The sequence below is a fragment of the Saccopteryx leptura genome, chromosome 2 (assembly GCF_036850995.1).
Source record: "Saccopteryx leptura isolate mSacLep1 chromosome 2, mSacLep1_pri_phased_curated, whole genome shotgun sequence".
Lineage (NCBI taxonomy): Eukaryota > Metazoa > Chordata > Mammalia > Chiroptera > Emballonuridae > Saccopteryx > Saccopteryx leptura.
In genome coordinates, this window is record NC_089504.1 from 256650992 (window position 1) to 256776152 (window position 125161).

The window sequence follows — 125161 nt, forward strand, 5'->3', positions numbered from 1 at the left end:
CAACCATTCATCCTAAAGGGTGACAAGACCTCAAGTCTAGTCAAGGCAAGAGTAAAGCCTGGAGCTCAGGACCAGCACAGCCCTTGCAGGAGTCATTCAACTCAATAGGAGTTCTACTATGTGAGCCTCAATAAACACCAAAATGTTAAGCATGGGTAGTCAGAGCTTGTCTAAAAACACTGTGCAGTGTGCACACCCTGTTGATTCTGATCCTCTCTAATCTGGAGCTCTTCTGCATTTTCCTTTACAAATGAATTTCTGCTATCATCATCAGACTCAGGCAAACAAATTAGTGATGAAAAGAGTAAGGCAGTACTTTTTATTTCACCATCTACAAGTATTTATTGAGCACATATTATGTAAGAGGCACTGTTCTACATTTGTGGGCTACCTCAATGAATAAAAGACTAGTTTCTCTATTGGAAGTGAGAAAAGCACTTTCAAGAAGCAGTGTGAATAAGTGTATTATACAGTCTTCTAGAAGGTGATAAGTGTGGAACAATAGAACAAGGAAGATGTACATGGGAATGCTGCCTAGGATAGAAAGTTGTGATTTTAAACAGGATGATCAGTGAGGCTACTTAAAAAAAAAGGGACATATGATCAGAGACTGTTTGAATCTTAGGAGAAAGGACGCTAGCAATGTTTTCATATTTAAAAAAAATTATTCTGGGTTATGTTCATTTCCTTGATAAATTTTTATTCTGTTTGGTGATATGACTCTAAATGATTATCTTTACACCTTACTTCAGTGTACCCAGTACATTATAATATAGCACTTTTATTGAGCCCTGCCATGTAACAGGCAGTGTTTTAGGAGCTGGGGATGCATCGTTAAGGAGGCAGGCAGGGCCTCTGCGCTCTCAGAGTCTCCATCTGAGATGGGAAAGGCAAACAAAAACACAGAAGGACAAAGTGAGTTCAGACTGTGGCAAGGGTTCTGCAGACACAAACAGGCAGATAGCAGGTGGATGAAGGGACAGGCTTCAGGTAGGGTGGTCAGGGCCAGAATCTCTGTCTTAGATCGGAGAGCTAAATGAGAAGCCTGTGATGGACAGGAGAAGGCCTTTCTCAGCATAAAGAACAGGAAGCACAAAATCTCTGGGGAGAAGACGCCACTGGCTTGTTGTAGGAACAATATAAAGGCCAGTATGGCTATGGCAAGAAGGAGCGGCAAGAGATGACACCAGAAAAGTAGACACTGTCATGAGTTCAGTTGTGTCTTCCAAGAAGACGCTGAAGTCCTAACTTCTGGTACCTGTGAATGCATTATTTGGAAATGGGTGTTTTGCAGATCAAGTTAACACGAGGTCATTACTGTAGGCTCTATTCAATATATCTGTGTCCTTATAGAAAGGAGAAAGTTGGACATGGAGAGAGACACAAACAGGGAGAACTGCACGTGCAGATGAAGGCAAAGGTTGGGATTATGCATCTACAAGGCAAGAAACAGCAATGGTTGCCGGCAAACCACCAGAGGTTGGGGAAGGGGCATAGAATGGATTCTTCCTCGCAGCCGTCAACAGTAACCAATCTTGCTGACGTCTTGGTTTTAGACGTTTAGTCTCCAGACCTATGAGGCAAATACATTTCTGTTGGGCAAGCCACCTAGTATGTGGTACTTCACTATAGCTGCCCTAGAAAACTAACGCAGGCAAGGACAGATGCCCTAGATATTTAGATTTTAGTCTAGTACAGAGAAGATACCGAAAGGCTTTAAGCATGATCTGATGGACATCTTAAAAAAGGTCATATTGATGCCGCCATCTGGTCATGGCACTACAGCCATGAAGAGCTTGATGTTTTCCCCAAAAGAAGCTCAATAGAACTTCACACAATTAGAGAGCAACTGTCATATATAGAACAGTTTTCTCAATTTTTGAGCATTAACATTTAGTGTTCTTGATCTTTAAAAACAACTCTTTAGATGGAAGTTTTTTTTAAAAGCATGAATATATATTTTAGGGTTGAAAGAAACCCCTTTTGCAGGAGAAGATGTTTGGAAAGTGTTTTTGCTTATGTTTCTATCTTGTTTACTAGCAGAAATGTAGGCCGAGTCAAAGCTTTCATTTATTGACTGAGTAAACATTAAAAAATGAAAACAAGCCTCTAATTCATATATTTAAACATGTTTATAAACACATCTAAATGTGTTCAGATGACATACAAATATATGTATATATGCCTGTGCACACACACACCCATAAACAAGTATATTATTTTTATACTCTATGCCTTTTCCTGGATGCAGATCTAAATTTTGGGTCTGTAAACAATTGTTAATCATTTCAGCCTTGTAAGTCAGCACCAATTCTGATGACCATTGAAATGGATAAACCAACTGCTTTGTACAAAAGTGGGTTCTTAGTGACAAGGATTAGGGGGGAGAGGTGATTCTAAACTGGCTAGTTCCTTAATATGTTCTGCTAGACTTTTTCTTCCAAAGGCTTGATTACTTCCCACTTTCTAAAGTTTTTGAACAAAAACCAGTTTATAGACTGTTCTACAGAACAAATCAACAAGTTTCCTCAAGAAATAAATGACAAGGAAAATAAGAGAGAGAATAAGGAGGAACCCCAAGTTTAAAAGAGATACAAAAGACACAACCAATAAATACAATGTGAACCTTGTTTGAATTCTGACACAAACAAACTGTTAAAAAAAAAAAAGATAAAATAATCAGAAAAATCTCAACACTGATTGGAAGTTTATTATAGTAAAAAAAATTTTGCTCTTCCTGAATTTAAAAATGTTATTTCACCTAGGAATTTTTTAAATGATTCTTACCTTTTAGAGATACTTACTGAAATTTCCTATATGAGATGATATGATGCTAAGATTTGCTTCACTATAACTGGATGGCAGGAGGTGGAGTTATACATGAAATACAAGTGATCTGAGTTCATGATTATTAAAACTGGGAAGGGTGTATGAGCAGGGAGGGGTTATTCATTGTAACAGACTCTCTACTTTCTGTGTATAGTAAAAAATTTCACACAAAAGGTTAAAATTTTTTCCCCAAATACTATACATCTTAATACAGTGCAAAGTTTTTGGAAAAGAATTTAAAATGGTACATTCTATACCCTAATTTGCCATAGGGTGTTGTTATAAATATACCTCCAGCTAAAATTGAGATGGTATTATTCTTGATTTAATACTTCATGTCTGGATAATTCTAATGTGTGCATCATTTCAATATACAACTCAGTGACGGAAGTGCACTGCCATTATATTACGTATTTAAATTATAACCTATCTCAGATGCCTGTTGCTCCCCACGGAACATCTCTTCAACCTCACCACAGATTCCAGCCCTGCCATCTTCCCCTCGCTTGAGGGGACAGCATCTTACTTCTAGTGTAACCTGCTTTTCCTTTCTGCCCTGGGGCTTCTCTGCTCCCTCAGCATGGGATGCCAGCAGGACACCACTTGGCAGGCATCCACGGGCAACTGACCCTCAAACAACAGCAGAGGAGAGACCATGTGTAAACACTTCTTCTATCAGCCATTGGGTAGAAAGATGTGAGAATCATTCTATGTGCCTGTTAAAAGATCCTGCTGAGATCATGCCCTGTTTGCCACAGAGAGGCGACCAGTTCAAGAACACACCTTCGTCGTGAGCTGCACAGAGAAAGAACTCCAGAGCTTTGCTGGAGGTATATTTATAACAAGAACCCCCCTTCAGTATTCAGCAGAGTACTGATCAGTGCAGGCATGTAAGGAAACCATTTGAGCCAGGGAAAAAATCTATTTGAATAGTTTAGTGGTAATAGTACCTGTCAATCACATAGGGCCAGGAAGAGTATCTGCTCTCATCACCCCTAGAAAACTTCGTAATCACAATGAATTGGGAAGAGTATTCAGACTTGTCTCAGTCATAGGGAATAATTAGTCCTAGATTAAGTAGTTGGGTCCCATCTAATAAATCTTAAATGTGGCACCAAGAAAGACCAAACTGTTTCTAAGTAATTTAACTGTATTCCAGAAGAAAGCTCAAAAATATCTATAGGCATATAAAACCATCTAGTACCCCAAATATAAAATTCAAAATGTCTGGCCCCTAATCAAAAATTACCAGGCATACAAAGAAGCAGGAAAGTACAATCCATAATGAGGAGAGAAAGCAATCTAATGAAATTGACACAGAACTGACACAGATGTTTGAATTAGCAGACAAGGATATAAAAATGGTTATTGTAACTGTACTCCATATGTTCAAAAGTCATGTAGAAACATAAAAGAAATTTTTAAAAACGAATCAAACTTCTAGTGATGAGAACAAAAAAGTCTAAGATGAAACATACACTGGATGGGATTAAGGGCAGATAGGATCTTGCAGAAGGAAAGACAAGTGAACTTGAAAATAAAGCTATAGAAACTATCCACGAAAAAGCACAGAGAAAAGAATTTTAAAAATAAATAAATAAATAAAAAGCATCAGTAAGTTTTTGGGACACTTTTAATCAGTCTAACATAAGTGTATATAAAAGTAATGTTGGGGAGGCAGTAAAAGTACTTGAAGAAATAATGGCCACTTAAAAACTTTAATAAAAACTATAAACCCAAAGATCCAAGAAATTCAACTTCAAGCACAAGATATAGAAAGAAAAATACACCCATAAAGTCCAATCATAATCTTTATGGAAATATTTTTAACTACGAATTCATTGTCTTTGTTAGATTGAAGGCTATTCAGATGATCCGCTTCTCCTTGAGTGACCTTTGGTAGTTGGTGTCATTCAAAGAATTGGTCCACTTTATTTAAGTTGTTGATCTGGTGAATTCTACCAAACATAAAAAAGAAGAAATGATACCAATTCTGCACAAACTCTTCAGAAAACTGAAGAGGAGAGACCACTTCCCAAATTATCATTTGGTTCTAGTATTACTCAAATACCAAACCAGAAAAAGACATTATAAGCAAAGGGAATAATAGATCAATTATTTTTATGAGCAAAGAAGCAAAAATTCTAAACAATATTTTATCCAAACAAATAAAACAACACAAAAAAAGTATAATATATCATTAACAAGTAGAGATTGTTTCATGAATGCAAAGTGGGTTTAACATAAAATCAATCAATGTACTTCATCATATTAAACTATTAAAAAAATTATATGATCATCTCAACAGATGCAGGAAGGGCATTTGACAAAATCCATATCCATTCCTGATCAAAACTCTCAGTAAACTGGTAATAAAAGGAAAATTCTTCAACTTGATGAAGGGCATCTATGAAAGACCTATGGCTGATATCATCCTTAATGTTAAAAGACTAAATGTCTTCCTCCTAAGTTTATGGGGGGAAAAATGCTTGTTCTACCATGTCTATTTATCATTGTATTAGAGATTCTAGCTAGTAAAATATGGTAAAAGAAAATAAATAAATGGCATTCAAATTGGAAAAAATAAAAGAACCATATTCACAGACAACATGCTCTCTACGTAGACAATCCAAGGAATCCATGAAAAAGCTACTAGAACTAATAAGTGAGTTTAGCAAGATTATAGGATACAAGGTAAATTTAAAAATCAAATTTTAGTTATATACTAGAAACAAAAGATTAGAAATTAAAATTTTAAAAATATATAATTTATAATAGCATAAGAAAATATGAACTGCTTACAAATAGAACTGACAAAAGATTTAGAAAACCTGTATGCTAAAAACTATAAAACATTGCTAAGAGAAATGAAAGACAACCCAAATAAATGAAGTCATACACTGTATCTGTGGGTAGAGATACTCAGTCTAGTTAAGGTGTCAACTCTCCCCAAATTGGTCTATAGATTCTACAGGTTCAGAAACTCTTCACACTTCTCTTTTAAAGAAATTGGCAAGTTAATTGTAAAATTCATATGGAATTGCAAAGGACATAAAATAATCAATATATCTTTTAAAGAGAAGAATAAAGTTTTTAAACCAAAAACTTATTTTCTGTCTAATGCATCATGACAATGTGGTCATGATTGGAATAAAGATAGAAAAACAAATCAATGATAAAGAACAGAGCCCAGAAATAGACCTGTGCTTATACAGACAACTGATTTTCTACAAAGAGGCCAAGGTCATTCTGTGGAGAAAGGATGCTACTCAACAACTGGTGCTGGAGCAATTGGATACCCAAATGCAAAGTATGCATGTGGCCCACAGCTTTTACCACGTGCACGAACTCAGTGAGACATAAATGTAAATTCTAAAACCATAGAACTCTGAAGAAAACAATTTCTTAGATAGGACACCAAAAGCATAATCCACCAAACAAAAAAAATTTGATAAATCATACTTCATTAGAATTAAATAGTTCTACACTGTGAAGGACACTGTTAAGAGCATAAAAAGACAAGCCACAGCCTAGGAGAAAATATTTGTGAATTGTAAGTCTCATAAAGAACTTGTATTCAGAATCTATAAAATACACTTAAAGCTCAAGAAAAAGAAAAAAAAACAATAAAAAATGAGCAAGAGATTGGAAGAAACACTTCACTGAAACATACACACAGCAAATAAGCACATGAAAAGATGCTTAACATCCTTAGTTATTGGGGAGATGCAGATGGACATCCTATCACTACACGCACATTAGAATGACTAAAATGGAACAGAATGATCATACCAAGGACAAGTGAGGATGTAGAGGAGCTGGAATTGTTGGTGGATGTGCAAAATGTGGAAACATTTTGGAGGACACTTTGGCAGCTTGTTAAAAGGTGAAACACACACCTATCGTCATCCAGCCATGCCACTTCTACATAGAAATAAAAGCACATGCATTGGGGCAAAGGTAGGTTCACAGCTGTGAGTGCACAAAACACGGAGTTTATGCTTGTATTATTATTTATTATTACGTTATTTTCCATACAAACAACTATGGACCTACTTTTGCCCCACCCTGTATGTAAATACCTAGAGACTTGCCCACAATCACAGAAGTTTTATTTGTGATAGTCAAAACTAGGAAACAACCCAACTGTCCATCAATGGGTGAACAGAAAAAGACATATATCTAAGAGATGTTATAGCCATACAATGGAATACAGCTCAGAAATAGAAAAGAATGAACTACTGATAAATGCAACAATAAAAATGTATCTCAGAATGACTATGTCGAGTGAAAGAAGCCAGACAGTAAGAAAGGCATGGGCTGTATAATTCTATTTAATAATTAACTCCAGAAAATTCAAACTAATTTACACTAATAGAAAAAACGCACTGGGTTGTCAGGGGCAGAGGAGGAGGAGGAGGCGGGACCACGGAAGGTGAGAGGACACTTGTGTGGGTGATTGACATGCTTATTAAACTCTGTTGATTATGTGGGAGATGTGCATTTATTCATATGCCAAAACTCATCAAACTGTACACTTTACAGCAGGGGTCCCCAAACTACGGCTCGCGGGCCACATGCGGCCCCCTGAGGCCATTTATCCGGCCCCTGCCGCACTTCTGGAAGGGGCACCTCTTTCATTGGTGGTCAGTGAGAGGAGCATAGTTCCCATTGAAATACTGGTCAGTTTGTTGATTTAAATTTACTTGTTCTTTATTTTAAATATTGTATTTGTTCCCATTTTGTTTTTTACTTTAAAATAAGATATGTGCAGTGTGCATAGGGATTTGTTCATAGTATTTTTTATAGTCCGGCCCTCCAATGGTCTGAGGGACAGTGAACTGGCCCCCTGTGTAAAAAGTTTGGGGACCCCTGCTTTACAGGCAGTTTATGGTATTCTATCTCAGTAAAGCTATTAAAACTATCACCTACCTTTCAATTCTGTTTACCAACTCTTTTCACTGCCCCAAAGCAATCCTTAATTAAACCTTTGCTTTCTGTTTCCTAGTTTCTCTCAAAGAATGGCTTTCTGTTTTAAATTTAAGAAAAGACTGGTCCCAACGCACAAAGGCATTAGAGATGTTACCGGTGCCACTTAACGGTTGACGAAAACTACTCCTCTAGTTCAGCCTTTAAGTTTCATTATTTTCATATCAGGCTAGCTATGACTATAAATCAATCACTATAATAATTTGTGCTGGAACTATATCTTTCTAGGAGCATAAGAGTCATCAAATTATACCAATTATGTGCCTGGAAGACAAGACACTTTCTACATGGTATCTTCATTCACTCACTTATTCTTTCAAAGAAGGGGCAGTAATTGAGTCTCCACTATATCTCAAGCACAGTGATGATTGAGGGCCTTGTCCTGCTACATACTAGGTACTGTGCTTAACATTTAGTCCTCAACAAAAATTCTTTCATACAGGTAAGTGAGGCCCAGAGACATCAAATACTTGTCTGATTTTACTGACCCAGGAAACAAAAAAATTTGGAAAAGTGATTTTTTTCCCCAATACAAATATAAAACTTAAAAATTTATTCCTTTTAGGCATTGACAGGTGTTTCTCTGGTTTGAGGGGAAAGAGCACATGTCAATTATGTATTCAGACACACACACACACACACATGCACACACAGTTTTTGAAAGACCTCTGCGATATTCTTTTTACTTCTGTTACTTCACTCCCAGGCATATTTTCATCCATTTTATACTGTAGTTTCAAAGTTGGTCTAGTTTTAAACCCTCTCCTATGAGGTGAGGAGCCCAAGAATATAGAGAGGAGATAGGTCGGCAAATGTCAACAATGTACTTCAAAGGGACTGGGATATATAAATTGAAAGTTGTTATTCTTCCTGTAATAGAAGAATTGGTTGAAATGCTGAATTTCCTTTAATGAAAGGTTTTAATACTTTTCATTGGTAAAATGGGTTACTGCCAAAGAAGTCTAAACAACCAGCGGTTTGGTGGATGGTGAGGGTTTCTGCAATAACACCTGAACAGCAGGAGGTGCAGGTAGTTTTCAAAGTAAAATAGGACTGAAAGCAAAGGGTCGTGCACCTTGCAGTAAGGTGAGACATCAGTATGCCCCATGGGCTGTTCAAAGAGGCACAGCAGATGTCAAGAAGGGGAAGCTGGAACGGAGCCACAGAACACATGCCTTCATGTCATTCATGGAGCACAGAGCAGATGGCCTCTCACTTTGATGAATGATCAGAAGGGAAGCCCATGGATGCAGAGAGAATGGGAGCACACAAAAGGCTTTTAGGGACCATGTGTCAAGGAGAGCTCCAGATGGGGTGGTTAGCTCCCTCATCTCGTCCTCAGAGCGAAATCCAGCAAGAGATCGGAGCTTGGAAGGATGGTCAGCGAAGTCACAGACCGGGTCACACAGGAGAAGGTACAGGATGGACACCATGCTCTTTATGAAGCTTCCACTGCTGGCACACGCCTTGTTCTTCCTGGTCTCTTTGTCCCCACCATTGCTTCTCTAGGAAAACTCCAGCTTTCTGGACAATCTGAACCTAGCTGTCCTTCAGGACTCTGCTCAAATTCCGTATCTCTTAGATTTCCCAGCCCAGAGTGATAGTTTCTTCCCAATTCCCAAATTACTCAGTTTATATCAGCCAGTTTCTTTCATTAATAATATATGCAGTAGATGCTATTCTTTTTTACAGATAAAGAAACCTCTGGTTTTAAGAACTTGAGGTCTTATGGCCATTTTTAGATTCATTAAACTTCTGCTGAGCACAGTGCCTCGAATATAGCAGACGTTATTTGATTCTTTGAGCCAATCAAGGTCATAAAATGTCTTGTCACATTTGATATATATATTTTAGAAAATCAAATCTTTAGCTCCTGAGAGCACACACACTGAAATCTGAGAAACACTGTCCTGTGAGATACGCCACATGGAGAGTCTGGACTATTTGTAAATTATCACAATATATGGCAGGCATTTCATGTCCAATTGGCAAGGACCCATACAAATAGCAGCATTTTGGATAAGATGCTGAAAATAAACAGCTCCAAACTGGGAGCAATTGGAAGTTCTTAGCCCTCCTATTACTTTTGATAATGTCTTTTTTGTTCATTAAGACATGCGGGGTTGCTAGTGACCGAAATCAACTCTAACTGGCTTGCGCAGTAAGAGAAGCCCTCATCCACAAAGAGCCGGTGAGTCAGAGAACCGACCGAAGAGCCTCAGCTTTTTTTTTTTTTTTTCAATAATTTTATTTTTTTAATGGGGCGACATCAATAAATCAGGATACATATATTCAAAGATAACAAGTCCAGGTTATCTTGTCGTTCAATTATGTTGCATACCCATCACCCAAAGTCAGATTGTCCTCTGTTACCTTCTATCTAGTTTTCTTTGTGCCCCTCCCCCTCCCCCTTTCCCTCTCCCATTCCCCACTCCCCCCTGTAACCACCACACTCTTATCAATGTCTCTTAGTTTCACTTTTATGTCCCACCTACATATGGAATAATGCAGTTCCTGGTTTTTTCTGATTTACTTATTTCGCTTCGTATAATGTTATCAAGATCCCACCATTTTGCTGTAAATGATCCGATGTCATCATTTCTTATGGCTGAGTAGTATTCCATAGTGTATATGTGCCACATCTTCTTTATCCAGTCATCTATTGACGGGTTTTTTGGTTGTTTCCATGTCCTGGCCACTGTGAACAATGCTGCAATGAACATGGGGCTGTATGTGTCTTTACATATCAATGTTTCTGAGTTTTGGGGGTATATACCCAGTAGAGGGATTGCTGCGTCATAAGGTAGTTCTATTTTCAGTTTTTTGAGGAACCACCATACTTTCTTCCATAATGGTTGTACTACTTTACATTCCCACCAACAGTGGATGAGGGTTCCTTTTTCTCCACAGCCTCTCCAACATTTGCTATTACCTGTCTTGTTAATAATAGCTAATCTAACAGGTGTGAGGTGGTATCTCATTGCAGTTTTGATTTGCATTTCTCTAATAACTAAAGAAGATGAGCATCTTTTCATATATCTGTTGGCCATTTGTATTTCTTCCTGGGAGAAGTGTCTGTTCATGTCCTCTTCCCATTTTTTTATTGGATTGTTTGTTTGTTTGTTGTTGAGTTTTATGAGTTCTTTGTATATTTTGGATATTAGGCCCTTATCTGAGCTGTTGTTTGAAAATATCATTTCCCAATTAGTTGGCTTTCTGTTTATTTTGTTATCAGTTTCTCTTGCTGAGCAAAAACTTCTTAGTCTGATGTAGTCCCATTCATTAATTTTTGCCTTCACTTCTCTTGCCTTTGGAGTCAAATTCATAAAATGCTCTTTAAAACCCAGGTCCATGAGTTGAGTACCTATGTCTTCTTCTATGTACTTAATTGTTTCAGGTCTTATGTTTAGATCTTTGATCCATTTTGAGTTAATTTTAGTACAGGGGGACAAACTGTAGTCCAGTTTCATTCTTTTGCATGTGGCTGTCCAGTTTTCCCAGCACCATTTATTGAAGAGGCTTTCTTTTCTCCATTGTGTGTTGTTGGCCCCTTTATCAAAAATTATTTGACTATATATATGTGGTTTTATTTCTGGGCTTTCTATTCTGTTCCATTGGTCTGAGTGTCTATTTTTCTGCCAATACCATGCTGTTTTGATTGTCGTGGCCCTATAATATAGTTTGAAGTCAGGTATTGTAATGCCCCCAGCTTCATTCTTTTTCTTTAGAATTGCTTTGGCTATTCGGGGTTTTTTATAGTTCCATATAAATCTGATGATTTTTTGCTCTATTTCTTTTTAAAATGTCATTGGAATTTTGATGGGAATTGCATTAAATTTGTATATTGCTTTGGGTAATATGGCCATCTTGATTATATTTATTCTTCCTAACCAAGAACAAGGTATATTCTTCCATCTCATTATATCTTTTTTGATTTCCCTTAACAATGGTTTATAGTTTTCATTATATAAGTCCTTTACATTCTTTGTTATGTTTATTCCTAAGTATTTTATTTTATTTTTTGCAATCGTGAAGGGGATCATTCTTTTGAGTTCGTTCTCAATTGTCACAATAAGCCAATTCAGTAATGTCGCAGGATACAAAATTAACATACAGAAGTCAATAGCCTTTCTATATGCCAACAATGAGCCTCAGCTTCTTGAACCAGAAAGCAAAGCCGCAGATTCCTCTGTCTTCCTGACAGTCCCTCTGTTAGTCAAATAAGTTTTTAAATATGATATATATGTTTGCTGGCTTATAGTTTGCATTGGGTGTGGGGAACAGGCTCTAAGCAGGCAGGGTTGTTATACCCTAAGGCTTAGTTTTAAGACTAAGCCTTTCCCACCCTAAGTGACTTTGTATCAGAGACTTCCTTGTTTGTATATTGGATTAAAAGTTTTGATTTCTACACTATAAAGTGGGGCAGACCCGGAGCTTACTCTCTCAGTTCCTGATTAGCATTAGAGGAGAAGAGTGATTATGTTCTAGAAGGAGCCCATGCTAGGAGAGCAGAGAAAGGCCACGTGGAGAAGAGGAGAAGCAGCCAAGATGGCAGAGTGCTGAAGGAGAAGCCAGTTAATGCAGAGTTTGTGCAGGGAGATGGAGATGGGAACAGAGGTGAATAAGGCTGGTGAGCTAGAAACCTTTGATTCTAGGAAACTCTGATAAGTCAGTAGCTTTGTGAGCACTGAATGAGTGGGTTTTGAAGCCCAGTGTGTGTTTTTACTTGCCTGCCGGGTGCAAGCTAGGATTAAGGATGATGGCCCACCAGTTCTTGGCTCCGTTGTTTCATTAACGTCTGTCCGAATCAAATGCGAACCTGCATGGGCCAGGCGGCTGTGATGGTGGCCGTGGCTACTGGCTTTACACCCTCCCTGGGACTCACCCTGCAAGCACGTTCTCTCCACATACCCAGCAACTCCAGGTAAACATCTGCTGTCTGGCTCGGAGACTTCAGAGAATGGACGAGTCCCAGGCAAAGATCAAGACTGACGCTTCTTAGATCACTTGCCCTCCCTTGATCCAATCATTATAACCAATGAGATGGAGATCTGAAATACCCCACCTGTTCACCCTGCAGCCACTGGGGGGACAAAGTTTGTTACAGGGAAGGAGAAACAGGAAGCTTACTGTTTCAACAAAAATAAGAACTTTCACAGGCTAGTATGGGTGTGGCTAGTATGTAGTTTGTTTGTCGAAATGTCTTTATCAAAATGCCCTCTTTTGAGTGCGGCAAGGGACATGGTATGGCTCACTGCCAGATGCCACCTCCATTCTGAGAGCTGTCACATTGGCCAAGGTTCTGGGAGCAAAGTGAGTCTCTTGGTTAGCTAGGAACCTTTAGAAAGCAATCCATTAAGGAAGAAGAAGAGGTAAATCTGTTAGGTATGCCTGGCAACCATGGTTATCAGGATGGTTCCAGAAAGAAATATATTTCCTTACCATGAAGCTGCGGGAAGTCCTATAGAGCCAACACACAGGTCACACGCAGAGCGTTAAGGGAACAAATCTCATGGAGGCATCATTCTTCTAGATCTGTCACATGGATGTCCTGTCTGAAGGAGAAAGTGTAAAGGTAAATAGAAAGCAATCTTATTTTCCTTTGTTCTCGTTCCCTGAAAAAAATGTTTTGCTACCATCACATTAAAACCAGTGTGCCAGGAGAAAATTTTAAAACATGCAATACTTGACTATTTAGCCAGAGGCACTGACCTCTTTCCCCTTAGATTATATCAAATAAAAAAAATGACAACAGCCAATATATAGCCTTTGGGTGTGAATAAATCAAAATTACACCTATTTTTTGGTCAGATTTGCAAAATATATGATTTTTTGGTGTGCTGCAGAATTTTCATCATTCGTTTACGCATGCTGTGAGGTGACAAATGTTGAAAATCTCTGCGTTAAAAGATAGTAAAAGTTCTAGAAAAAGTATAAATTGCTTCAAACATATTAAGATAGTTCTGTTTGTAAAATTTATTTTTGCAAAGATTAAAAAACCATGCCAAGCTGATTGAAGGCCCTTGTTGAGAATATTAAAATATTTATGGTGCAGCATTGTAATTTGTATCTGAAAAAATAAGCATTTGACCATGTTAGTTTCCAAGAATATACAAATGTCACTGAAGAAACAATTAAGAAATCCTGGTTTGCATTCCACTGAGGCTCACTTTCTGCTCTGGAGAAGCACCCAGCTCGAGTCGACAGCCCCTCCATTGGCTGTGGCTCTGCTTCTTGGCTTCTTGAATAGAAACCCCTAGCTCATACCAAATCATTCCATCTTTGACAATGCTATGAGCAAAAGTTTGTCAGCCAAGATAGTTTCCCAGCTATTACACACATGTTAAAAGTAAAAAAAAAAAAAGGAAAAAAAAGGGTTATGGATTCACTCTTATCTGACTGGGTCTCCTAAAAACAGATTTCCTTGGGCCCCTGACTCCTAGCTTTGGGGTCTCCTTCCGGAAGTTTATCTCCCTGACCCCCTTTATTTTCACAGTAACCCAGAGCTTCCCAAGGTTTCTATTCAGAGTTTTCAACCTTGTTAATTTCTAAGAAAGTTGAAAGTCTACCCACCACCTGCATCTTTTTCCTCTGGCTCTGTGCAACATGAGGCAGATGTAGTGTTAGATAACAACCCTATTCATCAAACAGTGATCCCTCCTTGGGACTCCCTGGTGCTCTAAATCACAGCCTACAATAGGTTGCATGTAAATGGCCACATTTTTTGTTCATTAGTCAAGATTAATGAAAGACATGTCTCATTTAAGTAAAGTATTCATACTTAACAGCCTCAAGAATCGTAAGTTATGACTAAGTACTAATTATAGAAGGACTGAAAGAGGTTATAATCCTTAGGCTTTGATTTTTTCTTAAATCCCAAAATTCCATGGAGTGTTCTCCAAATTATTAAAAAATCCCTTTTAAGGAAGTGAAACTCAAATGAGCTATTTCTGTACTCTTTTCTCATTCCTTCACTGGAAAAAAAAAGTATTTTTCTCATTATGTGAATAAAACTCCCTCTGGAGTCTTCTCTCCCTCCCTTTATTGAAATATATGTGAATCATCATTGTACTTCATCAATATTCTCAAAGTAAACGCACTCATGTAATGGTGAACCCGATCCAAAACAAGAAACCATCCCAACCCTTAATAACCTCTTGTGCTTCTTCCCAGTTACTATGCTCTTTGCCAGGGGTAACTACGTTCTAAGTTCTCACATCATGTGTATTCTTGGCCTTTTTTGGATATGCATATCCCTGTCCAAGATATACTCTTTTGAGTCTTGCTTCTTTATGTTGAGTGAGATTCACCCATGTTGATTCATGTCACCGTAGCTGGATTATGGTCATCGCTGTTTAGTGCTACTTACACTAAAAACACATACTTTATTCACCCATTCGGTTACTCCTGGATATGTGGCTTTTTTCCAGTTTTGGCTTGAGTAGTCCTACTATATTTCTTCCTGCATGCCCATGCTCGCATCTAGGATCTTTTCTCTTCTGCAGGAAGATCTCCCATTAAATAAATGACCTTAAGTGAAGTTTTGCTGCTGTTGAAGAATCTCAGTACCTGAATGTCTTTATTTTATCTGAACTTTGAAAGATAGTTTTACCAGATACAGAATTGGAGGCAGGAAATTCACTTCTTCCAGCTGTTTCAGTATTATTTCTATTACTTACCAGCTTCCATCATGTCGACCGAGAAGTCAATCACTTTCTTACAGCTCCTTTGAAAGCAAAGTCCTTTTTAAATCTGGCAGCTTCAAGATTTTTCTCCTTCTCCTTGGTTTTCAGTAGCTTTATTATAATTTTGGGGGGAATGTCATTTTCTTTGTAATTTTCTACTTGGTATTGCTAACACTTCTTGAATCTCTGGCTCAATGTCCATTTAAGCACTTTTGAGAAATTATTGGCCATTATCTCTTCAGATAGGGATTCTGCCCCATTCTCTCTCTCTTCCTTCTTGACTGCACCTACATGTTTATTATTCTTTCTATGTTTGATATCTGTTATCCTCAAGATTTTCCTTTGTCTCTATTTCATTCTGCATATTTTTTACTGACTTATCTTCCAATTCACTAATTATATCTTGGCTATGTCTAATCTGCTCTTAAACCCATCCATCAGTTTTTTAAATTTTAGTTATTGTGTTTATTTTTATTTTAGAATTCCAATTCAATTATTTTTACAGATTCTAGTTCTCTGCTGAAACTTTCCACCTTGTCCTATCTGTACTTGAAATTATTCATCATAGTTATTTACAAGCCCATGTCTGATACTTCTAATAAATGTTTTCCATGGGTTGCTTTCATTTTTTGCCCAACTGTGTTTCCACTTCACTTTTGAGCATTGGGTCTCGCCTACTGGAATATCTGGTAATATTTTATTAAGTGCTAGCATTAAGAATAGCATATTTTAAAAAATAGCTTGAAGTTGTTATCATCCTGCTCAGAGCATTTCCTTTGATTTTAGTAGCCCATTAGCCTACCCAGATCACTTTATTTTAATCCGGGATTAAAGTTTTATTTATTTATTTTTTTTATTTATTCATTTTAGAGAGGAGAGGGAGAGACAGAGAGAGAGAGAGAGAGAGAGAGAGAGAGGAGAGACAGAGAGAGAGAAGGGGGGGAGGAGCTGGAAGCATCAAGCCCAGGGTTTCGAACCGGCGACTTCAGCATTTCCAGGTCGACGCTTTATCCACTGCGCCACCACAGGTCAGGCCTCTAATCCGGGATTAAACTGACTTTAGAGTATGCCTCTGTAGGGACTGCTTCTCTTCATTCTCATTCTTAGTTTGCAATCTTTCAGGGGTCCCAATGAAAGCCTGGTTATGTACCAGATCCTTAACACCTTCATAGACTCCAATTCTAATTAACTTCCATTGAACATAACTTCCATTCTAACATAACTTCCACAGAACTGCTAAAAGCCGCCCTTAGTTTCTCATTTTCCTGTCTGCTTTTAAATTGGAAAATAATAGGGGGAAAAGCTGCAAATGTTGGGCTCATCTCTTTGTTCTATTATTTTGAAGTTATTGGTGCCTTACATCTCTCCAATGCCTTCAAAATTATTTTTTTAATTCACGCAGATTTTTAAGTTGTTATTGTTGGAGTGTTTTGGTCAGATAGAAGCTATTCCATCAGAGCCAGGAAGGGAAAGCTCACACTTCTCTAGAGGTTATCATCTTAACATCGATCATATCTAGATTGGATTGAGCAGTTTTTAATATAGTGTTTAACTTGTTAACACTAAGGAAATGACAAGGTCAAATTAATACTTGGAACTAATCCTTAGAAAATCTTTTAAAAGCAACACTAAATATATGTGAATTCTTATTCAAACTGCTAATGGGCACTTTCAAATTTAAACTCTTTACATACTTCATTCTTTTAAATAATGCAATGATAAACATCTATGATTAATACTTCTGCATCATAATTTCCTGAGTAAACTTCTAAAAGCACAATTTCTTGGTCAAAGTTATAGGCATTTTTAAAGCTCTGACACATCTTTACCCTATTGTCTTTAGAAAGTCTTGGCTATTACATGATAATAATTAGACTTAATTTTATTTGCATATCTAAAACTTTGTCCTTTTTTCTAATTTAAGGGGAGACAGGAAAATATTTTTATCCTGGAAAATATTTTTCTCTACTCATCCTGCTATAAAATTTAATAAAGGAAATTTTTATTTTATTCTTCACACACAGCAAAAAATCTCTTTGAGCACGATTCAAAATATATTAAATTTCATCCATAAAGGCCTTTTATTCCTGGCAACATGTTTGATTTTATATCAAAGAGGGGGTTCCCATGAAATTCATGTTACAACTTGAAATGCTTCAATAATTGCAGAAGTAGAGGTCTGGTGGGCAAAGACTAACAATTAGAAAAGTACTTAGAATTTGACACCCAGTTTGACATCTCCGACATTTCTGGGTGGCATGACTGTGCTCATGCGGCTTCTGCCGCCACCCATTGGAAAGCTCATTTGAGTAGGTTTACTAAAAGTCAGTATATGGCTGGGTGCAGTTCACATGAGGTAGGAAAAACCTGGCTTCTACACTTCGGAGTAACAGAACCAAACATTGTGTGGCTACCTCTTTAAAAAGCTACAAGGACGGGGGTGGCCTAAGGCACCTCAACCAGGGAGGCTGACTTCAAATTACCAGACACGTCTATTATGAAGTGTTGAAAGGAGAAAGAAAAACAAATAATAAAGTTACAAAATAAAGTTTATTTTATCAAAATTAAAACTGCTTCCTTCTCTCCACTTCAGAGTAACGTTGAGATGGAACAGTCTGAGGATTACATTGCTATAATCCCTTAGCAGCTAGTCCCACGGCAGGCGGTGCCTGCTGCAGACAAAATTATAGGGTTAGGAATGCTCCCAATTCCTGGCACTGATTGGCTGACTATTCCTCAGGGCTCTTGAATCAAATATTTATACATCTAAATGGGAGCAAAGAAAGGAACATGGTTCATAAAGAGAGTCCCAGAGCATGTATTATTGAAATAACAGATGGAATATTATATTTTTGAAACATTCTTTCTATAAAGAAGTCTTTTGAAGTGTGTTTTGGTAGGATAAGCTGAGCCAAGAGTGTTGGAAAGAGAGAGAGAAAGAGAAAAAAAAAAGAAAGGTTTTATTTTCAAATGTTTGGTGTCAGCAGTATACAAAGTTAGCACTTCCCCAAAAAGGCACGTCTCAAAATGCACTGCAGGGTGATGTGTTTGCAAAGTCTTTACTTTACATAAAAGTCCCAGTGGAGGAATAATTCAGAAAACACTTGCTTATCGCTGCTCTGTTGGTGCCTACAGCCTCTCAAATCTTGACCTCTGAAATCCTTTCAGAGACGGCCTCTCCCCGCTGATTTTTTCATGTTTCCTAAACTGATTGAAACCAAAGCTGACACTCAGGGCACTGTCTCATAAAAGCTATGGGCCACCTCCTACTTGCTGAGATTTTGGTAACAAGCAGATTAAGATGGATGGATTTCATGTCACATGGGCAATACCGTTAGGTCATTCAGTCAGGGTCTAAAGAATAAAAATGGAAGCATGCAATACAAAGCGAAAAGCAGGAACGCCAGGCAGAAGGCCAAAGGAAAAATGTGTCCCACTTGCTCAGTTTTCCTCAACTTGAGAACCTGAACCCAGGACAGAATCCACAGTTCAGAGTTATTCTGTTGTCTCTCCAGGAAAAATACCCCATCACTAAGCCATCGGATGAAGTGCTCCATGGTCAGTCCCATTTCTCCATCATTAACTCTCAGGATGTGGTCCAGGACACGCTAGCCTCCGCTGTGAACTGGATCTGTTGTATGATGATGTGATTTACTGCATGACAACGGGCAGCTACTCTGGCCAAGGAAGGAGAGAGAATTCACAGCAACACAATTATTTTGACCTTGTAGCCAGATACAATCTCTATCCATGACAGGGAATCCAATTCCTGGTTGAGCTATTCTTATGAGGAACAAAAGGAAGAGTATCTAGGGAGAAGGGATAATGCTTACGATGCAATAAATAAAGGAAGCTCTTTCCTGCTGAAGTCCTGGCAATTGATACTTGCTGGTTGGGCGATCTAGGTATTGGTAAGAGATTTAAAGTGCGATTTTTTTGTGCAGGCCCTGAGCATCAAACAATAGCCAGTTGGCAAAGGAGAAACAGCCAGTAACCTGTGGCTTCTGAAAAGTCTGAGTGCAGTCAGATAGAACCTCCACCAAAAGAAAGAAGCGAGAAAAAGAGACAGCAGCTCACTTCCACCCACCTGCGGGGCCACCTCAGAGCAAAGCAAGAACATGCCTGAGTGATGGCTCCTCAGGCAACAGCATCTGCTCGGGGAGTTGACTCAGAGAGCCACAGAGGCGCAGGCTCCAGCCGGCAGCAGAAAGGACTCTTGGCAGGGCGGCTTCCTGCACCTCTTTTGATCACAGGGCTCGGGCTTGGAAAGGTTTTCACCAGTCTTGTGGTTTCCTGGTCGTGCGTCAGTACATTCTGGCTGAAACACTTCACTTCCTTCGGGCCAGCCCCTCCACCAATGGCTCCCGGCCCCATGGTTCACTCTCTCCAGCTTTGAACTCAACTCCAAGGACACTGCTGGCTGCAGCAAGAACCTTGAATGAGAGGCCTACAGCTGGGGTGCTAGCCCTCCTGTCCTTGCAATGGGGATCCTAAATGGAAAAGAAAAATAAGTTTAATGGAATCACACCAAAAGTCCACCGAAGCATCAAAGTATAGAATATTAGGTGTGGCTCCCACACAATCTTTGTTAAAAGGCATTCTGCAATAGGATCACCTGGGCAGCGGTTAAAATACAGGTTCCTAGTCCAGTCCCAGGCCTTCTAAGCCAGAATCTCCAGTGGAGTCTGGGTGTCTGTGCTAAGAATCTCCATCACAATTCTGATATACAGTCGCTGTCTAATAAAACAAACTCAATTGTATAAATTAGGGAACTCGGGCCCGGAAAGACTGAGTGAGTGGTAAGTTTTCTAAGGTGAAACAGGTCCTAAGCATGGGATGTTCTGTGTGCTTTTACCCCCAAGTATCTCCCCAACCAGGACACATTCTGCTTACGTTAGGCCCTTTTTTAATCCCACTACCCTCAACTCGAGTAGTATTTTAAAAAATGTGAAAATTCAGAACAGCTATCAGAAAAGATAGTGCTTTTGTTCATCTGTTTCTGGGGAGGAGGTTTTACATTATGAGACCCGAGGCACGGGCAGTTTGGATAGCTCACATATACAAAAAAGGAATTTCTCAGACACTTTGGTGAGTGATAATTACATACAGTCCTTCAAAAACTTCAGGGTTATTTATAGAGCAAGGTTTCTGATGGGTGGTGTAGGAAGGGGTGAACAGAAGACCAAAGAATTTCCCAATGAAAATAGATGCTTGTCCTCTTGAAACTGGATAGTATTAGAAATACTAGATTTTGAAATGGATCAGAACCATCATAAGCTGAAAATAGCACCAGGAATAATATATGCTTTTATCAGTCACATGTTTTCACAGACCAGTCATAGACTATCTCAGAGAAGTCATGATCCCATGTGATTAAGTACTTAGTGGTAAATGCATGGAAGAAACTTTTTAAAGAGTACAAGAATAAAACTGTGGTTGCTAATACAATGTTTGGAGTCAGATATACATAGGAATCAAAATCCCAGCTCTACCGTGACTAGCTGTGTGGCCTTGAGGAAGTTATTTAACTTCTTTGAGTTTAATTTCCTCATCTATAAAATGAAGTCTGACAGGGCTCTTTGGGATATTAAAGCATGGTGGGGAAGGAAGAAATTGGTGAGGGGTTCTGAGGTTATTGAAGAAAACAAAAGGCAAAGCAAAAAAATGCAGGTGAACCAAGATGATGCAAGGAGAATACATCTAGACTAACAGGACCAAAACAGTAACATACTAAAAATATTTGTATGATAATTAACCTAAAATCTCAAGCTCAGTTTTATCACCAATGCCCAGGGTCCTGTGCCCATAGACAAACTCTACCCAAGTTCAGAGGTCGGGGTAGATTGTTGAACATCGCTAGAATATAAACACTGAATCAGTATCAGGACATTAAGGATTAATTTTTATCTGTTTTGTTCACTCTTGTGCCCAGTGTTGAGTTGTGGAATGAATGAATGCATTGGTGGGATCTAATAAAGGCCTGAAGCCATGATATTTCAATAAGGGAGGAGGCCAGTGAATATATAATGAATATATAAATACCTCTGTGCCTTCTGGGGGATAGCCTATAGTGTGTGCAGCTGAGCTGATTCTGTAAGCCATGACAATCAAGGGATGAGGAAAATTGTCCCATTATGTTACCAACATGACTTCAACTCTATGCTGATACTAATAAAAGCTGGAAACAATGGCCTAGAGAGAAGTTTTGATATTAGCAACACACCACATAATAAACAGAAGGTATTAATGTTGTTAACTCAAATTGGATGACATGTCAAGAAAGCCAAAAATTTACCCTGAATGTTTTTTAAAATATTGCTACAATGTAATAGAGACTTGCTGGATAGGTATTAAAAGTAGGCAGCAATTTAATAAACACTTCTTGTATAGTTTTATAGCTGAAGTTCAAAGTCATTAGATTTTAGGAAGAAAGGAAGGATACAGGGAGGGAGGGAGAAAAGGAGAAAGAGAAAATCAACAGAGAGCATAGGATCATATACTTACACCAAATTGTAGGTAAGCTGAAACCTGAAGTTATTTTCTAGCTTATTTTCTCTTAAAACACCCTTAGCATAACAAGTCTAATTAGTGACTACAGAATGAGTCCAAGTGTCAGAAAGAACGAGAGTAGTTCCCACCTCCCAGCTCTCTGCTGTGTGCCCAGAGCCTAGTCGGCGGGGGTGACATGCATGCTGGCCATGAGCTCAACCTTGGGGTCAGAGAGAAGACAATTTTGTACTTTATTAGTTCTGTGATTTCAAACAAGCTGCTTATCCTGACTAGCCTGTTATTTCTGTTTTTCAGCAAAGGGAGTTAAGATTACACACCTCACAGGAGTTTTGTAAAGTTTGGTTCAGAATCTAGTACACTCTTAAGGCTCAACAAATGATCGCTACCATTTTTCCTCATCATCCTCACCAATATGACTGAGATGTTGAAATGGCTCATATTTGTCATTTAAAAATGTGTTGCTTGGTTTGGTCTGAAAAATGGAGCTGGGTAATATATTCATTGCTGGGCCCCTGGGAGAAATATCTGAACACTCTTTTCTCCCCTGCCTCAGTTGGGATGGTTATATTTAGCTTTTATATAGCCTTATGCTCACAAACTGAATGCAACTTTTGCTATCCTTTGCAATCGACCTTCTGGTTACTCAGAATAAATTTTACCTTTTGCTGATGGAGCAACAAGAGCAAAGAAAAATAATTACTTGGCCTTGGATCATAAGATGAGCCATAATTATCATAATTCCCCAAATCCCAGTCCTGGGTTCAGCCAAACAAACTAGGGTTTCCATGAGGTTTAGCAGTGAGGTAACCCTGGAGACATTCCGGACGACTTTAAAACAATACAAGGTTACTTTGCGTCTCTTATTTTGTACAAGAGAGTGCACTGAAAATGAGGAATAGGGGATGCAAAGAAGTGTCATGAGAGAAGCAAGGAGTTCTCTAGGTTCTGCTGTGAAAACAAAGTTGATTTGATTCATGAGCTCTAAGAAGATTATTCTGCCAACAGAGGGCTAAAGAGTGAGGTCAGTTTCAGAGAAAAATGATTAACATAGTCTGTGTGGTTACCAAGGTGGTTGCATGGAGACCTAAACATTTTAAAGTAAAATAAGAAAGACTGAGGCAAATTCTGAGAGGTGATAGAATAGAACTAAAAGAACAGAGAAGTAGGAATAAAAGGCCCTGGCTTTGTCCATCAGTAATTAAACAGCTCTATGGAAATCACATAGATCATTCAAATGAAGATTTCTAACCCTACAGAATAGTTATAAGGACACCATAAAAGTGTCTTTTTAAAGAGTGTTTTAGAAATCTCTTCCACTCCAAAAAACAACAACAAATAAACAAACAAAAACCTCTGTTAAAAAATGTAGCCCTAAATCCCATTCTTTTTTACCCACAGATGGATGTTTATTAATCACTAGGTATTCAATATTATAAATGAGTCAAAGACCTACCTACAAAACATGGTTTCTATGCTTGAAAAATTTAGTTAGAGGCAAAGCATAAAAGGATATAATCATGTAAAGATGAATCGAGACAAAATTTGATAAATTACTAAAAGAGTTCCACAGAAGACTGCCATAGAAATTCATTTGTGTTGATGAGAAGCTGCTGAAAGCTGGCACAGTCAGGAAAGCCAAATAAAAGGAGGCTAGATCTGACATCAGCCATGAAGGATGTAAACTGTTAAAATGGAAGTGTGAGGGTTTTGATATTACACTGAAGTGTTAGAAACTTGCTGTATGGACACTGAGGAGTAGCTAAAATTTTTGCATGGAAATGAATCTTTAAAAAGGCTTATTCAGCAAAGAGTTTGGAAGGAGAGTACAAACAAAAAGACTCATAATATATCTGTGATAGTTCAAATATCAAATACAGTGATGGCTGTGAGAATTAAAGTGAAACCAAGTTTGTGAGTGATCGTTTGAAAGATTTCTTGAAAAAAAATTTACAAAATTCCATATTTGGAAAATTCCAACTGTCTCTAAATATGTTATCCACCTTGCAGACAAATCACCATCCACAATGACATAAACAGCATATCTTCACATGATTTTAGAAAATGAATAGTGCAACTTGCTTAAATATTGCCAAAGCCCTGGTGCCCTAATGTTGTTCAAAATGTATGTGGACTATGTCAAGAGAATAACTTTTGTTATAGTACATTCTAAGAATGATGACTTATGATCCTAAGAACTGATTTAAAAAGATACCTTAACAATTGTGGTAGACAGAATAATGGTTCCCCAAAGGTGCCTATGACCTTATCCTTGGAACCTATGAATGTTACCTTACATGACAAAAAGCACTTTGCAGAGGTAATACATTTAAGAATCTTGAGATGGGAAGATTATCCTAAATTATCAGTTGGTCCCAATATAATCACAGGGTCCTTTTTTATGGTTGGGGGCGGGGGGGTAGTAGAATCAGAGCAGAAATAGATTTGAAGATGTTATGCTTCTGACTTTGAAGATGGACAAAGTGGCCAGGAGCCAAGGAATGCAGGCGACTTCTAAAAGCTGGAAAGAGCAAAGAAACACATTCTCCCCTAGAGCCTCGCAAAGGAATGCAGGCCTGTCAGCACATTGACTTCAGCTCAGTGAGGCTCTTGCTGAACTTCTGACCTACAAAACTGTAAGATAATACACTTGTGCATTTAAAGCCACTAAATTAGTGTAACTTGTTACAGAAGCAATCAGGAACTCATACTTTAATATTACATATATTGTCTGAGCAATACATTCTCCTTATAGAAAATTTAGAAACTATTAAAAGATTTTTAAAATAAAGGACAAACTTATTTTTCTGACCATGACAAAATACTTTCCAGTCATAAACAACTAGAAAACTAGACAAAATATAAGAAATATAAAAAACAACTGTTTTCAAACACAAGACTATATACTCTCTACAAGACCAGAACATTAGGTGAGCCCCAACAGTCCATCAGCTTTCTTCTGAAAACACTTTTGAGACATTTGAATTCTAATCATCCAGAATGAAGAGACTTTTTTGAATACCCAAAGCATGGAGTAGAGACTCCAGAGAGACTGCACCTTAGTTGTAGGGCTAAACTAACTGAGAGGCAACTCCAGAGATGGTGTTGTAGGTAAACATGGTATGCAAATATTCCCACAACCACATCAAAATTACAACTAACTACAGGACCACCATTCAGAACCACCTGAAGTCTAACTAAACAGAAGTTCTATAACTAAGAATATAAAGAAGAAGCCACATCAAGACTGGTAGGAGGGACAAGACACAGACAGGCTGGTTCCACACACATGTGTGGTGGGTAAAAATTGGGAGGTCCCCCCTGAGGAGCAATGGAACTTAACCCCACACCAGGCCCCCCTGATCCAGGATTCCAGTGCCAAGAAGGGAAGTCCCCAAAAGTTCTGGCTGTAAAAACCAGCTTGGATTGTGGCTCAGTGGCAGCAGGCTGCTGGAACCCCAGGTGTGGAAGGGCCCACAAGGACTTACTCAGACTCATTCTCTCTGAGCTCCAGTGTTGGGCAGCAACTTGAAAGGCACCAGGGACATAGAGAGAGAAACTTAACTGTCTGGCATCATAGGGAGCACTGGAGGGGCAGCTTTCTCCTAGACAGAAGTGCTTACAGAAACCATTGTTCTTTTGCTGAGCCCTCCCCTCACAGAGCAGGCAGGTGGACACCATATCTGAGTCTCCATCAACCTGGATAATGCTGTTAGCCCCACCCTGGTGATTCCCTGAGACCCCACCCACCCAACTTGCCTGCCCAACCCAAGGAGCTTTCAGTGGCTTTTCCATACAAGCAGGGTAGGGGAGAAATTTAGAAGAGATAAAAGCAGAAAAGCATCACAAGATCCTTTTTTTATGGTTGGGGGAGGGGGTAGTAGAATCAGAGTCAGAAATAGATTTAAAGATGTTATGCTTCTGACTTTAAAAATATATAGTGTTCCTAAAATCCTGAGATATAAGTTAAAACATCCATGAAACAAGAACAGGATTATATCAATAAAGAAAATTAGAGAATAGAAAGACCTAGAAGGTTTAGCATCTAAATAAATGCATTTTTGACAGAGAAACAAAATGGAGAGGACACTTTGACTTATTTGGATAAAGAGTTTTTGTTTGTTTGTTTGTTTGTTTTTGTATTTTTTGAAGCTGGAAACGGGGAGAGACAGACTCCCGCATGCGCCCGACCGGGATCCACTCAGCACGCCCTCCAGGGGGCGATGCTCTGCCCCTCCGGGGCGTCGCTCTGTTGCAACCAGAGCCACTCTAGCGCCTGGGGCAGAGGCCAAGGAGCCATCCCCAGCGCCCGGGCCATCTTTGCTCTAATGGAGCCTCGCTGCGGGAGAGGAAGAGAGAGACAGAGAGGAAGGAGAGGGGGAGGGGTAGAGAAGCAGATGGGCGCTTCCCCTGTGTGCCCTGGCCAGGAATTGAACCCAGGACTTCTGCACGCCAGGCTGACGCTCTACCACTGAGCCAACCGGCCAGGGCTGGATAAAGAGTTTTTGATTGAGATTACTGACCAGGTGTCTAGCCAGTAAAAGAGAAAGTGCCAAATGAAGGCACAGTACCGACATATTTTAGAACACTGGTATAAAAAGACAGTACTAAAAGTTTAAAAAGATAAAAAAACTGATCACACCAGGATTAAAAAGAAAAATGAAAGCTTTTTTTTTTTAAGCCTGACAGAATTGAGATGAATCTCAATCTACATGACATTCAAAACAAAATTTAACAGTTTTTAAGAAAACTAAACAAAATACACAATCTCATCTTTAATAGTCACAATGTCCAGCAGCTAATCCAAGAGGACTAGATAAGCAAAGATGGTTGGAAATACAACTCATCCCGTTAGGCTAGGAAGATCAAAATTCAAAATCTGATGTACAGTTTCTACTGAATGCATATGGCTTTTGTACCGCTGTAAAGTAAAAAAGATAACATTAAGTTTGAACCATTTTAAGTAGAGAGCTATTTATATGTATGTATGTGTATATATATATATATGTATATATATGTAGTATAATTCCTACAATTATAAGAAAAAAGCGATTTTTCAAAAATAGGTAACAAATATTTGAACAGACCTTTTTCAAAATAAAAATAAATGACCAATAAGCAGGAGTAAAGATTTCCACATCAGTAATCAAGGGAACACCAATCACATCCACAATGAAACATTACCACAAATACATTCAGAATGACAAACATTTTAAACTGTCAATATTCAGTTTTTAGATGAAATTTAATGGAAACTCTCACACATTGATGGTGGTAGTGTAAAACAGTATAGCACTTTAGAAAACAGTTTGGTCATCAGTAGTTATTTGTAGGCATTAAATAGCTTAATCAGCCCTGTTGGTTAATTCTATTATTTTAATAATAAATTATGTTAGAGTTTAGATTTTCAAATTTTCATTTTTCTCAATAACATCTCAAAGATAATTTCTGCACTTAAAGTTTTGCCCAGATTTGTATCTCTTTGAGAAAGATTTCTAGAAAAACAGTATTAGGTTAACTTAATAAAAGAGAAGGATATTTATATGTCATTCCTATTTTTGGAAACTGCCTTATAAGAATTCTACTTAAAAGGTGAGCCACATTGACAAACTTGGCTTGTGATTCTTATGTCAAGACAAGTTTGGTTAATTAGCTTTTTAGGAATTGGGGTAAGATTTCAAGGAACAGTTAACAAAAGATAGTTGCAAAATGCCCAAGGAGGGTCAGTTCTGCTGCTGGTAGACTCTCTGTTTTGTGGGGTACTATAAGGATTCATCTATGAACATCAGTGGTAAGAGCAAGAGCAGAGCTGAACTGTTCCACTGACTCCTTAGGGTCACTCTCCTTATTTCTTCAGGTCTCTCTCAGATGTCACCTCAGAGAGGACTTCCCTAGCCTCCCTTTGTAACTGCAAGACCCTCCCCCTCCCCCAAATACACACACACGCATACATACATGCACCCCAATTACTCATTCTTTCCATCTAGCCCGATATATGTTTTTTTTCATTGCACTTATCATAATCTGACATCTGCCACATACAACACCTTCACCTCCTGGGAGAAAGTAAGTTCCATGAGAGCAGGGATTTTGCTTTGTTTGCTGTTGTATCCCTGTTGCCTGGTATATGATGGGTAGTAGGTGAGTGACGACTTCAGAGTAGGCCCTCAACTATTTGTTGAATGCAAGCTTGAATGATTGGAGATTGAGGAACTTTAAGTTGTTGACAGAAAATCCTGGAGGAAAGAAAAAAATAATGCAAGGTTGGTTGTTGTGTTTGTGAAGAAACCAAAACAAAACAATGCATGCAACTCTTGGGGGATGTGTAAGTTGTTAGCTAAGAGTTGTGTGTAAACTGTTTGCTCTAAGTTCGTGATGAAAACAAACCCAATACCTACCTCCCATTCCCCTATACAATCTTTAAATTTACAACGTATGAGTGGATTTTAGAGGGAAATGTGAAATGGACCAAGTTCTACAGCAAGTTTGACAAGGAAATTTGGAGTCAAACAGTAAAGCATGTACAAATAAATTGAAGAAAAGGCACTTCCTGAGAAAAAACTGAAGAAAAGAATTCTTCAGTTCTTAGCTATTAAGTTGTAAATCACTCATGATTATGAGTATGCTATTTTTAACTTACACACATTTAGGTATATTTATTATATTCTTCAGAGTCACACAAAAGACACTAGAACAGAACAAATAACCAAACGCACTGAAGGTAAATGAGAACTTAAGGTCTTAAAATTCATGAAACATTCATACTTAGCTGGCAGGGGAGATGCCATGATCATGAAAGTTCATGAAACATTCAGACAGTAAGTCCATAAACTCTTGAAAAGAATATTGGAAATAGACTAAACTCATGATGAATCAAGTATTCAAGATGATCATATTTTCTATTTACAGTTTTATATTAAAGGCAATATAGGTCCTCCTTTATCCTGGCTAGGTAAGGCTGAGAACGCAGTAAAATGAGCATCTTTATGGAAAAGCATATTCTCATCAGCATAATAATCATTTTACAGATTCCTAGATTATGGTAGTACTAAAAGGTCCAGGCAATAGCTTATTAATTCAAGATTTCTGTCTAATGAAATCAGTAGTTACTATATTTTCATGATTCTAAGATGCCATTGACTGTCATATGCACACTTAATTTAATAACAACTCTAAACACAAAAATAAATAAACTTAAAATACAATAAATAAACTTGACAAGTGGTCACACTGAATATGAGATGCATTCACACTATGGAAAAAAGTCAATTATGGGCAAAGTTTATCTCATCATTGAGGAAATACTGTACAGTACTTTGAAAATAGAAGATTGAATTCAGCAAGGTCATTGTTTACTGGTTTTGAGACCTGTACCAAATCATCGGCTCTGTAACTCAGTTGTCTAACTCTGAAAGGAGACCATTCTCTTCTTCTCTGCAGGGTGCAGGAAGGAAAAGACTGAGGAAAAGAAGAGCAGACAGATGATCTTTGAAGGATCATTCTAGCTCTAAAGCAGTGGTTCCATGTTTCTTGATAATACAGTTAAAGGGAGAAGATCCTAATTTGATTAATTCACACAAACCCTTGTGTTGCTTTTCATTCTCAGCTAAATCTGTATCGTGGTTATTAGAGGATTACTACCTTTGTAACCCTGATTTTGAAAGGGCCCTGGAAGTTGTTGATTTTAGGAGTTGGTAAGTCATTCTTTCTTCATAAAATCTTCGACGACAAGCTCCAATAGCTAAAGTAGACACAGCTTCCAATGAACAGGACGGCAGCTCCACTTCTAATAAGTTAATCCAATGGTTTTTGTCATGAGCAAAACAAGAAATCATGTTTTTAATCATACTAAAAGGTCTCTGCATTTTGTTAACATCTGGAGTTCAATCACTTCTGTGCTAAAAACCGGGGAATGCTTCAGCAGGGCATAAATCTTGCCCCTCATTGTACATGCGATCCAGATGCTGGAGCAGAATTAACGTTCGTTTGTAACACATCTGGTGGCGGCAGCTTTGAGTAAACTCTAATAGAAAGAGTGCGGAACTAACGTGGCATTACACCTTTCCTCAGGCCAGGGGTTCTAGACTGAAGGGAAAAGCCTGCAGGTGTCCCTTGGGGCTTAGCAATAAACTGCACTAATCAGCTCTGGCATTGTGTTAAGTGCAGGGTGTTTTGAATTTTCCACAGAAATTTCACAGCCCAGTAACCCTACATTCCAACCGTCTGCTTTTGACAACTCTTTAGATTTCCCTCCATCTTGAAACACCAAACAAAGAAAAGGCCCAGAGTCACTGTCAGGACGGAGGTATCCCAAAAGATGAGAGGAGGTCGGTCATGACCAGTACAGTGGTGAGTGAATAACAGACCAGCCTAACTGCAGAAATAAGAAGTGACTGGGACTCTGCCATAGAGGCAGTCTGGGGGAGTTGAAGCGCACTGAATTTGAACTGGGACATCTGAACGTGAGTCTCACCTCTGGTACGTGTGCAGAAGTCCAAAACAACCTGATTCCAGCTTCCAAATAAGATGATGGCTTTTTGTAAGAAAAGGATGAAATCCAATTTCTTAGAGTAGCAGTTCAATTCACTTTGAAACAGCCTTCGTTTCCAACCTCCTTTATCCTCAACATCCACTTGGGTTTTAAACTACCATAAATACCTTGCTTTTAAAAAGCTTGCTGCATACTTCTGTGCTTTGGAGCTTTTGCCCATGACCAATCTCCATTGTTCTTTGTGCCTAGCTCCTTGGCTAGATTTTGATCCTACCCAACAAGAACCTGTGAGAGAAAAGGTGGAGCCTATGGGAAGCATTCAATAAACTCTGAGGGAGATATTTCACGCTGCTGCAGATGGCCTCCAATTCAGTCCCACTTCTGTGAGAAAATTATTTGTGATAGTCAAATAATGGGGCATGCAAATGCTACTGGACAATTGGAGGGTTTATGTTAGGATTAAAAAAACATGTAGGTAACTATGAAAGTGTTTTGTGAGGGCAGTGTGCTCCGTTGGGGGTCAGGCTCTGAGCTCAGGGAGTAAGATGCTCATGCCATGAGAGCATGGAAACAAAGATCAGAACCACATCCCCCTTTTCACCCTCTGCCTGGCTCTTGTGATCACTGAGGGAAATTGTGGGTGAATCCCCTTATTCAAAGTGTTCTTCTTTAAGTTGGTGCAGGTTGTAAGGTAGAATTTTATGAGTTTAATGTGCAAATAATGTGACTCCACTAATCATATGTTTTAAATTTGGTATTTGTTAGTATAAACTGGAATGCCAGAAGAAGCTACTCTCCAGTTTAGACTTGAAAATTGCCACACCACCAAATGAATCACATAGAATAAGAGAAATAAGACAGCAACAATGATAAATGTTCATAATTTCATTAAAAGAAAAAATGTGAACTAAGAAAGTGAGATTGACAAGGGTATTGAGGTCTTAAAGTGACAGCTCTCTAGCAGTGATAAGAGCCTGATAATTTCACTTTGCTTTTGAATAGCACTATATTTTCCTAGTACTTTCACGTATTTCATTTATTCACTTATTTTTCCTCTCTGTCCATCTGTGAAGTAATGCCAAACATCAAGCCTACGAAAGAAGGAAAATCAAAGAATGATTATATTAATCTAAAAATAGCCAGACAACATTCATCAGTTATTAATTAGAAATATTTTCTAAGTAAACTTATAAATGCTTATTGTGGAAAGTACATTAGACTGAACAATTCAGGTTTGTTGGATAGATAATAGAAAACATCTTTTTATCTGTTTAAAAGAGATCAGAGGGTTTTTTTAATAAACTATTCATTTCAGCTCTTCCAAGATGTGTATTTTAGGCATAACTCTTATATAAAACATAGAGTTGGGTATTTTGTTATGAGTAAACATGTTATTTAAATAGATGAGTTATCCACTTATATTTATGAAAGGCAGCCTTGTTTGCTCTTAATTCTGTCATTCATGTTATGCTTTCTATTTTTATTGATTCTATTAAAATCTTTACACTACATGGTCTATTTTCTTCCCTTTGTTCTCTGTTTATGTATTCCTGATTTTAAAAACTCAATAAAATGGGAACGATAGTTATATTTTATAATGCAAAGGAATATATATCTCAATCATCATCTGACTTAATGGGATACTTTTACCAAATCTTTAAAAAATTGATAATTCTGATGATATTTAAACTGTTCCAGGGAAACATTTCTACTAAGGTCATGGATGAGACATACATGTTTATCATTACTTTCATTTAACCCTGTCCTAAAGGTATTAGCCAGCACAATTTAATAATAATAATAATAATAATAATAATAATAATAAACTAGGGTATAAAAAAAGGAAAGAAGGTAAAATCATCATTTGCAGATGACATGATTGTATACCTGGAAAAAGAACAAGGGGATAATTTTTAAAATGTATCCTATCAATAAGAGAACTCTGCAAGGTATTTGGGTAAAAAAGTCATGTACAATAACAGCCCTTATACATACAGACAATCCCCAACAAGGTGATCTACAGGAGAAAAGATTCCCTTTACAAAAGCAGTAACAACAAAACCAAGGAATATACCAGAAATAAATAAGATCAATATGAAAAAAATCTTAAATTTTTGTGAATCACAAAACACACACATTCACATACATGTACATTACACACATGCACACATACACATTTGAACATAAAGAAAAGTATAGATCATGCCTGGAAATTAATATACAAAAGATATTTAAGAACTCAACGTCATCTCAGTTAATTTATAAATTTGATACATTTGTTTTAGAGGGTAGAATAATTGAATCTAAAGATCATCCAGAAAAATAAGCAAGTAAAAATAGTCAGAAATTTTCTGAAAAACTGAACAAGACAAGAAAAATATTTCTACCAGGTTTTGATACTGACTATAAATCTAATAAAAATTAAAATTTTGCTATTTGCACATAAATAGACAGCTAAGCCCTGGAAAGAGAAAAGAAAATCTAGAAATAGATCCCAATACATACAGTAATATACTAAACACACAGAAAACATTTCAAAATGGCATTGAAAATATGGATTCTGTAATAATTTGTAATGAGGAAACTGGGTTAACACCTGAAAAAAAAATTGGATTCATATCACTCCCCAGAATAAATTTAAAATTGATCAAAGATTTAAAAGTAAAAAATGAAATCATAAAAGTAGTAGAAAAAACTATGAAAAAAATTTTCTTCTCTCAAGTGAGAAATTTTTTTAAGTATAAGCAAAATTCAGAAGCCCTAAAAAAATGTATAAACTTAACTATATAAAACTTTTTAAAAAATTTTAAGGCAAGACTCATAATAATCAAAGATAAAAATCAAACAAAAAATTGAGAGAAAATGTTTGCATAAGAAACAAAAAGCTAATATCTCTAGTATATAAAGAATTTCTACTAATCAGTAAGGAAAAAACACAATCCAGTCATCTAATGAGCAGAGACTATAAACAGAGCACAGCAAAGGAAAAACAAACAGCTCTTAAATACATAAAAAGATATTCAAGGAATGCTACTCTAAAGTACATTAAAATCACATTTTTAAATTAAGAAGATTGGCAAAATTCAGAAAGTATAACTCTGTATTGCCTGGAGTTCAGGGAATGAAACACTTCCATACAGACCACTTGTACTGAAATCAGTGAAGCCAGTCTGCAGGGCATTTTGGCCACACTTATCACAGTTACAAATACACATACCCTTTAACGAGCAATTCATGCAGGACTATGTTCTACAGACTCACTTGCGCATGTGGTAAGGTGATAGATACATAAGATTATTCACTGCCACCTTGTTTATAAGAGCAAAATATGGTAACCATTTAAATATTCATCAATAGAATACTGCTTATATAAATTACAGTGCATAGATCTAATGGTATATTATAAGTAGTAAATAAAGGAAAAAGCTTTATGTACAGATACATGATGATCTCCAAGATACGTTTTTAAAAGGAAAAAAAGGATAGAGAATATTGTGCATAATGTACAAACATTTGAGTATAAATTGGAAGAGAGATAGAAACAAAATATATATCTTAACCCTGGCCACTACTGCCTACATTTCAATAGCATCAGACTACTTATCCTTCTCTGCATCTACCTTTTGTGAGAGCCCCCATGCTTTTAATTACGACATTCTGCCCTGTGCAGACTGTTCTTCATCCTTATTTTTGCTTGTCAAAATTTAACCTGTCTTTAGATAGCGCCTCCTGTACATTAACCTTTCTTTTCTTTTCTTTCAGTATTGCCATCTGATTCCTGGGTTTTTCCTAATAACAGGTTGTAAAATATATTATGTCTGCATAATGCTGGAAGGAAAGGGGGAGGGGGAAAGAGCAGCTACTAAAAAGAGGTTAGATACTTCAATAGCCAGTGTCATTAACTGTATAACAAACATGACTCAAACAGCACTCCAGTTACAAATACTGAAACAAGCTTGAGAAGATCAGAGAATGTTCCGAATGTCCCACATCTAATAACTGGATGTGCAGAGGCTGCGACTCAGGAATCTAGGAGCACGAAGATTTCCTTGTTCCTTTGTACAGCCTTGTACTTATAGGATCTCTGCCACCTTTCTCTAGAGCCCAGATCTTTGAGATCATCTAATTCAACACTCTTGATACAAATGAGAAAAAAAGAAAGCTGGAGAGGTTAAGTGCTTTGCCAACTAATTTGTCAGTGTCATTGGGATTGGACGGAAGGTCTATAAAAGCATATTTATGTAATTAGGACTAGGGATGTAAAGGTCAACCTGGTTCTTTACGCTTCTATAGTAGAATTTAGAATTAACAGGATAATTGATAGTCTTTAAAATTAAAATGTTGTCACATACCACAGACTGAAGAGGTTCAGGAATGAAAAGTACAAACATCTGAGAATGAATATCATCTGTGAAAACTAATGTCCGTTCATGACATTTATAAGAATGCTTTGGTGTAATTAATTCTTTGCCAAGTATCTTTCTGTGCTAAAGACAAAATGAGTTCTTGACATCTGATACAAAGTCCATGCGCCCGACGATAAAATCCGGAGGTCTCCAGTGATTTACTTGCCTCGTCCCCCCAATATCTGGCTCCCATCCCACAGCCTCTACCACTCTGGCTCAGGAAGTAGGCAATTTCCTGCCCTGGCTGAGCCGGATATTAAGACCTCTTTGTTCCTTATCTCTGAGAAATAACACCTCTCTGTAATACTCCATGGGGCTGACTGACTCACGGTCAGACCGACTAAGTCTAGGACCCTCTGCAGTTCTTGAACATTAGTGTTGACGGAGGCCGAGCCTGCTGCACACGTTCTAACTGTAAAATGTTGTGGGGTGCTATACAGTACACTGGATTATTACAGTTTGTAGACTGTCTGACATGAGGATAAAGGAGACTTTTAAAAGAACTATAAAGCTAGAGGGTCTTCCTTTCTGCACCTCCTCTGGTCCCCAACTCATCCACAAACGAACCCACCATTTTATGTCAATTTTCATCTTTGGGAGCATCTTCTCTCACATGAGATTTCTTAAATGGATTCATTCACATTAGTACAGACTACACTGAAACTTGAGGCTGTGTAACATGAGCAATTTGACTACTCTGGTTGGAGGCAATACATACAGAGATAACAACTGCTGACAACTTCTTGGTACATCCCAATGTATAAAGACACATGACATATCGATCTGTACACATAGGCTGTGTTCTCTACTTAACTGATGGTTAGCAACACCATCTGCACATCCGCAGCTTGTCCAGTTTCCAGGCTTCTTCCATTTGGTGGAATGTTCTTAATACAATATTCCTATTCAACACTTCAAAGCCCTTTCAAAACATTTCACTTTTCATGTAATGCATGCTCTACATTCCAGCTTCTTCTCTTTGGAGCTCTGATACCAGGAAAAACTAAAAACAGTTCGTCATGATAACCATGCACTGAAAATAAAATTTAGAAGTAAAAATGTAAGGAACATACTTTGCCCTCCTCCTTCACTAGCAGCATTAAAAGAATCAAAATATTTCAAAGCTAAGAAATCTGAAAGCTTATTTAGTCTCACCAGCTCCTTTTCTATTGGTGGAAACTGAACAGGAGTGTTAATAGCATTGTAAGTAGCGGGATGGAAAAGGTTCCAAGGTAAAGGGATCTACATGGGAATGTTGATGAGGCCACCAGAAGATCCAGACTAGATGGGCGGATCAGGAAGAAACAGAAAGGAAGATTAAATGAGTAGGGATGAACAAATTTACAAAGGAACCTTGAAATTTCCACTTGCAATTTGTGGATCAATTTTCTACTTTGCTGGAAATCTAGACATTAAATCGTGTAGTGCAGGTTTGGAAAGGAACTCAGGATCTCAGGATTTCTTTCTTTCCTTAATAACACTTACTTGATTTAGTTGTAATTTTTTAATCTGTTTAATTTAAAAGTCTTTGCCATCCAATAGATTACAATCTTTAGAGCATGTGGCACAGTTGATAGGCATATAGGAAATGCTCAAAAGCTATCTGTTGAATGAACAAGGTCACCATCATCTGAATTAACTTCTACACAGAGATAACACCTTTTTTATAGCGTCCTGAACAGCTGACTCTCTCACCATGGTCTCAATGAATATCCTCAGTGATGAGGCCTGGCCATCAGGCAAGGTATCCATCCCACGCCCTTGTCCGGCTACCGGCATTGAGAAGGAGCCAACTTGTTTAGAAGAAGGGAGATGGTGACTAGGATATTCTAGGTCTAAGTACATGAGACTATTGACTGCCTCTGATGTTTCAGGCAGATACTAGACTTTAGGTAAGATATAAGGAAATGAAATATTCGAGGGCCTTTTTTCACTTTGCAAAAAGCCTTATGGAATTAGACATTACACCTTTTCCATTTAAAGTAACTGAGACTAAACTTTGGGTACTTAATTCAAGACAACATAGGAACGAAATTGATTTGAAATCAGGTCTGGCTTGGAAGCTCGGATTCTTCCTAACTTGCTATACTGCCTCTATTAAAAAGTATAAAACAGAAATGCTACCCTCAAGTAAGTCACAATATAGCTGAATAGAGATTTGTAAGCATCCATACAATGTTTATCACAAGGATGTAGAATGCACTGACTGACAACAAAGAGAACGCTGTTAGTTCAGCCTGGAGTTTGGAAATGTCAAGAAAGGCTTCACCAAAGATGGCTTCTGACCTGGGCTGTGGAGGTAACTGTCATGTGGCATCAACCTGACTCATCAGAAAGTCAGAAACAGTCCAAAAACTCAGTGCAGCCAGAAGACTTTCTCAGTGAGGCATAATATGTTCCAGCCAAGCTGTAATATCTTCAGCGGGGTTTTTATAATTTTTTGTTTGCTTAACACTTAAGTATTCTCTTAAACTCCCCCACATATATGCAAATGTACCCACGCACCACTATCACGACCACTTTTACCTCCACCTCCACCACCGTCACCTCCACACACATCACCTTGTCCTGCCCACAAAGATGGCCTTGGTGCCCTTTCTACTACACGCACTGCCTCTGAGCACTACTACACGAGGCGCTCAATTTATGTGATTACAAGAATATAACCAAAGATATTTTAAATGACAGATGTTTGACTGTTACAGACATTTCTCTAGCACCACAATTTAGGGTGGGGGTTGATACAGACTAGGCAGCAGTAGAGAAATTTCCTGAACTTCTCAAGTTCTGAATAGAAATTGGCAACTGTTCTCTGCAATTTGCTTTTAATGTGGATGGAACCAGTCTCTCATGGAAACAGATACCTTCCTGTACATTTATTGCATGTAAAAAAATAAATAAATAGGGCTGTCTGGCTAGAAGCCACACAGACCACCTCAAGCTCTTGCTTAGAGGAGTCACAACAGGCAATTTAAAATGAAAATTCCAGTTTCTTCATCACACAGGAAAGTATTCAACACTAATGGGCTAACAGCAAATCAAACTTGCTGATATTATATAGTATTCAAACAAAATGACAGGGCTTGAGATATTCAATAAGTAGAGGATTTGTGATTTTTTTTTGCTTAGCTGTTAATAGGTATTGTGAGAATAATGATCTTTCGAAGAAAGCACTGTTACTCCTGAAAACTGCCCCTCACTCAACAGACTTTGAGCCTATGGCAGCAAACATTACATTTTCAGTTTCTCTCACCTAACACAAACCCACACAGCAGCCAACGAAGCAGGGGTGACTGTGTGTCCAAGATGCACTGGGTCTAACACCCACGTTACATCTCATAAAAGACACTGAGGCTGAGGGTGGCATGTGTCAGGGATCTGGGCACAATTCTACTACTAGGTTAAGAAAAATATTGAAACATGATGGTGGGAAGTGATATTAACAGCATGTGGAGAGAAGTCTAATTTGAGAGTAGACCTGATTTCCTTAGTCTTGAACTTGATCTGACTCAAATTCCCAGTGCTCCATGGTTCATACAGCAGGGCAGTCAGGGAGGGCAATGGAGGTTTTGGAGAGCGAGAGCTGGGGCCACTGAAGAACACTCAGAAGACACCTCAGAGCAGAGCTTCACTGCACTCAGAGGAGCCACACACTTCTCACAGAGAGCTCCAACAGACGGGAACCACGCCGGAAGTGGGAAGGAAGATGCTGAAAGTATATTAGGAAGAAAGGGGAAAAAGAGATTTCTTCAGAAAAAGTCGGCTCTATCGGGATGCACAGAAAGGAGCAGAAGAGTATATAAATCCAGGAAGAGCAAGTTGAGAAAACTATACCTCTAAACAGCCTGGTCTCTCTTCCAGCTGCTGACATTAACTTTCTTCAGGAAAATAATCTTGGAATTTTAGAACTAGAAGAAATATTAGTGATCATCTACTTCAACCCCATTATCATACCACTAGGGAAAGTGAGGGCCCAGAGGTACTGAATGACCCAGGTTGTACAGCTAGTAACTAACTGGTCAACCAGGACTAGAGCTCATCTTTCAGACTCTGGTGTTCTCTGGTTTAGGACCAGAACAATGGATTTGGAACTTGTTCCTATACCAACTAGCTGTTGTATATAAAGAGATTCTGCTAGCTCTAGATTTCTCTTCTGCCCTGTTTCATAGGATTATTGGAATAAAATAAAGACGTGGCATGTAGCACTCAAAAATAACAGATTCCTACCAAACAGTATTTCCTAGGTTAGGAATGGGAATTAACTGTGTATCTTTCCCAGGTTCTAGCATAGATATTATGTAAATAACAATGAAATGAAATACTTCCTTTTAATAAACTCAAAAATAACCTAAGGTTGTGTACAAAAGGAAAGCTGTCTATCTGATAGGTTTATTTCCAAGGTTATATTATGTTTTCAAAACAATAAATGCACTATTTGAGACTGAGAGAAAGCAATACCCCTCTGCAACATAGTCTTAGATCTAGTAATACTTCAGAGGTATAGAGCTGGCTGGGGAAAAAGTTTGAATACATTTCCAAACTTTCAAACTTTATGAATAACTTCTAATTACTATGCAACTTATTTTTTATTTCCCTATTTTAGTAGAAGAAAACCCTACTGAAACTAATCTTTCTTACATTAGAAAATGAAATAAATTTAGTTTTAATAAATTTAATAAATATTTTAAATAAATTTAAAAGATATACAATACCACTCAGACATTTAGTTAATAATTCAATGCAACTGACATCAACTTAAAAATACTATCAGCATCTATGAACCAACTTATTCATCAACTATTTCAGTCAAGTTATAATTCAGCTTAAGGTTAGCATTTGAATTTTCTAAAAATAGAAGCACTCCACTGATACAACCTGACATTGTTTCATTTGCTACCTAGTTTTAAGTGGAAGAAAACATACTGGACATCTAAATTCATGTCTTTAAATATTTACCATTTCTATTCAGCTCTGTATTTTCTTAAATATCTTGGCTAACAGATTCTTCTGCATCTTCTCCAGAGGACATTCATCATTCAGAACACAAGCATGATGCCCTCTCCCATTTCAGAAATGGCTGAATTTCAATGGGTGTATATTGTGAAGTTCAACTAGCTTTCTGATGGTGCTGTCGATGGAAAAGATAACTTTTATCCAAACTAGCACACGTGATTTTGCCTCCAGCTCTAGCATATAGCAATGGTAGTTATCGTCATTGTCAGAAAGTTCCAGGACCAAATTCTATCAAGTGAACTGATACTGATACTGTTGCTCAGGAAATAAGACACCTAACAGAAATGAAGTTGATCCTCAAACCTGGTTTTCCTCACTGAAGAAATTCCAGATAGCATATTTTAATATATGGAGCCTTCACTGCCAATAAGATCCTGCTGGGTTCTGAAAGTCCTGTCCACTAACATCTTTCAATTTGCAGATGTTGAAAAGTGTTCCCGGAGTTGTGGTCAACATCTTCACATCCTGACCACAAGGCGGTGGAAAGTTCTCACACAAGAAGTTTGGTGTGTCAAAATGTAATCACGGGTGGACTTTGCTACTTTAGGACAGACAGCAATATTTTAATGTTCATTCATAGCTTTCTGCATTTTTAAGTTTAGAAAAACCTTCTTCCTATTTCACTCACAGGAAAGTTCTAAAAGAAAAAAAAATGGACAGGGTAAAAGATATCCATATACTTTGCAAACCATAACAAGCACTTGCTTAGCAATCGTCTCTAGTTTAGGTGATAAGAGGAAACCAGAAGAATGGAGCATCACATGTGAGTTGCATGTTGCCCGAGGTGGTATGAGACATTCATCAAAAGTCCAGATGAGATTGACTGAGTAAATCAACTGGCTCCAGTAGTCCAGTAGGGATCCATGGAATGCTTGAAGGGTTAGGGATTGCTTCTAACAGCTCTGTGGGGTCACACTGCAGATCACAGGCTTTGGAGTCAGACAGACCTGGGTTTAAATCCTGACTCTTCTACTCACTAAATTGGTTTGAACTTGCAAAAGTTACATAATCTCTCTGAACCCATTTTTCCCCTGAAAAGTGGAAATAATACTACCTCAGTGGGCTGCATGGGCTTAGGCAGGTTGATGAGTGTTAAGTGCTTAACACAGCACCTGGCACACAGCAAGAGATAAAAAAAGAAACAAACGAAGGAGGCTGCTTCAGGGGATCAGAGATGCGACCAAAAGGTTTAAAAAGGTCATGTGGACTAAAGAGAAAAAAGCAGTGTGCTGTCATTACAAGTCAGAGGGTATATAACAAGTCCAGAAACCCTATTGAAATTTTCTGGTTTTCCATGTAAAATGATTATCAGTGACCATATAAACCAAATTCGGGGATTAAAAAGATTTCAACTTATTGGAGATGATTTGCAAAACTACGTGGGTATAGGATATCTAGATGTATTATTATCAAACAATGGAAAAGTTTAGCAACTAATAGGGACAAAAGGAGTTGAAAGCACAATAGCCTTCAAAATAGCACTTGCTACTTGGTCACTAATAGTTCAAAACACCCCCTAGGAACTCCTTCACTTGGCTAGCTGGATTCATGGAAAATAACACAAAAGCCTTCTCATTATCCTCTGAAATCAGTACGTGCTCATATCCATTTGCTCAATTCAAAACCTACTTTATAGTTCTGAGGTATACACGAGCCAAATCCATATTTTTATTCCCGAAAAGGCTAAAAACATGTCCTGTATTCCAAAAATTTATAGCTTTTTAAACATTTGAAAAACATGCTATTTCCATTTACTAGGGCTAGCTGCTCTAATCTTGCTTCTCTAGAAGAAGGTAATAGAACCTAAAGGTCTGAATGAAACATGTTCAATGTTTTATTTTTTAATAGCTAGAAACAAATAAAGAGTTTTCAAAAGCTACCAAAAAAGAAAGAAGTCTGATAAAATCTTGGCTGGCGAAGAGATTCAGAAAACGACTGGGGCAGTCACCCTCCCCCTTCTCTCCCAGCCTGGTCTTCCTCTTCCCAGGCAGGGCACAAAATAATTTCCAGAGAAACATGAGATTTTTCTTTATCAAAGAGGGGCAGAGGTTATGAAAAGGTTGAGAAACACCTTTAGAAACCCACCAGCTGGCGAGCTATTTAAACATCACTAAGGACAACGTATTCCCCCCAAGAGGCATGCTTCAGGAAGGAGATGAATCGAAGCCTTTAATCTCCTCTGTGGTAAGTGGAGCCCCAAATCTCAGATTATAAACATTGGAATAGTAGCTCAACTGGTTCTATCAAAGGCTATATTGCAGTGACTGTGTCAGATCTTTGTTGTCATCAGCTCTCTCAGAACAAGATTCTGGAATGACGACTCACTTCTTTACATAACTGCTTATCCTACATTCATTTAAAAAGGGAAAAAGAGGGTTTCTTTAGGTGAGAGGAGGGAAGATAGTGAGGCAGACTCCTGTATGCACCTCAACCAGGTTCTACCCAGCAACCCCATCTGCAGCCGATGCTCGAGTACCGAGCTATTTTTAGCACCAGAAGCTGACATGCTGGGACCAACTAAGCTATCCTCAGCACCCACTGGCTGCAGGAAGGGAAGAGGGAGAGAAGGGGAGGGGTCAGAGAAGTAGATGGTCACTTCTCCTGTGTGCCCTCACCAGGAATTGAACCCAGGCCATACACCAGGCCAATGTTCTATCCACTGAGCACCAGCCAGGGCCTAAAAAGGAAAATTTTAAAAAATAAATATTACTCTTATAATTGTCAGTTTCATGTGAATTTACAGCAATATGTTACTTTTTTAAAATTAAATTTATTAGGATGACATTGGTTAATAACATTATTTCAGAGTACAATTCTATAATACATCACCTGTATATTGCATTGTGTGCCCACCACCCAAAGTCTATTTCCCCTTCTGTCACCATGTATTTGATACCCTTTACCCTCTTCATCCTGTCCCTGCCTTTCTTTCCCTCTGGTAACCACCATACTGTTGTCTGTGTCTAAGTTTGTTTGTTTGTTGCTTTCTGTTTTACATCCCACATATGAAAGCATGTGGTTCTTGTCCTTTTCTGTCTAACTAACATTTTGTGTAGCATAATGCTCTCAAGATCTGTCCATGTTGTCACAAATGGCAGGATTTTAGCATTTCTCGTGGCTGACTAGCATTCTGTTGTATATATGTACCGCGTCTTCTTTATCCAGTTATCAATTGAAGGTTGTTTCCATGCCTTGGCTACCATGAATAATGCTGCAATGAGCACAGGGGTACATATACCTTTATAAATAAATGTCTTCAAATTGTTTGGGTAGATACCCTGAGGAGGGATTGCTGGGTCATAAGATAGCTCTATTATTAATTTTTTCAGAAACACCTATAACTGTTTTCCATAATGGCTGTACCAGCTGACATTCCCACCAGCAGAATTTTTTTTATGTGTACAGTTTCTTTTAAGGAAAATTGGAAATATAACTTTCCTTTACTGAAACACTTTATTTCTAACTCCTCCAATGGAGTTGGTGATATTAAAACAGCAATCTTTACAAGTCACAGAGCCTGTGTCCACTGGACAGGCTGAAGAAGAGACCAGGACCTCACCACCTGCATAAACTCAGATCTTGGCATCGTGGCTGCCAAGATGCCAAGTAGCAGCTTAAACCAACTGCAGGAGTTATTTCCCATATTCATAGATAGTATCACTTCCTTTTTCCATTAGTTCTACAGATTTAAAAGAACAATGAACACACACCCCGCTTTAGCAGAGTGGTTACTGGGTTTCTGAGCTGGCCCCTCACCAGCTATGTGACACCGGGCAGATCATTTATCCTACCTGTGCCTCAGTTTCCTCTTCTTGAACATGGAGATGAGTGATGACAGTTGTCTCCTCACGTCATTAAGAAGACACAAATAAAATGAATCAGGAGTGTAGAACTTAATGCTGAATACATAACTATGCAAAGTATGGGGACCAAATCTAAATTCAATATACTTTTTTTCTTCAGGAAAAAGGGACCATAGCTTTCATCAGACTAAGAATTGGTCAAGATCATTGTTTTGCAGCTTGAGCTAGAGATTCTGTTCTTGAATAGCACCACAAGTCCATTATTTCTAAGATAAAGAAGCCGAAAGACTATTATACTTTAGAGAGAATATGCCTGATATGATCCAAAGTAACCTCTAGCGATTTTAGTTTGAAAAACTATTTTTCTTGGAGCAACTGGCCATAAAGCTGCCATTCAGATCTGGTTTATTGATTGGGAAAGGGAGAAGAGGAAAGGGGAAAGCCTCAGGAAAATAATTACAAAGAAGTCTCAAAATATTAAAAGGGGGGGAGCAAGGGGAGTAAAGAGGGACAAATATATATCCCACACAGGTGGGATATAAAACTGAGACTTGTGGACACAGATAAAAGTGAAGTGATTACCAGGGGTGTAAAGAGGGACAGAAAATAATGTGACTTCGGGTGATAGGCACACAACACTATCAACAATTCAAAGGAAAATAATATTAAAAAGCAATTAGAAATGTGAAAATGAGCAGCAAAATATTTCTTAACATAAACAATTGAAGTAAACTAAAATTCTAAACAAGATTAAGTTTTTAAATTGTTTTTTGCCAAAGCCAAACCTCTTAAGACACTAAGGTCTATATTAAGCTAAAAGATAGATTAATAGATAGATGATAGATAGACAGATTAGATAGATCATGGATATCAGATCACTTAAAATTCAAAGCTATGAAGTCAACTTATTTTACTCGTAGTTTCTGAATGGCAGTATATACCCTCTTAGTAATACGCTTTAAAATATTGTGAATAATCTGAAATAGTAAGAGCCAAAATAACATCAAGTCATCAAAGCAACTAATGGAAATTAAGCCTTAAAGAAAGTTAACAAAGGAAAGATTGCCTACCTATTTTCAAGGAAGCCAGAATCTGTTCTTTGAAATATTAAATATAATATTGGGGCTGCCAGCATTGGAAAGAAGAAATCAACTGTTGAATATTATAATCCTAGTGTAGGCACTTGGAAAGTGTATATTAAATGAATGGAGACTGAAGATCCCAGAAACTTGGCATTCCTGGGCTGGTTGGTATTAGCCCTCCTGCCATTATAAAACCCATAGCACTTGTGCATGTTGATGTCTGGGCTCTATGATAAGGCCACAGGGAAGAGAGTTCTTAGCAATATTAAAAACGTGGGACTCATTTTTTGGAGCTGAGTCAGAAGGTGGCAATGATCTGGGGAGCACAGAGGGGTGGGAAGGAGGACTCTGTAAATGAGGCAAATACATCACATCCATTGAAAACACCTAGACCAGCTTACAGCTACAACCAGTATTTGATTGGTAGAGGGGTAGTACATTATTTATTCTGATAAACTACTGTAGTGGTTCCTACCATATATAAGCTAGTCAAGCCTTCTGTGATTTGATAAAATACCTCAACAGATTTTTATTACATGTATGCATGATGAGTAAGGTGTGGAATGCATAAATCAGATTCTAATACAAAATTCTATTCATAAATGACAGATTTTCAACAGTCTGACCTTACCCTTCAGTTAATAAAAGCACTTTGTGTTTGAAATATACTTATTCATGACATGCAACTCATTTTATCTTGTTTCCATATGGATGGGACTGGCAATGCAAAAACAAAAACAAAAAAACAAAAAACAAACAAACAATGACAAATGTGTCTCCGCTGAAAGTGTTCTACCAATCCTCCCAATCCATCTCCTGTTCCTTGTTCCCAACCAAGTGGCCCCAAGAACGGGAGTGCCACCAGGATACAACCCGCGATGACTGCTGTTGGCTGCACCTCCTCACCCGGGCACGTGCGCGTCCAGCAGTGTGAACACAGGACTCCGGAGCCCAGTTCCCAGTGCTGTACAGCCTCTGTCTCCCGCATTCATTCCCGAGTGAATGGGAGGGCAGAACCTTCCATTCCTGTCCTCAATCCCCTCCCCCAGCCGAGCACGGGACAGGCATTAACCAAGGCCTCCTCTGCTTCCCCCACGTGCACACGATCACAAGCCCCCTTTGTTCCCTGCCCTCCGCCCGTCTATATGCTGCAGCAGCAGCCGCCCAGATGTTCTCTATCAAAGCCTGAGCCATGCCAGCAAACTTTGGCACACACGAAAGTGCACTGAGTACTGGCCCTCCAGAAATACCTTCCCCCCCTCTGATTTCTGCAAATATTTTTAAATGTTAATGGGTTCCACTCACCCACAGCCTAGAGGAAGGTTACAGAACAGGGCTCTGTGTGTCCAGCAAATTAGCAGCCTGAGGATACTGCTTGGCGCCTGAGTTCTGTCCCACCCTCGGGCGTTGGCCAGGGTTCTCCAACCGGAGCTGTGGAGGCCAGTTTGCCAGCGCATAGCTTTCTAGTGACAGGGGTTAGATGGGCAGTTGACAGGAAAGTTGCTCCAAGCTACAAAAAGAAAGGGCTCTATCTTGTTCTGAAGTTCCTAAGAGCAGGAGAGATCCTTTGGGCATCTCCAAAATAAAATTTTGAAATGTTCATTTCTTTCCTCTTACTCATCCTCTTCCTTCTAATCTTTATTTTTTCTATTAAAATTCTTTTTTCTAGTTCAACACATAGGCACAGAACAATTTTATGTGTGCACTGGTACTTTGGGGATCACGTCCTTCCGAAGCACCTCAATGATAGAAAATTGGTACATTAACAGACCATGGTGCACATTATAATAAAGTAGAAATTTGGATTTTTTTCTATGGAGGTGAGAGAGAGATACGTATTTGGAGGGACAATAGTGAAGGGCACATGTTTATCACAGGAGACACTTACTCATGTTACTAGCACTGTGACAGCTGTTTTAGGGCCAGCTGACTGAAAGCCACTCCTCAAGATGATTTGTTTTTAATTCTGTCCTGATCATCTCACTGGTCACTCTGGAAACAAATTGTTTAGATGTTATCACCTCTAGGCCCTTGTTTCTCCATGGCTACAGCTCCCTAGTTGCTCATGAGGTCACAATGATGGAGGTAGGCAGGCCACATGCCTTGCCCCAACCCACACGAGTGGAGGACCTGGCTCTCAGGTCTTCAGTCCCCTAGATAAGAGCTTCAGTTAATCACACCATGATCCAAAGAACTCAGAATGTGCCAGTTACAGCCCAGCAGTCCACTTCAAGTTCAACTTTAGTCTACCACTTTCCAATGATGAGCAGTGGAGAGTTAGGAGGACCCCAGGGAGATCTGACAGCAGAAAAAATGCAGGGTTACACAATCCAGACATCCTTGAGAACCTTGAGAAGGAAAACCATCTATCGACACATCAGCCTGGGCGCTGAGAAAGGAGCCAAACCCACAGCCTACATTCATGGGACTTTCTATTCCACTGTCTTTATTATTTTTCAACTCTACCAGGGCTGTCCTACCCAAGCAAATGGTGTGATTGTTCATTACAGGACTTGCCCAGAACACCCACTAACTCCTCACTGGAGAGCATCGGTAAACAGGTGACTCCTCAGATCCTCTGAATCCCTTGCCTCAAAATCTTCCCTTGCCTGACCAGGCGGTGGCACAGTGGATAGAGTGTCAGATTGGGATGCGGAAGGACTCAGGTTCGAGACCCCGAGGTCGCCAGCTTGAGCTGCGCTCATCTGGTTTGAGCAAAAAGCTCACCAGCTTGGACCCAAGGTCGCTGGCTTGAGCAAGGGATTACTCGGTCTGCTGAAGGCCCACGGTCAAGACACATATGAGAAAGCAATCAAGGAACAACTAAGGTGTCGCAACAAAAAAATTGATGATTGATGTTTCTCATCTCTCTCTGTTCCTGTCTGTCCCTATCTATCCCTCTCTCTGACTCTCTCTCTGTCCCTATAAAAAAAAATTTTTTTTTTAAATTTTTCCTCTTGCTCTACCAGTCCTGGACTATCAGTCAATCCTAATCAACTCTCCACAAGGAAGGGACAGATTTGAACCAAACATCCAATCCTCAATAATTCTAGCCTTACCTTTCCTCTTTCCCCACCCCCAGATACGGCAAACGCCAGGAGGTGGTACTTACTACCTCACCACAGGAAGCAATGAACCCAGCTCTATCTTACCAACAGACTGTGTTAGTAATACTGAGAGAGCCAGTTCTTGATACTCTTTTAACTATAATGAGGCAGAACTAAGATTTTTAGATTCTGGATATTATGCTTAAAACTAGAGAAAGTAGAACAACTTTTCCAATTCTCCTTTCTCTAAAAATGTTTTTTCTCTATTGCTTAAGAAGTTCTGAGATAATTTTAAAAAACTAAAATTAAGAATTTCCATTATGAGTTCATTCTGAAATAAAATTTAAATAATTTTAAGAATCAAAATTTTACTTAAAACGTTAAAAACATAAGCAGGGACCATGCCTTCAATCTCCAAATGAATGATGACAAATGAATTCGGTTCAAACCAAAATACTGCTCAGTGTTTCTGTCAATGTCAAATCATTTGGACTTTTCAGATATGAAAAAACCCGGTGTACAGAAATCTACTTTTGGCAGTCCCTGCAAGTGTGACTCACCCTTGGTCCATCATGATAAGGCCCCAACACAGGCAAAGAGCATAAGCAGACAGAGAGAGCACACGTGGCACTGCACGAAATCTAGGGCACGGGTTACTTTCAGTCAGCAGCCAGAGCGCAGTTATAAATGCTGACAAAAAATAGGGCTCCCCAAGGAATGTGATGATTCAACACTATACACTGGAGGGGGTGTGCTGGGTCACAGCAAGAACTGCAGGTTAACCACATGCCTTTGTGAAGGGGGAGACCAACAGGCAGTGTAAACGGGGAGGTACAACAATGTTTCTCAGGCCAAGTCAGTAGACTCGAAGAGTCCGCAATAGTTCTTGTCTTTCTTTAAAAGGTGGGGCTGAGGTGGGGAGTCCCGAACGTTTGAAGACCACTGCTATACTCTCTAAAACCTACTTAAACCAATATAAAGTAGACAGATTTCTGGTTCAAGAAGATAAACACAATTGTTCATCTGTTCTAGCTCCCAAAAAATCAGAGAAAGCATTAAAAGTGAAAATAAAGCCACAACAAGCCTGGGATGCTGGAAAGGAGAGCATCAGCCCCACAGACAGAATTTTCTAGATAGGAACACACACACACACACACACACACACACACACACACACACACACACACATCTTAATTCCATAGAAATGAAAGAGAGGATATCCTGAAAACTTGAGTTTAACAGTAGAGCCCTAGGTTAAATCCGTGCATCAGAGGCAGCACGGTAGGAGGAGTGAGCCCAGAGTGGGCAAGTAATTAAGGGCAGAACCACGGAGCCAATCTCCACACACAAAGCCACTGGCCTTGGAATTTCCCCAAGCAGACAGAGCAAGTACTGGTCTCCCGTGAAGATGGGAGATCTTATTCAGAATGGATAGAATGGGTTATGGGAGAAACATGTGCCCCTAACTACCACTGAGGGTTGAGAGTTCGAACAAAAGAAAACAAGTACCTCCCTATACCCAGGCCTGCCCTGGAGCATGTCATACCTCTCTTCTGCACAACCGACAGAGCCAGGGCTCATGCACTACTCATCAAGGACAAGTATTATTACCCAGACTGATGAAATATGTTCTAACAAGCAGCTGTAATCAGCCTAGCCTGGGGGTTCTTAACCTTTTTTGTGACATAAACCTCTCTGGCTGGCTGACTAATGAAGATTATGAAACCCTTCCCAGAATAATGTTTTGAAACATATACTATCAAAAATAGGATTTAAAATGATATTACATTGAAATGAAACTCTCAAAATATTTTTAAAATTGCAATATAAAAATACACTTGCTTTTTTATTAAAATGACACATCTAGCAGGTCTAATACTGCCAAAATTCTGAAGCAGTGATTATAATCCACACTTAAAAATTCATGTTATGTGGAAATGTGTGTGATTTCTGTCAGTGACAGAGTTACAGATTTTGCTAATAATACTCCTGTAGTTGTTGCCTACATTGATAATGAAAAGAATTACTAAGTTTCATTTTAAGGCCAGTTGTAAACAAATATGACTTTTCCCACGTAAATGAATGGACACCCTGAATTCTATTGGGGGGTTCCTTAGTGATCTCTGGATCTCCAGTAAAGAACCGCTGATGTAGGCCTTCATCTACAAATATGAACAAGTGACCAAATATCAAACATATGAGAAAGTCAACCGAATATTTTAAAAAGCACCAAATTCTGTAAAAGAAGTAATTCCTGGGAGAAGAAAATGATAGGAAACTAGAAAGAAGAGTAAAATAACTGTAATTAGTAATGACAGTTTGAAAAGGAAATGGTGTCAACTAACAAAATATATCAATCAAAACTAGATGCCATGGAAAAGCAGCAGAGATTTGGGGGGAAATTACTATGATTAATGAAATATAGGCTGAACTGTAGAATGAATGAAAATCAAGATTAAATTAGTGAAGGGTAAAGCGAGTCTACCAAAATCTAGTGAAAAGGACAGATATTAAAAGAATGAGAGAAATGTACTTGCAAGTGTGTATATATGTACATGTTCACTTACATACTTGTGATGTTGAATTTAAAGTGAGGTGAATCTATCTACCTACCTACCTAATCTTCCTACCTATCTTGCTATAAATTATTTCTAGCCAAGGCAGGGATATAAAGAGTACAAGTATACCTTCTATTGATATTAACTAAAGGTCAGGATATAATTTAGCCACATTACTATTTAATCTCCATTATATTAATGGAATCAAAAGATTATCTTGCCCAGAACTGTATTAACCTAAAATAGTTTATAAACTGCCTGCTCTTGAATATCAGTAACAGCTTCACTATATCTCTTAGTCAGATATGTTGAATATTATGTACATTCAATTACCTAAAAGAAAAACTTTAAAGTATTTAAAGTGATTGGCTTACCACAGTAATGAGTAGGCTTCTTAAAAAATATCTGAAGCAAAAGAGTGCATAGATTAAGAGCAAAACTCTTAATCCCAGTTACTAGGTGTGGCAAAGGTTAGAGAAGCTACTTGAACTTTCTGTTTCTCCATGTGCAAAACGGGAGGGATAACAACGTTATTGTGACGGTTCAGTAAGATAATACATGAAAAACTCTTAGAGACTGTCACAATAAATGTTAGCTACAATTATTTTTTTTATTTTTATTATTATTATTATTATTTTTTTTTTTTTTTTGTATTTTTCTGAAGCTGGAAACAGGGAGAGACAGTCAGACAGACTCCCGCATGCGCCCGACCGGGATCCACCCGGCACGCCCACCAGGGGCATCACTCTGCCACGACCAGAGCCACTCTAGCGCCTGGGGCAGAGGCCAAGGAGCCATCCCCAGCGCCCGGGCCATCTTTGCTCCAATGGAGCCTTGGCTGCGGGAGGGGAAGAGAGAGACAGAGAAGAAGGAGGGGGGGGGGGGGTGGAGAAGCAAATGGGCGCTTCTCCTATGTGCCCTGGCCAGGAATCGAACCCGGGTCCCCCGCACGCCAGGCCGACGCTCTACCGCTGAGCCAACCAGCCAGGGCCGCTACAATTATATTAATGAATTTTTCCCTAGAAAACATCTCTCCCAGAACCACATTAGCATTTTATCATACAAACAATTGTTTTGATGGATCCAGCTCAAAGTTCACATAGGACAAAACAAAGACTCGTATGAATAACAAAGTAAACACGTAAAAAGGGACCACTTCAACCTTTTCTATTTCCATTCATACTGGCAATAGCTACCAGAGTTTCTAACTAGTCTTTTTTTTTTTTCAAAATGCTTCCTTTTCCTCTGGGAAAGACTTTCCCAGGTGGTTTGTGCCCAAAGTAACAGTACTAGTCCATCTGACTCAGTTAAACCAATTTTCCCCATTTAACTTAGGCCTTTCTAACAGATGGCTTCCAAGCAACACATTTAGCAAATATAAAAGCATCCTCCTGCAGTGGTCTGCCGGAGCAGGCTGGCAGCGGCTGTTAAGAGCTGCCTGTGTGCATCTCTTCCTCCTCATCTCATATTCAAACTTTGGAAATCAACAATCAAGGTGCTGGTGGCCTCCACCCCCCACCACACCCCCAGAGCCTTTTGTTAGACATTACCAGCAAATCACTGCCAAAAGAATCAGCCTTTGTGAAGTCCCAGAGTTAAGTGCCCACATTCCACAAAAGAAATATGGTGTAAAATTTAAAAACCAAAACAAGCTTCCATCTGTAATATTCATACTTGTGAGTTTAGCTGTCTATCCTGGTTCAAAATCTGGTTGTAAATCTTTTCAGACGCAACGGTAACTAATGTGATAATGAAAAGGCTTGATGCTCCCACATACTCTTGAACTTGGAAAGAGTGATATATGATGTATGTACTCTTAGAAATCCAGTCTGTTTTATTCAAAACTGTTTAAACACAGAATATTTTATTTTGTTCTGGAAATTTTATAAAGGTGTTTTGCCAAAAGCATTAAATATTTGATTCTACTTGTTAAGATTTGCAGGAACTGCTTTAAATTTATTATAAAAAATAACAGCAACAGCAACACATTTTCCCCTTTCATTAAGGTGGTGAAAAAAAAAAGAACTTTAAGAGCTTTTCCATAAAAATGCTCTAAAATATTCCATTAAAATTAAAAGGCAACTGCCATTTCACACGTGGTCAGATTTAACTATTCAAAGTTATTTTAGGTCTATCAGTCCCCGAAGACCAAACTACCTGAGAGTCCAGCTGTGTTCAAAGATCTCCCGAGTTGGCTGGGCTGACACAAAGGGCTGCTGGACCAAGTTCAATATTAGTATCCCATTAGGATCCCCCAAATCCTCACTTGATCATAGGTTTCTTCATGAGACCTCCGTCCTGCAATGGTCAGGGAGAAGTCCACACCAGAGCCAGGGGCATGGAACAAAGGCCCAATTCCAATACTGATAGCATGTTGACCCCATGTCAGCAATGGTGAACTGAGTGTTCCCAGCAAGCAGTCTTCCAAGCATGTGTGAAATAACAACAGCATGTCAGTTAAAATCTGAAGCTCTTATGATTGTAAGTACCTTTACAATGCTACAGTAAATATGCATATTCATCATTAAATATTATATTCCTTCTGGCATGGTCTCCTTGCCTAGTTTTGTTTTATTGCAATATTTCTGCTTTTTAAATATGGTTCAAACATTAGTTGCCAAAGAGATACGTAGTTTCATGCATGAGTAACTTATTGATGTATTTCTTAGGGTGGTCCATTATATGCACATTTAATTAGCCCTAGAATCAGATTGTTAAATAGTTGTGTAAATGTCCTAAATATCAAGAAAAAAGAGTATGCAATATTTTTCAGGCATTTACTATTGACTTTTGTACTTAAATCTTAACAATCTTTTGCCAGTATCCTTGTTAGGGGCTCCCAGAACCTCAACAAACTTATTTTTTACCTTAGTACCAGATGCTGATGTCTGTGGAATTTCATTTTCTGCCGTGAAAAAAAAAAAAAGAAGGTAAACGAAAGATTACAAAAACCATGGACACAAATGATACACTAACTAAATTAAAAGGCCAGAGGACTTGCCAAAGAGTATTAACATCATACTTCCTGAACCAGTGTTAGAAATAGGATATGGGTGTGGAAGTATTTTCTTTGCTTTCTTTTTTTGTGTGGAGTTAAGTAAAAAGTACAGGACTTTAAGCCAGACATATTTGGGGTATAATTCTGACTCTTCCATTTACTCATGTGCTTGATTGACCTTGAGTGAGTCACTCAACTTCATGTGACTTCTAGATACCATCAGCTTCTCCTTTCAGGTCTATGAAAAAAATGAGAAAAAAAATAATAAACACTATTTTTCAAATCTTACTTCTACAAATACGGTATAAGTACTGAAAAAAGATAAAGCAGTGGTGACTTTCAGGCTCAGTCACAGCCTTTCGTTGAACTAGCCTGGTAAAGAACTTCTCAGCCTCTACCTGGAAATGATGCCTTATGGTCAAGTATGGTTACAATGATGTTATTTCAAATGAAGGGTTTCATAATTTTTTTTTTTTTTTTCATTTTTCTGAAGCTGGAAACAGGGAGAGACAGTCAGACAGACTCCCGCATGCGCCCGACCGGGATCCACCCGGCACGCCCACCAGGGGCAACGCTCTGCCCACCAGGGGGCGATGCTCTGCCCATCCTGGGCGTCGCCATGTTGCGACCAGAGCCACTCTAGCGCCCGAGGCAGAGGCCACAGAGCCATCCCCAGCGCCCGGGCCATCCTTGCTCCAGTGGAGCCTCGGCTTCGGGAGGGGAAGAGACAGAGAGGAAAGCGCGGCGGAGGGGTGGAGAAGCAAATGGGCGCTTCTCCTGTGTGCCCTGGCTGGGAATGGAACCCGGGTCCTCCGCACGCTAGGCCGACGTCATCATCTTCACACACTCACTACCCACTTGCCGGCCTCTGGCTTCCATTTGAATCAAGGAAGAGGCAATTTCCAGTCCACTTGCCTACACCTTTACTGTGAGCGCAAGTCGTTTGTTGGAAAGCTGCCACCTGTTTAGGAGCCTAAGGGATACTGGACAGTTGTCCTCTTCCTCTTGCCCCTCGCACCCCTCCGAATACCCTGGCAAGGCGGCTGCACCCGGACACTCCGTTCCCTACAGAGCACCTCACCAAAACTGTGGAAAACCTGGCCCAGGTTCAGAGGAGAGCTACTAAAATGATTAAATGACGGAGCGGACCAATTTATAAGGAACTCAGAAATGCTTAGTTAAGTGGTAATTACCCTCAAAAAGGTGTGGTGGCTCTGGCGTTCCATTTGAATTGAAAGCCATAACTGGCAATGAGGCCTCCTTTCAGGCCTTGCTGCTCAGAAATACTCTGAGGAGGGGCCGAATCTCACTTGTACTTGACCCTCTGACCACGGCTCAGGCTGCTTGGGCGGTATTCACACTCAAGTGGAATGACTTCTACACACACACACACACACACACACACACACACACAGAGGACAACGCTCCTAAAACAGAGAGCTCGTTTAAGAAGGCTGAAGGATGTTTAGAAGCCTGAGTTGTGAAAGGTGGTCCTCCATCCCTGCCGAGCACCTCTCCACCCCACCACCCGTCTCTGCTGGATGGGCAGGACCATTTCATTAGGGCTGCCAGCTGAACCCAAGTGAGCAAGACCGTCAGAACTACACTGCTGGGAACGTTGATTCCTTTAAGATGACAGTTCCCACTTGGCCAAAGAGGAAAACCTAAGAATACCTGTAATGTTAAGGAGGATGAAAGAGACCATTCCTCATAGCCGTATTTCCCAAAATGTCTTCCAAGTGATGTAACTGTGTGCTACACACATTAAAAAATAAAAGAGCTAAAGACTGGAATAAGTGAAGTTAAGCTTTGTGTATGTGTATGTGTGTGTTATGTATTTGTTTTTTTAACAGTAACATCTCTCCGTACTATTAATATGCCAAAGTCTCTTATGTCTCCTGGTAGTGTGCACACTACTTCCCAAATTCAAAGTGAGCATGGAATGCTTTATTCCCTAAGCATAGGGTCTCTGTATCCATAGCCACTTCCCTAATGCCTTTTATAATGCTGCACTTAATAAATGACAATGAAATGTATGAATTGGTCTAGGCTAGAACACAGGTCTTAAATCCCAATCCACTCCTCTTACCACCACACTGATAATTCTAGTGACTGTTCACTTCCAAGAATCTTTTTGTCCTATATAATCGAACAGAATTTGTTAACAAGAAGTTCCTAAAGCTCATTTTTGAGGGCCTTCCACTTGCTCAAGGCTTCCCTGGAAGGAAGTGTGTATTTATAGTGCTGTAGTCTTTCTTCTTAAGGAAGCCCCACAGATGGTCTCACTTTCATGGCCTGATAAACCTGTTGCCCATGGAAGTTAGAAATGACACAGTGGGTTTTCACCAAATTTATAAGCTGTGATTGAGAAAACTGAGCTTAAATTATTGACATGACAGATTAAAATTCACTCTGGATTACTCTGGGGTCACCTTTGAGAGACAGGTATTCATCCCCCTGGGTTGCTAAAATGTAAATCCAAATAAGAACTAAATCTAAATTCATCCTTTGTACACTCTTCATAATTAAGTTACCTTCTACAATCTCACTTCTTAGGATTCCTCCATTCCTCTTCAGACATTTATCACCTCTACTATTGTTTTCTAAAAAAACAAGCGCCTTACCCGATAGTCTTACTTCTACACTCTTCCCTCTCAATAGTTTAAGACTATGAATAGCCACACAGAAATCATCACATTGTAAATATTAGCACAGTTGGAATTCCTTCTGAAGAACATCTGAAGTTTCTGCATCAGTTTTTTCCACAAGCAGGGACTGACATCTTTAAACTTGAATCTGCAGTACTGCAATTTGGCATTCCACTTCAATTCTTTAAAAGCTTCATTGATATTGATCTTGTCTTCTGGAATTTCCTGTAGGCTGTCTCAGATAAAATAATTTCCAGCCAAATCTTCATCTTGTCTGCTCTCTAGTTTGACATTATGCCTTCAAACTCAAATCTTATTATTTAATCCAAAACAAAAATGCTCTATTACAGAATATTAAATCAATACATTAACAGACTGACCCTGGTAATTCCTTTTACCATGATTGATAAGCCAATGTTTAAACTTCGACTACTGATCCTCAAAGGTTTGCAAATTTCTTCCAGACTATTCATAATTTAACAAGATATTCTAACCACCACACACAGAGATCACTATCCAACCACTTTGTATCTTAGACCAAGTCAATGCTTTATTTTCTCGTTTTTCAAAAAAACTTACAGCCAAAATTACAAAACGAGGACTGATCGTAAAGGCCAAACATTTTGCCTTCCTCTATTTCATTCCCATCCTCTTCCTGAGTTGGTGACTGTGAAAATATGCTAAGCCCAAAATAGCAGTGTGCACTGCCAGGTCAGCCTCAGTCATTTCCAAGCCAAAAGGGAATTGACAGAAACCCCCTTTACAAGACTAGTGTTTGTAAATATCCAATGAAATGACTTCATTCAGTCAATTATTTCTGGAGAAAGCTGGCAGAATAATGTAGTAATTAGACTGAGGACTGGTGGAAACTGTTAAACAGGAGAGCTATTTTGCTCAGTGGTTCTAGTTAGTGCTATTAATGTATTTCCATTTTAAAAAAATGCTTGAAACACTAGTACAGTGAAAAGGAATTGCCTCTTCCCAGAGACACATATTTAAAATACTCCAATGAAGACGGTGCATGGAACAGGAAGGACAAACTCAGTTTTCCAGTTTCTTCCTAGAGTCAGAATTTCTTATTTTAAGTATGAAGGATTCTAAAATCAAAACACAACTGAATCCAAACGTAAGTAGACAAGACATCCCAAAGTCAGATCATGCAGTCAAGACTCAATGCCTATATGCTAGGTATTCACTTCACAGTGAATATACTGTCTGTCGCATATTGTTTACCCTGTGCCATCTCCCATGGGCTCCTCCAGTTGGTGACCAGCATACCTCCATTCCCATTCATTCACTTTTTCATTCAACAAATTGAGTCACTGTACAAGGCACTTTCTAGTTAGTATAATGAAATGTAGCCATAAACAAAAATACTTGATCACATACCCCTCCTAGGTGCCTAAAGGTTATGCACCTGGAGACAGACCAAAGTTTGAAGACAAAATACCAAACTGGAATCCAAAAGCTGATGGGGAGAATCTCTGAATGTCTCCCAAAGTAAAATACAAGTTGTTAAATTACTTGTATTACTTCATTTTTTTCAAATATTCTTGCATAGAAATAAACATCTTTCCTAGTACTTAATACCATGGTTTCAAAGGCTTAAAAAAAAAAAAAAAAGGAAACTTTTAGGCTGTTCATGGAGAGAAGCTTAAGTAAAAAACTTAAGGAAACTAAGCCAGAAAGTTTCAAGGTAGAGTGAATGGGAAGAGTTAGTAACTAAAAATAGCTTCTGCTCCACTTCACAAATACTCCTCATTTCTCTTTGTTAGAATACACGCTATTTTACTTACAAAAGATTCTTCTGGATGAGAAAGCATTATCTTTTGAAAGTGCAAATAACGGGGTGGGGGGTTAAAAGGACTGTCTGGTCATTCAACCCTGGCTTATATGAGCTATATAAGAATTCAATGAAATGTTTGCCAGTTATTTGTAAACTGAGGGATACCATCAAATCAGAATGGCAGGGTAGCTAGGATCCTAGATTCTGGAACCGTCCTGCCTGCGTCTGAATGCTAGCTGCCTTACTAACAAGCGAGGCAAGCTGGCACTGATACCTGAGGTCTGTATCATGTATGGGGGCGAGGTCCAAATTTATATTAAATGTTGAAACAATTACCTTAAATCTGATTTAAAGCAACTGAAATTTTCAGAGCCTAGGAAAACCAATCTGTGGAGACAGTCTCTCAACCCAACATACAGAGGACTCTCACAGAACAAAGAACTTCTTTGAATTTGAGCTCCCAATAAAATATTACACATCATTTGAAGAAACTCATTCACCAGAAGGGAGAGCCAACAGAAACAGAACCCTTGCAAACTACAAATTACAATTTTACACAGAAGATGTTATCTTTTACTATAATCTTGCTCATGCGCTGGCTCTCATTCAGGGCTAACAAAACCTTTTACAATACCACAATATCCGTGTCCATTAAGATTATTGATCATTCTTGAAATTCACCCCACGAGCTAAAGAAAGTTTAGATATAAAATTTAACATGGGGCATACAACGTGGTTCGTTTTTATTAGATGAATTAGATTGCTGGAGTCCATAAATGGGAAACTGAATTAACTACCGGACTGCTACTGATCCCCATCAACTACTTTAGAGCTAACTTGTATCTTATATTAACATATTTAGTCTATGTTTAAAAAAAACCGGATTCACGTCTCCTTCCGTCCTTTTGGATGGCATTTTCACTTTTACATGTTGGAAAAAATGAATCTACATCTAAAATAACGCGCTGGTGCACGCCTAGGTCTCAAAAACCATTTCTAAGTTTAAAAGCTCAAAGGTTATAAAGGAAAATTTCAACCCCCTACCCCCAGCCCCCTTCTGACCACCTCTCTACACCTGAAATACTCACTTCCCTTCTTTTCTTGGTGTATTTTCAAGCTACCCCTTTATTTTCAATTTGTTTAAAAACACTGACACACTAAAATTGAAAGTCACTTTGGCTTCCATTATATATCAAAATGCTTAATCAAAATAAAAGTTGGCTTATTTTTAAATGCTCAATAAAAGAGAAATACGGTAACTGGAATAACGGGTCCCTTTACAATCATCCTGGCCTATACGTCCTTTGACGACGCTTACATCTTTTACTCTTCGAAATCTCGCTAAAAATGAGACGGGGGGGGGGGGGGGGGGGGGCGCAGAGAGGTTAGGTGGCTGAGTCAGAACTAGAACAATGAAGTCGGGACTGCAGGCGGGGGAAGCCTCAAGAATGCCTGCCCATCCCCCCAGGGCCCATGTTTCTCTTCTGGAACTATAAAAAACGGCTGGGAGGCCGTTTTAACCGGGGAGATTTAGCTCTTAGGAGAAAGGTTGCTGACCAGCCAAGACTCGTTCACAAAACATCATGGCCACAAGCCACCAGCCCCACACTCCTGGGAGACGCCAGACAGGCCCTGTTCAAGGTGTTTGCTCTCTTTCCATTAATTATACCTCAATTCTCTGTAATGTCCCTTCAATATTAAACATCTAAAGCTGAGTATTCTCCTGAGGAAACCTGCAGGGCAAATCCCAACGCAGGGCTGAAAGGACCGGTTCAAGCAGCCACTGGGCGCAGACGTCAGGGCCAAGTAGCGGGCCCCGCCTCCAAAGCTGACAGAGGACCCCCCCCCCCCGCCCGAGGCAGGTACGCCCGCCCCTCCGCACCGCCGACTCGAAGCCACCTCATAACTGCCTGTTTACCTCCACTCTTATCTCCCTCGTTATTTCCCCTCTTATCCCTTGAAGCGATTAAGACAACGCTCAAAGGAGACGGAAAAGAGAACAGATCCAAGTCTGCGGGAAGAATTGTCTGCGTGGCCACGATTTCCTTTAGGCAGTTTGTCCGGCAACGCCGCGGGCAGCCTCGCGGAGAGCTGGGCCCTGCGGCCGGGCACATGGGGCCTTGGGGGGGGGGGGCAAAACTCGGCGCGGTGATTGGTGGATTGGCCGCCGGGGAAGAACCCGGATGTGCCTGGGCAGTCGTGTTGGCAGTCGGGGTTCTGAGGTTTGGGCGCCCTTGAGGGTGGTGGCAGCCTGTGCGGATGGCGCAGGGCTGGGCTGGCTTCTCCGAGGCGGAGTTGAGGCGATTAAAACAGACGAAAGGTAACAGACGTGCCTGCGGAGATGGACTTCTTGGGTGTGTGCGAAGGGGCGGGGTCGCAGCTTTGGAGGGGAAGGGGGCGGGAAAGACGAGGGGAAGGAGTTTGTATTGGGGGGTGGGGCTGTATATGGGGAGACGAGCTTGAGGGGCCCCCGAGGTGGTGCGGTGACCGGAGGGCCGGGCCCAGGGCCTGGGGTTTACGTTCAGGAAAGAGAGTTCAGGAATCCATGGCAGGGTTTGACTGTTCCCCGTGGAAGGAGTGGAACCCTAGAGAGGAGGTGAGCCCACAGCGTGGGGCCCCTGTAAGGGAGGTGGCGGGGTAGGTCTCGGCTGGAGGGTCGGGGTCAGGGTACAGGAAGGAGGGGGCAGACCCCGTATCAGAATTGTGATGAATTCATAGCAGCAGACAATGACTGGGGAAAGGGGCGCACAGGGGTCTTAACGCAGAACGTCGGGGCTTTTCATGACACATCTGGAGTCTTGCGTTCGCTTCTGGTTGCCAGATGATTTTTCCAATTCTTTTCAACCATTGAGAGTCAGCAAACCAAAGGGGTCTTTGAGAGGTTAGATATGAAATAAGTAAGTATATGTATACAAACACATACATACACGCACATACACACAACTTAGATACAATCCAAACTTTTGTGTCTCTCTCTCTGGCTTTATAATCCTTGAATGGACTTGTACTGTTTTATCTTTTCATGAAGGAATTAACTTTGTTGATACTTGGTGAGAAACTCTTGGTGATAGGAACTAGGCTTTGTTGGTGGTTGAAATTTCATAAAATTCTGTTGGGTGACTCTGGTAGTGCACACAACTTCCGTGAACTTATACTACTCTTGGTACCAAAGGTATACACTGCACTTTGGGAGGAAATTAAATAAACCCTGTCATTCCTTTTATCAGAGTTTGTGAGAAAATTGCATGTTACTCAGGTAGGCTTGTGCATTTTTAGCATTGGTGTGAGGTTAATCGAGGGCTGAGAAGCAGAAAAGGAAGTAAATTAGTCTTATAGGGCCAATGTAGATCATAAAGATTGAGGAAATTTTGACTGGTCCAGAGGGCTTTAAAAACTCTCTCATCAAAGTTGTACCACAGTGTGGAATCAACTATCTTGCTTGATGTTGTCACACTCTTGCTCTGTGTGTTCACCATCCGTTCACTTATTCAAGGTGCAGAGTACCAGTACTACTTCTTGTCTGACCGGAAGTTAAAGGTATCAGCTTCTGCATTAGGGATGCTAAGATGAACGAGGCCTCATCCCCTGCTTTCCAAGAGTATCTAGTCTACTGAGACAAACTATTATAAAATGCAATAGCAGGTGTTATGCAGGAGCTTGCTACTGAGCAAGCAAAAACCTCACTTTGCTGGTGTTGGGTGGAATAGGGGAATATTTCACAGGGATTATGTGTTAGTAGAAGTGAGTTTGCCAGGGGAAAGAACACTTTATATAAAAGTCTAAATTAAATAATGGGTTGATTATGTAGAAGTACATTTTAAATATTTCTGCAGTTTGGGATAGAGGGAAAGTAGGAGGACCATAATTTCAAGGCCTATCATTTTATAACCAGATGTTTATAGACACCAACTCACTAGTCTGTGATCACCTCAAGGAAGAGAAAACATCTTAGTATCTGCATACTCACAGCCAAACACAGTAATGGTCATATACATCATCCAGATCAGCCTTCTTGGATTTCTCACGTCAAGAACTAGAAGAACTGGATCTTTACTTTTTAAGGCTCCTCCCAGTTGTTCTTGAACTGTAAAAATATTATTAAATAATCTATGAAAGTTAAGTTGGTCACCAGAAAAATAAGGATAACAACTCTGGAGAAACCCATATGTGTATTGGTGGGAATCAAGAATATTCTCAACATGCTTTATAATATTAAAAAGCTGGAAATAAACCAGGTGTTCATTAACAAGGGAGTGGATAAACAAATTGTGGTATAATCTTCCAGTGGGCTGCTGTACAGCTAGTGAGAATATATGAGTTACAGCTATATGCACTAACAGGAACTTTCATAAATACAATGTATGAAAAGAGCAAGTTGCAGAAGAACATACAGTGCCATACTATTTATAGAATGTCAGTCATACAAAGCAGGTATATTTTAAGAATGTAGGAAATCTGTAAAGAAAATCAAGGAATGAAACACAAAATTCAGGGTGGTAAGGAAGTAAGGAGGAAAACGTGGGAGCTTTCAAAGGTAGTGGTAATTATGAAATCAGGTGAAGCCAAGTTAAGCTGCAGTAACATCAATTTTGTAAAATAAAGGGTGTTTTTTTTTTTCCACACCAGCTTTATGGCTAACATGGGTTGACAGGTGACTGCTCTGCAAAGTCATTCCGCACAATGCCCTGATGCTGTCCTATGGGAGTTCACCATAGCAGAAGGAGAAGACTGAAAATTAAGCATTGGCAACAGAATCCACTAATAAATGACAGCTATATGCGTTAACGGGAACTTTTATTTGTCACTCCGACTTCTATTTCATTAGGAAAAGCAAATCATTTGATCTGGAAGACAGAATATACAATTATCCTGTGTGTTGCAAAAGAAGGGGTAATGTTCTATCCTTGAACAGAAGTTATATCTACTTCAGTCATGTTTTACTAAGTGTATTATTGTTTTATAATTCATACAGGCGGATGGTGTGTGTGTATGACACATTATTGGATATATGGCTTCATAATTACAAAATTGGAAATGAAAAAGCAGTGTATCTACAATGTTTTAATTACATTTTCCAGTTGTTGCTAATGTATGCAAACTAATAAGCCAAAGAAAAATTGACAAAAAACAGGAATAGATATTTTTTAGAAGAGGAAATATAAAGAGATGCTTATTACCGTCAGTAAGCAGAGAATTGCAGATCAAGAGCATAATGAAATACCACTTCATGCCCATTTGATTGACAGAAATTTAAAAGTTCTTTATCAGATGTGTTTGTTGCAAATCATTTTCTCTAAGTGTGTGAGCTGTCTTTTCATTCCCTTGGCATTGCCTTTTGCAGAACAGAAGTGTTTAATTTTACTTAAGTCCAGCTTACCAATTATCTTCTTCATGGATAATGACTTTGGTGTATATAAAATATCATTGCCAAACCTAGGGCCATTTAGGTTTTCTCCTGTACTACTTTCTAGGAGTTTTGTGTTTGGGGGTTTACATTTAGGTATGTGGTCTATTTTGAGTTTTTGTAGATTGTAAGGTCTGGGTCTCTGTGTCTCATTCCTTTTTTTTTGCATGTGAATGTCCAGTTGATGAGGACTATTGGTTGAAAAGATTTTTCTTTATTGTTACCTCTGCTCCTTTGTCAAAGAACAGTTAACTATTTATGTAAGCCTGTTTCTGGGCTCTCTATTCTGTTCAGTTGATATATCTGTCTAGTCTTTCACTATTACCTACTGTCTTGATTACTGTAGCTTTATAATAAGTGATGAAGTCAAGTAGTGTCAGTCCTCCAACTTTGTTCTTCAATATTGTGTTGGCTATTTTGGATCTTTTGCCTCTTCATGTAAACTTGAGAATTAGTTTGTCAGTAACCACAAACTAATTTTCTGGGATTTTGAGTGCAGTTGCAGTGAATCTATAGATCAAGTTGTGATGAACTGACATCTTGACAATATTGAGTCTTCCTATCCATGAACGTGGAATATCTCTCCATTTACTTAGTTTCTTGGTTTCATTTATCAGAGTTTTGTCATTTTTCTTATATAGCTCTTGTACATAAATTGTTAGATATCAACCTGTTTTTTTGAGTGCTATTGTGTTTTTAATTTCAAATTCTACTTGTTCATTGCTAGTACATAGAAAAGTAGTTGACTTTAGTGTATTAATCTTGTATTCTGCAACCTTGTTATAATGGCTTATTGGTTCCAGGAGTTTTTTTGATATGCTTTATTTTTAAGTGGCCTGATTTGATTATTGTTTGGGAGTTAAATATTAGCATTATAAATCTCATAGGTTGGTTCTGTGAACATAAAAAGTAAAATGAAAGCTGAAGTACAGAATTTGAGAGGCACTATTAATTCAGCTAATGAGTATAACTGGGAGGAAAGCAGTCTCAGTAATATTTTCTGAATGGTGTGACTAAAGATCAATAGCCAAGAATAAGTTCCTGTTCCAAAATCCAGGAGACGACATTGTGTTTCTGGCTAAACTCAACAATATTAACATTTTACTTTAGATAGTACATCTATTTTTAAAAAATCTTTTCTTTACATGTCTCATTTAATCTTTATACCAACTCTATGAGGTAAGTAGGGCAGGTAGGAAACTAAAGTATGGAACAATTAATTAAGTTTCCTGAGGTTTACTGAGCTGCATAGAAGTAACTCTGTGGCTCTAGACTAGAGCTTTTAACTCCCTTTTGGAAGAATTACATAATAAGCTGGTCTTGCTTCAAAGGTCATTTGCAAAGAACTTGAGCTTATTTACAAGGACTTATAATTTTATTTCCTGGGCATTTTGCAAAGACTATCATTTATAGGTCTTATTAAGTATAATATGATTATGAGTTAAATTCTTCAATTGTCTGCCCTACAAGGTTAATACTGGCGGGGACAATACAAAAAGTGTGACAGAAGTATTGCTCACTTTATAATGCTTTTTAAAAATATTTCTCTGAATTGTTTTATCTTTTTCTATTGCTTTGATCAGGCTGCTATTAAAGTTAGCTCGCATACATTGATTAAAGGCTAACTTGACTTTGGCGAACAGAACCTTGGACTGTAGTGGAAGATGAAAGAAAACAATTTAGGGTAAACTAGCATTTCTAGAAATAAGAGACTTCATTCAGTTATACTTTGTTTTTAGCATCTTCCTATGTATCAGAGCTGCCTTAAGATCTTTTAATATTTAAGGAAGGTGAAGGTCATTTGAAAACTCAACCACCATTTTATTTCAGGAGAGCAGACACAACCATAAATCAAATTTAAGACATATCAGAGAATTCATTTGTTTACCTAGCCTGGTCAGATTAGTTGATACTTTTGATAATTATCAAATCAAGTTGAAAACGAAACCTTGCTTTGTATCCTATGGCTTTACAGACAAATGGATTTCCTTGAAGATAAATTGAGAGCTAGGGCAGTTTTTATTAATTATAGTATTAACGGTATGATTAAAGAACTATTGAAACTTTACAGGAAGTTGGCTGTTTCCCCCTGGGCTTTTAAGATAGAGAAGGAGGAGAAAACCTTGTAGAATTAACCAAAGTTTAACGTTAATCCTTTATTTTCTTAGAAATAAAATATTATTTGCTGTTTACACAAAGGAATTTTCCTTTATGTTTTTTTTTATGCAGATCCATTGGAAACACAGCGGCGTCCCCCTGTCAAGAAAAGTCGACAGCAACTTCAGCGAGAAAAAGCCCTTCAAGAACAAAGCCAAAAACTTGGACTACAAGATGGATCAACCAGATTACCTCCAGAGCAGTTGCTTTCTGCACCACAACAGAGATTTAAGAATCAAAAGCCACATTTTTCTGCCCTTCCTGCTCCTAGTCCTTTTCCACTCCCCTCTCCTGTTGGTGAGGAGGAACCACAGGATACTGAAAGCCACCCGAGGGGACTGGGACTTGAGAGTTCCCATGATGGTCACACAAGTGCTGAGCTTGTGCCTCCAGAGCCAGACTGCAAATTGGAGAAGAAGAAAGTGGAATTGTTAGTAAGTCTATATATCCGTGAGATTTTTTTTTTCCTATTTTACCTTATTTTCCTATTGGGCTTTGAAGAGATGTAGTTTTAACATTTTATCTGTTTTATATTCTAATCTGGATATGTGATAAATTACTGAAAAATAGCTACCACCTATATATATTCTAGACTAGTCAGTGTTAGGCACCTTATATGTTAAATGTTATTTAGTTTATCATTTTCACTTTACAGATGAGCTATTTTGAACTTAGAAGTGCTATTGTATTCCCAAAGCAAATACGCAGCTAATAAGCAGTAGAGGTGGGATTCACATGAAAGTCTCTCTGAATCCAAAGTGTAGGATCTTTATACTCACCAGAAGCATTTCTCAAGTACTCCTTCCCAAAGTGAATGAGTTCTTTAATTTCCGACACTGCATCTCCCTTGGCCCGGAAAAGGGTACTTGTGAAGAGACATGCAGGGACGGCTAAAGGAAAAAGTGGAGGAAATTAAGGGGACTGATTAAATAATTAACTTGCATCATTAGATTTCTTTTTATTCTTATTCATTTTGTTTGTGTTTGAACCCACCTCCAGGATCTGGTTTAGCCACAATTCTTGTGAAATCTATGACTTGTAAATTTATATAATCAGATACTCTTTACGGTGTGACTTCTATTTTGATATCTATTTGTTTAGTATCTTATTTGTTTCCTACAGGATTATTGCTCATAGGGAAGAAAGAATGGTATTTGTTTCTGTTTTCTATTTTCTGAGTCTTTCCTTTTAAAAGTTTTGTTTCTAATCTCAGATTTTTTTTAAACCTCTGCTGATCCAGATTCTGTACTATGAGTTTAAAGTGTTTCCCACCCACCAGGGGTTCATAACCAAGAAATTATTTTGACAGGAGATAGAAAGTTATGTGAATTACGAGATCAGCATTGAACAAGTGCATACATTTAAATGTCTTGAAGTGTAGTTTACCAACAAAAGCCTGAGACAAATGGAGGGTGAGTTTGGGCAGTTTAGATCGAATGTCATGAGGGAAACTATTCTTTTCTTAGGTACTTGTGAGAATTTTCATAGAGGGCATGTAATCTCAGGAGCTGTTGTTGAAAAGGAGGAATTCTGAGGCTGTTATAAGGGAAAAGGAAAGCTGTATTCCAAAGAATGCTCAAAGCTGACATTGCACCTCTCTGGAAGAGGCAAAGGAGAGGCCAGAGAATAGTAAGGAATCAAAGAGCTTGGGAGCAGAGAATCCTTGCCTAGCAAGTTCTCAGATGCATTGGTGTACCACCAGCCTCTCTGGAGGACAGGGGCCCTGAACAAAATAATGGGGAGAGAAAACACAGGTGTCTGTGTTGCAGAACCCTTGGGGTGGGGTGCTGGGCGAGATGGAACTGGAGCATCTGGTGAGGACATGCCTGCAGTAGTAAAAATGAGAAGGGACCAGTGCGAGCTCTAGGGTGGAGGCTGTGGGGATGGAGAGAAAAGGGTAATTTGGGACATGGTTACTAGGTCTGGGAAGAGAGATTTCTGATATAATGACTGTAAGAAACGACAGTAAAAGGAACAAATAGCTTTGTCATTAGCTTTCATTTCAGTTCACATCAAGTTAATGAATTTATGGGAAATTCTAATAGACTTCTTTCAGAATTAGATGGAAGACAATTCCTGTTTTCCGACCTTTGAAGTTTTTCTCTGGTCCAGCATTCAAGTCTTAGTTCATAGTGTTTCACTCTGTTTATAAATGTTTAAGAGCTGGAAAGAAGTGAGCAAATTGTAAGTAAATGAATGGAATAAACATGGGTTGTTGTCCTGAGGGTGTTACATGGTAGAGACTTTCACTATGGAAAACTCTGGAGTAACTTCAGTCAAGGTGGTGGAGTGAGTGAATGCTGTGCTCACCTCCTCCCACAACCATGGCAAACGTACAGCTCAGTTATAGAACCACCACCCTGAAACCATCTGGGTATTAGCAGAGCAGAACTCCTGTGACTAAAAACATAAAGAAAGAGATACGACAAGACTGGCAGGACGGGCAGAGACTTGGAGTGGGCAGATCCCATACTTACGGTGTGGTGATCAGGGAGCAGGCGGGTGTCTCAGCTGAGGGGAGGTTTCCCATTGAGGAATGAGTGGTCCCAACCCACGCCAGCTCTCCAGCCCAGGGCACCAGTGCTGGGAAGAGGAGTCCCCACATCTGGCTGGTAAGATCAACAGGATTGCACCTGAGGGAGACAGCTGCTTACTGCTGGAGTCCTAGGCTTTGAGGAGTCTGTGCAAGGACTTGCTCACTCACACACTGCCTCACTCTAAGCCTGCTAGGGCAGTAACTCAAAAAGTGTCAGGGACAGGGGAGGAGGGAGTGGATTGCTTAGCCTCAGGGTGAGGGCTGGAGGGCCAGGGGCCGTCTCTCTGGTGACAGAAACACTGGCAGGTGGCACTGTTCCTTTGTTGATCCAGTACTAGTAGGTGCCAGATCTGAGCTATTCTTTAACAGAACACTTGTGCTCCACCCTGGTGAGTTCCTGATACCTCACCTCAGCTCATGTGCCTGGCCCTGACACTTCCAGCAGCTTTTCCATACTAGGAGTCTGCCTCAGTTCATGCTGTGAGACTTTCCTGAAATCACAAAGGTCCACAAACCAAGCAAGCAGCTGTCCTCACTGTGCCCTGTACCTCTTGCTCTGCGGCCCCAAGCCTCACACAACTGACAACTAGTCTCAACTTGCATTGTGGCTCCCAATAAGTTGTCCCAAGCCTGGCATAAGCTGCTGCCAGTGTTGACTGAGAACATAGCTTCAATCGAGTGGCCAGGTGGTGGCTGGCTTTAGCTCAAATCATGGTGTCCACCAAAGGGTCCCGAGCCCAGCACTAGTGGCAGTGATCTCAGTTTCCAGCATAGTCTCTCCCAGGTACCTCCAAGCCCAGCACAAGCATCAGCCAACTACAGATCACTTTGTAGTTTCAACCAGGTGGCTCCAAGCCTGGTACAAATGTAGGCTGACATTGGCCTGCAATGGAGCTCCTTCTAAGAGTCTTCTGAACTAACACAACCAGTGACCAACTTCAGACCACACCAGAGCATCACCCAACCAGCTGCACAGATCAGATTACACTCCTAACGGGTGAACTTAGCTGGCACCATAGCCCGGCTGAAGAGACTTCCACACTATGGGATAAGCCCCTGCACAACAGTGTCTCTGCTGTAGTCACAGCTAGCCCTCACAACAAAGAGCCTCAGGTTCAGTCCAACACACTGATAAGCCAACAGCAGTCAAGGCTCAACTACAACAGGAGGGCACACACAACCCACCCAAAGGAAACCCTGGAGCACCTGGCTCAGGTGAACAGGAAGACGGCAGCATTGTGATACCTACTACATAAGGCCATTCTGCTGATACTGGGAGACACAGTACCTCTACATTATACATAGAAGCAAACACAGAGTCAAGTAAATGAGACAAAGAAATATGTTCCAAATAAATGAACAGAACAAAACTCCAGAAACTTAAAATGGAGACCAGCAATCTGCAAGATACAGAGTTCAAAATACCAGTTACAGGATTCTCAGTGAACTTATGGGATGAATAGATGAACTTAGTGAGAACCTCAACAAAGAGAAAACATAAAAAAGAACCGGTCAGAAATGAAGACTACAATAACTAAAATGAAGGATACCTTAAAAGGATTCAACAGCAGATTACATGAAGCAGAGGACTGAATCAGTGATCGGAAGACAAAGTAGCAGAAAACACCCAACTGGAATAGAAAAAAGAACTTTTAAAAAATGAGGACAGTTTAAGGGACCTCTGGGACAACATCAAGTGTATCAGCATTTGCATTATAGGGGTGCCAGAAGGAGAAAAGAGAGGACAAGGGATTGAAAACTGATTTGAAGAAAAGACTGAAAACTTCTAACTTGGTGAAGGAAAAAGACAAGTCCAGGAAGCACAGAGTCTCAAACAAGATGAACCCAAAGAGGCCCACAGCAAGACACATCATAGTTAAAAAGTCAAAGATTAAAGACAAAGAATCTTAAAAGCAGCAAGAGAAAAGAAAAGCAATTAGTTATGTACCAGGGAACTCCTATAAGATTGTCAGGTGATTTTTCAACAGAAATGTTGCAGGCCAGAAGGGATTGGCACGAATATTCAAAGTGATGAAAGGCGAAGACCTACAACAAAGATCATTTTACCCAGCAAGTCTGTCATTTAGAATCAAAGGAGAGATAAAGAGTCCCAGACAAGAAAAAGATAAAGGAGTTCATCACCACTAAACCAGTATTACAAGACTAGAAAGCCCGGCGGTCATACGAAATGACCGCTGTTCTAGATATTATAAATTGTAATTAAAATGATTTGTGCAAAGGTGTCTGCTAATTCAAACTGAATTACCCAGGGCAGGCTGCGAGGACGCCCCTTTGCTTAGTGCCCCAAGGGGTTTCCCCCTTCTACTTGCTTAATTGCTTAAAGTAGAGTGCAATGAAGGAAACCACTGGCGGTACATTTCTTAAGAGCCACCGCTAGCTCAATAAATAAAGGTGATTTAAATAATAAAATGTTAATTCACATGTCAATGATCTCTTTGTACACAACATTTCTTGTGTAGATCTTTCCATCATTTTTAAGCTCGCCTTGCAGAGGACCGTCAATTATTTTTAATTTTATGTTCGTTCTTTCACGAACTCTTGAACGGGCAACATAAAGTTGACCGTGTCCAAATGCAGGCTCAGGTAAAAAATGCCAACACGCTTAAGCGTTTGGCCCTGAGACTTATTGATGGTCATAGCAAAGGCAAGTTTTACAGGAAATTGTCTACGTCTCAATTGAAACGGCAACCCTGTCTGAGATGGAGCCAAATCAATTCTTGGAATGACATGTATTTCACCTTTAGAGGAGCCAGTCAAAGACTTAGCTATTATGACATTATTTTTCAATTGGAGAACCTCTAGTCTTGTACCATTGCAAAGACCCCTTCTGGTGTTAAGATTTCTTAACAGCATAATAATTGCTCCAGTCTTTAACCTCAATTTGTGAGGTGGCATGCCAGAAGGCGGGACTATTTGAATGCCGTGGCAACCTCACCCTATTAGCTAGTACAGTTACGCAAGCAACCAATAAGCTATCGGTGACAAACAGACACTTAAGCCGTATATAATAAAGAAATATCAAAGGGACTTCTTTAAGTAGAAAAGAAAAGAAAAAAAATATGAGTAAGAAAATATAGGAAAGAAAGACATTCTCACTAATAAAAGCAAACAGTAAAAGCAGTGGATCAACCAAATGTAAAGCTAGTACAAAGGCTAAAAAAGTAGAAAGATTATGTGGAATTATAATTACACATACACAAAAGAAGTGAAAAAGGACAGAAATGTAAACATGGAAGGGGGAGTAAAAATTGTATTGATTTTTAGAATGTGTTCCAACAGAAGCATTCATGAACTTAAAGCAGATTGCTATAAACATAGTTTGGTATATATGAAGCACATGATGACCACAAAGCAAAAATCTCTAAGAAATACACAAGAAATGGAGAGGAATTCAAACACAACGTTATAGACAACATACAAGAAAAGAACAAAATTAAGGAACAGAGAGGAACTACAAAAACAATCAGAAGACAATAAAATGGCAATAACTATATGCTTATTAATAATTACTTTAAATGTAAATGGACTAAATGCTCCAATTGAAGGACACGAGGTGGTGGCTGAATGGATAAAATGACAAGACCCATACATGTGTGGCCTACAAGAGACTCACCTCAGATCAAAAGACACATAGACTGAAAGTGAAGGGATGAAAACATTTTAGCAAATGGAAATGAAGAAAAATCTGGGGTAACAATTATATTACATAAAATAGACTTTAAAACAAGGGCTATAACAAGAGACAAGTGCATTTCATAATGATAAAGAGATCAATCCAACAAGAGGATTAAATTCTTGTAAATATCTATGGACCTAACATAGAAGCACCTACATATATAAAGCAAGTATAGATGGACATAAACAAAGAGATCAACAATGATACAGTAATAGTAGGGGACTTTAACACACCAGTGATATCAATGGATAGATCATCCAGGCAGAAAATTAACAAGGAAACAGTGGCCTTAAAGATGAGACAGATTTCATTGATATTTTTAGAACATTTGGGCCAAAAGCAGCAAAATATGCATTTTCTTCAAGTGTACACAAAACATTTTCCAGGATAGACCCCATGTAGGTCTCAGTAAATTCAAAATTGAAATCATACCAAGTGTCTTCTCTAATCACAATGATGTGGAACTAGATTAGTTACAAGAATAGAATTGAAAAACACATGGAGACTAAATAAAAGGTTACTAAAGAGGCAAGAATATACAATGGGAAAAAGACACTCTCTTCAATAAATGATGATGGGAAAACTGGACAGATCCAAGCACAAGAATGAAACTGTATCACTTTTTGATACCAGATACAAGAGTAAACTGAAAATGGATGAAAGTCTTTGTAAGACCCAAAACTATAAAATTCCTAGAAGAAAACAGTGAATTATTTGACTTTGCTGTTAGTAATATGGGTTTTTTTGGATGTCTTCTTGGGCAAAGGAAACAAACAAAAAAGTAAATAAATGGGACTACATCAAACACAAAAAGCTTTCATCAACGGAAAGAATCGACAAAACGAAAAGACAACCTGCTGAATAGTAGATATTTGCCAATGATACATCCAGTAAGGGGTTAATGTGCAGTATATAAGTAACAATATAAAAAAGTCCAATTAAAAAAATGGGCAGCAGATCTGAGTAGACATTTCTCCAAAGAGAACATAATAGGTGTCCAATAGACATGGGTTGTGATGTTCACAGCCTATTGATATGATTAGTGATGTTGAATAATAAATGGTCAACATCACTAATCATCAGGAAAATACAAATTAAAACCACAATGAATGATCAGCTTACACCTGTTAGAATGACTTTAATCAATAAGACAAGAAATAACGTGTTGGTGAGGATGTGGAGAAAAGGGAACCCTTGTTTACTTTTGGTGGGATTGTAAATGGGTGCAGCCACTGTGGAGAGGAGTATGAAGATTCCTCAGAAAACTAAAAATAGACCTACCATATGACCCAGCAGTTCCAATTCTCAGTATTTGAAGAAATCTAGAACACTCATTTGAAAAGACGTGTATGCCTGTGTTCACTGAAGCATTATTTACAGTAGCCAAGGTATGGAAGCAGTTTAAGTGTCCACTTTAAAGAAGATGTGGTACATATATACAGTTGAATACTTCTCAGCCATAACAAAATGAAATCTTGCCATATGTGACAACATGGATGGACCTAGAGGGTATTATACCAACTGAAATAAATCAGACAGAAAGACAGATACCATGATTTCGCTTCTGTGTGGAATCTCAAAAACGAACAAACAAAACAAATTCATAGATACAGAGAACAAGTTGATGGTTGCCAACCAGGAAGGGATGGATGAAAGATATGAAGGGATTAAGAAGTACAAATTGGCAGTAATAAAAATAGTCCCAGACGTGTAAAGTACAGCATAGGGAATAGAGTCAGTAACACTGCAATAACTATATATGATGTCAGATAGGTACTAGATTTGTCAGGATGATGACTTTTTTAAGTTATATAAATGTCTAATCATGTTCTGCACCTGAAATTAATATTGTATATCAACTATAATTGAGAACTTTAAAAATTTAAATGAAAAATGCACATTCAATCTGGAGAAAATTTTTTTTTAAATCTAGGCATACAAAGAAGCAGGAAATTGTGATATTTAACCAGGAGCAAAGTCATCAAAAGAAACAGACCCACAAACGATGGGAATTATCAGGCAAAGAATATTTAAACAGCTATTATAAACATGTTCCATGTGCCCAAGAATGTAGATATAAAGTGATTTGATGATTAAATCATTAAAATGATTTTAAAAAGAACTTTGAAAGATACAACATGGCATTAGCTGCAGACCTATTTATTTGCTCTCCATTTTGAATAGAATATATAACTAACTTACACAAGTTTCTTTGTACGTACTTCTAAAAAATGCTACACTATTCTGGCTTCCAGTTTGTGGGTTCCTATGTTATGTACATAAAATGGATTTCAAAGGGCTGACATATATGTCTTATTTACTTCAAATCATAGTCTTTGTTTCTATTAGAACAAAATAATGAGCTGCAGATGGGTTCCTTTCAAGAGGACTTTTTAAAAATATACATAATTTGGCTGATTAAATTTTATACATAGGGGACTGAGACTGGTAAGGTGTGAGGTGGGGTTTCAGAAACTCATTTTTATACTTTGCTCCCTAGGCAAGAACAATCTCGTTGGGAAGTCCTCCAACAAGAACAGCGGCTGATGGAAGAGAAGAATAAACGTAAGAAAGCTCTTTTGGCTAAAGCTATTGCAGAAAGGTGAGGCACCCCAGCCAGGAGAGGTCGTGTGCAACCTCTAGCCCCATTCTCTCATGCTTTACATTTATTTTCCCATGTCTGTTCTAATAAACTGACATTTTCTCGACAACTATTATTTTTAAGGCTAACTAAACAAAGTGTGCTTTATAAATACTCCTGAAATTCTTATGTTAATTCAATAAGGAGGACTTTTTAAACATAGATCACAACAAATTTATCACTACAGGTACAATGAAAGCTTAAGGATCAGCATCAGTGTTCTCAGCTTGAACCATCTACGCATCCCTAAGGGAGCAGGAAATCAGACTAAGGAAATTAACAACAAATGCCGGTCTTCATTTTGACGTGAGGGGGCCTTCGTCGTCTGATATGTAGAGTGAGATTGTTCCACATAAGTGACTCATACACAAATCTTGTGTTTCCTGTGGACACTTTTCTTGAATAATTTGCCCTGCCCCTACCAATTGAAGATGCCTGATGTAACAACCCTCTATCCACAGCTCAGGTCCCCACTGTGAGCACTGCCCCTGGCCGTGTGCAGTTCTGTTTTACGCTCACCCCCCAGTGTCCATGTGTCTGAGGTCCCTTGTCCCGAGATCCCTTGTGCTGGCCTCGAGCAGCAGCATTCCCTCCTGTTTGTACTTTCCCCCGCCCTCACCCACCCATTCTGCCCTTTTCCGTGGCAGTTGCTAATGTGCCATGGCCTTAGGAAACCAAGCTCAGTCAATAAAGCAGTGACTGACAACAGCGAGGATGAAAGGCAAGCAACTATTCAGTGGCATTTCCTTTGTAGGTCTCCAGAAAAGTTGGGCAAAACTGTTACTGAGTGAAGCTGGCGTATGTATCAGGGAGGGGAAGGAAGAGGGCTGGAGGGACAGGCAGGTGTGGACAGGAGTGGTGCAGACTTTCACCTGCCGCGGTACAGGACATATTTGGTAAGGATTTCCCCCTGCTGGTATACTCTGATCTTTCATGAAGCACAGGACATAATGCTAATTACTGAATTTATGTTTCAATAAAGCATGATTATTGGAAAGTGATTATTGCAAACATTTTAGTCTTCAGGTTGGAAGAGGTTGAGAGGTTCTGCCGGATTTTACAAAAGCAGACTTAGCACTTGTTCTTCCGTTCATGATTTCGACTTAAGACAGAAAACACTGACATAGACAGAAATGTGAAGAGATATCACCTGATTAGATTATTAGTAAATGGACAGTGAAGTACAGTGCTTTCAGTAAAAGAATCATACTGTTCACTTTTATAGGCAGACAACAAGGGTAAATGCACGAATAGAGCAGAAATCAGAACAAACGTTGCAGTATAACTATTTTATATGGGAGTTTTGTTCTCCCATGAGAATGTATGTGAAATTTTGAAATGAGTGAAATCATGATTAAAGTTGGCTTCTGTCTTTGTTGATTGTTTCTTAAGTGTGTAATGTACTGGGGAGTGTTTCTTACTGGGGAGTGCTGAGGGGACTGAGAGGTGATGAAGTTTGGATATGCTTTTAAATGAGAAAAAAAATGCTTGGTTTTAAGCCCCAGAAAAAAAATTTTGAAGACCTGTAGTTTTGCCTAAAGAACAGGAATCAAAGCAATAGAAGCTTAAGGACATGAGTCCTAAGAAAGTTAAAACCAAATAGCTGTTTTTAGGCATACAAAGAAACAGTGTTTGAGGCAGGTGTCTGTTCTGGTCAAAGGATCAGACAAATGACAACAGGCTTAGCAAGAAATTAAGGCGAGGGGTTTGGAAAGCTGTGTTTGACATTCCAATGTAAAGAACACAGATAGATTCTTGTAGTGCTTATTCTTGTTTTTATGGAATGAAGATGGACCTACGAGTGAACTATATTGACATTTTTTAGGTCTTTTTCGATCTTTTCCTCTCGTATATGAAGAAGCGCAGTCTTGGAGAGATACTAAAATGTTGCCAGCATTTGATTGATTTTAATTTTTCTTGTTTTTTCTAATTTTTAGATATTAACATTTTATTCATATTGTATATATAGTAGCTTGCTTTTTGCACTTACACTGTCTATGGCTCTGTGGTTTAAAAATGTTATTTTTCCTCTTATGTCCCTAATTTTCTAGATCTAAGAGAACTCAGGCAGAGACCATGAAACTAAAGAGGATCCAGAAGGAGCTCCAGGCTCTGGATGACATGGTGTCAGCTGACATTGGCATCCTCAGGAACCGGATTGACCAGGCCAGTCTGGACTATTCAAGTGCTCGGTGAGTTCAGGAAATTGGATTCTGAATAAGCAACTCAATAATTAATGTTTATTGCTCACTAGGTCAGGACCTTTTATGTGTGTGATCATGTAAGCCTCATAACAACCACATATCAGGAGCTATATTTATTCCTGGTTTGGAGTAGTAGTGTCAGCGGCTTCCCCTCTTTGCCCTGGCCATTATCCTTGTTCATATTCCTGTTAGAGTATTTCTTGCATTACTTATTTACATTTTAGTCTCTCCTGCTAAAGCATCAGGTATGTCATGTTTGGAATTCTTTAAATATCTGAATGACTTGCCCCAAAACTATAATTCTAATGCCAAATCTATGCTATTTCTGTTATAAAAAATTTTTTTAATTTATAGTTGGTTTGGAGGGGTGCAGAGAGACAGAACATCAGCCTGTCTCATGTGCCCCAACTGGGGACTGAACCTGCAACCTTTGCATATCAGGATGACACTCTAACCAACTGAGCTATCCAGCCAGGGCAAGAAATAGGGATTGGGATGCTCCTTAGCGATTAGCCTAGTTTTCATTAAAGAAAGATCTAGTTTATTTTTTAAAGCCTATGAGTATTTTAAAGAAAATATCACTGTTTTGAAAGCTTGAAGTTTTTTTCCTCTGTGATTATATTTTGTATAAAATGGTTCACTATCGGGACCCTGGCCGGTTGGCTCAGCGGTAGAGCGTCGGCCTAGCGTGTGGAGGACCCGGGTTCGATTCCCGGCCAGGGCACACAGGAGAAGCGCCCATTTACTTCTCCACCCCTCCGCCGCGCTTTCCTCTCTGTCTCTCTCTTCCCCTCCCGCAGCCAAGGCTCCATTGGAGCAAAGATGGCCCGGGCGCTGGGGATGGCTCTGTGGCCTCTGCCTCAGGCGCTAGAGTGGCTCTGGTCGCAACATGGCGACGCCCAGGATGGGCAGAGCATTGCCCCCTGGTGGGCAGAGCATCGCCCCTGGTGGGCATGCCGGGTGGATCCCGGTTGGGCGCATGCGGGAGTCTGTCTGACTGTCTCTCCCTGTTTCCAGCTTCAAAAAAATGAAAAAGAAAAAAAAAAAAATGGTTCACTATCACGTGTTTCCTTGGTTTTCCACCATTTGCATTTTTCTTTAAGAGAAAAAATTATTGTGGAGTATTTTTAGAATGAACTAACACATGTAAAGAATTACATGAACTTTGCAAGCAGATAAAAAGGCAAAAAATTCAGTCCAATTTCAGGGTTTTCAGTCCTTTCAGCATCGCTTTAATCATCCCAGCTTGTCTTTCTGCACAAGGGAACACTGTGTTGATCACTCAGGTTTGTATCTTTCTCTGTAACACTAGAAATCAATCAGAACGCCTCATTAGTCCAGGGTAAACCACAGTATCAGAATGTTTATATAACAATTTAATAAAGCGGAAATGCTTGATTGTGGTTTTTAATGCACTGTTTATTGTTTAAGAAAGGTTTGTGGTGTCTCTGTGATTTCTGTAATTGTTGTTTGACCATATGCTGTTACATTTAATGGGTTGCCTAAATTAATGCCATCAAGTAGGTGATAACTAGAGGTTCCAGATTTCTACTAATAAGGTCATTAAGGAGGTGACCACAATTTTATTAAGATGAAGCTAAACCTCGATGTTTAGCACATTTTATTCTCTGTAACTAGGGTTTCCAGAGAACATTTTTCTGTGCCTTTGTGGTCCTTTCTAGGAATAACTCAAATTATTCTGGAGACCTCAACAGAAAATCATCTGATTTTGTTTTAATTCTGTCCTAGAGGAGTCTGGAAAAGGATGTTTTTGTACACTGAACATGATATTTTAAATTTTTCATAGTTTTAGCCTCAAAGAATCACAGAGAAGGTGAAATTCCTGGCTAAAGGAGAAAACATCCCATAATATAGAAATATTTGTAATGAAATTTTAGTAAATTTTTACATAATAAAAATATTTTTAATGATAAATTGTTTTAACATTTCTTAACGATCTAAAAATGACAACTTCCATGGTATTGATACTGACATCACTGCACATGACTCCCCTAGTGCATGTGTGAGGCTACTTTTAAAAACCTTACAGATGCTTGTGGCTAGAACTAGCATAGTATCTTACTCATACATAAGATTAAGACATTTTCTAAACTTCTATCTGTGTGGTTAGTGAGAAATTATAGATTGGCAATATAATCTGATGGTCTAGATTTCTACTAATTCCCAGAATAGTTCATTTCTGTGGGAGATTTCCATGATATTTTTAAATGAAGTTAGTGCCCTGTACAGTGTGGTGTCCACAGGAGGTTCTGGGACACTGACTGGGTCAGAGTTCACTGCAGGGTTGGCTTCTGTAGAACAGCGTCAAGGCAGGCTCCCCGGAGGAGACCAGCGCTTTGCGCCATGTGACAGTGGCGGCTGCTGCTGCTGTTGCTGCTGCTCTTGGCGGTGACAGTGGCCATGCCGCCCCGCGCTGCGCTGCGCAGACTGGCTTATAAGCTCAAGTGACTGCGTGGGAAATAGGTCTTTAACCCTCGGTAGACTGGGAAGGACAGTTCTCACTGTTGGCCATCTGTGTTTCAGACACCTCACACACACATGCACAGGCACTTAGAGGTAAGTATATGCATAAATACTTTCAGTCAATTCATGAGTAATTTACTGAAGTAAGAATAAAAGGGATGGTGCAAAACAGCTTTATTAGAAACTATAATGATAATGTAGGCATCGCAAACCTCTCTGTGTCAAGTAACATTTGACTCCAAAACTTAGAAAAAGCAGCAAGAACGTGACTGCGTTCTTTTAGTGACAGAGGGTGGTCCAGATGCTTGTAAAATAGTGATAAATTTCTTCCTATTCAAATGATTAACTATAAAATAATGACATTTTCTTTTTATCCTGTTTTCACTCACTGATTCTTGAGTTTGAGAAAATTTATCTAGGATGTTTTTCCAAAGACTCCTACTCCAATATTTCACTTACACGATCAGTTTCACGGTCTAGTGTCTAGACAGTCTGTGTCTGCATCTGTGTGGTTTCCTAGGGCTGCTCCAACAAGTTCCTACAAACTGGGTGTCTTACAGCAACAGAACTTGGCTCTTACATTTTCTAGAAACCACAGTCTGAAATCAAGGTGTTGGGGGGTCACTATTCCTTCACAGACCCTAGGTTCTGGGGATTAGGAAGTAAATATCCTTAGGGGATTGTTTTTTGGCATGCCAGAACATTTATTTTTTGATTTATCTAATAACCACAAAAAGTCTTCATCAATTTTCTTTACTTTGCCACTCAGGCAGAAAATTAAAAAATATTAATCCTTAACTGTGTTCAGTGAAAGCTGACAGCAGATTACAAATAAGGGGTGTCCCGTCTTTTGTACCTTCCTAAAAGGTGAAGTCATACTTTGGACAACACAGTAAGGAAATTAAATGGTGATGATTTATTTCATTCTCCTCCTTTTAGGTCATTTCATCATTCTCTTTTTTATTATTATTTAAATTTTTTAGCATAAATAGGAATACTTTGTGAGTAATGAGAAAGCACTTCCTAGGGTGATGAAATGGCAGAATGTTACAAGATACAGAAAAAACACTTATCCCAACGATCTGATGATGTATCTTATATTTATAAAAGGATCCACTAGACCGATGTAGTAATTGCAAAATATGATTAGTTTTATTCTACTTTTTAAAATATAAGTAAATTTTATGTTTGTTCTCTGGAAGACTTCTAAGAAAAGATTAAAAAGTCATGATATGTTGGACTTACAAATAGTTACGATTGCTCATAAAAGTAACTGACAAATTAAAAGTGGACCAGTGGACCCTAATGGTATACCAAGGGTTAATGACTGAGTTTTTAAAAAAATGGTAGGGATAACCAAACCAAGACACAGTTTCTAGAATCCTTTAAATAACATTCATTGAACCAGTGTCCCTTTAAAATAACAAAATAATTCTATAACTCCATTTCAGTTCAGTTGCTCTTACTGTGTTATGTATAAATGCACTTATTATTCTGTTCCGAAGTGTGTCATCATACTGATTTGGTACATCCACCTGACCCGCAGGCCTGTAGTGCAGTTTGGGAAACTAATCAATATTTTAAACGTAAATCACTCTGTACAAGAATATATATGCATGTTTCTGGCCAAAAGGACTTAAATAAATAAACAGAATGCAGAATCATCAGTGATTTATCCAGGGTGAAAGATCGATGGAAACCCGGGGACCTATTTACAAAGTTTAATTTCCATTCAGCATTCATGGGTCTGGTCGGTAAATCTCTCCTCGCTGACTGTGACGGGCTGGGGGAGAGCACAGGCTTGCAGAGGGGTGAGTTTGGGGGGTGGAAGGGGCGAGATACGCACATACCTATAGAGGGGCCCTTAAGCTTGATGCCAGAGATTCATAAACAGGCTATGTTACGCGGAATGAAAAGAAGGGATCCAGGTAGCCAACAGAGCTCCTTTAGAACAATTCTGCTAACACAGATGGTAATACACAGCTAGTTTTTTCACTTATATTTACTAGATGACAGTAAAAAATATATATAATGAGTGTTATGTAAGAGTTTTCAAGTGTAAATACCAGATCCTTACATTTCACACGGCTTTGGTTTAGGTCCATGTTTAGTGGTGCGCTGACAGTGCTCTTGGGTTCTGGTGCCTTGGAGGGCAAGTTCTGTTTTTTGGGGAGTTTCCAAGCACTGGACCAGACACTCGCCCTACTTATATTATTTAATCCTTAATGTTCCTATGACGTACTATTATCATCACCCTTTTACAAATAAACCAAAACTCAACTGAAGAAACGACCTGAGGTCACTATACTGGAGTCTCAGTCATTGCATGCCTACTCTCCAACCCTTTCCCCAGGAACCTGGCTGTGTTTTTACTCATGATGCTGACCCTGGGTCATCTCTGATTAGAACAGAGTTAACTACCAACTTCAGAACATCTACTCCACAGGCTAAGCAAGGTTCACAGTGTGGCCTGGCACGATGAGCCCTGTGAAGAGCGGAGCCCCAGTCACAGCAGCTCAGGTAAAAAGTGGTTTTATTGCAGGATACAAGAGGCATGTCATCAGAGTGAAATGCTGTCCTGTTCAGTGCTTAGACACCCTAGTTTCTCTAGAGCATTTCTGCTTTCCTAGCGTACTCCCAGCCCAATATGGCCACCAGCTGTGACTCTACATCAATCCCCTCCACTCAGTCTCAGTGTTCCGAGTGCAGAATTCCAGAGGGAGAACCTGGGTTGGCTCTGTACCTGTGCTGGTCTGACTGGTCTCTGTTCTTCACACCCCGATGTCTTGAACAGGTACACACATAGCAAATGGCAAAGGCAGGTTTAGAACTCTGGATTCTCTGAAGTCAAAGCCCTTTATTTTTTCACTAGATTTCCTTCAAAGACAGAGAATCCTGTGTTAGGAGAGACACCTGTTTTTTGTGTGTTTGAGTTTTGTTTTTATTTTTCTTTCTGTAACTCTAGTACTAGAAATTACTACGTTGAGTCGTGTAGGTAATTGTAACAGCTAAGGCACTGTGGCCTTCACAACTGTTGGTGGAAATTAAATGAGATAATTATTTGGTAATTGGGGGTCAAACTCTTTTCTTGGCAAAAAGAAAAGCAACAAATTGTAGAGAAAAGGCAAAGGACAGTGAACAAATATAAAATGTTTCTTTTTGTATCAACCTGATGAAAAAGAGAAAACAGCAGAATGGCAGGGTCACTTCAGATATGACTGGCATGACCTGCCTGTGGGGTTTATACCTCTGTAAATACACAAACTTCTGATAAAGTCTAACGGCAGTCTGTTGCAGACTGGGGAAGGGGAGGGCAGCTTGACCCAGCGATTCCCAGTGGCACACTTTGCCCCTTTGGAGACCTTTGGTGATGTTCTGGAGACATTTTTGGTTATCACAACCAGAGGGTGCTTGCTTCTGGCAGTAGTGGGAGCATCAGTAGTGGGTACTGATGCTACGTACCCCCCCATGTCTAGGACAGCTCCCCACACAAAGAATTATACTACGGTTCAGATTGCCAGCACCACCAAGGTGGAGAAGCCTGTTTTAAACATGTCCTGAAGTTGTCTCTTCTACCTGATTTTTCCTTCTTGCCTGCACCCAGTATCGTTGGCTGGGTGTGCTCTATCCCATTTATATTCACCTCCCAACCACTCTCTGTATTCTTCACCAGATTTGTTTCCTCCTTTTCTAATCAGTTAATCAAGAGATACAGATTTCTCAAAGTAAAAAGAAAAAATCCAATTAAAAATTGAACAGAGGACCAGAATAGACACTTTTCTAAGGAAGACATACAGATGGCCAACAGATATACGAAAAGATGCTTAACATCACTAGTTACAAGGGAAATGCAAATCAAAACCACAATGAGATACCACCTCACACCTGTTAAAATGGCTGTCAGCAATAAGACAAGAAGTAACAGGTGTTGGCAAGGATGTGGGAAAAAGGAACCCTTGCACACAGCTGGTGGGAACGTAAATTGGTGCAGCCACTGAAAAACCCCCACTATGGAGGTTTCTTAAAAAAGCAAGAATGGAACTACCTTATAACCCAGCGGTCCTGTTTCTGGATATCTGCACCCAAAATTAAAAGTACTTATTGGCAAAGCTATATGTATCCCTGTGATCACTGCAGCATTATTCACGGTAGTCAAGATATGAAAACAACCTAAGTTGGATAATTGGATAAAGAAAATGTGGTACATATGTACAATGCAATACTACCCAGTCATAAAACAAAGATGAAATACTACCATTCGCGACAACATGGATGGATCTTGGAAGTATGCTAAGTGAAATAAGTCAAATGAAGAAGGACCTGAACCATATGATTCATTCACTCTGTGTGGGGTATAAAACAAAAAGCAACCAACAAGTAAACAACATAGATGCGGGAAATGAAAGTAGAGGGAATTAGAAGGGGTTCAAGGGCGTCAAATATATGGTGATTGAAGGAGACTAGACTTCGGGTGGTGAGCACACAGTGGAATTACACATATGTCTTGTAAAGATGTACCTGAAACTTATATTTTCAACTAATGTCACCCTGACACATTTTATTTAAATAATAGAGATACTGATTTTCTATCTTCCTCATCTCTTACTGTTTTACCACTCATAAATTTAACCAGCTCTGGCCCTGGCCATTTGACTCAGTGTATAGAGCATCAGCCCGGCATGCATACGTCCTGAGTTCGATCCCTCGTTGGCACACATGAGAAGTGACCATCTGCTTCTCTTCCTCTCGCTCTCCCCCCTTGTCTCTCTCTTCTCCTCTTGCAGCCAGTGGCTTAGTTGATTCAAGCATCAGGCCCAGATGGAGTTGCTGGGTGGATCCGGGTCAGGGCACATGTGGGAGTCTATCTCTCTTATCTCCCCTCCTCTTACTTAAAAACCAAAATTAACCAGCTGTGTGCTGGAGCTAGCTGGCACTTGTTTGTGAGAGCAGATATTGTGTATCTTTTCCCAATTCTGCATTCACTCACATTGATAGCTTGGAATTGGCCGTGGTGGTGTATTCATACTACAGAGACTGACAAAGGCTGCAAACCAGGGCTTTCCCCTTCAGAGCTAACACCACTGAATTAACCCTCGTAACCTGCTTTCACTCATGCACAGCCTTGGAAAGAGGAAATGAGTGCAGGAAGAATTTTGTTATATTAGAGTCCAGGTGTGGGTGTTGTGGAAATTGCAGCAGCAACAGCCACGTTTGTCTAACATGTAGACAAGAGTTTATAAAACATTACTATCCATTTCTTCATTATATATTGTTCCCCAATTCTGGAGATTAATTCATGTTTCTCAGCCCTCCTTTCTGCGATGGAAAACTAACGTGCGGATCTTTGTCCCTGTCCCCACAGGAAGCGGTTTGACAGGGCGGAGGCAGAGTATGTTACAGCCAAGCTCGACCTGCAGCGCAAGACGGACATTAAAGAGCAGCTCACTGAGCACCTGTGCACGATCATACAGCAGAATGAGCTCCGCAAGGCCCGGAAGCTGGAGGAGCTGATGCGGCAGCTGGATGTCCAGGCCGAGGAGGCGGCGCTGGGGCCAGACACGGAGGCGGAGAGCCTGCTGCATGAGCAAGAGACCGGAGCAGGGGTACAGCAGGGCCAGGGAGAGAGGCCAGCCCAGCCTTCCAGGAACAGCATGGCTTCAGGATCTGCCCAGAACAAAAGGCATCAAGAACCAGCTGCTTCCTCAGAGGGAGATGAGCAATGTGAAGATCCCAGGAGCACGCCCCTTCTCCCCCCAGAGCACCCGGATCAGGAAGGGAGTGCTGCTGTCAGTGCTGGGCCAGCTGCTCCATCCATGTGAAGTGCCCGTTTGTGCTGTGTTCAGATACTGCGGTACTCAGTACACTTCCTGTCGTAGATCATGCCGTGAGCTCTGGCCAAGACCTCGTTAAAACAGTATTAATTTTTGAATACATGATTAGTTTTATAATAACGTTTGACCATTCTGAAATGTCAAATGATAATTTTATACATAGGGGCATAGTTCACCTTGGGTTTGGTCCAGTTCCCTTAGTGTACCCTTATTTTGGGTGAAAACAAGTAACTTGAAAGGGCAGGAGAAAAACTATATCATTATGACTGTTTTTAGACCAGGTAAATATAGAAAAGTAAAATGAAAAATGGTAATACCTCCTCAAACTCACTTAACTTCTGAGAGAAGTGCTGAGACAGAGTCCTGTTCTATGTCATCAGTAAAGAGACACAAAAATTAAATGTGAGAGGAACAAGAAACAACTTACCAGATTATTATCTGCTTGGCTCTTACTAAAATTACAAAACACCACTTCCAAAATTACCAGACACTTATGCCAACATGACTTTTGTCTTCAGTTTTCCTTTTAAGAGGCTTTAGGTTATAGCCCGAGTTTTGATTAGTTGATACACACAAAAATATGTATATGTAAATATGCCATATACATAATTTTACTATTAATATATTTTCTTTAATCAGGATATTAGTTAAATTTTGACAAAGTATTCCTACAGGGAGGCTGAACATAATGAAGATTTTGTTACTTCTCATTATGAAAAAATTAACACGTTTTCTTTCTCAAGTTACCTGTAAATATCATATGTGTGTATATGTTGGATATAAATTATCCTGTCATAAAGCATTTCATTTGTTAAAATGATGGTTTTCTAGTTACTTTAATAGTTTATTAATGACCATTAATACTTGACCACTACATTGTGCTATATTTGAATATGTAAATATTGTAGTTTTGTCACAAAAGTCTGTGAATTACATTAAATTCTGATTTATCAGAAGTTTCAAACAGTAAAGTCATGCATTTTAAGTCTTAACAAGAAATAAAAGGACAAGGACAACTGTAATATTGTATCCATAATTTCTGAAAAAAATTTTAAATGAGTTTGAGGATATTTTCTGGTAATTTCGACAATCTCTGTATTTTTATATTTTGTAATTTGACCTAAAATTACAGCTTTCCATGACTGACTTCTCTAAACAGAAGCATTTATATAGATAGATAGTTGTGTTTTTATTTATAAATGACGTACATAAAGACTGACAGCTTCATTGTCCAGTACCTTCCTATTTTTCTAAGGAATAAAACAAGTCTGATGCATTTATATTGTGGCCTCTCATTTACCTTTCAAAAAATTTTCACAATTTAGTGCACATGCTTGAGCAGTGTGACAGCAATGCCCCCGAAGCTCCGTGTGGTAGACACAATCATCTGCTTTTGGATGAAACTCTAATCATCTGCTTTTGGATGAAACTCTTAGGGAAAATTCATCAATAAATGAGGTTCTGTAATATTTGCCAAATACAGATAGGTACAATCTGATACTCGGTATAAGGACTTTGAGATTTATCGTGTGAGGTACACGAAGAAATGAGAACCATGAAATAAATGAGATGGATGGACCTCGGAGCTCCTCTGATGTATAATTGTCTTACGTTTACAGATGGGGGGTTTGAGAGCCAGAGATTTCACTTATGTCATGTTGGCCTCTGGTTCCCTCCTAACTTAACAGGATAGTCAAGTTGCAGTTCCTGGCGCTCGATGTGTCTCTTACAACCTGGATGCATCGCTCACGGTGCAGACCGTGAGGTTCATGCATCCCTCTGGAGAATTCTGCATTAGAACCCATGCAGGGATTGTGTGAGTGCCTGCCTGCGAAATACTTTAAACTACGTCCCTCAAGGATCCACCGAAGCCATTGTGGAAAACTTACCTAGCTCGGTGTTCCCAGGGTGGTATCCGAGTGCTCAGGTGATGATATAAGTGACAAAGTTATATTGCATCAGTTTTGCACAGGGCAGCTGTAGCCCATGTGTGAGAGGAGCACGAGCAAATGAATGAGACGTGGGGGCCTGCCGGTATGAGGACCAGATGCACCGGCTTTTCCAGGATGGCCCCGATATCTTTTAAAATCATAAAATACATTCAAAAGACTTTTGATATATGGATTCACAAATCCACAGTAATTGTTAGTTTCTGTGAAGGAAATTATTGGTTCAAAATTGCTGCCATGAGTTCACTGGTGCACTCTGCAGAGCTGTCCTTGGAGCTGGAGTCCTCTTCTCCCACTTCTCAGACAGTTCGAGTGGGAGGTTACCCGGGCTCTTGATGGGCTGTGTAATTGAGGGGTTGGCTACTTGGTGCTATCTCACTTGCGCCCTTTAAAAGAAGGGTCTGTACCAAATTGTAGTCAATTTTGCTCATTATCTTCAAAAGAGCCTACCTTGAAGAGTAAACTGAATCCCCGAAATTAAGAGTTGTTACACCTTGATTCCCTACTACTTTAAGTCACCGCCATTTTTATCCGTTGCAAAGAAGCAGGATTTCTTAAAACATGGTTTGCATTGCAATGAAAATAGAGTTTTCCTCGAGTTTTTCACCTCGGCGTAGTCCTATAGCCTGAATTATAGCAATTGCAGGTAGTAAATCTTGGTGCTCACTGAGAACACAGCTGGTTTCCAAGTCAGATGATAAAAATCTGATTGGAATTCCTAGAACATATTTCATTGCTGGATTGGCATTGGAATTATGGGGTAAAAACTCAGCTGTAAACCTCTCAGTCTCTGTTTGGATTCAGCAACACAGTACTCTCAAGGAGCTTTCTCTAAGAATTCCGCCACTTCCTCTTCCGAGGCCCTGGCGCGACGTGGACTCCAGTTATTCTGACCCAGGCCATTCCCACTGACCTTTATAAATGATGTTTTGGGTTTTGTATTTCTAAGGGGCCAAGTCAGCATTTTGAAAAGGCCCTGATACATATAACTCAGTCTGCCAGACCAGACCTGGGGCCGCTCTGGACCAGGGTAATTATACCCCCTCTCAACATAGATCTACCCCAGGCCTGACTTGAACTACTCTCTGGAGGGATGAATGCAGGACACTGTTCTCCAGTCTGCCTTTACCTTCATGTCAGCCTACTTCTGCAAGCTCCTAATCCCAAACAGCTGTCTTAAAAATGCAACATCATCACAATGCAATTGACCAGACAGTTGTACGTAGCTACGGATATGGACAGAGCTATATAAGAATGAAACGATCGGTGCCTTTTGTCCCTGAGAGGCTCCTAGTCTACGTGAAGGACTGAGATTGACACTCATAACACAAAGGCTGATGCAGAACATAATGTCTTATTAAGGGAGCACAGACTAAGTGGTAGGAACACTGAATATGGACGTGTCCTCTGGAAGTTCCAAACTTCTCCAACGCTTTTCATTTTAAATATCCTATCCAGTTGTTTTGCAATCGAAGAGTGTATCTAGGATCTGCCCTGTCTTTCAGTCTGCCTTTAGCCTTGGGGAGCAACACAGGCAACTCAAGCAACAGCAACAAAATACTTCTGTTAGACTGTATGTCCAGAATTTGATTTTTTTTTTAATGTAGTCACCAGAGCAAGAGTAAATTGGAAAATGGGGAGGTTTGTGCATGTCACTGATTTAAAACAGTGGGCCCACTGGGAATTTTCAGTGAAGAAAAAACAAACATCAAGTATTGGAAAATTAACTTTAAGCGCATGCCTTCCTGACAAAGGGTTGATAGTATCTTCTTAGGCACAGATCAGAGTAATTATAAGGGCTTGTCGCAGTAATTCGAGGCATTGCTGAACCGAGCGGCGGCAATGATTGCCCACGCTGGCACAAGGTGGAAATGGATCAGACTGGTGTGGGCTCAAGGATAACTCAACATGGATGCATGTTCAAAGTCACACATTAAGAGAGGTCTTTCCAAGCCAAAGGCTCTAGAAGCCTAAAATAGAGCCATAATTAAGCAATAAGACGTGACAAGGAGCACATTTCTCGGTGATTATAGCATGCCTCAGGGATAAGTCACTAGGCCAAAGGTTCACAGAAGGAGTGGAATAACAACCCTGCAATGTATAGCATCACGCAGCGAAAGGGAGAAGGAGGAGGAATTGAATAGTGCGGCTTAGTAGAGTCATTCCATAAGCTGTTATTTCAGTTGTTTGGTAACACTGCCTTGTGTCTAGGTCATGTGGCCATTGGTTGTTGTGTCCAACATCTTAAAACTCCGCATTTACACCGGAGCCTTCATCTGGGTTAAAACCCCACAGAGTGGTCCATCTTCTCATTTTCTTAGCTAAGCATACACCAGGCAATGAAGACACAAATAAACTTGCAAGTCCACAGTCATACGTAAGAACTACCGTCTGGCAGAGTTATAATAGTGGTCGCTTAGGCCTGGCTTCTGTAAGCCGCTGAAACAACCATGGCACGTTGAGTTTTCAGTATTTTGGCTCATTTGTCTCCTGTGTATTTTCCTCAGACGCTACCAACAGACATGGCTCTGTGTCGCAGAGGCCCAGAAACATCTGCAGCCTTCTGGGCTGGACTTTCCCTCGTCTGCCCCTGAGCTGCTGGTGGAAGACAGGGAGCCCTCTGGAGCTGGTGACCAGCTGCCCCTCACACCACGGTAGAGGCGGGCCTTCCACCAGGATGGTGAGACACCGGTAGCCATAAGGTGGGGCTGAAAACTCCCAAACTCGGATGGATGCCCTGGAGAGCTCTGCAGATCGAGGCCGCTGTCTTACTGCCAGATTCCTCTCTATGTTTCTTACCCCTGTAGAGGAGAATCTAAAGTCTTTGAACCAAACTCCAAGGACAGGTGTTTCTGTGGTCCTTAGTGTCCCCCCGGGCATAGGCCAAGGATGCACTGTGGACAGGTTTCCAGGCAAACAGTGGTTTTTAGCTCAGAGAACCCAGCCCCCTTCCAGGGCACCCGTGTCCTGAATCCGCTCTTTGAACCCACTAATAAGACTTGAGGACAGTTGCTAGAAATGAAAGTGTGTGTCCTTCCAAAATTCCTATGTTCAGACCTCCCCCAGATGTGATGGTATCAGGAGGTGAGCAGGGCGTTGGGAAAGGTATCAGGTCATGAGAGTGGCATCCTCGTGAAGGAGGTTTGTGTTTTCATAAGAAACCTTATAAAGCTCCCCTACCCCTTCCACCGTGTGAGGACACAGAGAAGACAGTCACCTGTGCCCCAGGAAGCGGGTCCTTACCACAGTCAATCTGCCAGCAACCTGATCTTGGACTTCCCAGCCTCCAGAACAGTGAGAAATCAATTTCTGGTGGTTTTTCTTTTTTACAAGTCACCCAGTTTGTTGGATTCTGTTACAGAGGTCCAGATAGATTGAAACAGCAGTTACTTATATCTTGGGGAAACTTGAAGTCAGTGGGTTACTTTTCCCAAGCATGTCTGCATTGGAAGATAATAGAATGTTTTATTTTATTATTTTTATTTTTGTATTTTTCCAAAGTTAGAATCGGGGAGGCAGAGAGACAGACTCCCACATGCGCCCGACCGGGATCCAACTGGCATGCCCACAAGGGGGCAATGCTCTGCCCATCTGGGGCGTTGCTCCATTGTAGCCAGAGCCATTCTAGCGCCTGAGATGGAGGCCATGGAGCCATCCTCAGCGCCTGGGGCCAACTTTGCTCCAATGGAGCCTCGGCTATGGGAAAGGAAGAGAGAAATAGAGAGGAAGGAGAAGGGGAAGGGTAGAGAAGCAGATGGGCACTTCTCCTGTGTGCCCTGGCTGGAAATCAAATCCAGGACTTCCACATGCCAAGCTGAAGCTCTACTGCTGAGCCAACCAGTCAGGGCCTTGAATGTTTTAGAGTAATGTATATTGCTCACAGAAATTAGGGGGTCAGGTAACGGGCAGATACTCTAGTACTTTCAACCTTTTGTATACTGCATTTTCACCAGTGAAATAAAAATTGTTTTTGCATCTCATTTACATAATTGAACAACTTTCTTTGACTTGTCATTTGCTTTTCTGATGTTCTTGTTTAATAAATTAAAAAATCAAATATTATTTTTTTACCACTTACTAGTCATTCTAAAACATCCCCTCGTTTTTGTGAGCGGCCTATTTCAGTTGGTGGAGTGGAGCTCTTCGCCCCCAGCTGGAGGGGTTTCGGGCCTCAAGGAGCAGGTGTGAGAAGGTGGTGACCCTGACACGATACTTGATGGCATGCGCTGAGCAGTGCGTCTCTGAAGCCTTGCCCACGCCGTCATCTCCATTGAGAAAGATGACCCCAGCCTGGCCTCCCCCACTTCCCGGTGCTAGGGGATGTGCTTCCAGGGAAGGGAACCCGAGTCTGCCGCGCTGGCCCCACAGGTCACTGCCTCCTGGTTGCATCGTCAACCAGTCTATAACTCAGTGTCCTCAATCAGAGACCGCTTCCGCATGCTCCTGACTCTGCGGGTCAGTGAGGGGGTCTAAGCTGCGCGGGACGTTCGGCTGGTCTTGCTGGAGAATCACTCAGATGGTGGTGCCTCCCTGCTGGGTTGCCCGGGGCTGGATGGTCTCCAACAGCCCCATTCACCTCCTGGCAGCTGGTGATGCCTGTCACCTGGGGCTTTCTCTGCGTTTGTCTCTTATCCTGCAGAGGGCTGGCGTGAATTTCTCTTCACAGAGGTCCCAGGCTCTACGACGCTGGAGTGAAACCTGCAGGGTTTCCGGGAACCCAGGATCAGTGGTCACATGTCTCTTTTGCCGTACTTCCCTGGGCAAAGCAAGTCACAAGGCCAGCCCAGACTCAAGTGGTGGCCACGTCTTGATGGGAGGAGCAGGAAAGTCACAATGCAGTGGGACATGAACGTTGGAATGAGAGAGACAGCTGTGCCACCTTTGCAAACAGCTGATGGCCGCCTGTGCCCCCCTGGCTGCCTCAACTCACACCCGTTCCACATGCAAAATGCACTCAACTTCTCCTGCCCAAACCTCAACCCATTATGGTTCCAGGTGTGGAATCCAGGATCTCATCATCTGATCAAGGCCAGATGTGGCTGAGGCTTCTCAGCCACTCCAGGGTGGCTCCTCTTAATTGAAATACCTATGAACACAAATGAAAAGTTACCTGTCCTCACCATACCTCAACATGCAGTGGTGAGACAGAACAGACCCCTGCAGGAGAGACGCTCCCTGTTAGAAATGAGAAACGCAGAGAGTAGGAGGCATTCTAAGAACGAGCCCACGGGCCCCCGTCAGGTCTCCTCTTCTGGGGCAGGGAGCATCGTTAGGGCCTGGCTCCGCTGCCTGGGGCCCCTAGTTCACTGCTCGCCACTATTCCCAGCTTCACACTTCCAAATACTTTGTCCATAAGAAATGACCTGTGTTTGGAACTGAGCAGCTCTCTCCATCTGCTTCCTGACCATAGAAACTTGAGGGCCCAGAGGCCTCTTTTCATTTTGGAAAGTCTCGACCTCTCTTAGTTCTGACCAGTGGTGCTTTTGTTGATTCAGCTCTGAAAACTGTGTGGGTTTTCTTTCTGTCTTAGTTGGACATGGAGATCCACTCAGATCTCCAAAGCCACATTTATAATTATTCTTCTATGAAAACCTCTCTTGACTTTGTATATGTCAGGGAGCTGTGACCCAATGCCCCTACTATGGACTGAATTGTGTCCCCTCAAAATAGGCTGCAACCCTTCCCTCCAATGTGACTGTATTTGGAAATAGTAGGGCTTACAAGGAGGTAACTAAGGTTAAATGAGGTCATAAAGGTGGTTCCCTGATTCAATAGGATTAGTGTTCTCATAAGAGACAATCAAGATCTCTCCCACCCTCTCTTTCCTTTCTTCTCCTTCTCTCCCTTTCCCTTTCTGTCTCCCTCCTTCCTCCATGTGAGGACATGACAAGAATATGGCCACCTGCAAGCCAGGAATAGAACTCTCACTAGAAACCAAATCAGCTGGAACCTTGGTCTTGGTTTTCCAAGTAAATTTCTGTTGTTTCAGCCATCTAGCCTGTGATATTTGTTACGCAGCCTGAGCTGACTCATACAGTTTCTGGTAGCAAGAAGTGGGACACTGCTATAACAAATGCCATCCCAGCAGCTCCAAAGGCTCATCTAAATATCAGCTACAGAAGGAGTAGTCTTACATAAAACTATACACCTAAAAGACATGAATATCACTCTATAGAAACCATGCCTCAATAAACAAGACTTTGAGGAAACAGAGTGACTTAAAACAACTAGTTTATTTTCTTATCATTCTGTGGATCAGCAATTTGGACTAGAATCAGATGGGCAGTTCTTCTGATGTTCTATCCACAGAATCAGAAGCAAAAAAAATGTTGTTTTAAGAGATTACATTTTGAGGCTACATTTTGAGCAGGAACAGGTCATTGGTAAGGCACAGGAGATGAAACCAGGAGCTCCTGCATGTTGCATAAGGCGACAGAATACAAGCTGGCCATAAAGGAGGTCGACCACCCTTAGAATGATTAGCAGAAGCTCCGTCCATCTAAGGAGGTCTACGCCATATGTAAAGGATGCCTAACCCCCTGATCAGAGTTTCCATTAGGGAATATGCAGTGCAGAGCTCACGGAATGGCGGGTCAAGCTCATCTGCTTTCCCAGAATTGCCCTTACACATCTCAGGGTCCAGTTCTTGGTTGTTATCTGTCCAGGCTGGCAACCTCCAAGCTGAACATGGTCCAACTGGTCCATTGTACTCAGTTCGTATTGATTACGTCTTCAACATCCCTTGGTTCAGACTGTGGGATCCCTGCAGGTCTGGCTCTCAGGGCCACCAAAGCTACTAGTCGCAGCTCCCTTATCACCACTCTGGGCCCATGGAAAGTGCCCAAGGTAACACATACCCCTTTACTGTAGGTGTGCCAGGCCACTTCTCTAGCACAATGCTGGGGAGCGGGGATCTCTCTGAGGCTTGCCATCTAGCCTGGATGGAAGACACAGTTCTCCTTATTCTCAGAATACCAGCCCCACACTCCTGCCAGCGCGGAGCCAGTGGAGGGGCTGAGGAGAGCCTAAGAGCCCTTTCAAGGACTCACCAGCTTCTAACGCTCTTGCCTTGCTTCAGAATAGCCTCTTGTCTCCCAGCCAGGGGAATTTTTCTTTTACATGGGCAGGGAAAAAAAATTGGCTCAAATTGATCAAATATTCTTCCAAATCTTTTTTGTCTGAAGCCTGAAGCTCAGCTTTTTCAACTCAAAAGCCAAGAATTTGTCTCTTTCGTTCTCTGGTTCTGCTGTGACAACCATCCCTGGAGGCAAGGAATGACTCCGGGTCTCGCTGCCCAGATGGAGGAGGGGCGGGGGTGACAGGAAATCATGGGGAAAAACACATTTGTTAATACATCAGAATATTATCCTGCTACACAAGGATTTCTATTTTTTCCCCCTATTCCTTGTTAAATAGAGACCAACCGGTCCTCTCTTTTTTTTTTACAGAGCCTTCTGTATTCGATAGGGAAGTATTCTTTGGGATATGAGAACGAAAAATCAACTCCTCCTTGCCCACCCTTTCCCTGGAAATGAAATGCAGGTGCTGGAGGAGGAGTGGGAAGGACTGGAGACTGAGACAGAATGTCACCTTGCTTTATGACGGTCCCCAAGACCTGAACTCCCACCAGCACCATGTTCTCCCTGGCTTCTGCTCTCCTCTGCATGTTGGCTGTGTCCACTCCGTGACTCTCTCCGGCCCCTGTGTAGACAGGCCTGACTTGGAACTCTTCCTGCTCCCTGCTGAGACTGAAATCACTTGTTGGGACATCTGCATTCTAACGGAGGGGATTCTGATCCCGTGAGCATGGCCGATGACCAAACAACTGTAGCTGAGGGCACGCTTACAGGGAAGGACAGAATCCCATTTTACAAACAGGCTGCCGAGGGCCCGCCGCCCAGGGAGGGGAGGAAGAGTCTTGACAAAGTAGAGGTTGGGCAGATACCTCCCTGGGTGGAAGGGGTTTCGCCTTTCAGCAGCTATCCTGGTAGCTAATCTGTACCCACCATGTCACTCTTACCATGCGGGGTATTTTAAAGCTACTTGTGGGTGCGTCTCTCGCTTCCACGGGCCGCCTGCAACGTGTGGGCAAGGACAGCAAGTGTGCCGTGCCCGGCAGATGAAGGATCAAATGAATCCATGAATGGGAACAAAGGAGTGAACTGAGTCAATGACCCCAAACAATCAACGGATACGATAACAGGAAAAAATATATGGGACGTAAAATTTTGAAAAAAATAAAAAGCCCAGATACCTTCTATTATGGGCTACACTTTTCTGTAGGCAGGGAAAGAGTTAAGCAATTTCGCAGCGTGTTCACAGACTCCTGACATGATATAAAACACTACAATTTTGGCTTTTCTATTTGAGCTGACATAGTTTAAGTTGATGAATATTTTGATTTGTGCCAGTCTCGGGCAGCTTTAAATGCTATCCCTGCAGGAGTCAAGGAGTCCAGTCATAATCATAACAATATGCTTGTCAGTCAAAAGCACCGGAAGATTGTTTAGGTGCAAAGAAAGCATTTTCCCCTGAAAGGAAACAGGGCAATTGAAATCACCTACTTTTCAAGGCATTGAAGTCAAAACTGTTACCAGCTTCATGGTGTGAAAATCCAGAGCCCGGGCACCCCCTTGGTCAGACTCCACTATGTCCTGGGGCTATGAGGCCAAAAAACAGGCAACAGTCTGAAGTTCAGAAGAAATGAGGCTACAGGGAAAGTGGGAGCGACTAGGTCGATTTCCCCTGTCATTATATGCAGGTCACCATTTCAGCGAGGAATGCATAATGAATCCCCTTCCATCTCGGCAGTCCCAGCACCTTGGGATAGGTTTGCCGAGCCAACTGAATCAGAGAATTCGTGCAATTACCAAAATCTGGGCAGAAGAAAGTGGTTTCATTTTACTTTTTTTTCCCGAAGACAGGCTGAACAGATAATATTTGATAGAGTTGACCTACGGGTCCTACCATTGGAACGGGCAAAACTGAAAAACTCACAGAGTACTGCATTGATTAGCAGAAGAGAGGAAGCCAGAACCAGCGTGGGCGCAAGGGGGGAGGAAAGGAACAGCTTGCAGAAATGGACTGGAAACTTGGAGGCAGCCCAGCACTCTGCAGATCTTTGGAGATGGGGATGTTGGGACCTTCTCTCCACCACCCCCACGTTACTGTGACCTTAACAATTTCAGCTGCTCCACAAATTCGCTCAGCCACTTTGCCCCACCAGAGGGAAATTTAAAAACCGATCCGGTCTGCCCCCTTTTAATGTCATTGCCTCGATCACAGCTTCTCCATGGACCTGAACTGGTTAAATAAAAAGTGACTATAATAGAAAGAACACCTTTCACCCCCAAAGAATTCCATATACCCCATGCTGATATCAAAAGAATCTCCTCATGGGAAAGAGCAATGTGGAGAGCAGAGGGGAACAAAAATCTGGTGTTCAGAGTCCGCTGGGAGCTTCAGACAAATATGAAACAATGACTTCATGTAGTAGATAAATTTCTCACATTCTTCAACCAGTTTTATTGGCTAAATCCTCACGTATCCATCCAGAGTGTGGACACCAAGCCAGCCCGCAGAAGAATCGGAGTGGGTATTACAATGCAAACCCAGGGTGGGAAGCGAACCAAGTGCTAGCCCTTCTGCCCCAGTTTACCGTGTCGGTCACGACTGGCGTCGCATGGAAACATGTTCACGACCAGCCCCTGTGTCACTGGTAAGGAAAAGATAACTAAGAGAAGGTCAAACAGCTTTAGCAAGAGCAGAGCAGGGGGACATTACTGTCACCCCCTAAGGCCAACCGGGTCGCAGAACAAAGTCTGGCTTTCCCGGCACACCGCAGTGTGTCCCCGACCTCTGTCTCTTTGGCTCTGTCTCCTGATTCTCTCCTGTGAGAATCTTTCTTTCCCTTTAAGCCATCCCTACTTATTATCTGGCTGGACCCTGCACACGCGGGCCGCGGGCCTCCCTCCCTTCTCCGGCCTGAGCTGTGTCTCTACCCCTCAGACTGGATGCCTCCGGGAGTTTCTCAGGGGCAGCTCCAGCCTCTGCCAGGGCTCTCATCTGGATTCCTCCTGGCTGGCACTTCGCCTGGTGGGCCTCACCCTGTAATATCTTTTCTGGTTTCATTAGACCCCAAGGCCAGGCGGGATAGCAGAGCACTAGGCTTTGGAATCAGAGAGACTTGTTTGGAGACCAGGCTCTCTCCCTAAGGAGCTGTGATCATCTAAACTGTCTGTAGTTTCATTTTCTTGTGTGTGAACTGGGGAGCCTAACATGTCGCTTGCAGAGTCCTTGGGAACACTGAGTAAGTCGTGAGTAGGAAGCACCTCGTCCCTTCCACCCCAAAGTAGGACAGGGCCTTGTCTCACGTCCCTGCGTTACCTTCGGCATCGAAAAGAGCTCCAAGCACAGACCAGGAGCTCAGGTACTGCTTATTAAATGAATTAATGAATATTCAGTACACCATCAACATTAGTTCTTTTCTATTTATTTTTTCTCTCTACTGGTCTGTAATTTTGCGGGGCAGGGTTTATGCACGTGTCTCTTGGTATACTCCCTGGGAGGGGCTTTGATGGGTGTTCTCGTGAGTCCTTGGTCTCCCTATTCTCAACGGCACGTGAAGGCCCATTCATCATGGCAGTTAACCCAATTGTCTGTGAACTTCAGTGCCATTCCCCACGGATGAAAGCAGTAGCAGAGAAAAAATAGTAATAAACGTAAAAAATCAACGAGGAAGCCAGAAAAAGGCATTTGAGAAATAGCCTTTTTTTAAACCATTTCTACCTGTCCAGCATGCTGAGACATACAACATAAAACTCAAAAATAAAGGTCAAATCATCAATAATAAAGGTGTGAGGAAGGAAAGAAGGAAGTAAGAGAAGGAAAGAAGGAGGGAAGAATGGAGGAAGGAAGGAAGGAAGGAAGGAAGGAAGGAAGGAAGGAAGGAAGGAAGGAAGGAAGGAAGGAAGGAAGGGAGGAAAGAAGGGAGAAAAGAAGGGAGGGAGGAAAGGAGGAGGGGAGGGAGGAAAGGAGGAAGGAAGGGAAGGAGAGAGGAAAGGAGGGAGGGAAAAAGGGAGGGAGGCAGGGAGGAAGGAAGGAAGGGAAGAAAGAAGGAAAGGAGGAAGGGAAAAAGTAAAGGCAAGGGAAGAGAGGGAGGGAAGAAGACAGGGAGAGAGGGAAAAATGAAAAGCAGACGAGAAGAAACGCCGTGACCACACTGCTGCTGTCTCTGGGCTGCGTGTCTTATGTTTGTTCCCAGGCTCCTTGCAATCACTCTGCCTCAGGCTGGGAACAGCCTCCGAGGAGCTCTGAAATCCCAGAAGGATAGTGGTATTTAAAGTCCAGAAATTTCGTATCAGAGACTATGCCGCACCACCATACATCAGCCTCTTCTCGACGTGGCTATCGGAATACGAAACTAGATCTCAGATCCTAGAAGATCCCTTCTTGATTCTCAGCCGGAGGCCTCTCCATAATTCTTTAAACCCACTTGGACTGTGATCTCAGACACGGGAGAGACAGTCTGGAGCAGTTAGAATGGGCTTTCCCTTGGCATAATGGAAACCATGTGCACCATTACGGGCTTCTAATGCTCCAGTGAGGTGGGTACAAGTGGCTTTGAAGAAAAAGGAAGCCATTTCCAACCACATTTCTCCTGATTTATGCCTGAGCCCCAGAAGGTCCAGACAGGTTGGAAAAGATTTGGTAACTAGAGAAGTGACAGGGGGTGAGAAAGTATACTTTTGTAAGAGACTGCAAACTTGACTCTCACTTTAAAACTCTTGCCTTGGGCAATGTGTGTGCATTTCAGAGCTTAAATCATGTTAGTAGTTTAAGTCAGATTGAGGGTGAAAGACTACACAGCTCTGTGAATTAGGACGGGATTGTTTGGGTAAAAACATTTTCCAAGTTGGCCAAACATAAATCAGCCCTAACAAGGCACCTGTGATTACAAGCAGCTCGAACGCTTTTACCATATATCCACCCATTCTGATGTCCCTTCCATTTGCACTTTTTTTCCAACCAGAAAAGCAGAAGGAAATGAGGATTTCTAGAAAACGTGTTGCCCTCGGCCCCAGAAGAGAAGAGCCCAGAAGGACACAAGGCCAGAGCACAGGACACAGACGAGCACATGGGTCTTAAAGGAGGCCGGGAACAGGCAGACTCTGAGGGTGCATACGGTGGAGCCACTCATCAGACAGCAGGGATGGAAGACCTGGAAGTAAGTGTGGTAGCCAGGGGCTGCCATCAGCTGTCACCTGGCAGCTGGCGGTCCACACTTCTGCCCCAGGGGCTGCCATGACAACACACAAGTGCCTCACCTTTCCTTCTCTTACCCTTTGACCTGTAAGTCTCTGGTCCCAGAGATCCTAGTTGTTGCCCACCTTTTAGGTGACTCTTGTGTATCCATGGAAAAATTTTCATAGTTGTTTTCTCATTAAACCTTCAGTTCCGACATTAGTATGTTTATTTATAATTGTGTCATTCTTCACTGCTCCTGTGAAAAAGGGTCTCACCTTCAAGTCCCTGCTCTATTTCTATTAGCAAACAGAACAATAATACTGGGGGGGGGGGGGAGACACCAGGTTTTATTTTGCCCTTTGGCAGACCTTGTAAACTAACTGGACTGGAAACTTTCTGTCCACCAAAGCCAGCGGCCGTAGGGAAAACTCTATGTGGGACTGGTTCCAGTCTCATCTGTTTTTAAAGCTTGATTTTCATCATTGGGTTTTGTGTTTGCTGCTATTCATAAACACTTTTATGAGTAAAACCTTCTTACTTTTATTGTTTGTCACTCATCCCAGGTGACTTACTTTTCAGTTGACTTACGCTATTTTAATATTCCCAATCAACTTCTGCTCAAGTTTGTTACTGAGCTCTGAGATCTGATGGAAGACAAGTATTCTGTTAGCCTTCCATGATCAAGGCACTGTTAATTGGTTAAAATTTCTTGGTTTCTCTTGGGTCTCATTACCAGCCAGAAAATAGATGATGGCTTTATCTTCAGGACAGTAATTTAGTCTCCACCATATATTTTGTACAGTGCATCAAAGTTTCCATTTATTTCAGTAAATCAATGATGTGGTCCAACTTGTCAGACCCTTGGGCTGAAATCCACAAATGTCTCATTGGAAATGACCACAATTTAAAACCAAGTTTGCCCGAACCAGGTATTCAACTGCTGTGGCTAGCAACATGTCGGCCTTTTATTGTTACATCCACTCGAATAGGTTTGAGTAGCCACATTTTAAAATGAAGAACAGAGGATCAGAAAAATCAAGCAACCCATCCAAGATTGCATAGCTCTGGTGTAGGCACCTTAGATTTAAACTCCTGTCTATCTGATTCTAATGCCCTCTTATGTCCTAAATAGATTGTCACATGAATACAAATACCATGTTACAGCCCTATAGCACTTTAGAGTCCTCATACAGTACCGATTTCCTTGGGTATTCCTAACAACCAGTTATGATCAACAAAGCAATTATTACTATTCCTGTTTTACAGCCAAGGACATAGAGGATCAAGGAGTTAAGTAGCACGTCACAGGCTGCACTTCCCTGATTCCTAACGCAGGGCTTCTCTTCAAGTCCATCCTACTGTTTGGTATCACCACTGGCTCCTCCCCGCTTCTCCCTGTGGGGTTGGTCAGCCCACAGCAGATGATGAGGATTGGGAAAATCCCACTGATGATGAGAGAGGCAATGCCCCACGACACACACACAAAAGCTGTGCATCTTTGTTTTTTCTTCTATGAAAATTTATATAATTGCTCCCATCATGTGGTTACACATGTGGCCTCTTTTATGCCTGATTAACTGGGATACACTCTTCAGGATAAAGAAACAGAAAGAAAGAAATTTTGGTCTCAACATTATGTGCTTCGTATGTTTAATGTGTAGCCTAAGTGTAAAGCCTGTTTAGATTTTTTCAGAACAGGAGAGGATTTTAAGAGATCTGACCCACTAGAGTGGTCACCTTTGATAAATTTCATTCTTTGCACATATATGTCTTGAGTATCTACCATATGTCAAGTGCGGTAATACTGGAGATACATCAAGGAAGATCAGTAAAATTTGATCCCTGGGTTGAAAAAAAAAGTTATATTGACAGGTGGGGAGGAGAGAGAGGAAGGGTAGTGACTGCAAAGCAAGGCACAGTGTCCGCCCGTTCCTTTCTGTATACCTAATAATGTATACACCAGTGTGTCACAGCTGAGCATCGACTGGAATAAAGCGCTAGTACTGACAATAAAATAGACATCGAGCCCTAAATCTTGTCCTATGTGATAATTCTGAAATTTTGCTATTAATCATTTTTATTTTAAAATTAAAATAATAATCATCTCTCTATTCAAAGAAAAGATTAGGAGATTCCAAAAGAGGGATTTGATGAGTACAGCTGGTGTGGACTTCTGTGCTATTTTGACGAGCTGTGGGGAATATGTTTATGACTGCAGTGACATTATATCCATCTCCCTGGTGCTCAGACACTCGCGCTACATAACTGGACAGGCCTCTCCACTGTGCCTGGGTTTAGAAATTGAAACACAGGTAAGCTAAGATACAAAGCAAGAAGTCGCTGGTTCTGCCTTCAGTCTTACTAACTGTTGGAGTGTTTGCTCTTTTCCTGTAGTCACTTTTTTCCCCCCTCAAGTTTAACAGTTACTAATCATTTCTCAAGCATAATTTGAGAATATTTGAAGTTTTCATTATAAATAGAGTAAGGAGCCCAACCCCTGGCACATACCTTTCAAGTGTCAAATTCCCTACCTCACTTTAGTCAGTTATTGTGTGAGAAAATTTTAGCTTTGAGTAGATAGCCTGAAAGTCCTAGCTAAGAAATCTTGGTGCTATGGTGTGGTGTAGGCATTTCTGAGGGAAACGGAGCGTCTCACGGATGGATGAACAGGCTTAGGATGTAGGAAAGCAACTAACGTAGTGCCAACCAAGGTGCATCCCATCTGTCAGCGGGCCTCACCGCAGCCACTCTGCCCCACGGAGTGACACTGGCTGTGACAGCAAGAGGAGACAGCGACGTTACCACGCCAGCGAGTGTAATTCAAAGACAGCATTATAAAAGTTGGCTTTGATCAACTTGTATTTCAAAACCTTTAACCCTCCCTCAATACCCCCTTTCTCAAACTTCCAAAGGATGCCAATACTGCTAAGGAGGGCCTCACAAGTTCTTCTGAGCAAATTCCTGAAAACTCCATGCACTCCCCTCCCACGCTCTCTCCTCCTCTGTGTCCCTTTCAGGGTTTTCCTGTGAAGTTTCCTCACCACAGCCACCGAGGAGGGCCGACATCTACCCATCGGTGGCTCAGGGCCACCCTGTGCCCGTGCCACCCTGCAGAACCACGGCTCTGAGGGGCACAGAGACCTTTCTCCCCCTCGTCCTCCCTGGGGCAAGCTGGGCCACCCTCTGCACCTGGGACCCTAACAAGGGGCTGCCCAGCATTCTCAGCTGCTTACAGGGCTTTGTACCTGAACATCCTTTTTCTCAAGTCCAGACACAGTGCCTGAGGGCTGTTGGGAAGCCTAGTTTCTGGGAGACTTCTCGTGCCCTCCTGTCTCAGCTCAGGCCCCCAAGGACACAGATCCCGAGGCGAGGGCCCACTGCCGGGGCTTCCCTTGAGAGGTCAGATGGGGAGGGGGGAAGATGCGAGAGAGGGAAGGAAGACAAAGCAACTCTGCCTGGTGCTCTGTGGTGACAGTGACGCAGTTGGTGGCACAGCGGGCACACCCACTAGGGCCTGGCGCCCATAGGTTGTGCTGAGAAATGATGCTTCAGAGGGTCCATGGAGTGAGGGGGAATAGTTCCCACCTGTTCCTTCTTTCCCACTGGATGAAGTCTGCCTTGTGGGGGGTGGGGCTCCCCAGCCTTCTGGACTATACCATCTTGGTGGGCCCTGCAGGGTTAGCGACCGACCGCAGCGTAGATAACACGTGTAGCGTGCCAGTGCTGTACCGTCCTATCCAAGCTTGAAAGCGGTGGGCGGAGACAGAAGCTCTGGATTTAGGGGAGGCTGAGGGGGAGGACTTGGCATCTGCACAGCAAGGAACTGCCCACCCCAGCAGGGGAGCCCCCAGGGCGGTGGGGGAGTCCCCGGCGGTGGTAAAGCAAGGTGGAGCAAGGGGCGGCGAGGGTCTGGAAAGCGAGAGGCCCCCAGGTAATCTTAAGAGATGCTTAGACTATGTCAGATCACCCCCAAGACCCTCTCCTTACACCTCCATCCCACTCAGCCCACAGTCTTGGGTGCATTCAATCCCCCCACCCGTAATTCCCCTCAATTGTAATTCAATTCAGCACAAGACTTGATTTATTCTGAGGCTTGTGCTACATGAACGAGGTCTGTTCAATGTTGACCAAGTGTCAGATATGAATCAGTTACAAGGCCATTGACCATCTCTTTTCAGCAAAACTGAAGGGCTCAGATGAAGAGAGTTTCCATTGACTGATATTTCTCAGGGACTTGTTATACACTTTCCTTCAAGAAGAAAAAAAGGAGGATCTGACACTGTACAGTGGGTAACACTGCTAATATAAATAACCTAGAAAAACTACTTTCCATCCTTGAGACACCTCAGACTCTCTTAAACGAAAGGCAAAAATTAAGGCCTAACCATAAATAAACTAAAATAAAAAACCAATATGCCCGAGGGATGGGATTGTTTTGCTCACAAGTGGAATGAAAAGTGGTTTTCGTTTGTTTGGGTCTTTTTAGTTTGTTTTATTGTTACGGTTTTAAGTTCTCATGGTTAGGGCTCAAGCAATTTTCTTCTTTTCTATTATATGTTGCCGGAGGGATTGTCAAGATTGGGTTTCACGCTCATGTTTGGAGAACATGATCTTCCTGTTCCATATTCAGAGATAAAAATATTTCCCAGCTAAAGAGTCTGTCAGTTTAGTGCTAGGGGCATGTTCCCTTTCAGGAATTACCTTCCTGAACCTGGCCCTTCAACTTCCGAAATAACAACTGTATTTCAGCTTTTCTGAAATCAAAGATATTTACTAGCAGGGTCTGGTCTGGTGACATCGTATCCCCTTCGTCGGCTGGCTGTGTTGACGGCCGCAGACTGGTGGACGCGGGGCAGGGCGGAAGCCAGGAGGAACCCTCTGTGGGCACAGGAGGAGGGTCAGGGACAGTGGGCAAGAGTGGGCCACCCGCCCCGACTATCCGGCATGTGCACAGGAATCCCAAAGCAGAACCTAAGGCCCCGCGTCCAAACGGAGAGGAAACACGTATCCGACCAAACACCCACACTTTGATTTTTTCTGCGAACATAATTCCATTTGGCAAAAGCCCTTGCCCATTACAGAAATTGACTTGTTCCCAATCAATAAGATGAAAATGACAGCAATAATAGGAATACCTTCCAACGGGAAAACAGTGGTGGGAACAGTGCATAACATCTGTTTTTGGCTTGGTTTCGCATTTGAAACAGGATTTGGCAAAATAACTAAATGTTTGCTTCTGTCCACCTCCCCTCTATCTCAGCCAGACCCTAGGCATCGTAACGTGCTGATGTCAGAGGGATTTGGCAGGACACGCAGGGAGAGCCCCTCCACTTCATGTACAAGGAGGGCGGAAATAGCCTGTCTAGAGGAACCTCCTATCTCGCTCCCCAAGGTAGTAACACTTAATGCTGAGCACGCTAGAGCTGGGGATGGTGTTGAGATGAGGCGGTTGTGGGGTGGGGGAGATTAGATCATTTCAGTGCCCCGTCCCGTGTGTCCCCCCCCCCCCCACCAAGCGGCCTGACACCCTTCAGGAGCAGAAAGTACAGCCCAGATCCAAAATGAAGGTGCTGTTCGAAAACAAGGCGGCAGGCGAACATTTTCCTCTGTGGGCTAACCCCTAGAACAGTCTAGAACATGTCAGATCTTCTTCCTCTTTTGAAACTCTTCTTAGACATGAAGGAGCATCATTTAATAAACGAGCAAGGTGTCAGGCCCTCGGCTAGAGACTTTACAAATACTGTTTCTTTGGTCTTCATGATACCTTTGCCTGGTTCTGGTATTCCCCCGATTTGGGAATGAGGAAAGTGTGGATTAGGAAGCAAAGAAATTCAGTACCCTGTCTGAGGTCACACATCTAGTAAGGGAGAAACGATGGGAAGCATGAGAACAGATCGTGTATTCGTCTTTGCAGCAGGGATTGGGGCGCACTGCCCAGATGACCCGCAGGACGCAGGCGCCCCTCGCCCCAGCTGCAGGCAGTGTGGGCTGCTAATGGCTCCCTAGCCGTTCTCTCTCCAGGAGTGCCCTAGGCTAAAGAGCATGGCCTTGCCCAAGCTATGTGCTTGTGCTCTTCCTGGAGGACAGCCTGCCACCGAAGACTAATAGTAGTTGGGGTACAAAGGACTGGCCCCCTTGCCTCCCCTGGGAAGAACCAGGAGCCAGGACGCCCCCAGGGGACCGGCGGAGTCCTCTGTTGCAACTGCATTAGAACCCAGTCCTGGCTTCCTTGACCCTTGTACAGCTGTCCTTAAACCTACTCCCCAGTAAAATGCTGTGCCCTGTCTCCATCTCAAGCCGATTCCTGGAAACCCTGACCTAGGACAGCCTCCTGGAGTACACATTAACATAAAAAACTAAAACCAAAAGCCATCTCAATGCCCCGGACGCAGGACAAACCAAAAAGCAAGCATGCAAAGCCCTGCCTCATCGGGTCAGTGGCGAGGCTCTGGGAGTCCACATGGGGATGTCTGGAAGTGACACTAGTATTCCAGGCGGGAGTTCATCAATCATAACATTTTGTTCTCTTTAGAACCAAAATAAATAGTAAGAAGCCTTTCTCTCCCATCCCACCCCCATCCACCATCATATTACAATTTTTAAAATAAATGAGCTTTTGAAAAAGCAGTTGACTTGGCGGTGCTCATCCAGGGCTTTGGTGGACTAGGATCCAGTGCTGAAACCAAGACCTCACTTCTACAAAACACAGCCAAGGCCTCATTAAACTTTTGATTTGCTTCAATTAAGATGCTTTTATGATGCATATCATGTGCAAGAGAGTACTTAACCCAGAAATGGCAGGTTCCCTCACCCCAATTTTAGAGTCACTAGTACATAGCTGTTGTCTTTAAAGATGTGGTAAAACGGCTGAAAGCGGGCGTCACTGAGCCTCCTCCGCTTTAGCGTACTTTAGCCGAGTTACGTCCTTTATGCATTCGCTTGAAACAGTAATTCGCAAAGCTTCAGACAACGCATTTTCCCTCTCTCTGCCGTCCTCTGTTAATTTTAATTGAAATGTCACCATACTACACGAAAATTGTTTATCTTCCTTAAAAGGAACAATTTCAAGTGTGCCTCCCAGAGCCCTGGGAGTTCTTTTTCCCATCAGTTTAGTTTACAAATGGGGATCTTGGAAAGTGAAAGAAGACTCAGTGGCAGAAGGAAAAAACGGTCCCCTCCGTGATTTTCATCCAGCCCCCGCCCCCACAGACACGCGCGTGTGCGCACACATACACCACCTGTATCCTCCATCGAGGGGCTAAAGGACCACGGCCTTTTGTCTCCTGGGCTGGATTAACATTGCTGGGTCGCTAGGAAGGAGAAAAGACTTTCTGAGCTGTAACACGCTGGACGTGTTGAGAGTGCATGGTTATGTAACACCATATTTTTTAATACAACTGACAGTCTGTCTTGAGATTTAAGTGTTTTTTGACAGTTTTTATGCACCTGTTAATTCAAAGCTCTTAACATATGCCAGTTAAAAAAAGCCAGGCACTAAAACATGTAGCTTTGGAGGCTAAATATGGCTCAGCTGCAATCCCAGGCGGGCGGGCGGACGGGAGGCAGGCAAGCTGACGGGCATGAACAATTCCTTCCTTCAAGATGGAAATCAGCTGTAGCCTCCTCTCTGTGACCGGAACACACAGGTCTAGGTGTTTGGGGGTGGGGGGTGAACACTCCATTTGATTCTCAGGGAACAGTGATCAGAGCTGACTCTGGTCTTCAGCAGTGTTGGTTACCCTGGATACTCTTCTATTGTGTTTGGGTGGAGAACTGAGGATTGGAAACACCTTTGTGTTTGTGTTCGCCATGAATGCACAGGGTGGTCCATGAGCATCCTTCAACCTGGAGTCTGTTCCACAGAGCTCTCCATTGGTCCTCTGCTCCATACCTCTCTCCCTACCCACTGCCCACACCCAGCAAAACTGGAAACAAATGCCTGAAATTTTCAAGTGCTAACTTCATGGTTTTTGAGGAATAAGTCTATCCATTCCCCTGTAAACACAAAGAGCAGTATTTCTGGTGTAAATAAAGAAATAATTCCCTTTAACCATAAACAAGGATGATGAAAGGATGCTCACTTTAGCATTAGCCACATGCCAAAGACTCAACTATCTCTCTGAGCCTACAAAGTACCTTGTACTCAACTCAGTAAAACAGCCTAGGGTGGAGGATAGAGAAGCATTTGCTTTTTTATTGTTCTATGAGACTGTACAGGGCGAGGTGTGGATTTACTACATTTTTAAACATCTGGTACATTCCATTCCTGAGGGTACGGAACAATGCTGTCCAATGGAAATATAATGCAAGCTGCAAGTTACATATGTATAGGTGTAATTAAAAATTTTCTAGTAGCCACATTTTTAAAAAGAAACAGTTCAAAAAATTTTAATAATGTATTCATTTAACTCATATTCAAAATACTATCATTTCAATGTGTAATCAAGTAACAAAAAATTTTATATCCTTTTTGTTTGTTTTTGTATGAAGCCTTCGAAATCCAGTGGTATATTTTGCACTTAAAGCATATCTCAGTTTGGACCAGTCACATATCACGTTCCTAATAGCCACATGCGGCAAGCACAGTTCTAAAATGTTCATTGTGAAAATGTTCCAGTAAATGGAAAGTAGCACTTAGCGACCCTGCAGAAGAAGGCTAGAAGGTGGGGGGAGCAGGCCAGGGGACCTGCAAAGAATACAGTGCTCTTCTTTTTATTCCCTGTGACGACACATTTCGTACAGTGGTTTGAGTGTCCCTCTTGGCTTCACAAGGATGACTGTCAGATTCAAAGGGAAGACATGGAGAAAACCAGGACTCTCAAAACATGGAATGAGTTCCCTCGATGGGAAAGTGAACTGCTGCCCTCCAAGATGGGAGGCGCCATCTGTAGCGATGCTCTGGTGACATCCTGTCCTATCTGGTCTCAGAGCGGGAGGCGGGATACAAGTGGTCAGGAGGCTGAGACGTAGAACCCAGTAGAACTGGGCTTGAATCTCCTCTCCACCTGTTGGGTGGTGGAGAACATTCTCACCATTCTGAGTTTCAATCCTCTCACATGTAACGGGGGAATAACTACTTGATGCAAGTGTGATGTGGAATAAGCAGAATAATCTATCTCTAGCTCTTGCCACAACGTTTGCAAACATAGGAAAATTCTGATCATTAGAGCGTCAGAATACGGTCTATGACTATTTGGCAAGAGAAGCAGCCGGCAAAGCAGAGGTAGCCCACTTCAGACGTCGTTCATTAGCCTCCTCTAACTCCTACAATGGCACCAGCCTGCCAGGGTCGAGCAAGGGCATCGGCTGTTAAAGAGAAGTGACAGCTAAGACTTTGGAATGCTTTGCAACAAAATGGTTCACTTCAGAAACCGTTCTATTTTTAGGAGAGAAGAAAGAACTGACCTTCATTGAGTATTGAGGATTTGTTATTGTTGTTGTTTGTTCATTTATTTAACATACTGAGCACTTTCTGCATCTTCTCTTAACAACCCTTAGAGATGGTGTGCATTTTAGAGGTGAGGGGACTGAGGGTCAGGGGAGTTGATAGTCACACAGTGACTATGCAGTACAGCGAATACCAGCCTCAGACCTGTCCGACTTTAAGGTCATGCTATTCCTACTACATGGGAGTGGCCAGATGATCACTCATCCAAAACTTTTGATCAACAGCAGAAACGGATAGAAATAACATTCTGGCTCCTTGTTTGGGATTATAAGGAATGTCCCCCATAGCTGCCACCCTCTGCCCCAGTAAAGGGTTTCTACTCTACTAATGATGGGTCATCACGGTCATCCTCACAAGTCTCCCTACCGCACCTGAATGGTCCACCCTTTGAAGAGCTCACTTCTAATGTAAAAAGTACAGCAAATGGGGACACATAAGATAGACCACGGATTTCATGAGACCCCTCTCCAAGACACAGGGACTTGCAGGCTACACCCATGTTTACAGGGCAACAACACTGGCCACCCCAGCGTGGAGAGCCACCTCCCCACTTCTGTGGGGTGCGCCTACACCACGTGGCAAAGGCAGGCGGCGGGGGAAAGAGCGCGGAATGGCAAGGGAGAAGCACAGAAAATAGATGCTCACATGCTGCTCTTTGGACAGTCACTGAGACTCATTGCGCTTAGAGCACGTCTGTCACGGAAATAAACAAACGTCCCTGGAAGCTGTTCTGAAGCTCTCGTCTCCCCAAGTCCAGCCTCGCAGGGCCAGCCCTGAGTGGGAACGTCCACACGGCTGCCCTGGCTCCTGGAGCAGTCAGAAGCCTGGTGCTCTGATCACCGCACAGAGAGGAATAACCCAGTGTGAACGTAATGGGTATTTCTTACGAAAAAGGTATTCCCCCTGGTTTAACCAACTTCTGCGTTTCCCTTAGGTTTTCTCATTTCCAAAGGGACGGTTCTCTCCAATTATCTATATATATGACCCCTCCTGGTCAAAGGGGAAAGGGAAATTAACATCACAATGGTACATTTTCCCTCTCCGGGTGCCCCCCCTCACCACCTCACACAGCTCCACGGATGATTTGAGGGTGTTAAGCTTCCGTTTATAAGCAGGAAAGTGCAGCAGAGGCCAAGAGGACAGCGTTAAAAATTCCTAATCAGAGACAAGCATTTCAGACATTCATTAGCGCACAAGCCGTCATTGGGTTAGAGCTAATAAACCAAATACTTGCAGACCTCAGCCCCGGGGCTGCTTAGACTAGTCACAGTAATCAGAACGCAAACTGGCCTGACCTGCACCCTGACTCCTTCTGAAATGAGCCAACGGTCCTCGGTCTCCTCCTAAGAGGGTGTTAGAAATCTGGTTGGAAAAACAGGAGGTCCAGACATTTGGGTTTTAGTGCTCTGTTAGAGACAGTAGGAAGTGACTTGGTGATTCAGCACAAGAAAAAACACTTTTAACAACTGCATTAGGTTAGAGGAAGTTGAGTTTTTGAAGAAAGACTGTGGGTGGGGGTGGTCTCCCCACTGTTGTCAAAGAAGGAAAATAACTCTTCTTTTTCTGTAAAAAGAAACTGCAAAAATATTCTTCCAGAAATAAAAATGAAAAACTACACACACGCACATTTTCTGAGCCGGATGCCAAGTCCTGCTCTGAAGCCATGTGAATTTTTCTCTCGTGCATTTGTCTGCCTGACTCCAAACCTTTTTTATTCTTTCCTCATTCCTCATCTTTGCTCAGTCTGTTTTTAGTTAGTTGCTTCCATGGGGGCCGAGAGTGCCTGCTCTTTCTCTCTCCCTCCCCCACCTCTTCTTTTTCTTTTCTTTCATTTTAAAATTTCTTTTTTTTTTTTTAAGTGTTCTTTCTTCTGGGCTCTGTGATGACTCTGCAAAAACTGCCCAGACCCGGGCACACGACAGAGGCGTCTCTGGAGTGCCGTCTGCCCGCCTCCACGGGGCCCACGCAGCGCGTGAAGAGCAGGCTGGGGGGAGGGCGGGTCACCGAGCCGTGTTCGCACATGCAAATGCACGTGCGCCCGTGACCGCTTCCCTGCGCCAGTCTGCAGCTCCCCGGCACCCCCCTCCCTGAGGGCAGATCTGCTTAGGGCGCCATTTTGTGCAGAGGGCTTCCTTCGCAAGCATCCTCCGAGATGCTCTGAATGAGACCCAGAGAGGGGAGTTTACCAGACTCCTCTCTCCTTTACGGGACTCTGTTCCATTTTATTGGACCACTTTTATTTTTGTTTTCTTTTAAACTGGCTTTGGAACAATATGGGCTCAAGTTGTGGACACATGAGAAACAGCCTGCCGCTATCCATGTAGCCACCTACAGACCTGAAAAGATGGTGATTTTTATCTGCATGTACACAGACACATGTATGGCTGCGGCCTGCGTGTGCAAGGGCATCACGAACACACACAAGAGAAAGCAAAACCCACGGTATCTCCGTCCACATTCCCATTGTGTGGGGCGCTGGCGTGGATGGAGTGGGTGTTATTGTTTCCGCCCATGTACGAGCAGACTTTGGAAAACTCACGTCAGAACACCCTCATAAGTGTGCTTCTGATCAGGAATGTAAAAAAAAAAAAGGTGAAGTCAATCCCTTTAACAAGCTGTGAGTTGCTTAAACTTTAATTATTAGCCTGGTAGTCTAAGGGGACAGTAGAAATCCAAGTATTTATTCCTGTTTTTTAGACCCTGTCCTGTCATGGATGTTCTACTTCTTTATAAGACTTGCCTGGGAAGCATGAAGCCCACTCTGTCTCCAAGTAGAACTTGAAATAAGAAGCTTTTTTCCTCTTTGTCAGTTTCTTCCCCACCCCCCAAAGTGACATAGACACACAGCCATTTGTGGATGACATAGTAGGATTTAGGAACAAAACTGAAAAGCCCCATTTGTGTGGAGAAGTTTTACAACACCGTCATGTTAATTTCAGGAAACAGAAATAAAGGCAATAATGCCCACGAGGGCAAAGACTGATGCGGGAGAAAGCCACCCGAGGTAGAGGCGAGCAGCTGCAAGGGCGCTGTGTGACTACCTGCGAGAGCAAACGTTCACACCTCCCCTGCTGAAGTCTGCGGCCCCGAGAATGTCATTCCAGTCACTTCTGCAGCTGCTCTGCCGAGCACTCTTGAAATATCCTGCCTCTGCAGGTGACAAGGACCCTCATCAGAGAGGGAACAGAGCCACTGGCCATGTCTACACGCCGCTAAACACGGGTAGAAACTGAAACCAGCAGGCCAGGGCCTCAATGACTTTCAGACGCTCAGCTCTCCCCAGCTCTCCGGCATTATAAAGGAAAACAATTCTGTGTTCATTCCGATAGTTGTCGTGGTATAGCTATAGCCAATGGCGGGGTAAGTATATGTTTTTCTAACCAAAATAATAATAATAATAATTAAGGAGTTATATATTTGGCAGGTAATTTAAGAGAAGACACGCACAAAATAAACAGCTGAATTCTGGTGTCACAGTCACCTGTGTGTCCTCGCTGTACCCAGACCCATAAACACACACAGACAAACCCATACTCAAGCACCAATTAAAAAAAAAAATTCAGTTGTTTGATATTATCTTGATCTTACTTGTCCATAAGCCAGACAAATCCTGCAAGAATAAAACTTTGCAGAAGTATAAGATTCCTCTGTTTGCAAATCTGCAAACCATTTTTTTTCTATTACTTGAAATATTATCACTGTGGTTTCAGTTATGTGCAGAGTATATTTTAAAGGCACTGTTCGAGTTCTGAAGGCTCTGAACCTCTGGGTTTTATTTTTTTTTCATTTGTGTGTGTGTGTGTGTGTGTGTGTGTGTGTGTGTGTGTTCGCATGGGTGCCAAAATACAAGGTAATTTATGTGCAAAAAGAAATATTTCCAACTTTCGTTTCAAAAACAGACTTCACTTATTTTTTTCAACAGAAATGAAAATTTTATCAACAAACACATGATTAATAATCTTAAATTGATGGATCCGAAATCAAGATGATGAGAACAAATATTTTGTGTTTTGGTAGCACAACATATTTGCCAACAGTCTTACCTTAATGTGTATTAATTAGGAGATGGAGAAATGAGAGAATGCGTTTAAAGTAAAGGCCACTTTACTGTTAACTTATTTAAAATGGATTTTTAATGATTTCTAAAATATTTTCTAAAGTAAATGGAAAGGAAAATGTTTAAACTATGGGATAAAAGCTTCTTTCAGGAGGCACATAGTGGACCACTGACCTCTTCCCTGAGCCTGGCGCTCTACAGAAACTCCCCTGGCTGGGAGAATATTCAGAAAGCCCAGGCAGGAGAGATGTACTTGTCACACCCAATCTTTCTATCTAATTAGTTGTTCATTTAACAGGAATAATCCCCCCTCTCCTACCTCTTCAGTTTTTAAATGCAATCGCTTCTGGGTGACAGACACATGAAGTGGCGTTCATATCTAAGATAGTCAACATTGCAACTGAGGTCATTCTAAAATTAGAAAAGAATCAGTGCTTTCAGGAGGATGCAGTTGAACTACCTGTGTAAGGACACACGTGTGCTTAAATGAGGTTGGAATTGTGTAAGATTAGAAAGTTGTCAATTACAGTGAGAAAACACTTGAAACGGACACTGGGATACCATATAATTAAATAAAACTTGAAAGCCTCTGAACATGTCCAGATTAGTGAAAATGGACTCACAGATATATAGACCTCATCTTTCCATTTTTAATAGCAATAAAGTGTTTTGTTTACCTGCATTCTCATTAAACTCCACTTAAAAAGCATGGCATCTTCAGCATATGTTTACCATACAGTCAAAGACAGATTTGAATGAGGCATGGCTGGGAATCCGTCAAGTTCTGCATGTCAACACTGGTTCCATTATAGAAAATACTTTCTTTTCTCTAGTCCATGTCTAAAAGTATGGAATGTTTGGAGAGTATGGTGGATAAGAGGGAAGAAGTGCTTTGAATAAGTACAGAGTCTGAAGGTAGCCTTTCTATCTTTCTTTCTTTCTTTCTTTCTTTCTTTCTTTCTTTCTTTCTTTCTTTCTTTCTTTCTTTCTTTCTTTCTTTCTTTCTTTCTTTCTTTCTCTCTCTCTCTCTCTCTCTTTCCTTTCTTTCTTTCTCTCTCTCTCTCTTTCTCCCTTTCTCTCTTTTTTCTCTTGCTCTTTCTTTTACTCTTTCTTTAATCCTCCCTCCTATTCAAAACAAGAATAAGTAGATTTGTGTAAAGGTGAAGTGATACGGAAATTGAGCTGTGGAAGGCAGCGGTGGTTAAAGTGAAGGTGCTATTAGCGTCTTTATCTCCTAGGAACATTTAGAGCATCCTCGGCCTACTTGCTGGGCTAAATAACCTTTTGAAGATCACTCAAAATTTAGAGCTCTGTAATCCCAAACAAGGAAACTTAGGAAGGAAGGAAGGAAGGAGGGAGGGAGGGAGGGAGGGAGGGAGGGAGGGAGGAAGGAAGGAAGGAAGGAAGGAAGGAAGGAAGGAAGGAAGGAAGGAAGGAAGGAAGGAAGGAAGGAAGGAAGGAAGGAAGGAAGGAAGGAGGGAAGGAAGGAGGGAAGGAAGGAAGGAAGGAGAAGATGAAAAAGAGTATGGAAACAGAGGGACAAATAACATTGGGCAAGTAAAGGGGACAAGGTTAAAGTCAGAATGGGGAGGGTCTGGGAAAAGCATCAAACATAACAGTGTGGATGCAGAGTAAACATTGCAAACACACCCTTCACACACTCCAGTTCCACAGGCTTTTCTGCTGCCACACGAAAGTCTATTTTTTCAAGAAAATTGGTTACAGCAGTTCCCGTGCCTTCGAACAGCAGCGAGTAGAAATCAGGCAGTGTGTCTGCAGGGACTCTCCAGAGAGCCGCCTTCTCTACCTTCCTGGTCCCTGCCCGGTCCCCCGTGCCTGGCCATATGGAATCCATCTCACCCAAGGACAGAGATGAGGAGAGGGACTTGGGGGAGCCAGGGCTGCCGCTGGCGGCTTTAACGGCATACCACAGGAAAGTTTTATTTCCAATTGATTGGTTACAAATCAGATAAATATCGCTTCTAATGAAAGCAGCTTTGAACTGCTGGAAATGTTATCTATAGGAGTCTGGGGTTTATCAAAAGTCAAATGCAGCTTTAATCACATCAACATGCTAATTACAGACAAACAATAAAAGCTTTAAGAAATGATTGTGCGGGTTTTATTACTATTGACAGTCACCAAGGTCTATTTATTTCGGGAGGTAATTGTCGGAAGACTTTCTCCAGAAAGACTTGTTTGTATAATTAAGTGCTTGAGATGCAAGCTTATCTGCTGATCGGCTCCTGCTAGTGAAGTAGCCCCCACCCCCCATGCCTTAGACCGCAGACACAATTAAAAAAGAAAGGCTCAGGAAGATGGTTTTTCAGGAGTGTGCTTGTGAGGGATACAAATAAATAAATAAAGACCTAATAAGCGCGGGGGGCGGGGAGGGAGGATGTACTAGAGTCACTAAAATTAAATAAATGAATAAAGCAATCAAGATAAATGGAACACTCTTCCTGATCAGTGATGTAAGAAGAGGAAAAAAAAAATAGAATGGAGTGTGTACATTTTTATTTTGAGTAAAAGTTGCGGGGGTGGGGGAACAGGAATTTTCTCTTTTGCATTCAAAATATTATTCAGTGGGTACTCCAGCCTGAAAATACATGTGATGTGAATGAGACAAAATTAAAAATCACAAGAAATGGCCACATAGACCCAGCACTATTGGTTTTATTTTATAGTGGTTTATTACATAATTCCCCAAACTGCCTCAAGTTAAAAGTTTGATAACATCATTCCAACTCCACACAGTCGCCCATGCTTCACCATCCAAATAAACAACAAAGGCGAATTTACAGTTGCTGCTCTAAGCATTCTTTTTTCAGGCTAGGACACCTGAAACATATATATATTTAAATTTCCATTTTATTTTTAAATACACACTGACTGCATTGTGACTGGACTAGAGAAGGGAAAAAAAATAAACCTTTCAAAGTACAAACTATTTTTGTGCCATAAAGAATCATTCAACTCTAAAAGGAGGGGAAAAAACCCTAATTTAAAAAATATCATTATTATATCAAAAGGTGTTGGGCTGGATTTAATTCTTTCCATGCCCAAATGTTGGCCTCTGTTCAGTTTCCATATCATTCAAAGCAATTAAAAATGTGGCAAATCCTTGATCAATTTTTTACCCTTAAACAGGGTCAGTTCTGAAGTTGTTGTCACATTTTAATGGGTTCAGAGTCAGTTTATGCAAGAGACAATCAAATGTTTGCTTTTAAAAGCCCTATAAAAAGTAAGAGCTTTTAACCTTTCGAATGCATTAATAAAATGCTAATGACATCATGGCCGAGGCTGCATTTGGAGGTCCCCCAAAACCCCAAATGACTGTTGTGAAAAGAAAACAAAAATTTAATCAAATGATCTGTTATTTTAATGGCCACTTACTAAACAGGAGATTTATTGAGAAGCATAAAGTTTGTTTGCGTGAGCAAAGGGAAAGCTTTTAAGAATTACCTTCTTCTGGGTTCTCCCCCCACCCTCAACCCCCAGTTCCTTGCAACATAATACTACCAAATATTTGTGAATTGTGACTCAAAGTCTGCAGTCTTATTTCTAGCAGAAAATAAAAGAGAGGCTGGAGCAGGGGGGAAAAAAGTGGTGCCAATCTGTCTGCCCAAGCTCTGATTATTGGATGCTGAATTTTTTTCCCCTTCTTTCAGGGCAGGATTTGGTGGGAATGTTTCTTCCTTCAGGGTGAGATATCTGATATCCATCCTGAGACCAATCATAAGGCCAAACTTTCGTGCAAAATGGCACACGGGGGAAAAAAAATTACCTAAGTCTTAGGGTAAAATTCTCATCTAAACTTTGCAGCAGGGCTCTGGTTTCCGCTGGGCTATAATAGCTCCTTTTACCTGATTCTGATTGCAAAACACATTGATTTGTTTTTTTCAAAAGTTATTTCTGATAACTCGAGGACCTTCTATCCCTAGGCCCCGCCCCCAACTCTCCCCCCCCCCATGAAATCTCTGTTCCTCATTTCTGTCTCCCCCGTCTAGAAGTGCTATCCAGTGACCCCTGGTGCTGATTAAAGTTTCTCAGGTGACCCCTGAATGCATTTTATTACACTGGCTGGTCATAACCCGCCCCCCCAAACTGCTGCTTATCCAAACTCCCGCCTCTTCCTCTTAGGAGGAAAGCCCAGCAGTTAGCCTGGCCTCAGGCAGGGAAAATGCAAACAAGCACACCAAGGAAGGCAGAGAGCCTGAACACAACCTCCATCAATAAGAGGGAGCTACCTCTGGGCAGAGGGGAGGGAACCACAGAATCAAGACAGCCGCTTGGAGAGTTCTAGAGGGAATCAACTCAACACTCTGTACGGGGAACATGGAGATGATGTAGAAACAGAAGGAAAGTGGGGGGAACCCTTTGTTGTTTTGTTCTCTTCTTTTCCTAAAATAATGTCAGGACCCTGAAATAGTTTGCAAGGTGAAAGCAAGGCCTAATTAACAGAGAAGCACAAAGCATCCCTGAAACCAAGTTATTCCTTAAATGAATCCCAGGAAAACATTTCTTCTTTTTTGGCTTTTGAAATCAACACAAGGTAGCTAGAAACCTTTGTATAGTTACATTTTTCTACATCTGGGTAAAAATATATATTATATATTTATAATTACACTTGCACAGCTCAGGAGGAACCAGCTCCCAGTCAGGCTCGGGTTAGCTGTTTTCCTGGCTGCCGGGTGCTGAAGGAAGACAAAATCTGTGATATTCACAGTCCTCTGGATGGTATGCCAGTGACCGGGGTCAGGCATGGAGAGACCAGAGGAGTCAGCGTTTGAAAGGACAACAGTGCTGGGGCAAATCAAAAAGTGACCAAGCCCCGGGCTCTCTCTGGGACTAAAATGAAATGTAGATGTGTGGGTCAAACCCAGTGTCCGCACTTGGAACTAAAAACTGCTTTAAATTCCATTCCCACTCACAAAGTCTGTAAATAAATCAGCAGGGTTGATTCTGATCCTTCAGCCAGAGTAGGGAACACGATTTGGGCACTTGCCAAGAGGTACCCGGCTACTCGATTCTGTAAAAGCTACCTGTGGCCTCATGGGCAACAGAATGAAGATCTGATGCACAGAATTAGTCCCTGGTATCTGGCCAGCCGCGGTGGAGACTCACAGAGGTGGAGACCCTCGCTCTGCTCAGGGTCCCCATTTTAGTGGCATGGGAGCTGAATCAGATCTAGACTCTGCTGACAGTCCCTGCCATTCCCTATCTCCAAATAACAGGCTCCCATACTGCCATGGTCTAGCATCAGTCATTCTCACATCAGCTAGTAGAATCCTTAATATGGTAAAGGCAACGGCCCAAGTGAATCATTAATGACTATTTAATCAGCATTTGAGGACTAAAGAAAAGTGGTATGTTACTCTTGGAATCATTTCCTTTGTTTCTGTGAGGGTTTTTTTAAATCCTTGGAAAATTTGTTGCATTATTCTCCTTTTTGTTCAAACAAAGAAATACAAAATGGCCACGAATTCAACTCCACTGCAGAAGAGCAATGGTCTTTTGACTGTTTTTCGTTTTCATGTAGTCACAAAACGGAAGTCGAGCATTCCTTCAGAGACACTGTTAGTGGGAGCTGGTGAACTTGTCAACACCTAGAAGGGACCTGTGAGTTTCCCTTTGTTTATTTCAGTCTTGACCTAATTTAATTCACTCAGAGATTCTTCAGAGGGGATGATGAATCTGATCACCAGTGACATCCATCCAACAAGCCTTTTTTATCTTTTATTTGTGGCTATTCACTATGGTTAGAGCATAGTTTATAGATGAGGATCCTTGAGAGAAGCCATGGATCACAGGAAGCCTGAGAAAGTGCCTTGAATTGGGAGAAATTTCATATGTAGCTATCGCCTACCGGGCTTAGCTATTTACAGATATAAACACTTCACTTCTTCCTACAACCAGATGAAATGCATATACAGTACATAGTTCTTCCTAGTTTGCAGATGAGGAAGTCTGGCTTACAGCTCTTAGGAATTTGCCCAAATCTCTGTAGCTTGTGATACAGTCAGGAATTTAATCCTGGATACTCTGACCCTCTGCACTGCCGTTGGGTTCCAATTCACTCCTCAATCAACGTTAGCTTAATCCACTTTGCCAAGTCCCAATCAGAGCACGTACAAAGAAAAGATCTCAGGTAAAGAAGAGATGTACATTTGGTAGCTTATCTTATTTTTTTTTCAACATGTTAGGTCTAGGGCTATATTAAGCTACAACTCCAGATTATTTCCTCCATGAAGACTCCCTGGGTAAACTTCCTAGCTTATTTTCCCTTTCATATATTTATTTCTTACCCCTCCTTTTCTTGGTGAAATCTAAACTTCTTTTACATTCTAGGTATTTTAGTTGATTACGTGTAGTATGTCTTCTTAAAGGACGTGATACGTTTTTCCCTAAACAGTGGAGAGTTTAAGCACTCTTTTTCAAAAGGCTTGTTCCATGCCTTTAGACAGAGGTCCTAAGACGGGAAAGTGGGTATCAGATGTGCCAACATACCAGATAGGCTGGGGTTCAAGTTGAAGCAAGGAAACAGAGGGTGGATTGGTTAAATGCTGTTGTCAGCCTTCACGTATTTGATCCAAAAGATGGTGAGTCAATAAAAAGGTGGAGTGACAGTCTAGGACAGGCATCCCCAAACTACAGCCTGCGGGCCGCATGCGGCCCCCTGAGGTCATTTATCCGGCCTCCTGCTGCACTTCCAGAAGGGGCACCTCTTTCACTGGTGGTCAGTGAGAGGAGCACTGTATGTGGTGGCCCTCCAACGGTCTGAGGGACAGTGAACTGGCCCCCTGTGTAAAGAGTTTGGGGACCCCTGGTCTGGGAAGTTAAAATATAAAGTAACCTAGTAAGCACAGTTTTTGTTACCTAATTTAGAAAAATAATTTTGATGAGGAAAAGGTTATATGCAGGAAGATATTCACAATAGCAAAATTTTGAAGACATTGAAATTACCCAAAATTGAGAAGATGAATAATTAAATGCTGATATACACACTGTGAAATTTTATTACAGCTACTAAAAGTGATCACATAAAGTGAACAAATTGTAACAAGCGTCTTTACACTGTTATTACTCTAGGTAAAATGTATATGCAGATGAATAAAGATAGGAAAAGAATGTATACAAATTTTTTAAGTAGCGCTGACCAGTTTGCTCAGTGGTAAGAGCGTTAGCCTGGTATATGGATGTCTTGAGTTTAATTACCAGTCAGGGCTCACAGGAGAAGCACCTATCTGTTTCTCCACTCCTCTCCCTCTCACTTCTCTCTCTCTCTAATCTTCCTGCAGCCATGGCTCGGCTGGAGCAAGTTGGCCCTGGACACTGAGGATGGCTCCATGGCCTCCACCTCAGGCGCTAAGAAGAGCTCGGTTGCTGAGCAATGGAGCAATGCCCCAGATGGGCATAGCATCATCCCCCAGTGAGCTTGCTTAGGTGAATCCAGGTTGGGGCACATGCGGGAGTCTGTCTCTCTGCCTCCCCTCCTGTCACTGAATGAATAAATAAAAAAGAAAAAAACCTTTCAAAGTTACTTTAACAGGAGTATTGGTTTAGGAATATTTTCCCTTCAACTGTCCAAAGTTTCTATTGCACTGCTATAGGGTGCTTATTATACAATACAATGAGTACGGTTAAACAATATATATAATAACAATAATATATATACTTACATACACAGAGACAAGCAGTTATATTGTGTAGAATCATTCGGGATTTTTCTCTGTATTATTACTATAGTCCCACTATTTTAAAATAACATTTAATTTGTTTTTTTTATCTCTAATAATATTTCTTGCCATAAAATCTAACTCAGCTCATAATAATATAATCACTCCTGCTCTCTTATAATTACTATTAGCCTGATATATTTTTCCATGTCTTAATTTCAACCTACAGTATTTATGTTCTTGAGTCTAAGGCATATCTCTTTTAGACAATAGATATTGTTTGTTTCTTTTATCTAATCTGAAAGTTTCTGCCTTTCGATTGGATTTAGACCATTTATATTTAATGTATATATTTCTTCTGATTAAAAATGTGCTATCATTCTTATGTTTTTTTCTCTATTACTGTGGTTTTTTTGTGGGAGTTGCTGTTTATTATCTTCATTTTTGTTGTTTTGGAATCTTTGAGCTCTTAGAGCAATGAGATTATAGTTTTCATCAAATATGAAATAGTTTTGACCCTTATTTCAGCATTATTTCTTCAAAAATTTTTTTCTCTTCCTACCCTTTTCTCCTTTAGGGACTAGAATTATGTGTATGGTCAAACCACAAATCATTAAAGCTTTGTTTTTTAATTTTTTTCCCAGGACATTTCTTTCTCTGTGTGATTCACTTTTGGGTAGTTTCTACTGCTATGTCTTCAAGTTCACTAATCTTTTCTCCTGCAATATCTAATCTGCCATTAATCCTGTGAGAGTATTTTTTACTTTTGCGGGGGGAATTTTTTATTTTTGACATTGTAGTTTTCATTTTTTTTTTTTAGTAGAAGTTCAGTTTGGTTCTCTTTTATATCTCCATGTCTCTACTTAACATATTCAATCTTTTCTATAGCTTCTTGAACATATAGAATGTAGTTATAATTGTTTTAATGTACTTGCCAATTAAGTCTATCTCTGTGTCATCTGTGATTTGCCTTTAATTGTTTTTTTTTCCATATTATTGATCACACTGACTGCAAGTATGATAATTTTTTATTGAATGTCAGACACTGGATTTTACTTGTTGGTGACTAGAAAGTTTTTGTTTGTTTTTTGTATTCCTACAAATGTTCTTGAGCTTTATTCTGGGACATTGTTAAATTATTTGGTAACAGTTTGATCCTTTGGATCTTGCTTTTAAGTCTTGTTAGACTAGAGTATAGCAGCATTGAGTCAAGGACTAATTCTTCCTTACCTTGAGACACAAGCCTTCTGTTGCAGTAATATAATGTTATAGTAATTAAATATATAGAAATATAGATAAATATGGAAGATATATAAAAATAATCAGGATATAATATTAAAAGCAATTAAGGAAATTAAATAAAGTTATGCCATCTGGATAGGAATTAATCTAGTGTGTACAGATATGATAGGCAGACTCTGCCTTTCGCGCAGGGCCCAGTTAGTGTGTGTGTGAAGTTATACATAGATAAGAAGTGGCTTGATGTCACAACTCTGTAGGTTAACATAAACAAGAAGCTTCCCTAGGAACACCTTAAAAGTGGCTTGATGTAACATTTCAGTAAATTAACATAAAAAGGGCTCACTGCGAGGAACTCCCAAAAAAGGTGGTTTGAGGTGATAATCCTGTAGATTGACACCTGTTAGAAGGCCTAGGCCAGGAAAGGTACTAAAGCTAAGCCCCCCTCCCTCCCACCGCTGCGGTAGTCGCCCAGACTTCAATGTTGACCTGGATTGTCTTCATGCCGCTTTGACCAAAGACAGCTGAGAGGAGCACGCTGACGGGGCCCCCTTAAGCTGTACCCAGGCACACCAAAAGGATTTGTGAGCAACAAACTGCCTGTGTGATTCTTGCAACTAACTTGTGTGTCAGTCGTGCCTTTCCTCTGGTGGCAATTAGTGTCGGCATTGATAAGTAGAATCCTCATAGCCACCTTAAGAGTAGTCTTGAAGGGGCCACCAGCGCTGCTGATAAGCAGGAGTGTCCCACTGCATGGGGAAGTCGAATCAGGGACGCCTGATCAACGTAGAGCTCAGGCTCTACTGGGACACCTTCTGAGCACTGTAATTGAAGCTCTATGTATTACTAGGTTTTTCCACTCTGACTGATAGGCCTGTTCCCTCTAATCCTTTCCTCAGTGGTTTCTTCCTCAGTCTTGGGTATTTCATTACATGCATGTGCTGATCAGTATTTAGCTGAATACTTGAGATGTGTCCTCTGTATATGTCTAGAATTTTCATTTGGTGTAGCTCTCTTCTCTCTGGCACTCTGCCTGCAAAATCTACCCATGTTACTACCCCCGACTCTCAGATCTATCTCAGCTCAGGGAGATTGCCATGCTCCTAAATTCTCCTTTCTGTGCCCTGACTGGAAACCTTCTCTGGGTTGTAAGCTTGAACAACTGTACAGCACAACTGTACAGCTCACCCTGTTTGTCTCAAAGATCCTTCACTGCTGTACTCTGGTGTCAAAACAATTGTCTATATATTGTCTGTGGTTTCTTAGTTGTTTCTGTGGGGTGGCAATCCATTTTGATAGAATGTTGACATGTCATGAACAAAGCCTCACAATGGTCGAAGCTCCTTGTTTATTTGGCAGTACAGTTCCTTAACCTCTTAACACTGAAAAAGTGTGGTAGGCTCCTCATCAGCATGCTCAGTGCCACATGCTGGGAACCACACCCTACATCCGTCTGAAGCACAGTGTTCAGATCTGCTGTATATCTTTCTTTCTTATCTCTACACTTGTCTTTCCTGACTTAATAGTAGCCACAGAGAGGCTTCCAGGCTTAAAGGTGATATCAGAGTGTGATCACTTTGGCCAGCAAGGAGGTTTGGTGGGACGTTCACCCTCACATTTTCTTCTGTTGTTGTACCTATCTCATACTTTTTGAGATGGATAAAAGATCAGTTTTTTCAGCCCTGTGTGGTCCCAAATTTCTCTTTTTCTCTGTAATTAAAATAAATTCTCTTTTCAAATTGGCCAACTTTTTCCTCTGAGTTTATTACTTCCTTATAATATCTTGACAGAAGTAATCAGCATTAGCTGAACTTTTTTTCTAATTGTTATCTTTTCTATACTCTTCTGCTATGCATGTGGTCTGGCCTAATGCCTAAGTTACCACAAGTGCTGGTTTCTCTCTCTCTCTCTCTTTCTCCCTCCCTCTTGCCCTCCCTCTCTCTTTTTTGGTCACTGAATAACAGAAATTTCACTCTTTCTTTCCTCTGATATTAATTTTATCACTGCCTGCTTCACATGAATACAAGGCATATAATTTAGGCTTTTAATTTCAGCAATACCTCATTTCAAAAAATTTATCTCTGGATTAAGATAATGTAGCTGCCATAAGAGAAAAACGACAAAATATCAAAGGCTTAACAAAATAAGTTTAACTTTCCTCATGCAAAGTTTTATGTGGACGGGCAGTCTTCCTCAAAGTTGTAGAGAGGACATCTGGAGGTTTTCCAAGGCAGGGAATGGAGAGATGGAAGGCACATTATTTCTTAACTACCTCATTTTACTCATGGTCCATTGGCCAGAACTAGTCACATGCCCCAACTTAACTGCAGAGATAGTTGGAAAATATTGGGAGATACAAGGAAGAACTGAGAGAAACAAGGGGGACCCAGTGATTAACCCTGCCACATCACACTAATAACTTAATATGGTACTATTCACATTTTCTGTATAGATTCCATTTCATAAAACAACAAGATGCCATATGAACTGTCCCTATAAAATAATTATTTATTCTTTTCATATATAAAAAGCTTCTATTTGCTTATATTTATAAGGATTTTTTTTTGCATTGCTATCTTTTCCTCTTTTGTACTATTTTTGTTAGATTTTAATATGAAAGCCATCAGGTTTTAAAATACAAGTTGGAGGAATTTTCTACCTTTTTTATGGTCTGGAATAGTAAAGCCAACATTAACAGTATCTATTTTTAAATATTTAGATTAAGTTAGTTATGAGTTCATCTGTTTCGGTACTGTTTTAGTGGTAAACCTTTAATCACTTGACAATCTCTTTAGTGATAATTGATCCATTGCTGTTTTCCTGTATTGTCTTTGGTTATTTTATTTTGCTGGGAAATTCTCTTTTTTTTCTTACTTCAAATTTGTTGTTAAAAGTTGTATGAAATACTCTTTTATAATTCTTTTCATCTTTTATAAATCTTTTTAAAGTCCCAATCATTATCTATTTTTGCTTTATTTCTTTTTTCCTTTAACAGTTTTGTGAAAAAACTTAATCACGGTACTATTTTGTTTTTCTTCCTCAAATCTGTCTGGCTTATGTCTTTTCTCATCAGTCCTTTTTTATTTGCAGATTAGACCTTTATTTGAACTTAAGAAAAATCTTTTATTATTTTTTCTTTATTGCTTCACCTCCTTGTATGCCTTCTTCCTCCAGAAGTTCTGTCATTCACATGTGGACTCCTACTCTATCCTCTGTCTCGTGTGTGTGTGTGTGTGTGTGTGTGTGTGTGTGTGTGTGTGTGTGTCTTCCATATTTTTGATAGGGACTGTGAGACCACATGGGAAGGAAGAGCCTGTGTTGCCATAGCTCCTTAGTTTGTAAGAGAAGTCATAAAACCAGAATTTTATGTTATATCTTTCCACTTTAAAATATTGATAACTTGTTAAAATTATTTTGTAAATACTACTCCAGGTTAGAATGCTCTGAGTGATAGGTCAGTTCTAACTTCTAAGTTCTGCATCCTAGAGGGAAACTGTCATGCTTTCTTTTTCTTTTTCAATTTATTTATTGATTATTTATTTAATGACAGAGACAGAGAGAGAAATGTCAATCTGTTCCTGTATGTGTCCTGACCAGGGATTGAACCCACAACCTTGGCATATCGGGATGATGCTCTAACCCAGTGGTCCCCAACCCCCGGGCCACGGACTGGTACCGGTCCGTGGGCCATTTGGTGCTGGTCCGCAGAGAAAGAATAAATAACTTACATTATTTCTGTGTTATTTA

General features: G+C 40.8%; 1 protein-coding gene and 1 long non-coding RNA gene across 7 annotated transcripts; one reads left to right on the plus strand and one right to left on the minus strand.

Moving 5' to 3' along the window:
• The first annotated feature begins 60026 nt into the window (after nucleotides 1–60026).
• Nucleotides 60027–86064, plus strand: GORAB (golgin, RAB6 interacting). Of its 6 annotated transcripts, none has more exons than XM_066371470.1 (5): nucleotides 60027–60162; nucleotides 65476–65833; nucleotides 74137–74238; nucleotides 76329–76469; nucleotides 84328–86064. In XM_066371470.1, the coding sequence occupies exons 1-5, from the start codon at nucleotides 60102–60104 to the stop codon at nucleotides 84782–84784; spliced, it is 1119 nt and encodes a 372-aa protein (XP_066227567.1). In that variant the 5' UTR covers nucleotides 60027–60101; the 3' UTR covers nucleotides 84785–86064. The 6 variants fall into 6 exon arrangements, with proteins under 6 accessions (XP_066227567.1, XP_066227569.1, XP_066227568.1 ...); XM_066371471.1 differs by having other exon boundaries at nucleotides 60086–60196; XM_066371472.1 differs by lacking the exon at nucleotides 84328–86064 and having other exon boundaries at nucleotides 76329–76473.
• LOC136395929 (uncharacterized) lies at nucleotides 65732–68070 on the minus strand. The gene is made up of 3 exons (XR_010749407.1): nucleotides 67881–68070; nucleotides 66183–66293; nucleotides 65732–65803 (listed from the first exon to the last, which is right to left on the minus strand). It is a non-coding gene; the product is annotated as an uncharacterized lncRNA (long non-coding RNA).
• Nucleotides 86065–125161: the final 39097 nt, after the last annotated feature.

Excerpts from the sequence above, each read along its gene's own strand:
- GORAB (XM_066371470.1), top strand. The coding sequence starts at position 60,102 with ATGGCGCAGGGCTGGGCTGGCTTCTCCGAGGCGGAGTTGAGGCGATTA. Across the intron at positions 74,239-76,328 it reads GCTAAAGCTATTGCAGAAAG|ATCTAAGAGAACTCAGGCAG; the intron begins GTGAGGCACCCC and ends CTAATTTTCTAG. Across the intron at positions 76,470-84,327 it reads CTGGACTATTCAAGTGCTCG|GAAGCGGTTTGACAGGGCGG; the intron begins GTGAGTTCAGGA and ends CTGTCCCCACAG.